Here is a 139,436-nt window from a genome sequence, read left to right on the forward strand (position 1 = left end):
ACTCTTTGTCATCCACCTGCTGACTAAAAGTGCCCAATAACCAAGAATTTTACAGCATTTTCTGCAGGAATCACAGTCCCTCTTAGCTGCTCCCCTTGTGCCCAGTGAGGTAAAATTCCCACTTCCCTCCAGACTGTTCATAAATGGGAGTCAGCAAACCTGGAATTTCTGTGGAAACAAAAAGAGGGGCTGGAATGTTTTTGCCCCATGTCATATTTTATTCTTTTACCGTCATGTTGCACTTCATATGTTTTATTTATGGGGGACTTTTTATGTAACAATTTTCCCTCCTGGTGGCTGGGGGTGCCTCTGGCCTTCCCTGGGGTGCAGGCAGGGCTCTGCTGGTTTCCAGTGGCTGGAGGGGTTCTGGCTATTTCCAAAGGGGTGCTGCAGGTCTGTCACCTTCCCATGGCCATTTCAGGGCCATCATGGCCAGGTGACATTGCTGCCAGACTACCTGGGTGCCACGTTGGGAGCTAAGGGAGGTGCCACAGTGGTGGCAGAGGCTCCCCCTGCTCTGTTGTCCCCTCCCATTCCACATCTGGCTGAGGACATCAGGCAGCCCCTCTGCAGTGGGAAACTGAGGCAGGGAGGCTGCTGTGGGGCCAGGAGCTGTGCCCCACTGCTGTGGGGTGCATCACAACGCCCTGGCACAGATGCCCAAGCGGTGATTCCCCCCAGCCCCTCCTGTGGGCAAGCCAAGGGGGCTGGTGGGGAAGGGGCAGGCTCCCCAGAGGGTGGCCCAGCCTGGTCCCAGTGTGCCACAGCCCAGCAGTGTCCCCGAGGCCAGGGACAGGCAGGCCCTGGGCACTGCCTGGCACACAGAGGGGCATTGAGGGACACAGCAGGGCTTTGTCCCCCGTGCCTGCCGGGAAGGGCCCGGTTGCCCTCTGCAGGCTCCCCTGGCCCTCTGCTGCCTCCACAGCTGCAGGGGACCAGGGGCACCCACGGGATGTGGGGCACCCACGGGATGTGGGGCACCCAAGGGACCAGGCTGCACCTGCCACAGCCCTGGGGCCGTGGGGAGCCACGAGTGTCCCCACCAGAATGGCACTGCCCCACGGGGGTCACGGGGCTGGGCAAAGTAGCTGCAAGGTTCCCATCAAAAAGGACAAAACTTCCAGTTTGGAGCCCCCAAAGCTGCATGCAAGTTCCTGGGGTGGGAACCCCTCTTCGCTGCTGCCAGATGCTGGGAATCAGGGAGGTGACAGGGGGACACCACTGCTGACCCACAGGGCCACACTCAATGGGCAGCTCGCACAAACACAGCCTGGTGGGGCTGGGGGATGTCCCAGAGCCACCAATGAGGGGGGAGCACCCCCTCCCCTGCCCCAGAGTGCTGTCTCCCTTTTGCAAAGCCTTTCCCCCCGGAGGCTGCGCGGGGCCGTTGGCATCACCCGGGAGCTGGCAGCCAAGGGGTGCTGGGGGGCGGGCAGGGCGGGCCCGTGCCTTTAAGGGGGGTGGCTGTCACTCACAGAGCCCTTTTCTTTGCTGGAGAGCGGGACAGGCACCCAGAGGGGCAATCCAGGGCGTGGGACTGGCGGGCAGCACCGAAGCAGCAGAGCCAGAGCGGCGCTCGGGGAGCTGAGCAATCCAGCACCATGGGTGAGTATGAGGGGAGGCTGGGGGACACCTGCGGGGCTGCTGCTGGTGTCTCTGGGGACCTTAGCCCACAGCAGAGCCCACCGAAAGTCTCCTCTGGCACTGGTGAGGTCCTGGTGACCCCGGTGTGCCCATGCCAGCCGTGGGAGCTGCTGAGGGAGGATGCCTTGGCACGGCAGGGATGATGTTTTCTTTCCCAAGGCAGTTTTCTGTCCCCATGTGCTCCTGGGCTGTCTGTGGGGGCAGATGCCATCCCCACAGCCTGTCCCACCCCAGCCCTCACCACATGAGAGCTCCAGCCTGGGGCTGGCAGGAGCTGCAAGGTCCAGGCAGGGCACTGAGCCCGTCACAGCTCGTGCCACTTGGGAGAACAGAGCCACACCTGGTGCCTCAGTTTCCCCACTGATACAGCAGAGCTAATACTCACCGGGGTACCCCTGGGGTTTTAGGGCTGCTCTGTTCCCAGGGGTGCCTTGTTCTGCTGGCCCCCTGCCTCCTCCTCCTGTCTGCAGCACGTTGTTTGGCGCTGGCAGCAGCAGAGCCCGGGTACAAGGCTCAGGATTGTGTGGCACAAGGGCTCTTTCTCCCCTCCTTTCCCTCCCCAGGCTTTCCCCGTGCAGAGGGCTGTGACAGGGAGCCTGTGGGGCCCTGTAGCATCCCAGGGCTCTCAGTTCCCTGGGAATGGAGCTGCTCACTGCCCCAGAGCTGGCACCTCTGTGCCATCTCCCAGGCGGCCAAAAATCAAACCAGGAAAGGCAACTTTGGCCCAGTGAGGGGTCAGAGCCGTGGGTCCCAGCGAGGTTGGATGAAGGAGGCCCCCCCTGGATGTGCTGTGTCCAAGGCAAACAAGAGGGAGGGGTCCCAGCACTCCCCTATAGCGCTGCCTTTGTTCCCTGTTTGCTCTTGGCGTGGGGCAGCCACTGGGGTGGCAGTGCCAGGACAATCCCCCATTGTCCTCGGTGCCACTGCACAACCTTGCTCCCAGTGGGGAGGGCAGGGCTGGCCAGCACCCCACGGCTTTCTTGTCCCCTTGGGGAGGAGATAAGCACTGTGGGGTTTGCGGAGGGAGCGTGGGCTTGGTGTGGGTGCCTTTTGGGCATTCAAGGCAGGAATTCTGTGCCCAGATGGGAGCCACTGTGCCCTGGGCAGTGGGGTGCCAGAGCCCACGTCCTGGGGAAGGGGAGCAGCTTCCCCAGGTGTCACACAGCCAGGGCAGAACCTTATCCCAGCTTAGCTGGAGACAAATGCCGGTGAATGCAAACCCACCTGGCTGTCTGCCCCCAAAGCAGGCAGGACAGCAGCTGGCTGGGCACCTCCAAAGGCAGCCCTCAGGGCAACTGAGCCCATGCTGGAAACTGGCTGGGCACCTCCCAACCCAGCCCACAGGGAAACTGAGCCCATGCTGGAAACTGGCTGGGCACCTCCCAACCCAGCCCACAGGGAAACTGAGCCAACACTCCTGCACGATAGAGCCCCGACGTGCAGGAGGAGCAGGTGCCCATGGCCTCACTGCTGAAAAAACCCAGCATTTAGGCACTCCAAGCAGCACACTGCTGTGTGTCCTTGCTTTCCCTGCAGCTCCTGGAGGACTAAACCTATTACACAAGTGTTGTCATTTGTGGAACTGGCACGGCTCCTTCCTACAAGCACGTCTGCCTGCATAGAGGGGCGGCTGCAGCCCGAGCTGCCTGCGGGGTGCCAGGCAAGGGACCAGTGCCCAGGGTGCCACCTGGATGTCCAGAGTGCTCAGGATGTGTGCTGGCTCCTGCTGTGCTGCCCCAAGCAGGGCCACCTTGCTGGATCTTCCCTGGGGTTTGATTCTGTGGAGGTGCTGGGCTCCCCTCTATTTTAATGGCAAAACAGAGCTGCAGGCAGCTGTGGTGGCTGCTGTGGTGGCAGTGGGGAGCCCATTAGCAGCTTGTTTGCCAGGTCCCACTGGCATTACGCTATGTCACGCTCTATTTCCATCTGTTTGTCACGGGTCAGCATGGCTGGCTCCTCACAGCCCCTGTGCCCCTCGCTGCCACCATCCCTGGGCACCCTTGGGTGGGCTCCTGAGCTGCTGGGAGAGCTCTCAGGGGAGCTGCTGGGTTTGGCTCTACAGCACTGCAGTGGGTTATTTTTGGGGTTTTCCTTCCACCTGTTTTCCTCCTCCTGCCAGGCACCTTTCTCCCGCTGCACTCATGCTCCTGAGCTGCAGGCTCCAAGCAATCCTTGTCCCAGCAGTCCTGTCCCACCTCTCCTCTTTTCTCCATAGGTTTACTGGAGTGCTGTGCCAGATGTCTCATTGGGGCACCCTTTGCTTCCCTGGTTGCCACTGGCCTGTGCTTCTTTGGGGTGGCACTGTTTTGTGGCTGTGGGCACGAAGCCCTCACAGGCACCGAGCAGCTCATCGAGACCTACTTCTCCAAAAACTACCAGGACTATGAGTTCCTCCTCGATGTGTAAGTACCCTGCTGCAGAGCACCCACCTCACAGCTTTGTTGTGCTCTGTGCCAGGCTGAGGTGTCTGGCTGGGCTGGCCAGGGCCAGGCTCTCACTGGGCACCAGGGAGACCCCAAGCTGCCTTTGCCCAAGGCTCCATGGCAGGGTCCAAGGGGCCACTTGTTTTCTTTCACACCAGTTTTATCTGACCCTTGCTAGGTGTCCTGGGTAGAGCTGGACCTTTGCACGGGGTAGGTATGGAGGATGTGGGGGTGTCTGTGGCAGCCTTGCTCCCCACAGCTTTGCCCCAGCTGGCTCCTCCTGTGCCTTCACCCTCTGTTTTGGTCCCCGTGGGGCAGCGTGGGGAGGGGAAGTGGCAGCAGCCAGGGCTGAGCTCTGGCACTCTGAGCATCCCTGCCCACTCCTCTCCCCAACAGCATCCATGGCTTTCAGTACTTCATCTACGGCACAGCTGCCTTCTTCTTCCTCTATGGAGCCCTGCTGCTGGCCGAAGGCTTCTACACCACCGGCGCCGTCCGGCAAATCTTTGGGGACTACAGGACCACCATCTGCGGCAAGGGCCTCAGCGCTACGGTAACTGGGGGCCCGAAAGGGAGGGGAGCGCGAGGCCCCCAGCGAGCTCACTCGTGGCAGCGGGTGTGTCATTGTTTGGGAAAGTGGCTAGGACATCCTGACAAGGTGATCTTAACCGGGGTTTGGCACCCCTTCGCGCGCCCCAGCGGGTTCACCACGCTCCGTGCGGCCAAAGGGCAGGAGACTGAGCCCCTCGGGGTTTTGGGATATCCCAAAGGGAAGCACAGCCCTGCTGTCCTCACCCAGGCTTGCTGTGTTTCCTGCGGACCAAAGCAGCACAAATGGCCACGTTTAATAAAAGTGCTTCATGTTTAAACACAGGCAGGGAGAATCTGAGCATCCCTGCAGTGCTGGCAGCTCAAAGCTCTGTGGCACCCGGTACCCCTGGGGTTGTCCACTCCACTGTGCTTGGTAATCATGACAGAGTGCTGGCAAGGGGGTCCTGTGGCCTGGGGGAGCAGAGGGGCATGGCTGTGGTTCCCTCGGGGGCTGGTTGGGGTGGCACCATGGAGGGAGGGCAGGAGAGCCAGGCTGACATGCCAAGGCAGCTTTTGCAGCTGCCCTCCCTCAGAGAACAAACCCTGCTTGGCCATGGCCACGGTTACCCCCTCCTTAAACGTGGCAGCATTCCTGCTGCTGTCAGTCCCCCCATGGACACCCAGCCGGGCGTGGATCTGGGACTGGCCCTGCTCCTGTGAGCAGCAGGAGCCCCCAGCCTGGGCTGCTGTCCTGTGCAGCCTGCCTGGGCCCACGCTGGCTCTGGGCATCGCAGTCCCCACCTGCCCCACGCCCTGCCCTGCCTGGGGAACCTCGCGCTCCCCTGTCCGTGGCCTGGGCCATCTGTAACCACGGCTGTGCCCGGCTTTGTCCTGCCCCCTGCAGTTTGTGGGCATTACCTACGTCCTGACCATCATCTGGCTCCTGGTGTTCGCCTGCTCTGCCGTGCCTGTCTACATCTATTTTAACACCTGGACCACCTGCCAGTCCATTGGCAACCCCACCAAGACCTCGGCCAGCATTGGCACACTGTGTGCGGATGCCAGAATGTATGGTGAGTGCTGGGTTCACCAGCCAGGAGCCAGGGCTCAGGGCAGAGGAGAGGGGATGGAGGGCAGGGCCCAAGAATTTTGGGTGGGGTAAAGCAGGGCAGGTGCTGAAGAGCCCTGAAATTCTGGGGGGTGTGTGACAGGTGGCTGCAGGAAGCTGGGTAGGGAAATCAGCTGTCAGCCATGCCTCGCTCACCTGGCTCCCACATCTCCACAGGTGTCCTGCCCTGGAATGCTTTCCCTGGCAAGGTGTGTGGCTCCAACCTGCTCTCCATCTGCAAGACCAGCGAGGTGAGTAACTCCTGCCACCTCACGTGTGCTCCCCTCGGGAGGACACCTTGGCTCTGGCCCCCCCAGGCAGCACGTGGGACCCCGTGAGCTGACCCTCCTGTTCCCTTGCAGTTCCAGATGACTTTCCACCTCTTCATCGCAGCCTTCGTGGGGGCAGCTGCCACGCTGGTCTCACTGGTGAGTCAGTGCTCCCCCTGCCCAGCCGTGCTTCTCCGCCTGGCAAAGATGTGGGGGAAAAGGACAGCGAAGGTGGTGGGCACGGATGGGACAGAGCCTGTGCTCGTGTCGTTTTCTGGCACGTAAGTGCAGATGGTGAGTCCAGGCCATAAGGCAGAGGTGGCTGCAGGAGGGGATCTGGAGAGGCTTTAGCAGACTGCCAGGGAGAGGTCCCAAAGCACAGAGTGCCCTGCCTTTCCCTGGCTCTCCTCTTGTGCACACCAGCGACACGGCACTCGGGGCTGCAGGGCTCTGCAGGGCACTGCTCTGTGGGGGTGTGGGGCTGGGGCTGCCCCCTCGCTCACTCTCCTCCCACCCGCAGGTCACCTTCATCATCGCAGCCACCTACAACTTCGCAGTCCTCAGGCTGATGGGCCGAGGCACCAAGTTCTAGCCCACGAGGCGGAGCCCAGCCAGACCAGACGCCCTCCTTTTGTCTAACCCCGAGGCTTTAACACTGCAGCCACCTGACACCAGGTCTCCTGCGTTAACTCTGCCTTCGCTGATGACTCCACTCCTCTTCCTCCCTCGCATCCATTGTGCTGAGCGTGACCAGGAAGGAGAGCTTCCCACCGATGGACGCCTCTTCATGCACTTTTCTCTCGTTGCTCATCCGTAACCGGTTCGCTCTAGAGCCAAGCCCATCAAAACCAGCCAGAGAAGAGGAGGGACTTTCTCCAGTGTCCCAGTGTTGCCCAGGGATGAGCAAAGGCCTTCAAGCTCCTGGGAGGAAGAAATCCGTGTAGGTTGCTCCATGAGTAGCAGGAGGCTACCTAGAGAGAAAAGGAAGTTGGCCCAGTCGTGGTACCATTGCTAAAGACTCTCCTGGAGCTGTCTGCTGTCACCACCCATGGATGGAGAATAAGAGAAGGATTTTTTTCCCTTAGCAGAGAAAGATGAATTTAACCTAAATCGCCTGCTGCAGCCACGGCAAAGGGAGTTCAGGGCAAGGATCTTCCCAGTGTGGAGAAGAGAGTGCTGATCCCAATGCTGATAAAGCCCTAACCCAGCTGCTCCTATTAAAGCCTAAAGGAGTTTGGTGTCTCTGTAGACAAGGGGGACTCTTGGCTTTACCCTCCAGGCAGCAGAGAGGCAGCAAATAGGTTTGACTGAGGAGGGGACACCTCTGCAGCAAGCCCTGGGAGCGTAAAGCCAGAGCCATCCCTCCGTAGGCAGGGGATAACCCTCGGGACCGCGTGCCTTGCCTGCCCTGCCAGTGCCCTTCACAATGGTGCTCTTCTCTGGGGTCATGTCTGCTTCTCTAACCTCCACTGGGCCACAGAGCTCGGCTTGCTTCTCCCCCTTGTCAAGTGTAACCGCTCCTCCTTCTGTCCCCCTCATCCCCTCACTTTTCTTCCTGCAAGTCAGGACAGCTGCCTTGCACCTGCCAGGGTGGGAGGGACTGGCAGCATCTCGCTTCCAGGTGAAACCCATGAAGGAATTGAGGAGGGAAGGAAAGGTGGCAGTTTGGGGGTCACAGGGTGCAAACACAGCCCGTCTCTGCAATCCAGATCCTTACTGGTGCCAGTCTTTTCCCATGGAGAGGGGTAGGGGGGCAAGGGGTTGGGTGGAGACCTCTCCTCCATGACTGTTCTCCTCTGGCTGGGTAGCATGGATCCAGCCAGACCTGCAGAAGTGCTGTTTCCAGTCCTCCCTGACAACTGGTGATTTGTTTTGCTCTCCCTGCCTCTCTCCTTAGTGCTAATCTTTGTGTTTATTTATTGGAGAAACTAATTTCAGTGGCAGACTGAAGCTCCATCTTGCATGGATTTATTTTTTTTTCCTTCCATGTCTGTATTGTTGTTATATATTTTTAAGTGCTGGTTTCAGCAGGGGCAAGGATAAGGAGGCAGATCTGCTGAGCAGTGCATTTGAAGGATCCTTGCTGCCAGGAATGCTGAAATAGGTTGGCCAGGCTACCAACGCACACGGGATGGGGAGGGGGGAGATCCAGCAGGGGTGGCAGGGTGGGGAGAAACCAGTCAAGATCTGGAAATTCACATCAGTGCTATCTCTCTTGGGGGGTTGCTGGGGTTTTTTTCATATCCATTTAACAAAAAATAACCAGGTCCTCCTTCCCACCCTTGTCCCCAGACCCCACACACGCACACACACGTACACACACACATCCACGTGCAAAAAGAGTTAATCAACTGAAAGTGTTTCCTTCATTTCTGATCTAGAATTTCAACTTGTTAACCAGCAATAAAAAGGAGCAAGTTTTTAAAGACTTATCTTACAGGATGTATTTTATAAAAATTAAAGAAAATACATTAAAATTAAGAACATTCTGAACAAGATGTACGTCTGCCTGTCCATTTGTTGTGCTGGCTTTCCCACCTTCTGCCCCCACAAGAAAAAAAATAGGGGAGGCTTTCCAGGGAAAGGGAGGCTGCAGAAGAGAAGGTCTCAGAGGAGCAGTACTTGCTGATCCATGTGTGGGCCAGCAGCCCCTGCAGGGCTCTGCCCACTCCAGCCACGAGGTTCATAACTCTGACTTCAAAATCATTGTTCCCAGCTGGTGGGGGGGCCCTTAAAACCTCTTATTTCTCCTCCAGCCACCCTGAGGAAAGCTGGGGTCTTGTAGCAGCTGCTTGCTTGTGTTTGGTGCTGCTGCTGCCCTTTAACACTCAGCCCACGTGCTGACAGCCTCTGCTGTGTCTCCTCATGTAGCACAACAAAACCACAACAAAACTAACAGGACATCTCAAGCCAAGCTGGCTGGCACTAAGGCAGCATGTGTGGGATGAACATGGCCAGAGCCATGCAGGGTGGGCGATTGTCTCGCTTGCAGAGAGCCCTGTGTGGAACAGGATGGCCTTGTTCAGGCACAGGGGCACACTGGACTGTCACAGAGCCCTGCATGTCCTGTCTGTGGCTCTGTGGTGCCATTTGCTGCAGGATTGTTTACTGTGTCCATGATGCTGGTGTGTGGGAGGGCATCGGCTGCTGCTTTCTGCCCCAGAAACCCTTAGGTGCATCTTTCCACAGCAGATGCTCAAAAATGACTGATTCAAATGTTGTTTCTCTTGGAAATCTCCCCAAAAGCTGTGCCCAGGGGCCTCCAGGGAGTGAGGCCACAGAGGGATGCTCCCAGCCCCACGGGTCTGTCCAAAAATGCAGATTTCGGGCACAGCCCCATGCCCAGGAGTGGCAGGGTGGGACCTTCACTACTCTTCCTAAATAGGACCCTAGCCCAAATCCCACTCCCCCCTCTCTTCCCTGGCTTCAGTCCCCTCTGAACAGGCAGCAAAGCTGCCCAAGCAGCCCGGCCAGGGGAGGTTTAGCTCATGCCCTGCTGCTGCCCCAGCTCAGTGGCACAGCTCAGCCTTGCCCTGGCTTACAGAAACCCATGGGGCTGCAGCCAGCATCAACGGGGCCCTTTGTTCCCTGCGTTCCCAGATGCCATCACCCTCCTCTCCCCGTGCTGAAAGGGTCCTGTGTGTGCACAATCAGCCTCTGGGCAGCAGCGAGCTGGGGAACAAAACACCATCTCTGTCCCCTGGCAGAGACTGGTGCCCCCCCGGCCGGGGCGCGGGCTGGGGACAGCAAGTGCGAGGTGGCAGCGTGTGAGAGCGGCCAGCAAGGCCAGGGAGCTGGGCAAGGCCCCAAAGGTCACATGGAGCCTCATCAGGTGTGCCCTCAGCTATGCCCCACTGCCACCCCACCTGGGGACATGGGACCTGCCCTCAGAGCTCCTCTCCTGGGCACCCAGCGCCCTCCAGACACTGGCTGGGAAAAGACAGGGAATAAGCTCTGCCTCATAGCAAACCCCATCTCTGTAAAAAACCAAACCAAACCAAACCAAACCAAACCGAACCAAACCGAACCAAACCACATCTTAGCCCATCAGGAAAGCTCAAAGCAGTGCAATCACCTGCGGCTAAAATGCGGCAGTACTTTGCTCCCACAAAGGCTGGACCAGAGCAAGGGACCCTGGAGCAAGTCCCATGGGCTTGCTGGCAAGAAGGCGAGGCAACTCCCATCCCTCCATCCTGTGCCCTGCCGCCCCGGGAGACGGCCCTGTGTGCCTTGGGGAGGGGAAAAGAGGGGAGGGGATGGCGGCAGCCAGGGGGTGTTGGTGATGCCATGGGCCCCCAGCCCTGCGCTCGGGCAGCCCCCGAGGGCGAAGCGCCGCCGGGCTGAGGGCCTCCTCCGCATTCCCGAGCCCCGGGCGCGCATCCCCGGTCCTGCGGCTCCTCCCCGCGGCCGTCGGGTGCAGCAGCGGCTCCTCGGGCAGCGAGGCAAGCGGCGGCCAGCCCCGGCTCCCCCCGCAGCCCCGGTCCCGGTCCCTGCGCTGCCCGGCAAGGCTGATGGTGCTTCCTGGGGACCCTCCCCCGAGCCCCCCAGGACACACCAGAACCACCACCAAAGGCTCACTTCTCCCAGCACGGGTTCGGACTCAGCCCTGGAAAGGCTGTGTAGGACGATGTGCTGGTTTCAGCCGTGTTTTGGATAAGCCATGCCTGGCAAGCAGCTCTGCCTGCCAGGGCCGTGGCATGGTACTGACACCCACCTGCCCTGGCTGAAGTCCTCCTCGCCTGCACCTGATCAAGCAGCCAGCTGCTTTCTCTGCATCTCTGCATAGCCCAGCTCTGCCAGGAGCTTCTGTCTAAAGATGAAGAGGGAATAGTAAGTGGAAAGTCACAGAATCACAGAATGGCCTGGGTTCAAAGGGACCTTAACAATCATCCAGCCCTTGCCACAGGCAGGGACAACTTCCACTAGAGCAGGTTGTTCAGAGCTCTGTTCTCCCTGTACTTCAACACTTCCAGGGATGGGGCAGCCACAGCTTCTCCAAGCAACCTGTTCCAGGAGTCCTGTACCTGCACGTGGCCATGCGCATCAGCCCCCAAAGGACCCCAGGAAGTCATGAGGAAAGAGCTGCTGCACCAGCAAGCACTGGGGCCAGAGGCTATCTCTGTCCATCCCTGATTGCTTTACATGAGCAATTGCCTCAGCAGCAATCCACCATTTCACAGATTAGCTCAATCTCCCTGTCAAGGGACTCTGACTCACCTGTGGCCTTCAGATAACCACTGATGGAGCTGCCATCACCTCCCACCTGGGCATGCTGAGTGCTCCTCAGTCCAGAGGAGAACACACCAGTGCTCCAGTGTCAGAGCTGTGCTCAAATCCCTGTTAGGAACTGGAGCTTGGAGTAGGGTTCAGAGGCTCCTAAAGGGGCATTTTTAACTCTTCATTCATCCAGCTTAACTTCACACAAGAACATGCTGTATCCAGAGGTCCCATGAATCTCCTCACAGTTTATTGCCTTGAGGAGCTGCCCCAGAGCTAAGGAGGAGCTGCACTCAGGGAACACCCCCGGTCACCAGAGAGCAGCCCCAGGGCATCTGCAGCCACTGGTGTGTCATCCCGTTCTTCTAAGTTCTTCTAAGCCTTCTGATGTTTACATTTTTGTACTGGAGTTTCTCACACACTTTTCATGTAAATAATGATTGTTTTGCATTCCTTTCTGGAGGAGGAGAGAATTGATAGACTGTTGGTTTGACCAGTGTGGCTGGAGAGGTGGCAATTTCGTCCTCCAATCCATGGTCACTTTTGAAAGTCTATAAATGTTGGGGTTCAGAAATAAACTGTTCTTTTTTTACCTTGGACATCTCAGCTTGTGCCTGTTGTTCATTTCATGTCCTATTGTGACACCGGTGCTCCTCAGAGAGTGGCTCTGGAGGAGAACCCAGTTTCCTTAGCCCACCACCAAGCAGTTGCATGGCCTTGAGGGGCACTACCCAGCCCAGAGCAACAGAATCCTCAAGAGGGTCGTGGGGGAGAAAGATGAATGGGATCAGGACATTCCTCACCCCTCCTCCTCTCCAAACACACTGGGATATGCTACAGCACCTGTCCCACACAAAAGCAGCTCACTGCTTTCCTTTGGAAACACTCCTTTGCCCTGCAGGGACCCATCCTCTCCCCATGCCATGACAAAACCTACCGAGCCCTCTGCCACAGGTTACAGAGGGAAAGTGGGGAATGAGGGAATGGCCTCTCAATGGCTCCTGCCTCTGCCTGCACTTCCTTACAAACACCTCACACCAGGGGAGCCAGCAGCTTCTGGTGCTTTCAGGCAGACCCTTCCTGAGGCAGCCTCACCCAAACCCCACAACCTCCCATGCCAGAGCCATCCCCCACCAGTGTTGACTGTGCTTTCAGCTGCCTTTTGAAATGGCCGAAGTAAGATGTTGGAGGACCCCAGACACTCCAGCTCACATTTAAAATCCACAGTTTTCAAGGACTTTGAACCCTACACTGCCTCCTGGAATCATGGACAGCGCAAGCAGACCTGGGAGGAAAACAAACTAAAACATTCTGCCAAAAGAAACAGCAGGCACAAGCTCTGCAAACACAGAGAAAGCTTCCCAAAATAAGCAGCTATCCTGGCAGGACAGAGAAAGAGAACAGTCCCCATATGCTGATTTCCTTCTCAGCATCCTATGGAAATCATGCCTGGTTAAAACCCCCAGGAGCCCAAGGAGCCAGTTCCAAGATCACAGGAAGAATTCACAGGAAAGTACCAGACTTACTGCTGAGAGCCCAGGCTGAGAATTTAAGATGTAGTGACAGAAGGAAGCCATGTGGAATATTTCTGTTCTGAAACTGTTTTCTGATTCTATTGAAAAGACCAACTGGTCACTGGATTCAGCTGTTGAGTTCTGATCCTTCAGCTCCTGGTGCAGGTAGGTACATGAAGGAATATCCCCCTGATCCCTTAGTGACTTCTCTCTGTCAGATGCTGTAACTAGCCAGTCCTCAGAACAAAAACTGACTTCAACATGGACAAACCAAGAAGGCAGCCACTTCCCAAACTCACTCGAATACATCCATGTTTTATTTGCTTAAATAAAGGTAGACTCTTGGTTTTACAATTCCAGTTCTGTAGCAATAGCAACAACCGCAGCAGCACGAGGGGACATGGGGAGGGATGCCTGTTGGCACTGAACTACAACAGAGTTCAAAATCCTGGCTCCTTTGGGAATTGTGCATTTCATTTAAAATAAATTAAACAACTGAAATATATTATACTCTTTTATTAAAAAAAACACGTAAGCCTAATATAATGGGGGGGGTTTAATATAAAAAGTCAGTGATCCAATGTCAGAAATACAAGTGCTGTGTAACACGTGCACAATGAGGCTCTTGAGCTTTAGCTGCCAGCATTGACACACACGGGGTGCTGCAAACAGCTGCACATGTGTCTCCTGCACTGTGGCATGCTGAATCTCTGCCCTCTTCCACAGCAGGTGCCAGTCCTCACACAGATCCCAGGAAATCCATGGCAAAGTGGCAGTTTCACCTGCAGGGAGCTCCCTCAGCAGCCCCCCTGCCAAGGGGCCAGCACACCTGAGTCTGTTCTCATCCTGAGCCCCTGTGCCAGCTCCAGCTCCTGAGCCTGTTCAGGGATGGAAACTGGAACCACAGGTCACAGAGCCTGGGCCCTTGAAGGAAATATCAAGCAGTGCTAATGAAGAAAAATCCAGAGGCCTCAGGAGGTCAGACACAGTTAAATAAACAGTAATATCCTGTAAAAATCTCTTTCACCTACAGAGGCAGAACCTTCTCCTTCAGGGAGCTGCCTGAATACCATTTACTCGTCATGAATACAACTGTTCAGACCTGTTTAGAAATTAGATCCCCCATAAGCATTAATACTCCAGTCCCTTCTACACACAGGTGCCCTGCAGACAAGGGCAGTATCTCCCTGGGTTACCCCAGAAGAAATGGGGGGAAATGCTCATGCTCTGCACGCTCAGAGACTGTGCCTTGATGGGGACAAGCTGCCAGCACAGGGCAGAGACTGCCTTGTTTTAAAGCACAGCTTAAGGGAGGGTTGCTGATTTGAGCTATAAAATTTACCATCCAGCAGCTGATCACAGTAGGAATCACTTGGCAGCCAGTGGATACGTGCTCGGGGCAGGCTCCTACGTGCCTGTGGGCAGCCACAGCTTTGGCCAAATGCTTGCACAGGAGGTTGCAGGGCACGAGGTTTGAATGGCAAAGACAGCAGCCAACAAGCTCATCTCTGCTACACAGCCAGCCTGGGACTAACACCTAGCAGAGGGCAGGAGATGGGAGCAAAGCCTGGCATCCCTTCTAGAAGGCTCCTTGGGCCCCTCATGCCTGTTTTTCAGCCACCTTGAACAGAGAAAGTGGTGCAGCTTTCTCCCCACTGGACTGAACACAGCAGTCAGTTAACCCAGCAAACACTTGACCAGTCTGTCACAGGAATTACAGATAAAACATCCTGGGTTTCCTATGAGGGATCAGGGGCCAGGCTGATGGCATGGGCTAACTGTGCCTGCAGCATCATGCCTGACACACCAGGTGAATGGTTCCACACTGCAGCATTCACAGGGAACATCACACTGGAGCAACTGAAGGTGTGGCTGTGCCAGCTGATGAGGCACAGTGGTCACTGGTGCCAGACAGAGAGTGGGTTTAACAGCTGACCACACATGAGGCCCCAGCCACCTGCACACCTAGGAGACAGCCCACCCACCTGCCATCTGGTCTGCTAGAGCACATCACCTGAACACAGTGATTACTTGTGACAGAAACCAGCTGAAGTGTCACACTCCACATCTCCTGAGTAACCCTTTGACATGACCCAGTGAGCATCCACGTCGGTGTTTTTCACCCAGGGCTTCAAGGCTGAGCTTCCACAAGGGACAAGGAAACATGTATTAAACAACAAGCAGACAGTCTCTCCAAAAAATAACACTCACACAAGACAAAGTTAGAGGTGAGGAAAAACAGATCAGAAATAGGCAGCTATGAAGAAACAATACTGTCACATTCAAACACAGGCCCATCTCTCCTTCACATGTTGCTTCAGGTCAGAGCTCTAACAATTCTCATCACAATTCAGCCTCAGAACACAATGCACTTATCCCAAACAACAGACACACATCCCAGCCACTCCAGTATTTGGCTTTCTCACAGTCACAGGGGCCAGAGTCTTTATGACAGGTTTTGTTCAGTATGTTGAGTGGGATTTCCTTTGGCAGTATGGTCATGAGTGGGTCTAATATTTTTTTTTTAATTTCAGGAGTAAAATACTTCAGTGTCTAGGATGCTCTCAGCTTTGCTCTGCAGGCAGTTCTTAGTAGAGAACAAATCCCTGTTGTCTTTAGGGAATTTAAAGGACTTTAACTCAGCCCTTTAAACCTGCTAAAACAGGCAGAGATGAAAGCAACACTATGCTCACATGCTCTGTTAACAGCACCCTCCTGCAGATACATGCTCTGTGCCTGAGAACTCCAGGCAGGATTCAGACGGTGAGGCTGCAGCTCCCCAGTGAGCAAACCACCTCTTGTCCTTGTGGCCACTCTCCTCAGAGTGGCCCAGGGCTGCCCAGGTGTGTTTGATCCAGCCGCTCCCAAAGCAGCAGCAGCCACTCTCAGCAACAGGACGAGCCTGATTTGGAGCTGGAGTTCAGGTCAATGGTGTGGCCCAGCATGCAGTGCTCCAGCTGCTCCTCCACTGCCAGCACCTGTCGCACAGCTTCCTCAAAGGCCACTGTCACATTGGTGTCATCCTTGGCACTAGTCTCCAGGTAGGGATAGTTACCGTTTTCCATGCACCAGGCCCGGGCCTCCTCTGTGCTCACCTGCCTCTCCAGTTTGTCTATCTTGTTGCCCAGGACTACAAATGGGAAGTGTTCAGGGTCCTTCACATCAGCATAATAGATAAACTCCTTCTGCCAGTTACTGAGGTTCTCAAAGCTCTGCCGGTCATCCACGCTGAAGGTGAGCAGGCAGCAGTCTGCTCCCCGGTAAAAGGGCGTCCGCAGGCTCTTGAACCTCTCCTGTCCCGCAGTGTCCCAAATCTGGAGGGTCACAAATCGCCCGTCCACCTCCAGGTCCCGGTTCAAGAACTCCACCCCAATGGTGTGGAACGCCTGCGAGTCAAACTTGTTGGTGACGTAGCGGTTCATGAGGGAGCTCTTCCCAACTCCACCATCTCCAAGGAGAATGACCTTTAAGAGCAAGGACTTCCCACTCATTGCAGCAGCACGGAGGGGCAGGGTACCAAGGCAATCTGCAGGGTTCAGAAATAGTACAGAACAGCCATTGGACTTGTGGGTTCTGCAGGAAGAACAGAATATGGTATTTCCATTCCCATTTCTGAAGTTTTCTATTTAGGAGGTGATGTCTGTTTTTAGAGAGATCATATCATCCTAATCTCTCCTATTAGAGAGCTTAGAGCTAGGAACTGGACAAACTTTCAGGTACTCAAGTCCTCCATCAGGTCCAAAATGGATGCAGCACATGACCCCTTTAAGTGCAAGGTAAAAACAACTGTTGAGAGTTCAGTATCAATTACAGCACTTTTGGTGAAAACTCTGTATCAGAAAGCTTGTCCAGTTTTTCCAAACACATCATCACTACTTGAAACATCTCTCCAGGCCTGTATCCTGTAAGGCTATCACAGAAACAACAAAATCACCAGGAGTGGCCATCACCAGGCTTTCCTTTCCACTGTACCATCACCAGCTAAATAATTTCTCCTCTCTGACTTGCTCTACTGGAAGGATGTAATAGATGTGCAGGTCTAATATCAATACAAGTAATTTGTCAAGCCAGTTCTTAATCACCCTGAGGATGCTGACTCACCTTGCCAGCGCAGCTGCGCGTGATCTCGGTGCCTCGGAAGGGGTTTCCCAGCACAGGACCAGCTGCTCTTTGCTGGCAGTGCCTGTCACAGCCCAGTTTGCTCGGGCTCAGCTGCAGGTTCACATTGCAACAACCCAGACACCACAGGTTCCTTGGTCAGCACCCTCAAGGCCAAGTGCCAGTGCACCCTCCCCCTCCCAGGGATACTGTGCAGGCTAGGGTAAAGGCCTGACACGGAATAAGAGGTTTGTTGGGCTGTTGTACTGTACCTGCTCTGTCTCCAGGACTGTCCAGGGAACACCTTCCTCCAGTGTATCAGTCACTAAAAAACAAACATCAGTCATCAAGGTTACCAGGGCTGCCCTTGCTGTCTTTCAGTTTGTGATGCTGAGTGAGCATGGAAGGACAACAGCAGAGCCCTGGGAACCTGCATGTGCAGTACTGATGGCTGGAGTAAAACAGCAAGAGCAAAGCACCGAGGAGTTTCCCTTGCCCTGAGTGAAATGGAACAGAGCCCATTTCTGGCCAGGGCAGAGCCAGTACAAGGTGATGCCAAACCCCAGGTAAGAACAGAACAAACTGAAGGAGCTCTGACATGAGAGCACAGGCTGTGCAACCTGTGTCTCCCCTCAGTCCAGGGGATTATAACAACTGTGATCTGCTTGTCCTGCCTACTCACATGCCCTGGAATCTGATTTGAGGATTGAACATGCAACTGAATCTACTAACCAGCCAGCTGGGAACAGCCTGGGATGAAAAGACAAGGAGCTTGCTTACACCTGCTACCAACATTCCTGGGAAGGGTGTGGATGAGTAGTGCTGCTTAGTGATGACATCTCCAACCCACTGAAGCAGGAGTGTGTGGCACTGCTCAGATCAGCACTCCTACTCCTTCCAGGCCAAACCCTGCTTTCTCCCTTAACCTCAGGGGGCCCTGTTCAACCTTGATTCTGCTCTTTTTGCAGCCCTTTCAAACAGTGCTTACCACAAAGCCAAAAGCAGAAACTTCTGCTTTAAGCGAGTTTCTTCACTTTCTGCACAAAAGGCTCGCAAATTTCACTTCCCTGCACAGAAACATCTCAAACCAAGCCCAGCTGAGCTAACCTGATGGGCTATTTGAGGAGCAGTGTGTGACCCAGTATTTCTAAAGCAAAGACCAAAATGCAAATGTCAGAAGAGACAAACAGGAACTGCAGCACAGGTCCCCATGGCCCATGGCTCAGGGGAAATCCTGCCCTGTGAGCAGGTGAACTGTTCAATACCCTTGTTCCTTTCCAAACCTTCCTGAGGGATGTTTAAGACAGTCACTGCCACCAAAGCCCCTCCTGGAACAGGCCATCAGCCCCGAGCAGAATTTCTGTTTGGAAATGCTCTGTTAGCAAGTGACTCTTTTTAAAAATGACTAATAGGTTATGTCGGGCTGCTCCAGAGCCTGCAGGACTCAGCAGCAGGGCTCAGGTCAGCACGCTGCCGGCACCGTGACACAGCCTTGACATCGCTGGTCCCGCTGCGAGCTATCCGGATGCTGAGCCCCACTGCAGCAGGGCCGACCCGCTCTCGCAGGGCGCCAGCACCTGTCTGCAGGTACCAACAGCGGGGTGGGCACGCCGGGTCCGACTCCCCCCAGCTCCCCAGGCCCCGGCTCGGCGGAGGCGAGACCCTCCGGCGGGTCCCATCCCGCCCCACGGGAGCGGCTAGGGAGGAGCCCGCACCCATGGAGCGGCACCCGCGAGGGGCCCCCTCGGCACGGGCCGGGGTAAAGGGGCGGCTCTCCAGCCCCCCCCCTCCGCAGGTGCCCAGGCCGGGGCGGTGGCGCCGGGCCCGCCCTTACCTCACCCTCACCGCCCTCCGGCCGCCGCCGCCGCCCGGCCCGCGGGGCGCAGGTGCCGCTCAGCCCCGCGCCTGCGCCGCGCACGCGCCTCCCGCCGGCCGGCACGGCCCGCCCTCGGCAGGCAGGACCCGCCCCGCAGCCCCTCACGGTGCCGCGGTCGCTGTCATCACGGACCCGCATGTCTGCCGTGTGCCTCCTCAGTCCCCTCACGGTGCCGCGGTGGCTGTCATCACGGTCCCGCATGTCCCGTCTGTGCCTCCTCAGGCTCCTCACGGTCCCCCTGTCACTCCTCTCACAGTCCCACATGTCCCCCCGTGCCTCCTCAGCCCCCTCACAGTCCCACCTGTGCCCCATCGCTGCCTGCCCTGTCACTCCTCGAGCTCCCGTCCCCTCAGTGTCCCCCTGTGCCCCGCAGCCCCTCACAGCACCCCCCGTCACTCCCCTCCACAGTCTCTGCGTGGCCCCACTGTGGCCGGCAGCCTCGCATTGTTCGCCCCCGGCACTCCCCTCACAGTCCCCTCTGTCACTCCCCTCACAGTCCCGCCTGTGCCCCCGCACAGTCCAGTCCCCTCTGTCACTATCCTCACGGTCCTGCCTCTGCCCCCTCACAGTCCTCTCTGTCACTCTCCTCACGGTCCCCGCATGTCCCCTGACCCCGCAGCCCCCTAATGCCAGTCCCCGTCACTCCCCGATCTCCTGTCCCCTCACAGTCCCACATGTCGCACCACAGCCCCTCACCGCCCTTCCTGTCACTCCCCTCACAGTCCCACCTGTGCCCCCTCACTGCCTGCCCCTGTCACTCCTCTCATAGTCCCCCTGTCCCCACTTTGTCACTTCAGTGACAGCTGCCCGAAAGAGCAAGACTCCCCCACCCTCACGATATCCCACACGACCAGGAGCGAGAATATATTTAAGGACGTTTCCGGGGAAGAACAGCTAATGCAAACATTACATTGAAGGAGAAAATTGTGGCCAGCCTCGCCCAGACAGTGAGAGCAGAGGGAGAGGGAAACCAGACGCCCAGGTGGCTGCAGAGGGGTTTTGGGGAGCAGCAGCCACTTGTGTGTTCCCCTGTGGTTGGCATCATCAACTCTTCCTCCTTATAGTGCCTGGTGCTTAACGAGATACACCTTTGAAACATCTCACTGGGGCTGCAACATGCCTTGGACACCTTCTCCAGGGAGGAAGAGCAGGGACCTCTGGTATGGACATCCAGGGCTTCTGGCCATCTGGATCCTGCATCAGCTCCAGGGCTGAGTGGGTGCCACAAAAGGGCATCAATTCCGTTCTCCCTGCGGGAAAGCATGAGATGGGAGGAGGATTTAAATTAAGCCAGGGATTATATTAATACTGGCCTCAGTGATCTGTCAGAAGAGATGGGGAACAAGGAAAGCCTAGCAGGGTGAGGAGGGGGAGGGCGGCACAAGGGCCCAAGGTCGAGGCTGTTGGCAGTAGGGGACCAGGGCAGCCTGGGGAAAATGTGGGAGCTCCAGGGGTGTGCATCTGGGGCGCTGCTGTACACAGCAGCACCAGGGCAGAAGTGCAGGATGCTGCTGGTACAAGTGGCAAACACAGCCTGCACCACCCCCTGGGAGATCCCTCCAAACCAGTCCAGATGCCCATGCCAGCTCTGTCTGGACCATGCACTGCTGGAGCGAGCCTCTGAGCATGGCACACTTGCCCCTGCCCAGTTCCCTTTGCCTGGCAGCCATTCAGTCCTGTAATTTGCCAGTATTTATTGATCAGGGATCTGATTTAGCATGTAAGGGGTGAGCCCTGATTCTGAAAAAGAAAGAGCCACCACAGCAGATCCTGCCAAGGCAGCTGAGGCATGGTGCTCTGCTGCAGCACTGTGCCATGCTCTGCCTTCCTGCACCACCCCTGTCAGGCCTGGCAGACACCTAATCCTCAGGGGATGCTGCCTGCAGGCTTTAGGGAGGGCAGCACATCCCTGCAGCTCAGCCAAAGATGCCACATGGCCAGTGACCCCAGGTGACCGTGCTCGTGCTCAAGGGGCCCCTGTGTACCTCCAGGGTAATCTGTGGGTACTGGCAGCTGGTGGAGTCACTTGCCTACCTGAGCAGGGATGTGCCTGGTCTGATTTGGCTCCCAGTGGCTGTGCAGTCTGGTTGTGTTGCTGAGCTGAATAACAACCAGTTTGGCATCTGTGGTGGACACCAGTTACCCACCAAGCTGCTCTAGCACTCCCTTCCTCAGCAGACAGGGCAGGGAGAAAGTAAGATGGAAAAGAACTTGTGGGTCAAGATAAAGGCAGATTAATAAAGCAAAAGCTGGATGCAGAAGCTATGGAAAGCAAAGGATTTATTCTCTACTTCCCATCAGCAGGTGATGTCCAGCTGCTTTCGGGGAAGTAGGGCTTAAGCACTCATAGTGGTTGCTCTGAAAGACAGATGCCTTCTTGCGTCTCTACAGCAATTATATTGGCAGCCTTCTTGGGATTTCCTCCTCTTAACAGCTCTCTTGCCTCTCACATCTCATACATGGGCTTTCTGCTTAAATCTGGGTTCACCATCCCTCTGCTTGTTGTCCTCCCCTGCTCGGGCAAGAAGAAACAGAGCACATGCATCTGGCGCTCACTTCCCTCTGAGCAGGGCAGGAGGGGACTGACTTCTGGGGATGCCCCTGACAGCCAAGCACTGGCTTATAGGCACAAGGAGGGACAGATATTTCATCAAAGTTCTGGAGCCAAGGTGTTTTCTTCAAAGCTGGTGTTTTCATATCTGAATAATACATTGCGGCCAAGCTGCCAGAATGACACTGGGGCACTCTGAATCATCTTCCTCCACAGAGCCTGTGTGCACTGAACACCCTCTGCATCTCTGGAGACATCATCATTGCCCAGATTACTGTAGATGACCTCCAGCATTACTTAATTCTCTCAGGTGCTGGATGCCTTCACCTGTGCTGGTCCACTTTCCTGAGTAGTTCACAAAGTCTTCCCTGGATAGATATCTTGCCCTCACTACTGCAGAGACTGTAAATTGCTGCCACAAACCCCCAGTTGTTAATTAATAGTTTTAAACAGCCCATATGAGGGTGAACAGGGATCTCTTGAGCCTGCACAACAAAGCCACACACATCAGTCCTGGGTAAGGAGAGGGAGATGTATTCCCTGATCCTCTCCACAAGGCAGCTCCCCCAGCAGAGCAAGGCCATCAGTGCCAGGGCAAAGCACAGAGCCATGGTTTGTACTAACATGTTCCCAAAGCCCAGCAAAGTAAAGAGATAAGAAATGCAGCCAACAAACACTGTGGCCCAACAGGAGCTGCCTACTTAGTAACTACTATGGCTAAAGCACATTTAGCACAAGTTAAGGAATGGGCTTATCTGGGCATGACCTTGTGCTGGTGGGAGCCCGCTGAGAGCAGCACTGCCCTGGCCCCACGGCCACGATGGGACCTCACCTGTGGGTCCTGAGCACCAGGGGATTTGTCTGGAGATGGGGATGTGGCCCAGGAGCCATGTGCTGGGTGAGCAGTGCCAGGAGGCTGCACTGGGGCAGGGACTCTGCAGGGCACAGGGCTCCTTCAGCATGAGAGGTTTTACTCCCCTGGCTCAGCTGCATCCCTGCCCAGAGAGGCTGCAGCACATGCATGGCTGCTTGGCTCTCACTGCCAGCTCTGGGAGTTAGGGCGAACAATGGCAAACTGGTGCCAAGGTGAGGAGCCCTGATCCAGCTTCGACCCCTGCCAGCCCGTGGTCACACAATGCTGCCAGCTCATGCCTCGATTAATTCATCACACGTCCCCTGCTGCAGCTGGGGCTTGGGCCTCTGCTTTTGTTCCAGCCCCGGTGCACGGCTCTGCAGCTGCTTCTCCAAGGCGTGTACCCAGCAGAGCTCCAGCCTGTGGCATCTGCTCTGAAACAATTTCCAGCACAGGAACCCCCTGAGCAGTCCTGCCACCCCTAGCCTTGGCCACTCCATTTGCCCTGAGCCTACAGCTCTGAGCAACTTGTCAGGTACCACCATCATCCATTTATCTCCCCAGGAAGGAGCTCCATAGGTGGAGCAAAGGTGGGAAAGATGCATCATTCATCCCCCCCTACCCTACACAACTCAACCTGCCCTAAAAAAGTGACCTGCCTTGTTTTTGTGAGCTGGTGTGAGGCAGCAGGAAGGGGGACATGCCTGGGCTGCAGAGCTGCCTCAGACACAGCACTGCAGGCAGGGGCTTGTCCCAGCTTCAGTGCAACCGCAGGCCTGGCAGTGGCTGAGCCACGCACCACTGCCCTCACCTCCCCGCCCATCCCCTGCTCTTCCCAAGAACCCCTTGGCTGGTTTTTAGGGACGTGTTAGGTGACAAGGTGGCAGAGCAGGTATCACCATGGGAGGCAGCACCAGACATAGTTCTACCCTGGTGTAGGTGCACAGACAGGATGGACCTTTGGCAAACAGCACAAGGCATCTGTTGCAACACGCAGATCTGCTGCCCATGGCTCCAGAGCTGGTTCCTGGAAAACCACAGAGGAGTCTCCCAGGCTGGGCAGGGGGGAGTTCAGCCTGTGCTGCCACAGACTCTTTTCTAGGACCCACAGGAAAGGCAGCAGGGGCAGAGGAGGGAGACAGGGGGCACATGGTATCCTGGCTGTTGCTTGGCAAGGAAAATGCCTGGACAGAAGGACGGAGAGAAGCTGCTCCTGCTGCGGCTCTGGAGGTGCCTCTGCCCTGTCTTGAGGCGATTCTGAGGGGAGTGGCAAAGGATCATATTCCCAAGCTGACCCTCGGTTTGTACCCTGCACCCCACCCACTGTGCTGAGCTCATACCCTGAACCATGCTGTGGCCAGCCTGGCCCCAGGTTCCCCCTGGGCAGCAGGAGATTCCCGTGCAGTTCATCCAGGCAGGTCTGGGGCTGTGATGCCGCAGGATGCCACCAGTACTGTGTTCCTGTGGGGCACACAGGCTTGGGCAGAGGACACTGATCTCTGCCCTGGCCAGAGTGAGGTGACATTTCCTTACCCACCTTGGAAAGGCTTTGATTGTGTTTTTCTACCCCTCATATCATCAAGGTGCATGAGCAGTCTCAGGCACCCCTGGCAAACTCCTGACAGCTGTGCCATGACTTGGGCATTGGGTGCATCCCTGCTGCCATCACTGCCATGGCTTTGAGCCCCCACCTTATTTCCCCCTCCACTTCCTGGGATGCCATACCCCAGCTGTTGCCTATGGAGAGGAATAAATCACGGAGAGGGGGCTATGCATTGCGAACAGGGGAACAAAATGGCTTTTCATGCCATAATCCTTTGTAATAAAACACCAGAGGCGAGAAAGATGATAAACAAAGTCTCCTGTGTGAGCCAGCTGCTTCCTAAAATAAAGCGCTCCTCTGCTCCGTCAGCTGCCCGGCTCGGGCGCAAGTGCGGGCGGTGCCGCAGCCACCGGAGCCGCGTTCCCGCAGAGCACATGCTGCCGCAGCCCCGGCACGGCCCCTCCGGCCGCGGGAATCTGCAGAATGCAGCCGGGGGGGCGGGAGAGAGCACGGAGCTCCGGCCGCGGCCAGGAGCGGGATGGGAGCCCCCGAAGGGCTCGGCATCCCCGGCGCCAGCCGCGCCTGTCGCCCGGCCGAGGCACGCAGCCCGGCTGCTCGCACCTGCGCCTCGGGCCGCCCCAGCCCCGGCACATGCGGGACAGCGCGGGCGGGTCACCTCCCGGCTTTGTGTAGAGCCAGGGGCTGGCAGCAGCCTGGTCCTGAGCAGGAAGCTCTGCGTGCTCCCGGTTCATCTCTACTCACGCTGAGCCCTCCTTGGCAGGGGATGAGTAAGCTCCTGCTGGTAAACCTGGCCTCCAGGGCATTATTTCAAGAGCAGCAATAATTTCTGCACTGCCGGGGAAGGTGTTGGGTTATGCTCAGTGTGTGCAGCGCACAGGTCAGTTTGCCAGCACAGGTGTCCAAGGGTTTCTGGCTCGCTGTGTGGGTGCTTTTGTGGGTGCAAAGGAACAGTGGCTTTCCCTCTCCATGGCCATGGGAGTTCTTCAGCACTGTGCTCCTCCCCACCACAGGATGGGGACAGCTTGTCTGTCCATCTTCCCCATGTCACCAAGTGGCCCCATCACACACAGCTCTCACACACCATGGTAGCCTACTCTCAACTCCTTTGCCAAAGGACCGTGGTCACTAGCCCACACAACACTTTCATTTCCCCACTATTGCTCCCTCTCTCCTGCCTTCCTCTTTTACAGCCACGTCCTTTCCTCTTTAACTATCCCCATGTACAGATCCTCCCCAAGCACTCCCAGCAGAGGTTTGCCCTGGCAGCTCATGCTTGCTGCCCCTTGTTCCCCTCTCAGCCTCAGCTGCCATGGGGAGGTTTGAGCTCTGTGCTTGGCAATGTGTCTGTCCAGGCAGCAGAGACCTGGCAGGAAAAGGCCAACCCAAGTGACACAGAGGTGTGACATGTTTTCCTTAGAGATGCAGGGAACAGGGAGGTGGGGGTGAGCAGGATCCACCCCTTGGGGAGCTGCAGCATTCACCTGTCTGTGCAGCCTGGCTTCACCTTATCCTGTTTGCTCTGGTGCCAAACACATATCTTAAAGGAGGTTTGCTTGGCCCATCTGCAGTTCAAGTTGAGGTTGGCAATTTCCTGCCATCCAGGAGCTGCCTTAGGCTTTGATCACTGACTGATCTTGGCTCTCACCACTTTCTGCTGCAGTTCTGGGAACTGCCAGACGGCAAGTGACAAAGGGAAAACCCTGGCTGCCAGAGTGCAAAAGCCTCCCTTGCCCTGGGTGAGTTGTGCCACAAACCAGTGTGGTGCTGTGGGACATCAGGAAGGTGCCACAGACTGGCAGGGAGCTGTAGGGCGCAGGGGAGCCCAGTACAGGGCAAGGCACAGGCTGACTTAGGCACCTCCTGCCAGAGATGGGGTTGTGATCCTCCACATGTGTGTGTTGGGCCACATCCTCTCCTGTTGGAGTCAGAGAGGATAGAGCAGTGGCAGGGACAGACACCCAGCCACAAGCCCTGATCTGAATTCACCTCATGCTGCTGGTCACCAGGTATTTGCCCAAATTCCTCCTGATGGTGACTCAGCCTTCTCCTCCCTCCTCTGCAGTGAGGCCACAGCTCACTCACATCTCACGGAGCGTGGGAGGAAACCGCCCCAGAGCAGCAGGATGGGCCCTGGATGGGAGAGGCATGGATTATATTCTCCTGGCATTGCCAAGAGGGGCTGACACGAGGAACTCACCTAGTGCCCTGCAAGGGAAGGGTCACAGAGCCCTGCCAGGAAGGCCCAGCTCCTGGAATGTCACCCTCTGTGTGTGGGTGCCTGCTGGGGCAGTCCATGCTGCTCAAGCCACCACATTTCTAGGGGACATCAGTCTGGCAGGTGTCCTGGCCTCCCACAGCACTGGCAGCTGTGGGCCCATGTGTGTCAGGGTGAAAAGGTGAAAGGCTAGGATAGGGAGGGAAAGTGCTGATGTAAAAGGCTTTTCTGTAAAGGTTCTCCCCTTCCTGGCTCACGCTCTGCTGCAACAGGGACATTTTGGACGCTGGTTAGCAAAATAGGTAACTCTTTACCCTCAGTCTTGAGGACAGGGCATTTAGGCGTTGTGTTCTGGTACTTCCTGTGCACCATTCTGGCAGGGATGTGGTTGGGAAAAGTGCCTGGACTGCCCTCACTTTAGGTGACCACAGGACATTGGCCATAAGACACACAGAGATGTGTTTGCTGAGGAGATGCTCCCAGCTCCAGCTGATGCCCCTGGGTCCAGACTGGGGTGACTTCCTTGGGGCACAGACCTGGCTGTGCCAGCATGCACAGCCCCGTGTCTAAATCTGTATTGCTACATGCTGGGGTTGGCTGCAGTGAAAAAGCAACCCAAACCCAAACCTGCATCAACACCTCTACGGCTCCCCAGGACACATGGGCGTGTCATGGGCTGCTTCCTCAGACTCAGGGTCAATGCTGGAGCACTGCCAGCTTCTGGCACCAGCCACCCTGCCACGTGCAGCAACCCACAGCCCTGGCCCTGGCTGGCAAACCAGCTGGCTCTGTGGGACTGGGGTGCCCAGCACCCCTGGCAGGCTCTGCTGCCTGTGTGCACAGCGCAGGGTGAGGGGGAAGTTATTGTAAGCACAGCAGGGCCAGGGAGGGGACACTCCTGCCGCGGCCTTGCAGACGTCCATGTGACTCAGGGAGAGATAAGTACCCCGGTGCTTTTCCATGCCCGCAGAGGGGCCCGTTGCAGCATGTCACAGGGAGAGGCACCGGGGCGGTGTCAGCAGCAGCCAAGGTGCTCTGGGCAGCCACTGAGACTCCCTATCCCCAAAAGCAGAACTGAGGAGGGGAGATCAGCCCTGACACTTTGTGTTTCTGTCCCAAAAGCTTTACTTGGTTCAACTCAGCCTCTGGCTCTCAGGGATGGGGAAAGGGTTCAGCCTGGCTTTACCTGCCTGCCTCTGCTCCGTAAGAAAAACCACCCCTGAGCAGGGACACATTGTCACCCTGACAAACCACCCTGGCTGCTGGCACTGGGAAAACATTCCCATGTCCAGGATAGCGGTCTGTTCTGGGGACATCAAGGTGCTGAAGGGGCACAGCCACCCTTCCCAGTGCTCAGCCCAACAGAGCAGCAGCCCCAGCTGGGCCTCTGCATTGCTGGCCTCTGCCCTCAGCCCATGGAAAACCCCACACGCTGCCCCGACAGCGCACAAACACCAAACTCTTACCTGCAGCTCTTTCAATTCTGCTTTTTAAGGGGTGGAGGCAGTGGCAACCACACAGGCAGTGTTATTTGCAGTCCTTGGCAGGCAGTGTGGGTGGAGGCAGATAGATAGGCACCGTGTCCAGACAGGCACAACAGCCCTGTGTGTTTGTCCCCAGCTGACCAGGCTCGTTAGGAACACTGACCAAAGCTGTCAGCTGGCAAGTTTTGGCTACTCTGCCTCACCTCCTTTGTAAGTGGGCTGGTGTGTTCAGTGACCCTCAAGGCCAGGTGGAGGTGAGGAAGTCCTAGCAGTAGCCAGGAAGCCTCAGCATAAACCTGGAGGCACTGTCAGAGCTCACCCACACTGTGCTGGCAGCCAACTGCAGGACCCAGGGATCTCCACCCCTGCAAGGCAGAGCTGGGTTCAGCCCAGAGTACCCAAAGGATTTACTGCATTCAAACCCATCCCTACAGGGCTGCAAAAACCACCTGCCGTCAAGGGTAGGGGTGGAGGTTGGCTCAAGGGAAACAGAAGGGCAGTGCCATGCAGTGATGGGAGAACTGTGCTCCAAGAACTGGGTGGGCAGAGCTGGCCTGGCCACCACACCAGCAGGACCCAGGCTAGAATCACCACTGCCAGCCATTCCAGCCCTGCTGACAAGGCACCAGCCCAGCTCCACAAGGTTTTAGGCAGGGGACACCAAGTTTCCCAAGGCAGAAGGCTCAGCCCTCACGCGGGCAGCAAGACACAGGTTAGCCTCTGCTTTTAGATGCGCCAAGAAACCACAATGGTGGTGGAGCACAGTGGCCATGATCATGCCAGCAAAGCTCCCAGTTCCCCAGGAACAGATCCCCAAACACCAAACTGGATTCACCCTGCAGGGAACCATCCCACATTGCCCTCTGAGCAACACTGAACAACCAGCACTGCTGCAGCACCAGGCACACCTCCCCACCCTCCACAGGGCAAGCCATGCTACAGCCAGAACCTTTGTCAGGGAAGAAGCCACAAGCCATAGGTAGATCATTACAATTTTTTATTTTATAATAAACGTCTCATTTTTCCCCCAAGGAAGACAAAAAACTGTGAGTGAGGCTACAGAACACTGTCAGTGAAGAATATGCAAGACATACCCAGGATGGAAGTGAGGCCAGAAAGGTTCCCCACTCCACCAGGCAGAAGGGGTCCATGCCCAGAAGCCTCCACAACCCTTGCTCATCTCCCCACTGCATCAGAGCAAGATCAGTGCTGTCTGTCACAAGAGGCAGCTGAAGCAGCAGAGATGGCATCAGGTCAGGCTACTGATGGACTGAGAGGACCACGCTTTGTCCCCCCACCTGCCAAAGCTGCCAGCAAAGTGGGACAGTGTGTTAGGTGATACAGCTGTTCTCTATACATGTAAGTGATGTAAATTTAAAAAAACCCACATGATTCATTTCAAAGCAAAATAATTGAGTAGTCGCTCTTCCTGCCAGGCAATCTCTCTCTAGGAAGACTTCACACATTCCTTCTCCTGCTCAATAGCTGCAAGAGAATAGAGGCCCATTAGTCTCTAGTGCCTTTTTTTTTTTTTGTGGAAGCACGAACTGGAGAAGGTTTCAGAGGATTCACTCAGGCCCTGGTGGCCAGTTTTATGGTTTGATCCCAAGTGGAGTGGTTGAACAGTCAAGTCAGAAGATGACAAGCCACACGTGTGCGTGGCAGCACGTCGGGCACCTGTCTGCGTATGTCCGCAGCAAAGCGATGCCCTGAGGGATCAGTTTGGCACCACAGCCCTCCCCGAGTGCCCATGCCCGCCGCCCCGGGGCTTTCCCCGGGCCAGAGCCCCGCCGCCCCAAACCGCCCCTGTTCCCCGGCGGTGAGAGCGGCCCCCGAGGGCTCTGCCCCGCCGGTCGTGCCTCCCGCCCCGCCAGCCCCGCACTCACTCTCCTTGGAGGGCAGCGTGTTCTTCTCCTCCGTGTTGGTTTTCTTCAGCTTCTTCTTGTCGAATTTCTCCACCTCCGACAGGTCTGGTTTGTCGCACATTTTGCCTGCGAGACCCCCGCCGCAGTCAGCCGAGGATGGGGACGGGAAGACAAAGGCGGCCCCGGCCCCCCCGGCCCCCGCCGCGGACAATAGCGCAGGGCGGGGCGCGCCGCCGCCCCGGGCACCGCGCCGCTCGCCGGGCCCGGGCAGCCGTGCGGGGCGGCCCCCGGGGCCCGCACACGCCGGGGGAGCCCTCCCCACAGCAGACAGCCATGGCCCCCGGGACCCGCCGCGCCCGCAGCCCCCGCCCCGGGGCGCCTGGGCACGTCCCTGCTGGCAGCAGCGCTGCGCGGGGCCCCCCTCCGCGGCCCGGCCCGTACCTGCGGCGCTGTACGGCGCGGTGTGCTGTGGATGCGATGTGCGGTTGGTGCCGGTACCGAGCCCGACCCCGCTCCCTGCGCGCCCAGGTGAGTCTGGAGCGCGCCGCGCGGGGCGGAGCTTTTTATACCCCGGCCGCCGCCCAGCCCGCGCGCCTATTGGCTGCCCGCCCGCCGGGAAGCGCGTGGCCCGCCAGGGGGCGGCCGCTCCCGCCGTGCCGCGCGACGGGGGCGCGAGCGGGACCGAGCGTGAGGGGCCTGAGGGACACGGGCGGGGAGGGGACGGCGAGAGAGGAGACACCGAGTGAGGGATCACCGGGGGCACGGGCCACACACCCTCACAGCACATACGGACAGGCGGCACACAGTCCCCCGCACGCGCGGACACAGCTCCTGCTGCCCCTACCCACGGGCGTGGCTCCCACTGCCCCTCCTGTGCGCACAAGCACGTGGGTGCCAGTGTGAGGGGCAGCAGGCCGGTCCCTTTGTGACCAAATGGCTCCAAAGCCACTGTCCCAGCCTTGACACGCACCTGGGTGCCAGGTGTGAGGGGCGGCAGGCTGGTCCCTTTGTGGCCAGATGGCTCCAAAGCCACTGTCTCAGCTTCAACCCCCCTCACCAGAAGCAGAACTTGAATAAAGCAAGCTTTGGGCTAAAGCCAGCACCCTATTCTCACACCTGTTAGAGATGCTTGGCCACTGCCCAGCTCACATCTACACTGGCCACAGCACTTCCTGGGGAGGTCTGGTCACTAAAGCAGCATGGGTGGACAAGAAGCTGCCCATACTCACAGTCTCTTGCTTGGTAGCAGCAAGGCTGGGGAGCAGCCCAAACTGTGCAGATGGGCTGGTGTGCAAGTGGAAGAAATACCTTTGGTGGGAAAAAGCCAAGGGGTAGTGCAGGCAGCCTATCTGATCCCAGCAGGAAGGACAGTGGCAGTCTGGGGAGCACTTGCATGCTGGCCATAAGGATAGAGACGAAGTAGAGGGCCAGGAGGGTTTTGTAGGTGCTGAAGGGAATGAGGGGAAGGGGAGGAGGCAAAAGAAAAATTATCCTGACTGCAGATGAAGCTTGCAAAACCTTTCTGCAGAGATCTTGGTGCCATGGCGAACAGGAGCCTGTTACTGAGCACCAAGGGGTAGCAGCTGTGCTGCAGCAGCTCTCACCTCCACCTCCTCCTGGCCTGCCAACCTCTGGGTTTTGCTCAGGGCTTATTGCAGATTTTGCAGAGAAAATCCCCAGCAATCCGGAGGGAACACTTGCTTTGTGTTCTTTAGCAAGACGACTGCCTTCTTGGCAGGAGGGACCGGTGCTATCCAGCGACAGCAGGTCACGGCCGGAGGTGGCCCCGTGCCGCAAACCCCGAGGCACCTTCTCCTGCCAGAATATGGGCTCTGAACTCTAGAAGCACCAAGAGTTGGCAAACGCTGAAAAGGCAAAGGCCAAGATCTAAGGCCAGGTTGCTCATCCAAGAGGAGTCTGGAGGAGAAGCAGCCTCCCGTTCCTGTGCCTGGAGGGGGAAGGAGAGGCTGCAGGCACAGCTCCAGGCCAGGCTGCTCCCAGAGCAGCTCTGATCTGGTGGTGCAGCCCCAGGCAGGGCCAGGTTTGGAGCTGCAATCCCAGGCAGGGCTGCCTCTATAAGCATCCTTCAAACCCACCCTGCAGAGCCTGCATCACACAGCCCAGCCCCAGTGAGAAAAGGCTCATCTTTCCTGCACAGCCAGCAAGAACCAAAACATCCATTCAGTTTCAAAATGAACGCAGGAAATGCTTTTTGCATTCATGCAAATAGTCAGACAAGTGTTTTACCATGTGTTTACTCTCTGGCCGTGCTCACCTTCCCCCTTTGCTTGCCTGTTCTCCACATGCTTCTCCTTTATGGATGCTGCAGTCTGATGTAGCTTTTGTCCCTGGCAGGCAGCGAGTGCAAACGAACCTGAACCCCATCCTGCCTGTGCACAGCACCAGCTGCACCCAAAAACCTGCTCACCATTCCCCCAGCCCCTCAGCTGCACCCGCCACTGGCGAGGCACAGTCCCTGGGCAATGTGTTGCATCTCCTGATGCTGCAGCACTTTGGAACCCCCGGGGCTTTGTCTCGGCACAAAGCCACCACGGTGGCCACGCAGGCAGGGGAAGGGGAGCTCCCCCTTCCTCAAGCCACACAGGCACCACCGCGCTCGTACAAACCACGGTCAGAGCAGCTTTAAAGCCAAGCCTGTGCACTGCCAGCAGGGGAGAGGTGGGGCTGCTGCTGGGGAGCTGCTAAAACCCATCTTGCACAAAGAACAAGAAAGGAGCTTATATCCCAGCAAGAGCTTTTCCCCGACAAATTAGCAAAGCCTCCCATAACAGCACAACCAGCTTCTTTCTTACGTCTTTTGGCATTTCTGCTTTCAATAATTTATAACAAAAGAACTGAGACATCAACAGATAGGGAGAAAGCAAAAACAGCCCTGACCTAAAATAGCACAGACTGACTGCCAGCCATTTTACATGGGTTTTAAATCTCACACAGAACAAGGCTGCCAGGCTGATACAGCCTCCCCGAGAGCCATTTCCAGGAATGCCTTATTCTCCTCTACAGGAAAGAGGCAGGTTTTCTCTGATCAGAGGTTTTTCTCAGCCTCCTGACCCATCTGCCTGCAGGGCACCACCATGACAGCTGCCAGGCTGAGCCACTCCACAGGGTGACAGCACTTTCCCCCATTTTCACCCCAGCCTCCTGCCACAACCCTTCACATCCATCAGGGCAGGAGCAGTACACTGGGGAAGGCAGCAGCAGACTGGGGCCATTGTGTCTTACAGGAGGGCTCATTCCTCCTGTGAATATTGCTGCAGCTCACAAAAGGGCTTGCTAACACCATTTTCCCCTTGCCCAACAGCAGCAAGACAAGGCGCTGCTTTCTTTAGATCACAGAAACACTGACTCCAGGAGACCTCCTTACATCAGAAAGGCAGGAGGGAGGTGCCAGCAAATTATTTTGAGGTGTGTCTCATTGTGCTTTTAACAGTGGACACATCCTGCTACCTGCAGGGCATACCTGGCAAGCTCAGCTCCCCCCCCCGTGCATTAGTTTCAGGTACCTGGGCAGGTAGGTGAGGCTGCTACAGGACTAGTGATTGATGTGTTCCTTGTTCTGGTGAATTAACAGGAGGCAGGCATGAGATGGCTACCAGCACCAATATCAGCATCCTCACAGCTGCAGCCACACTCTGGCTGTGCTGGTAGCAGAGGGAGCTGCTGGAGCCCTACCCTGCTCCTCCACACCTCCAACTGCAGGAGCACAGCAAATGACTCAGTTGAGATTTTCTCCTGGGAAATAACTTGTTTTGTACAGTAGTAACTCAGCTGTGAGGAAAGCCTAAGACACCCCACAGCTCACCTTCAGACTATGGTGAACTCTCCATCCCTTCTGATCTGAAGGCTTCAGAGCAGTGTAACTTTACACAGGTATGAGAACTCTCCCAAGGAGGTATCGCTCATCCTTTTTAAGAGCTACAATGTCATACAGCACATTAAGTCTGTGCCCTCTCCCAACTCAAATCCCTGGTTTTATTAAAGTAACTCAAAAAAAAACATTACTACTAATAGCAATGGTCTCCTGTGTACAAATGGCTGTAAAGCTCTGTTCTGTTTTTTTTATCAAAGGAAGGTGAAATCTGCTACATAATCCTGATGAGACCCACAGCACCCACCCTGCTATTTGGGGGAAAAAAACCCCACTTTTTTTACTTATTCAGTGGCCAGTACTGCTAGACATTTTAACAGATGGACAACAACTGTGATCCTCAGCAAATGCCTGCCTGAGGCCATGGTCATGTTCAATCTAGGCCTGGAGGTCTATTTGTAATGCCAAAGACCTTTCTCTAGACCTGCCATCTCATCCTTCTGACTTCATACTTCCCCATGTGCAACACACAATGAGAAAGGATCAGGGTTTAGTCAGAACAAGTGCTCCTCAGGACATAATCCTACTGTGTCTGATCATCAGCTTTGTGCAAGACACTTACAAATTCTTCATTTGTACTTGTTAAAATATTCAAGCTTCCCCTACCTGAACATGATGGGAATGAATTTGCTCAGATACATAATTGAACAGTACTAGAGAATCTGCACTGCCACCTCTAACAATTAAGTCCAGGAAATCAAACACGGACAAAAGGAATTACTCAATGCTTGGTCCTATGCTTTTCCTTCCATGCAACGTGAGCAGAGCTAAGCTGAACCTCACAGCTGGCCACATGCACAAGGGTTAAACCAGATGACCTTCCAAGGTCCCTTCTAAATAAAAGTACTTGATTATCTACCTTTAAAATGACCCAACTCAGAAGATTCATGTCACTTAAGATGTTTACAAGTATTTACAGGCAGAGGCCATGGTTTTTAAATAAAAGTTTAATTCCTTCATCAGGTCTTAACTTTAAACACAAATGCTGCTGAAAATCCTCCCCGCACTGCTCTGATGTTCTGGCCTTTGGCTCTCAGAGCAGCAGCAGGATGGCAGCAGGGGCTCCCATACAGGAGGTGGGATCACAGACTCTCAGGAGAGCTCAGTGCAGGATGCAAAGCAAAGAAGCAAGAGATGCACAGTTTCCAGACAAACACCAATTCTTATACAAAAAGAAAAGCTCTACACTAATAGAAGTGTTAATGTTGCCACAGGACAGGAGTTTAGGAAGGGAGAGAAGTCTTCAGTAAAAGGCACAACTAAAGAAGTACTTCCCTAGATTTTAACCACATCTTTCAGTTAGTTCCACTTATACCCCAGCCCCCAGCCTCTCAAAGCCATGCTGGTTACTGTAGAAAGTCATTTCAAGTTCCTTCTTTTCCCTTTTTCCCTTCCTCCAGCTCAAAAACAAATAAAAAAAGGAGTGCTTATTAAAAAAAAAAAAAAACAAAACCCAAAACAAAAGAAAACCAGAAAAAACAGTTTGGTCTATAAACCGTAGGAGTTCAAGAGAGACTTAGCAGTTTACCTCACGATTGTCTGGTACATTTTCAAAGTATTCAAGTTTCAGATGATACTTATTACATCCAAGAGCCTCAGCCAGCTCTAGTTTTGGTATTTTTCTTTCAGGCACTTTGTGGCCTGTCAGGTTGGTGTTAAATCTGCAGTTCTCCCAGTATTATGTATCACCAGCCTCTTCAACCCATTGCCATAAACACTCCTGGGAAGCATCAGACCCACTCCAAGGGCTCCTTCAGGTTTTGTTGTCCTGCAACCTGCAGTGCTCCTTGGCTTAAGGTATTTTGCAAGAAGCAAGGCTTTCAAAGAAAGGCAGACAGTGAGCAGGACAATGTGTCAGTAACTTCCAGGCTAACAGGACTGTAACAGGCATTGAGTGAGAGGCTGAGCCAGCTGGACACAAAGCTGTTGTGTTTCAGGTCACCCCAGCATCTGAGCAGGCACTTGCTAGATGCAACAACCTTGCTGCTGTTGGACAGAGGCTCTGTTTACTACTGTACTGGTAAAAAAAGAGTTGGGGGTTGCACAGCAGGTCAAGGTGCAGCTGCAGCACATGACAGCAGTGCTCTAGTTAGCTAGCAAGGCTAACAGGAAGCTGTGAAACTGAGAAGCTGGTTTTAGCCTGCACTAGAAACCAAAGCACACAACCACCACAAGGTGTCTATGTCAGAGCTTTGGGAAAAGAACACTTGTCCAGGATGCACCTTCCCCACTAAACTAGCACAGCACTGCGCAGACTCTGCTCTCACCCTCACTTTGCTGTGTAGTGCACTAAAGGGCATTTAATTTCATCAACAATTAAGAGAAATTCAAGTTTGCAAGCTACACTGATCTCCTTTTATGGGAGGAAGCTGTAGCAGAACTACTCCCATGGTGTCTCCCAGGGCTTCACAAGGGTCAAGCTTGGCCAAGACACAAGCCTTCCCCACCACTCTCCAAGGGCTGTGTCAGGTACAGAGTGGTAAGACAGCCAGCAGTCTCTTGGGCTCTTGCTGCAGATCCAGATCAACATGTCCTAGGGAGCTCTACTTCCCAAACAATTTAGGATGCACATGCCAGATCATCTAACCCTGCCCACAGACAAACCCTCTCCCTCCCCCCCTCAAAATAATTGTGGCAATTAGCCATGTGTCAGTCCTGCTCTCCACAGACCTGCAGAATTGAGTCAGTGCTACTGATCAGCTCCATGCACAGGGGTGCTGGTGGAGTTGGCTGTTATAAAGATGAGCTTTCCCCCTCCAGCCTCCCAGTGTTGGGAACAGAGCCAGTAAAGCCTGACTTAAGCAGGAGATGTGGAGAACTGCACTGGAACAAGCAGAGTCTTCTACTGAACTTTACAACAAGCTGAACAACTTTTGGTTTTAAAAAAAAAAGCCATACAAGCAGCAGCTGACATCTGTTGTTATAAAGGGACATGGCTGAATAGGTAGGAAACAGATTCCCCATTATGAGTCCTCCTGATGGCCTCTGCAAGGATCATGGAGATGTCAATCACCTGGAAGGGAAGAAAGATACATCAGTGCCACTGAGAAAAGGCATCAAGCCTGAAAGAACTGCTGGGAAGTCAGGGACAACCTAAAGAATAAACTCATCAACCACATTTTAACATGCCAGATGCAGATAAATTACTTCTACACAGGATTAGGATTTAATTACATCTAAGCCTGAAGATACCCCACAAATAGCACTACAAATATTCTAGTTGGTCTGTCAGAGTTAAAGTCTACTGTTGCCTTGCTTTGCTCAGACTCCCCAGGCTCAATCTGTTCACCACAGGACTCTCTTATTCACTTTGTGCAGAGAAGTTTGGGCAGTCTAAATCAAGATGAAATCGCTTCCCTTGAGCCAAGAGGTTTTACCACTGCTGCCAGCAGTCTGAGAGATGAAGCTGCTGCGCTGCAGCTCAGCTCCTGGGTGCTGTGCTGGCTCCATCTGGTGGGGTCAGAAAGGTAGCAGGAGGGAAAGCTGAGTCTCAGCCAATTCCCAGCTCTGAATCCCCACAGCTAAAGCATTTCAATATATGTAGTCTAGTAAGAATCACTATATTCATGGTGCATTAAGGAAATCAAGTGAAAATTGTATTTTTTATCTTTTAGATAGTTTGTCTCTGAAGGGAAGAAAAACTGAACAAGCTGCAGAGTAAAGCCTGAGACTTGTGACAAATCCTTTACCTCTGTGCTCTTCAACATCAGACACCAGTGTGTAAATGTGAGGTATTAAAGGAGAGTCTGGAAAACTGCTCCACTGCAATCTTTGGCTACAGCTACTTACACAGAGGTTGCCAGTTTAACATTTTGCCTACATCAGCTGCTGTGTGGAGCCTAGAAACAAGGTGAAGCACCAGAAATGTTTTAGAGGCTGCAGAAGTATCATTCAGAAATTACTGCTGAAAGAAATGCAACCCAACAGCAGCTTGCAATCGGCTTACAACATATTTCCAAAAGCAGCTTAAAAATGACTGCAGCTTCTACGAGTTCACCTCCCCTCTCACCAGCAGCCCAGCAGTGGGGAAGCCTCTACACCCACACCACAGTACTGGCTGAGGGTGAGCAGTGCCAGAACTTCTCCACATGCTTGTGTCCTAGCTATTGGTGCTGTGAAGCCAAGGCCCTTCTGGAATTAAATCTAGCAAAGGACGTCAGGGACAACAAGAATGTTTGCCTTTTGTTATTGATGTATTTGGAAAACCCTAAGAATAATGTGGGCCTGTTCCTAAAGGGAAGGGGGACCCTGGTGGCAGAGGATGCAGAGAAGGCAGTTAGTGAGCACCTTCTTTGCATCAGTCTGCACTGACAAGCAGGAGACCTGGGTAAGGGAATGCTGGAAGGAAGTCTCTTCCTTTGGGAGGACTGGGTTAGAGGACACTTGGGCAAACTTGATATCCACAAGTCCATGGGCTCTGATGGGATATATTCATGAGTACTGAGAGAGCTGGGAGACATCACAGCCAGGCACTCATGATCAGCTTTGAAAGGTCCTGCAGATCAGCAGAGATGCCTGAGGACTGGGAGAAAGCAAATATAACTCAGAACTACTGGCCAGTCAGCCCGAGCAGGTGACAGAGCACTTCATCAATCCCAGGGCAGGCGACAGAGCACTTCGTTCTGGAGGCCATCTCTGTGCACATGGGTGACAAGAACATGATCAGGAACAGTCAGCATGGATTCACCAAGGCAAATCATGCTTCACCAACCTGATCACCTATGAGGAAGCAACTACCTGCATGGGTGAGGGGAGAACAGTGGATATTGTCAACTTCAGCAAAGATTCTGACACTGTCTGTCATGAAATCCTCACAGGCAAAACTCAGAAGTGTACACTGGATGAGTGGATTGAGAACTGGCTGAACAGCAGATTCTGGGGCTCATTATCAGCTTTTGGTTTTCACATGGATGGCAGAGGCTGAGCCTAAAGTGACAGATACACAACAAAGCTGTCAGCACCAACATCAGAAGCTCCTGTCTACCTCCGTTTCAGCATTGCACATCAGCACATCACTCCTCCAAAGGGCACACATCCAACTACTTGCCTACATCGTGGCCCCATTAAATCAGACACCTGATCTAGGTAAAACAAGCCCTGAAAAAAAATCCTTTATGAACTGTTTGAGATGAGCTGCAACAGAAGCTGCTTTATATCAGTGTAACATGTCTGCTACCCCACAGCAATAGGGCCAAGAGAACAAGGCAATACTAATGACAGTACCAACATAATCAGGCACCACTACACAGTATTGTGGGATTTTCACCCCCAACAGGTGAACAGACAAGGCTACCACCCCCCAGGAGTGACAGAAAATAGATGCTCACCTGGATTTTAGGGCACTGCTTCATCTTGTCCTCCTGGGGTATTGTGTTTGTGACTACAACTGCCTCAAAACAGGCATTGTTGATGCGGGAAATTGCTGGCCCAGAAAAGATCCCATGAGTTAAGATGGCATAAACTTTGGTGGCTCCAGCTGACACAAGCCTGCAAGGGGGAGGTAAAGGAGAAGGATGAGTAATTCTCAGCAAGTATTAAGCTGACATAAGAGCAGAGCACATGGTAAGCATGACTGGAGAGACCACCATGTGCTAGGAACAGGTTACCTTTGATTCCCCCACTTTACTGATTTGGGGGAAAAAAACAGTCTTACAAGTACCATGAAATCCACTACAGGCAAAGCACACACTGAAAAAACCCCTTTGTTCTTAGCTCTGGAATATTTGGAACAGATCATACAAATGACCTTCTGTAATTTTTGCTTACACAAGGTAGCAGATATTTAATACTGTGTTAATACTTTAATACTGTATTTAATAAAGTATGAAATACTGTGCTGATTTTTTATACTGTATTTTACAGTTAATATGTTGCTGCTTCTAGTGTAAAAGGCATGAATGATATCAAAGTTTGAAGAGCTTATTTCTAATACAAAACCAGCTGATGGACCAGACAACACTTAGTTCTACCTGGCATGGTCAGTGATGGTCCATTTTCAGTGCAGGGAAAAAAAGAGACACTATGGTCTTCTACCTATTCCCACTAAAAGGACTTTTATTATTCTTTTTTCCTTATTTTGTTATGACATGAATAATCAAGAAACTACATGAGCCTACTCCAAGAAATTTTACTGTGTTTTTTCCCTGATTTTGTATGACATGAATAATCAAGAAACTGCACGAGCCCTGTGAAACTTGTCATGCAAATAATCTGCTTAACCCATAACACGGTGCTCCCTAAGAGCAGGTTCCTGGGTTAGGAGGGCAGCAGCCAGCCCCACTCACTTGTCTGCAGCGTGGCAGATGGTGCCACACGTGTCTGCCATGTCATCCACCAGGATGGCCACTCTGTCCTTGACGTCCCCCACCAGCACCATGCGATCCACCTCGTTGGCCTTCTTGCGCTCCTTGTGGATGAGGGCAAAGTCTACGTTCAACCGATCTGCAATGGAGGTCACTCTGAGGAGAGAACAGTTCCCAAACAACACTTAACTCACACAGCAGCTTCGGGCAAAGCTCTTTCAATATCAAACACATTGCACTAAGAGGAGCTGTCACCACATCTGCTACTGCTCCCAAGCAATTAATAGAAGGCACTCTGCCACCTTAGTTTCCCTTCGAGCAGCTAAACTGCAACCTCTGATCTAATCTCTCTCAGTGACTGCAAATAGATCTCATCTTTCATCATGACCACTGTAAACTAATTTGCATTTAAGCTGAAAACAAATCTTAACCAGCAAGGTCAGCAAACTTGAAGCGATCCAAACACTTGGAAAGTTGTCATCATTGTAACACTACACTGGAAAGGCTTAAGTTGTGCTATGACAGGGCTTTACTGTCACTCCTGTGAGCACTCAGTCATCATGCACACAAGCACTGGCACAGATTGTGGCAGGATTACATATCCAGGAAATTCAAATACACCACCTCACATTTATTTCCATTAAAGTGACTGCAGAGCAACCTTACTAGAGGGATCTTAACTTTATATATTGATACTGATGAACAGTAAAGAGTTTAAAAGTGGAAGGAATAGAACACACATGGCCCCAAGAAACTCTTCACTTGAGGTAAGTAGACTCTTAGCCCCACTAGATCAGACTTATCATCCTGGTGGTCCTACACAGACTGTTAAACTAAACTGAAGTATTTGGCTTTGCATATCTCCATAAAATACTGCACCAGCCAAGATCGGCACATTTCAATATAAGAGGCTTTTGAGCAGATTTTTAGAAGAGTCAGATTATATCTGGCTGGTTTGGCACTTCATATACTGTGTTATGCAACAAGCTACAGAAATAGCTGAATGTACAGGAGGTCTTGCCCAATCCATGGACCACAGCAAAGCTACAGAAGACATACAGTGACCTCCACCGTGTCTCTTGGCTGCCTGTAACACATCACTTCAAACATTCTGAGGCATGTGAATCACATCAGCACCCACCAACATTTTGGTGTGACAGGCCTGGATTAAAGAATACATCTGTGTCCCTCTACTGTTCACATGTAGCCCTCAGACAGAAGCATCAAGGAACAGCCTAGTTTCTCCCAAAAAGCCACTGAGAACATTCTGGGCTGCCCACAAACTGGCATGTTTGTCTGCAGGGAGATGGGAGATTGTAAGGCTATCAAAATAGAAATGTGCTATAGCATATGCTGCTGCTTTTTGGAAAGGAACCATCTATCTTCCTTGCTCTCAGGGAAGATGAAGAGAGGGAGCAGGCTTAAATCACAGCTAGATATTCAAATCCAAGGTAATAAAGTAAGAAAATACCCCACAGACCAAGTTTAATTCTGCAAAGAAAGCAGCCTGGATAAAAATGTATCATTAATCATCAGCAGTAAGCTAGCCTTGGCATAGGGGTGCAAGCAACACTATTTCCTCCTTCAGTTGGCATAAACACCCTTGTACAAATTGGTTTACTCCAAGGGAGGTAGCTGTTGTGCAATTCCTACCTATGCAGCTGTGATTCTAGAAGCTATTAAACGTTCCATGTAGCCCAAGAAACCTTCTAAACATTCCCTAGGAAGAATATCTGACCACTCTTCACCAGCTGTCCCAGACTGTGTGAGAGAAGGCAGACTGAAAGAAGGAACATGTTTTAAAAATAGTCACAAGTATTCTTAGGAATTGAAGTAGACACAGAAGCAGCATCTCAAGCTACCTGTCTGACAGCTCACCTCTTGGCTCCACCAGCATCTGGTGAAACAATGGTGCAGTTCTTCCACTCTGGAATATTCTCTTTGATCCATTTCAGTACAGCAGGCTCAGCATATAAATTATCAACAGGGATGTCAAAAAAACCCTGCAAGGAAGATAACAGGAACAGATATAGCTGAAAGCCCCATTCCAGAAACAGTTGTAGGAAGCCTTCTGTATCATCAGGCATGCAGTCATCACCTTTCCACAGCTTTCAGCTTTCCTTTTTACTTCCCTTGATGTAAGGGCAGTAGTCTTTGGGATACACAGTATAGTAATGTAAGAAGTCTTCAGAGCCAGAAATAGTTCAGCAGCATAAATAACACTTTATATTTAACACCTCCACAAAATGAAACTAGTTCTGTCCTGGGGGCTGCAGAAAGCCTGCAGCAAACGCACTCATTTCCAGAGCAGCTGGCTGCCTGTTTACAGTCAGTCTTTAAAGCTCATTACCCAAACTGTTCACATCTACAAAACAGGCTTGAGTAATATCTGTCGTTAAAGTAATGCAGCTGGTTCCATAACTTTACAGTGACCCTGCAGACTTCTGCAAATCTTATAGGTCACCAAATGCCAGAAGTTAACCCTGGAGAAAACAGGCAGGAGAGTGAGGGGCAGCTACTCCTGAGGAATGCATCAAGGTACAGGGTAACAGACCCTTCTCACCATCATTGCTTCTGTGCTCAGCAACACAGCAGCTCCAGGAACCAGGCTGAAACCAGCCAGCTGCTGGAAGCACATGTGCACAAATGATCCCATTAAATCCCATCACTGCTGCTGGTGCAAGGTCAGCCCTTTCAGTCACACCAATTCCAAGCCCTGTAGGAAGAGGGGACCCCCTTGGGCTCAGTTATTTCATGCTCTTTCTGAGAGCCTTCTCAGCTGTGCCCCTACAGATTTTTTTCATCTGAGACAGTATTTCTGGGCAAATCATACTGAAGTGTGAATGACTGCACTTCCTAGTGTTAAAACAACAGCCAGCCCACTTACTTCAGCAGGCAGTAGCTACCTTACCCTGTGCAGCAATACAACAGACATCCTTCCCTCTGCCACGCCCCTCTCAGCAGCGCTGAGTTGGTTTCTTGGTCCTAAGCACTTGCTCAAGGTAGAGAAAAACAAAATCAAACTGAGCTTGCAGTCTCTCCTCTCCCTGGAAAGCACTCCTGCCAGCTTTCTTACACAGCCCAAATCAAGACTTCAGTTGCTCTGTGAGATATTTTGTTCATAAGCCAACAAAGCCTATGAATGATTTTCAATTCACTGCCAGCTTGGGAGAGAACCAAGGCCAGCCTGTGTGGGAGGGTGGCACTGAATGAATCCCACAAGTGTGACTGCCCATCTTGCCAGAGGCAGGCTATCAGATCACTGTCCTGGTCAGCTAAACCCACAAATGCAGCTGTGCCAGGACACCTGAGGGCAGAACTAACTGCTCACCTCTCCAAGACAACACACAAAGTATCAGAAACACTGCTCAGAATTTAAAGACACTCTCCATCTCACATTCCTCCAAGGTCTAGTGAAGAACAGAGTCACTGTGTGGCAACAAAGCTGTAGTGATCCTTTACTAGCTCATTTACACAAACTCAGTCTGATGAAGAACAACTGTACTTTCATTTACAGGTTAACCTGTTACCCACCTCCCCCATGCAGTCCCAAATTCCCAAGTCTTGATCACTGCAGTATCTCCAAAAAGCAGATGACTGGAAAGGTTGCAAAGCAGCCAAGAGGCTCCGACTGGAACTAGTTAAGCCCCTTCCTGATTTTTGTTCCTACCTGAATCTGAGATGCATGCAGGTCCATGGTGATGATGTGATCTGCACCTGCCACAGACAGCATGTTTGCAACCAGCTTGGCAGAGATTGGAGCTCGACTCTGGTACATGAGAAAAAAAAGACAGTATAAGACAAGTTCAACTCCTTCATCAAGATGTCAGCCTTCTGCTTCCAGGCAGTGATTCACAAGCAGTTACTAAAAGGAGCACTCATTAACATTGCATCTTCTCATCAGCTAGTGATTAGACTTTAGTGTATTTTCAAGAAGAACTAGATCTTTATGAGAAGATCATTTTGCAGTTCAATGTTCTGAAGTTTAACAAACTGAAGAGAGGTTAGATATTCAGAGGAGGCGACAAAACTTCATTTAAATCCTCTCCAGCTGTCAGGACTTTCAAGGTGTGCCTTTAACTTCCCTGCAGAAACCTTTCCCACATCCCTTACCTTGTCCTTCTTGTCCTGCCGGGCATAAGGGAAGCAGGGGATGACAGCTGTGACTCTGCTGGCTGAGGCAATCTTGCAGGCATTTATCATGATGAGGAGCTCCATCAGATTGTCATTGATTTCCCCACAGCCACTCTGCACAATGTAGACATCCTCCCCACGAACACTCTCGCCTATTTCCACGCTGGAAACATCAGAAGAGAGTTGGAGCCAAACACAAATTAAAGCACAGCCATTACCTGTGCCTGCAGAGCAACCAAGGCCCTGCATCCCCAAGGTCCTGTGGGTGACAGTGCCATATAATCAAGGCTGTTGAACAGGAACACTGCTGTTTATTTGCTCAGTGGCTATTTTACAGCACTCACTCATCAGATTTAATGGTCTAGCCAGTAAGGCTAAAAGCACTCACCTGTACTCTTGATCTCAACACAAGCTGAGCATGTAAACACCTCAGAGCAGGCCTTGTTCCCCTGCAATCACAAGCACAGCCACCTCTAAAAGCAGCAGTGCACAAAGGAGCAAGGACCCTGGCCAGCCACCAGCCAGAGTGGGGTCAAACTGCTACCAGAGCAACACTGCAGCCAATTATCACATTGAGACTCATAACAGCCATTGGGGGCTCCAGCAGAGGAGCACTCCAGCCTTTCACTCTGGAAAGGCTTCTGGGGTTAATTTTCTCCTGGATGCAGTGCACACTAATCCCTGCTGATGAAGGGCCTGAACACAAGCCAAAGGTCCTGTTTGCCAGCAGCAAAATGCCAGCTCCAGTGCATGTATGGAGACACCTACACCAGAAAGAGTGGGAAAGAAACCACTTCAGTTATAGAGCCCCTCAGGGTAGAGCTCTAATTCTAATATTTCCTTCCCTGACCTTTCTGATCTCTTCTTCTAACTTTTTTTGATGACTGTTATCTATTTATATCTTACTGCTCAATATCCATCAGCGAGCTGCTGTCATCTTTACTGCCCCCTGACTTACAGGATGCATCCATCTCTCATGGAGAGCTTCTGTCAATGAGAACTCTGCTGGGGAACTGTCTAATTATCAGCAGTTAGCATCAGTGTCATCTCCACTATTGGGGTGATTTAAGATGTTTATGGTACAAAAAAGTCTATGAATTGCTCTGTTGAAACAATTTTGGGGAAGTACCTGCTGCCAGTTTATTGGGTAAATAAGATGTTTTTTAAGTCTCCAAGTCACATTACCTGCTGACATGGGAACCTGCTGGCCAGCCAGCTAGATAGGTAAGAGCAGGTAATAAAGAACAATGAGAACAGTGCAAGGGCTGTAAATCAAACAGAACTTTTTATAACTCCTCTACAACTCTCTGTACTACCTCTGAGGTTTCACAATCGATATCCATGGTAAGAGAACCATAATACTGTATGTCACATGTACATCCTGGATTTTCGTGGAAAAATTCTGCTTCCAGAAGGAGTGGGTTGGAGCAATCAAGGTTCTTTATATTATACTCTGTGGTGTATACATGGTTAGTGTATTCTCTAAAGCAAGCTTAATGAGCTCTGAACAAGTTTAAACCTCTTTTTTAGCTTTACGTAGGATGGCAGCAAGATTTTTAAAGCATAGCTACATAAAACAAGGCGAACATTAGGTTTCAAAGCTGGAGGGAAACAGTCTGCGTGACTGCAAATGCACCGTGGGATGCACGGAGGTGTGAGCCTCCTCTCTCTCCTTAAGAACTCCAGCAATACTTTCTAAGACTCTGAAGCTCTTCAGCGAAGTTTAAAGGCACCAGCTACACGCTAAACACAAAATTACCAAGCCTCAAGTCATCAGAGTCTAGATTTAAGCATGAAAAAGCCTGATCGGTGTAGGTGTAACTCCGAGATGTGCCGTCCCATCAGCTCGCGGCTTCGGGGTGGAGGGGGTAAGGTCCGGGTGGCGAACTGCACTGCTCTAGCACTGGCCACAGCGGCCAGGTCACACAAACCCTGCAAGCTCAGGAGCCCCGCGCGGCCCCGGGCGCTAAGGGAGCCCCAGAGGGGGCGGTGGAAGCCCCAAAGGCGGCGGCGGGGGGGAGCCCGCGTGGGGCCCGCGCCGTGAGGCGGGGGCCGTTGGAGGCACGGCCCGGGCCGCACATGGCTCCCGGGGCGCACCTCGGCCCCGCCTCGTCCCGCACCGAGACCGGGCTGTGCCCGGGGGGACGGGAGCAATGCACCCGAGGGCTCCGGGACAGCAGGGCCCGGCGGGAGCACTCCGGGGAGGTCTCCGAGCGCAGCTCGGCAGCCGGGCCCGTCCACACGGCCCGCGAACTACAACCCCCATCACCCACCGCGCGGAGGCCGCGCGGTACCCAGCGCCGCAGCGCCGCGCGGCCTGCCGGGAGCTGTAGTGCGGCCGCGCCCCGCCCCGCCTCACCATGTCTCCTGGTTGCTGAACTTCTTGGTGACCACCTTGCCCAGCTCCAGGCCCAAGCGGTCGGCGATCTTCTGGGACAGGTCCTGGTGCGAGCTACCGCTGAAGATCTTGATGTTGGGCATGGCGGCGGCTGCGGCACCGGCGCCCTTTTTCTCCCCCTCCTCGTCGCTCCGCCACGCAGCGCCCGCGGCTGCCGCGCGGGGACCAGCCCGCCTCCTGCGAGGACGCGGCACGGTGGGTACAGGTCACACCAGTCGCCTCTACGCCGCCATCTTACCCTTTCCCGCCTACCGCGCCGACCCTTTATAGCCTCTCCGCCCCGAGGACACGCCCCCAGTCGCTTCCCATTGGCTGTGCTGCCGAAGGGGGTTGGGGTTCCGCTAACCGGCGCGGCAGTAATGGGCGTGGCTTCTCGCGTCTCCTTCCCCTTGAGGGCGAGGAGAGGTGCGCGCGGCCTCCAGCTGGGGGCGGGGCCTAGGGCAGGAGACGGTCTGCGATTGGTCGCTATGTGGCAACCTCCGCTGCGATTGGCCAGAGCGGCAGCGGGCCGAGAGCGCGGCCGGCGCTGCCCCACGTGTCCGCGCGGGTGCAGCCGCCCCCCGGCGGCCATGATGGCGCCCCCCGCGCGGGGAAGGCTCCGGGCCGCGGCCCCGCTGCCGCCTCACGGCGCCGCCACCGCCGCCCCCCGCCCCGCCACCGCCGCCCCTCCGCCGCCAGCGGGGCCCCCCCGCGCCTCCGCCACCGTTACCTCAGCATGCCGGCCTGCCCGCGCCCGCCGCGTCCGTCCCCGCCGCCCTGCGCGGCGCTGCGCGGAGCTGGCGTCACCCGGCGGGCCGCGTGTGAGGCGGTACCGGCTGACACCGGGTGGCACCGGGCCCGCTGCGGCACCGCCGAGCCCCGCGACAGGGTGCCGGCCCTGCCCTTCAAGGGCTGTGCTGATTTTGGGTCAGGGCTGCAGCCCGCCTGGCGGCTGATTAATTCCTGAGGGGTTTTTATGTTTGTAGTCGGGATTTTGTACCCAATTCCATACCAAATTATATTTTTATATCTATATATATAGATACATAGATAGATACCTATATCTGTATGTATACATCTATCTGTCTTATAAATATATGTACTTAAATATGTAACTAACTTTAGACTAACACCACTATAGACTAACATCAGTCTTCTGTGAATTATTGGTCTGTATGTGGCTGCATTATGCACATTAATTTATCTTTGGCAAAATTAAACATTGTGCTTAAGGGTTTTTAACCTTTAAACCTGGATTGTTAACCTTTAAATCTGGATATAATTGAATCATAGAATATCCTGGGTTATGAGGGAATCACAAAGGCTTGATTCTTGGCCCTGCACAGGACACCCCCAAGAATCCCACCAAAGTGGGATTCTTTTTATAGTGGTTTATTCTTGTTCTAAATTTCTGATCCAGTCTCCAGTTGTTAATAGGCCAACATATTCCTGTCCTTTTTCTAAGACTTAATTATCTCAAATTACCTTTCACTACTTTGAAGGAAATGATGCTCAAATTTTAGCTTGTATACATTATTATAAACCCCTTCAAAATAAAAAGGCCCTGTGTTTCATCACAGAAAATGCAGGAATTAATAATTGCTCACATTTCTGTGTTTCTGTCAGACACACAACAGCAGCAAGTTCAGGGTAATGATGAGACCAAGCCAGGGACTCAGCACTCCCTATCTGTGCTTGTTATTTCCCCACAAAATGAAGGAGGAAGATTGACACATTTATATAAATGTACAAAAAAATATATAAAAATAAGCCACAGCTTCTTCAGTATTTTCATGCAATTGTGTAGCTCCTACTCATGTTACTTGAATTTCTGAGAGGCAATAAACTTCTGCAGTGAATTTGACATTGATTTGCTTCCAGTCCTTGAGAATTCAACCAGAAGAAACCATCCACAATCAAGGGGAGGTGGGGCTGGCCATGTTTTCTTTATTTTCTTAAACTCCCCTGGCCCCAAATGCTGCTGCCACTATCCCCAAAGACCCATAAATTAATGACTGCAATACCATACTTGGAGGAGGTTTTCCAGAACACTTTGTACAGTGTCATTAAATTTGGAATTCATCTGCATAAAAAATAGATATCGATTCCCATGCTTTGCATTGATGGAACTGGAATATTAATACTGGTAATTTTGATTATTATCTGGTGTAGCTGCAGCAGTTTTGAGACATTGTGATAGACAAGAAAACCAGGGAATGGGGAAGGCAGAACAGAGCCCTTTGCTTCTAATTTGTTGCTAATCATTGCTCATTTTAGCAAAGAACAGTCATCTTAACAAACGAAATTAATCTTAGCAGTGAAGAAAACTTCACAGGAGGCTGGCTACCCGATGGTTCAAGTGATGGGATTTGAGGCTACCTCCTAAATTTCCAGCAGACACATTTTTGCCCCAAATCCACATCCCTGCAGCCATTCACTGCTGCCTCCAGGCCTTTGATCTGGGGCACACCTTGGTTTTTGAAGTATTTGCTTAAAACTCTTGTTTTAAATTCCATTTAATTGAATACAGAACGAGAGTTTTCTATGCCCAGGCACAGAAAACAGAAACATCTCAGTTTATTTGTGAACCAGGCACTGGGACCCTGAGGCTGAAGGGAGCAGAGGATAAATTTAAACATGCAAATTATGCCTCTCATTGATGAGCCCTGCCTGGGCTTCTCTACACGGGACTTTGGAAGCAGCTTTCCTATCAGGATCCTCCTGGCATCACAGAGGTGTGATTTGGGGGAGTGAAAAATCTGACAAAAAAACCAAAAGGAATTAAATCCTTAATCCTAAAACCAGGAACTAGCAACCTGTTCTGTGTAAAATCAAAGATTTTTTTTTTCCCTTTCTGAGCTGGCAGCCAGGTGTGTTTTCACACCCACCTGCTCCCCTCCTATTTCAGCCTCCACGGAGCCTTTGTAGATTAGCCAGCGCTTTGTTGTGAGGACAAAAGTCCACCTCCACTAACGACTCCCCGAGCTCTTGGAACAGGATAACCTCAGGGATTTGCTTAAGGAGAAGCTCTTAATGCACCAGAGTCTGAGTTAAACAAAGGCAAAACTCGCTCAGGAGGTTCCTCAGCCACAGCTGGTCTAGAGCAGGGTGCTTTGCCATGCAGGGACAAGGAGGAGCAGCTTTGAAGAGTGAGAGGTTTATCTGGTTTCTGAGATTAAAGGAGAGACTCTGCTGGCATCCCTTGAAAACCAAACCAAACTGGCTTGGGAGTCAGGATTTCTGTTAAAGGATGCTCAGGGAAATGATCACAGATCAGGAAAAGAGTGCATTGGAGTGTCTCAGCTCTGGTGTGGATGCCCTTATTCACCTCAAAGCACCTCATTGCAGCTGGTGAGCCTTGTTCTGAAAGCAAAATACAAGAAATTGAATTATTTCCTTTCAATCGAAAGGAGTTTATTTAATTTTCCAGTGGTTTACAGTAGGGACAAGCACAAGCTGGCCTGGACAAGCAGAAAGGACAAGCTTATAGCCTGAGGTGCTGTGTTCCGTCGAGTTCTGAAAATTGTGAATTAAATTAGCGTCCAACTGAGGAGAACCTGAAAACACACAAACAGCCAAAAAATCTTTACTTACCTGATTCGAAGGAGGTGCAATTAGTCAGAAATACCTTTGTGTGTCACAAGCTGAGAATGAAATCCCCAGGAAGTTTCCAGCAGCACATTAACAGCATCACATTTCATGGCGACGTCAATCAAGACAAGCAGCCCTCGTCCCCCTCTTGGCACTTTCCTGCATACAATTGCCACTCAATTACCACCAGCCACTAATCAAGAGCACATTTTCATGCAAAAATCCCGTGGCTGAGGGTTGTTATTTCTTTCTGTTGCCTTGTGACTTCAGTTCTCACAGCCGGTTCTGTTAATGAATGGCACTTGATGGAAATTACACCGGGCTCTGCCCTCTTGCCTTGGTGGCTGAAAGTAGGAGCCGGGAAAAATTGGAGGTTGGAGGTAAAAAAAAAAAAAAAAAAAAAAAAAAAAAAAAAAAAAAAGTAAAGAAAAATAGAGGTAGAGAAAAGGTGGGAGGATGGATAGGAAAGTAGATGAGGAAAAAAAAAAAAAAAAAAAGGTTGGAAGGCTGAAAAGTAGAGGCTAAAAAGGGGAGGGAGGTTGAAAATTGATGCCAAAAAGGGGTGAGAGACTGACATGAGGGCAGGCGGAGAGGAATGGTGCTCATCCTTAGCACTGTAAATATTCCCAGAGTTACACAGGACATCCCTGGACCACAGCCACCAAGGAAAAGCACATGGTTTATCGGGAAAAAGTGAAAATTCTGGGAAAGAAATGGTATTGCCAAGTCTTCACTGGAACCAATACAGACTTAGAGATCATTTTTAAAGGATCCTGACTGGTTCCCTTTGTTCCTGCTCTTTCCACTCAGCGTTTTTACTGTGCCTTTCTAAGGAACCCAGGTAAAAATATGAGGAATGAGCCCTCTTGCCTTGGGAAGAGGTGAATATTCATTAGATTTAGGAGTATTTCCAAGGTGCTTTTTGAAAGACGGATTTAGTAAAGCATTTTAAAGTGTCCTGACCTAGAGCACATCCCCAGCCCTTTCATCTTCTCAACTTTAGAGGGGCAGCACTGGAATTTCTGCCACTTTAGGCATGGTGTGTTTGCTTTTTAATAACTTTAATAACCTTTGCTTTTTAATAACTTTAATATTGCAGCTGCAGGAACCCCCCTCTGTCCATTCTGTGAGAAGGGGACAGGTGACAGCCAGGGGTACCATCTCAGCTGGCCTGGGGGGTTCTGCAGCAGCTGCAGTGGGGTGAGGGGTCTGCTCGTGCCCTGACATGGAATTACATAACATGACACAAAACCTCTGGGAAAATTTCCTAATATACACGAAACCAGACAGTTTTTGTGTATATGAGGCATGTTTGGGTGCTGTAAATAGGCTGAGATGACTTTGCTCCCTGGCAGACATCTCCCATGTGCACAGAAGGCCATAGGTGCCCTGGCCAGCCCCACTGTGACTGCCCACGTGAGGAATTTGTTGGGATATTTCACACAGGAATCCAGACACTGTGCTTTAAATGAAGATAAAATTTAGACATTACTCACTTCCATTTGACTGTCAGCTCCCCTGGGCATGATGAAAGCAGCAGTGGGTCCCAGTTATTCAGCTTGCTCTGCTGTTGTATCTGGGGCTCCTGCAAGTCCTGTGTAGTGCTGCCAAGACCTTGGAGAGGGTGGAAATCCTGACAGGAGAATGCGACTGCTCTGGCATGGGGATTAGAGTTCAAAGTGCTCTCAGCCATGGTGCCCGGTTGTTGTCTCCAGCTGACAATGACCAGCAAAGTTCATGGAGACACAAAACCTGTCTTGGGACTGCTGCTTGAGGCCTACTGGTTTTCCAGCCTCTGCCTTTGACACTTTAACCCCTGACAGACAGGTAGGGGGGTTTAACCTCAGCTGGCAAAGCAGCACCACACAGCTGGACAGATAAAGCAAAAGCTGCTCAAGCAAGGAAGGCAAAATAAGGAATTCATCCACTGCCTGCCATGGCAGGCAGGTGCTCCAGGAAGGCAGGGCTCCATCAATTACGTGGGAAGACAAACTCAGAATGTTCCCCTTCCTCCTTCTCCCCCAGCTTTGTGTGCTGAGGGTGATGCCATGAGGTCTGGGGTGTCCCTGGGGTCAGCTGGGATCAGCTGTCCTGGCTGTGCCCCCCAGCTCCTCACTGGTGAGGGTGAGGAGCAGGACAGGCCCTGGCTGTGTGCAACTCCTGCTCAGGGAGAGCTCAAATATCCCTGGGTTATCAGCACAAAACCAAATCCAGCCCCACAGCACCTGCTGTGAGGAAAATTAACTCTAGCCCAGCCAAAACCAACACACTAGGTCCTCTGTTGGTCTGAGCATTAGAGGGACCAGCCTGGCCCAAATTTTGTTCCTTTTCTGTCCGTGGTCACTGACAGAGCCTTGGTGAAAATTCCTTGAGAGTAGACATAGATTAGGGGAGATTAAGGCAGGGAGCAGACTGTGGGGATGCAGGGACATCAGATGGCCAGGAGTGCCTGCTGTGGCTGGGTCCAGGAGCTGGGAAGGTCCTGGAGGAAATCTGCACCAGCAGTGAGGCTACAGCAGAACACTCAGGGGAAGGCAATGTGAGAAGGGCAGGTACTGCTGGTTTGCTCTGAGAAGGTGCTGAAGGGCAGCAAACACAATCTGCCACTCTCAGGCAGATTGCTCTGGTGGGAAGGGATGTAGAAAAATTGGTTTATCACGCAGTATTTTAACTTTGACTTCCCGGGGCACAGTGGCTTTGAGCTGAAGAACCGTTGGTGCTAAATGAGAACCAGGCAGTCTGCAGGGAGATGGGCAGTGAAATAGGAACTAGATTTTGAGGGAAAAACCCCACTTTTCTCTGTGCTATGTTACTGAGATGCATTTTTTAAAAATAGCTGTGATTCAGAACCATTAACAGGAACGTTTTACCTGGATCATTTCCTTTGAGAGTATTTACAAATCCCCAACAAGAGCAGGGACCGAACCTAAGATAGGAATACAGCAATGTCATCCTGCAGGGAATGTACCAGTCCAGCTCCTCTGCTCTCAGAGGGACATCTGGCTGCTCCTGGATAACATTTCTGTACAAATAACACCATTCTGATGGTGTGCTTCTTGCCCTCTAGATGGTACCAAGCACCGAGTCTGAAATCGCTGATTTAACTGCCTGCTGTCAATAAAATTTTCAGACTCTGGGGGTTGTTAGAAAACCTTTTGGCTTTTCCATGGTTTTGATCCATATCCAGCTTTATAAATAGGTGGGTTTTGTGCCATTCAGTGTCACTGTTAGTTCAGCATGGGAAAGGGTGTGATGCAGATTAAAATAACGAGCCTGGAGGCACAGAGAGCTCAAGTGCTGTGTGAGTCTCAAGTGCTGCCGCCTTTGCTTTAGACAACACGTTCAACCCCCGTCTAGAGAATGACCCAGTTCCTATAGGGGCTTTTTTTGGGTTGGATCCTTATTAGACTTGGCTTTTATAATTCCTGGAGGCTTTGGGGTGTATAGAGGGAACACACATCAACGCCTTCCTCCCTGATAAACAGAGAGCAGTTCATGGTGCCAGGCAAAAACGTGTACATTGGATATCGTCTGTAGCTAGGAAATTGTTTGCCTGGCTCTGAATTCTCCCCAGGTCTGGCATTCTGCTCTGCTGGGCTTTCCCCTGCAGACACACCAGAGCAGTCCCAGAGGGCAGCAGAGCCATCGGGCCACCGATGGCAGGGCCACACTGTCACCTCTTCCCAGGCAGAAGAGCTGGGAAAGGCTTGGGTGAAAACACAGACTGGAGCTGGTCAGTGGGTGCTCACCTTGGCTCACCTGAGAGGGATCAGGCAGGGCTTTGTTAAATCCCCCCTTTCTCCCCAGCTTTAGGGCAGGAGGGTGTCCCAGCACAGCCACACTGCCCAGTGCCAGCACTGAAGGAGTGACTGCTGCTGCCTTCTCCTTCTGGGGGAAAATTAAACCAGAACAGCTATTAGCAAAACAAAAGTGACCTTGGCAAGTCAAACAGTTCATTTCAAACCTGTCTGTGATACCTGCATTTCTATAGCAACAAAAATAGGAGGTTTTGCTTACAAACAGTGTCTTGTACATCTAAGAATAGCCACATTTCCACAAAGTTCTTTAAAAAAGACACAAATTCCAGTTTGGATATTAAGATTAATATATTTAATCTTTCTTGTTTGTAAAACAAGACATAAGTTTGTGTATAGATATAACATATATTTTTTTTATTTATATATAATATATACAGACAATAAAAAAATTTTCCTCTGTATTAGACTGAGAGATTTATGGAGGAATGATATAGGCATAACGGGGAGCTTTGAAGAAACTCAGAGTTTCATACTAGGTAATTCCCAGGGAAAAGGAAAACACCCTGTCAGCCTTCAGCACTAAAACAGGCCTTGCCCACCATGGACTGAAGTCGCAACTGGCTCTTCCACTGGATATTTGCTACATGGTTCTTGAAGTCAGGAGGCTGTCCCCACAGCAGGATGCTCTGTGCCTTGCTGACAGCCACGGGCCAGGGGAGGTTATTGCACTCCGAGGATGCAGTGTTAAAAGCACATTTGTGCATTTCCATAGCTCCTATGGAAGAACGAGACATTTCCAATGTGCATATTTATCAAAAATCATAGAGATGGGAAGCGACTGCTCATCCCCAAGGGATGGGGCGAGCTGCCTGGCTTGGAGAGCTGCCCTCAGCCCCCTGAGGCCAGGGCTGTGCCCTCCTGCCCGGCCAGAGGGGTGGGACAGGGACAGGCACCGGGATCCCGGCGGGATGTGAGCTGCAGTGGGTGGCAGGGTGAGGGCAATGCCATGTGTGACCTTGCATTTCTCTCCTTGCTCTCTTTTGGAGGGTGGGTGGCTGCAGGGAAACACCAGTTAAGGCTGTCTCAGTGATTATGTCTGTTACTAGACTGGGAGGAGCAGGAGGGGAACCTTGGGGTGGGGAGGAACACAAGTAGGAACCATTTTACCATTCACCTAGGAGTGAAAACAAAAACCCCAAAACAATAAAAACCCCAACTCCAAGTAAATAACCATCTCAGAGAACTAAATAATGCTTCTTATGGCAGTCAGCCTGGTGAAGACAGGAGAAGAGCCCCAACACCCTGGCAAGGAGGACAGCCCCTGCCTGGCTCACAGTCAGAGCTGATCCAGGGCTCCTCTCTGATGGTCACAGTGAAAAGAAATAGGAGAGGGTTTGGGCTGAGCCTTGGGGCATGAACCTGACCTCTGGAGAATGGTGTGGAAGTGGTCTCCCCTCAGCTGCTAGCCCATCTTCTGGCTTGCAGTGGTCAAAGATCAATCAGTCTGGGTTCCTTGCAGGGTCTCTAGCGTGGATTCAGCCATCCAGAAGAGGAACACAGAATTGTTTTGGTTGGAAAAGACCTCTAAGATTATTGAGTCCAACCATTCCCCCAGCACTGCCAAGGGCATCACTAAACCATGTCCCCAAATGGCACAACTAAAGGTCTTTTAAACACTTCCAGGGATGGTGACTCCACCACTTCCCTAGGCAGCCTGTTCCAAAACCTGACCACCATCAGTGAAGAAAATTTCTTACATCCAATCTAAACCTCCCCTGGCACAACATGAAGCCCTTTCCTCTCATCCTGTCTCTGGGGGAAGAGACCAATCCCCACCTGGCTGCTCCCTCCTGTCAGGAGTGGTGCAGAGCCAGAAGGTCCCCCTGAGCCTCCTTTTCTCCAGACTGAGCCCCCTCAGCTGCTCCCCATCAGAATTGTGTTCCAGACCCTTCCCCAGCTCCGTTCCCTTCTCTGGACACGCTCCAGCCCCTCAGTGTCTTTCTTGATGTGAGGGGCCCAGAGCTGGACACAGGATTTGAGGAGTGGCCTCAGCAGTGCCCACGCAGGGGACAATCACTGTCCTGGTCCTGCTGGCCCCACCATGGCTGGGACAGGCCAGGTGCCATTGGCCTCTTGCCCACCTGGGCACACCTGGCTCCTGTTGAGCTGCTGGTGAGCAGCATTCCCAGGGCCTTTCCCACCAGGCCCTTTCCAGCCCCTCTGCCCCAGCCTGGAGCTGCAGGGGTTGTTGTGACCCAGGACAGGACTGGCTGACCTCAGCCCATGGAGGCAGCCTGGCCAGATCCTCTGCAGAGCCTTCCTGCCCTGCAGCACAGCACTCCCACCCAAACTGGGGTCATCTGTAAACTGACTGGGGGTGTCCTCAAAAGGTACTGAACAGGACAGGCCCCAGCACTGAGCCCTGGGGAACACCTCTGGTGATGGTCCCAGCTGGATTTAACTCCATTCCCCACCACTCTCTGGGGCCCCTCCATCCATCCATCCATCCATCCATCCATCCATCCATCCATCCATCCATCCATCCATCCATCCATCCATCCATCCATCCATCCATCCATCCATCCATCCATCCATCCATCCATCCATCATGTTTCTCCAGGAGAATGCTGAAGAACACAGTGAAGAACACAGTGTTAGATTTTTTACTAAAATCCACAGTTTTTCCCTCACCCACAGAGAGTCACCCTGTCACAGAAGGAGGCCAGGCTGCTCAAGCAGCACCTGCCTTTCCCCTGTGCTGACTGGGCCTGATCCCCTTGTCCTGTGTGTGCCATGGCATGGCACTCAAGATCATCTGCTCTGTGACCTTCTCGGCACCGAGGTCGGACTCACAGTCCTGTAGTTCTCTGCATTGTTCCCCCTTGCAGGCATTGAGCCCTTGCCTGTGGCACAGGCAGTGCCTGTGCTCAGGACTGGAGCACAGGGGCCTAAGCTGTGAGAGCAGAGCCCAGTAGGGTGCCCCAGCTCTGTGCCAGCATGATGGCAACCTGCCATAACCTGCTAGGACTGCTTCCCAAGCCCTAGCACAGCAGCAGGGGCTTGCACCTCACAGATCCCTTCTGCTGCTAATTACGTTGTGTTTGTGGGCCAGGAAGATCCTGGAGGCAGAAGAGTTGTTTACGTGGCAAGACTGGTTTGGCTCCAGAGTGCCCAAGTGAAGCCAGGAGATCTCAGCTCAGCTCCTGATAGCTCACTGGCCTGCCACAAACTGTGACAAAGGTCTGCAGGAGAGAGGCCCAGAACCCCATGGAACCACACTGGCATGGGGATGGGGTGCCTGTACCTCCCGAGTACTGTCACCAACGAGCCAGTGTGGGACAACAAGCAGAGAAGCTGCTTGAGCCCCTGGACCAGCAGATTGCACAGCTTGTGGCAGGGCACAAATTCACCCTTCAAACCCATCACCAACACAACCATGCATTCTGCAGAGATCAAAGAGTGTCTTGGCTACCACAGACCCCGGTCAGCGTGGGTCTGCAGGCACCGCATCCTCACCAGACCTGTGAGATGTGACAGCATGGCCTGGCACACACTGCCTCCTTGGTCTTCAAAGCTGGCTTTACTTATTGATCAGCGTCTTCAGGGAGCGTGTCAGGGTGCTCATGACCGTGGCCACCGTGGCTGACTGGCGGGCGAGCTGCTCCACAGTCTGCTGGTGGCTCAGCGTCCTGGCCGTGGACTCCTCGGCAGCCTTCAGGAGGAAGGTGTAGTTCCTCACCACCTCCTCCACCTTGGTCAGCAGCTCTTGGCGCTGGGACTCGGAGCGCACGACGTACACCAGCCTCACAAAGGTCTCGATGAGGCTGCTTAGCACCTGGAAGCTGCTCGTGATGGCCGAGAGCATGTGGGTGGGACTCTTGTCGACGGCGGCCACGCGGCGGCAGGACGCCCGGAACTCCTTGAACTTGAGGGCCAGCTCCTGCTTGTACTCAGCCAGCTGGGAGATGTAGGGCTTGCAGTCCCGCACCTCGGGGCTCAGCACACACTGCCTCAGGATGGTCAGGAGCTCGTTGGTGTCCAGCTGCACCTGCAGAAACCCATTGGGGAAGCTGTAGGCATGGCCTCGAAGGGTGTTGATCTTCGCCAAGCTCCCCTCAAAACTGGAGGTCCTTAAGTCTATCTCCTGGGTCTGGCTCTCATTGGGACTGCTGCAGGCTGTTGCGTCCAGGACCTGAAGAGTCCTGCTCATGACTGGGACCATCTGACTGTCCAGCTTCATTCCTGGGAGTATCTGCATGGGGATGGAATAGGACAGCTCATCCTTCTCGCTCCCATCATCTGCCACATCGCATTTCCTGTAGTAGAAGCAGTAGCGGATGGAGCAGCACTTCTCATCCTCCATGTCTTCATCCCGCAGCTCAGCAGGACTTGGGTACATCTCCTCCTGGACAGAGAACACTGCTGAACCCTTCTGGCTCTTTTTGTCCTGTGCTATCTGGACGTAGGAGGGGTCAGCCACTCCAGAGGCTTCCTGGATTTTGCTCTTCAGAACAGGACAGAGGATGCTGGGCTCAGGCTCTTTCTGGGGGCCTTTCTGCTTGGTTGTGTAGATGTTCTGGTACACATCAGAGGACAGGGATGTCCTTTCAGTCTTATCTATTTCACTGACACTGTAGCGACGCAAGAGCTTCCTGTAGTGGGGCGCACCCATGCACTCCCCCCGGGAGGTGCACGTTGTCAAACAGGACATGCCGTTCTCCGGGTCTGACCGGTTGTCTCGGGACTCCAGACTTGTGGATCGGATCCGTTTGCCTTTGGAAGGGCTGCTCATGCTGGTCAGCCTAATGGCTTCCACCTGCTTCTGGTCATCTGCAGCTTTATCCCTGCCTCGCCTCTCCAGTTCCGACACCACCAGCTGGTTGGGGGGTGGCCTCATTCCCCTGCAAATCCGCTTGCAGTCGCAGCTGCGCCTTTGCTCCCTGGACATCCCTGGGACTTTCTGCACAGGACTGCTCCTCAGCTGGCAGCTGCAGCGCCCAGGGGCAGGCGGGTGCAGGTACTCCTGTGGTGGGAGGTCACCTTTGCTCTTTGGCTTGAGCAGCTCTTCAAGGAACTCCAGCTCATACTGCTTCACCTTCTGCAGCTGGGCCTGCCGCTCGTCCGTCTCCTTCTTCAGCCGCGTGGGAAATGTTGCAGAGAACAGGTTCCTAAGCCTGAAGGGAGCTTTTGGGGCTTTGGGTTTAGCTGGGACATCAGCATCTTGCTGGGTTACCTCCAGGACTTTCTCTACTTTTTTGGAAGGCACAGTGCTAATCTGCAGGCTCTCGGATCTGGGCATCAGCTGGATTGGCCCTTTGGCTTCCTCACTGGTGCTCCTGAAAATGCTACCAGGTGATGGAGAGTGCACATTGCTGCTCTCAGCTTTTAAGATTTTGGCCGAACTTTCCTGTTGTATTTTCTGTCCTTGGTTTGAAGGAGCTGAGTGTTTCTGCAAGACGAGGCTTGTGGCTTCCCCACCTGCCTTCTGACCTGTCTCTCCGCTTGCAGCTTTTCCTGGAGCATCTCTACTGACTTTTTGCTGGTAGCTTTTAGAGGCAAAAGTCTTACTGGACATCATTTCCTCACCTGCTGAGGCGAGGTGGAAAGCTTCAGCCTGACTGCCAGGAGCTTCCTTAGGACTTGGAGAAACTTCACAGTGCTGCTGCGGAGAGACCTGCTGCTGCTGCTGCTGCTGCTGCTGCTGACAGTTGCACAATGTCTCTGCAGTTTGTAGACCTCCTTTAAGTGTCAAAGGCTTGCTGCTGGTACCATTCACGTTCTGGTCTTCTTTTAAGGCTGATACCACTTGGGGAGCTGAGGCTTTTGCATTTGCCACCTGCTGCAGAGCAGCTGAAACCATGGCTGGAGTTACACTGCTCTTCTGATCCAGGAGCAGCTTGGAGCTCGGCTGCACCTCTTTGGGCATCTTCTCTTGTAGATCCTGTGCCTGCTCCCTGCTCGGGGCTGCTGTGGCATGCAGAGATACCTCAAAGGCAGCTTTTGTGTGAGCTGCAGCTTTGCACTCAGAGCTTGGCACGGCAGCCCCCTTGCCCTGCTCACTGAGCTGGGGGCTCAGCCCTGGCTGGGCAGCCGAGGTGCAGCTCTGCTCCCTGGGCTGCTGCTCCTGCTTGCTCTTGCAGTTGCTAAGGCTGGGACTTTGGATGGAGAAGGCTGGCTTCAGTGAGGGCTCCTGGCGGCTCAGGGGGTAGGGGGAGGTGAGAACAGCCTGGGCAGCACAGCTCTGGATTCGGAAAGGCAAGTCCTTCCTGGCCAGAAGGTTTTCTTTGTTGATGTGCTGGGTGAGGAAGTAGGCTGCGTTCTGGTGCTGCTTCATAGCAGAGACCATCTCCGAGACATCGGTCAGCTCCGAGGAGTTCGTCTCGTGGCCAGAGTCCAGGGATGACTCAGGAGTGATGGCAGCCAGGACAATAAGACCTGAGGAGGGACACAAAGAAAACCCCACAACAACCCTCACACCACAGTGCTGTGTGGAGGAGAGGGGAGCTCCTTGTGGCAGGAGGCTCCCAGGAATGCAGGGCACATTGGAGAAACTTCTGTGGCTTCTCACAACTAAGAGTTAAGGTTTGTAAGGGAAATCATTTTGTCAGCATTGAGCTGGCTTGATAGCTCAATTCAGCAAGAGCTTCTGGCCCAGGGAAAGATCTTGAGGAGCTTTCCACTCCTGGTGGAAAGCAGGAGCAGTTGGTGGTAGCAGAGCTATAGGGATGTGTCTGGCACAAGAAGGAAAACTGGGCAACAGGTACTCTGCCACAGTGAGTAGGGCAGCCAAGGTGGGAAGAGGGACAAAGGACTGTGCTGCCAGCAGGCTGGTCCCAGAGTCACCCATCTGGCAGCAGGTTTGCGTTGTGAAGGGCTCACACACTGCAAAATCTGGGTGGGAACCTGCAGAGACCGATGGCCAAAGGTCCCACTGAGAGGGGTCACAGTGGGCAGGAACTCATGCTCACAGTGCTGGCTGGTTAGAGACTCGCCCCAGCATCGTGGCATATGGCAGATCTGGGACAAACCAAGAGACTCCTTCAGCCTCTGTCAGGGACAGGAGTCCCACCTCAGCTTCTCAGAAGTCTTCTGAGCAGCAACTTGACTGCTCCTGCTACAGCCTGCTGCCACAATCTAGTTTTTACTAGAAGCTGCTTCACAGTCACTTATAGGACGGGAGGAGACTAAAGGGAAGGACGTACAGTAGGAAAGAAAGGCTATAGGGAAAAAAGGGAGTCACAGCCACTAAAATACCTGCTGTCTGCTGTGGTGGGGGATGTGGACAATCCTCTGAAGCAGCCAGGGCTTCCAGCGCCTGCAGGGTGGACACCAGGGCATCATCCAGCTCCTGGGCGTGGTCTCGGACGGTCCGTGGCTGCACGCTGTCGATCAGGGTGACCGGGATCTCGTCGTAGAGGATGCCACAGAGATGCCGGCCCTGCTCCTGGCTCTGGGCAGCTGCCCGGCGCTTGGGGTCATCCTCGTCGGAGCTGTTGTCTCGGAAGCCAGGAGGGGGAGCGGCGATGGCGGGGAGCAGGGATGTTGTCTCGTCCTCTTCCTCGTCGTTCCCGGGAGGGGGAAGCGACATCAAGTCCACGGTGGTGTCGCGGGTGCTGCCGGGCTTGCCCGCCGCGCCCGAGGCCAGCCGGCTCCTGATCTTGGCTTGGCAGGACTCGCAGTACAGGTGGGCGCTGTCGCTGCGCAGGTGCGTGTCTATGGTGTGAGCCCTGGCCCTGCTGCCCTGCCTCTCCTGCTCAAGGCCAGCCGGGTCGTACTCCTTGGCTGCCCCGTTGTAGCCTTGGCCAGAGCTTTTGGAAGTGGGGTCAGATTTGGTCCTGGGACGAGTTTCCTCAAAAAAGATCAGGTTTTCATTGATATCCGTGGCGCTCTCCCTCTCCTTCCTCTGCTCTCGCATGTGCAGGTAGCAGAAGCGGATGAGCTCCGAGTCCCTGCTGGCAGCAGCCCCGGCTGCTCCGGGGACAGTGGCAGAGCCACCCACCAGCCCATTCTCTTTCTTTCCCACGTGCCCTGCCGTGGCAGGCCGCTGGAAGTTGTGTGCGTTGATGTAATCTAAACCAAAACCACAACAGGCACGTTAGCAGCAGCACCCGGGGCAGGGGAAAACAGCTGGGGAAGCTCCTGCCCACCCTGGAGCAGCACCCCTGTGCTCTCTGCCCTCCAGGGGGACACCCACGCTCCCTGCAGCACAGCCAGGCCACCTGGCTGTCCTTTGGAAAACCTGCTGGGCCTGCCTGCCAGGAACAGGGTTGGAGAAATGTCCTGCACCACAGGAGGAGCTGGAAGGGACATTTCAAGGCCATCTGGTCCAATGGCAGGGACACCAACTAGATCAGGTTGCTCAGAGCCCCATGTCCAACATTCAAGGAAACCTTGAATATTCCTGTGCCTACACCTCACCACCCTCATCATAAAACCCTTCCTCCTTGTATCTAATCTGAATCTACTCTCTTTCAATTTAAAACCACTGCCCCTTGTCCTATAGCTACAAGCCCTATTAAAAAGCCTCCCTGGAGCCTTCTCTTCTCAAGATTAAACCTCCAACTCTCTCACCTAGGAGAGGTGCTCCAGCACTCTCATCATCTTCATGGCCTCCTCTGGACTCGCTCCAACAGCTCCATGTCCTTCTTGTGCTGAGGAGCCCAGAGCTGGAGGCAGCACTGCAGGTGGGGTCTGACCAGAGTGGAGCAGAGGGGCAGAATCCTCTCCCTTGACCTGCTGGTCCTGCTGCTCTTTGGGCAGCCCAGGACACTCTTGGCTTTCTGGGCTGTGAGTGCACATGCCTGTCCAGCCTCTCATCCCACAGCATCGCCGAGTCCTTCTCTGCCGGGCTGCTCCCCATCTGTCCATCCCCCATCCTGGATCAATACTGGGGTTGCCCTGCCCCAGGTACAGCACCTTGTACTTGGCCTTGTTGAACCCCATGAGATTCCCATGGGCCACTGCTGGAGCTTGTCCAGGTCCCCCTGGCTGTCACTGTGTCCCTCAAGCATTTCAACTGAATGACTCAGCTTGGTGTCATCTGCAAACTTGCTGAGGGTGCTCTCAATCCACTGTGTCCTTGATGAGGACATGAAACTGTCCTGGTCCCAGGAGAGGTCCCTGAGCTCCATCCCTCTGCTGGGGACAGGGTGGGCAGAGCCAGAGGAGGGCTGGCCAGCACAGCTGGCACTGGACACAGGGATGTGGGTGTCATCACTGACAGGGATGTGGGTGCTCATCACTGACCCACCAGTGTGTCCAGAGGGCAGCAGGAGCAGCCCAGCTGCTCCAACAAGGACCTCCAGCCTCAGCCTGCCACCTCACATGTAATATGGCCAAAGGAATTGTTGCCATTTTTGGGTAATGTTGGCCATACCAAGCAGTGTTCCTCAGGAGACCACTAAAAGTGGAGTAATATTGCCTTTTGGGGAGACATCCACTGCAGTTTGGCTGTGTTCCAGTGACAGGAACAGCCCCTTGTCCCTCACTGCCTGTGATCCATGTGCTATTTCTATCAGGCTGACAGCTATTGGATCAGGCTGGCTATAACCGAGCCTGCTGCTCTTGCTGTTAAGCATCTCCCAGTGACAGCCTCCCCTTGTTCCCTTGTGCAGGGAAAGTGCTGAAATACTACTTGAATTTCTGGCCAGAGGTCCATCCCTCAGGAGGGGAATCTGTCTGCATTGCAGGTTGGATTGTGCAGCTGTGCTGAGAGCCAGGGGATGCAGGTTCTGTCTGACCAAGGGGAAATTAAATCAAATAAATCCTAATTAAATTCATTAGCTCGACAAATTGGACAATTTGTCTCCCCAAACACATGTTTGTATTATACTGTTCATCACCTGCAATGCTAAAATCCCAATAAAAACAAAATCTCTTTGCTGCCTGGCCATGGCAGCGCTCAGAAATGACAGCTGGGTGAGGGAGCACAAGGCTGCCAGAGCTGGGGAGGTGTGGGCTCTACAGGGGGAGCAAAGGCTGAGGCACAGGCTTGCTGGCTGCCCATGCCAAGCCAAGGCCTGCTGCTGAATGGGACCAAACCCCAAAAATCCAAAATCCAGCTGCTGCATGCTCAGGAGGGAGGAAGCTGCCTGACAAGGAGCTGAGAGAGCAGCTAAGGGCACAGAGCTGCCTGGCTGATGATGGCTGGTGGTGAGAGTGGGGAGAAGAAGGGACAGGGAGCTGAATCACCTGGGTAGCTCCAGCAGGGCACAGTGGAGGGCAAGGCTGTGGCCTATGGCTCCACAGGGAAATGCAGAGATGGATCTCACTGACAACACTCAGGCAGCGTGTGCATTTCTAAAAATGTCTGCTGTTCAGCAGGAGGCTCTAATGGGCCTCAGGGAAGATGGATGTGCTCCTCTTCTAGGTAAAAGCATGGGCCAAGGCTTGATTTTTACATTTAAGATTCTGGCACAGTCTGCCTGCAGCCTGGGAAGTCTGGGCTAACTTAATTCATCCCAGTGGGGCTCTCTCCTGCAAGGATGTGCTAATGATCAGCATCCCTGCTCCCTGTGATCCACCCAGCTCTGACAGCTCAGCCTGCAGCCCTGAGGAGAGCAGGATGTGAGCAGACTGTTTGCCCAGCACACCCTGAATCCACTCCTCCTGAAGGGTGACTGGGCTGAGTGCCCTGGGTCTGCAAGGGACCTGCTCCACTCCACGGGTCACAGAGGTTTTCAGTGCACCCAGGAGGATGGACCAGGCCACCCTGAGAGGGCTGGCACAGACCCACTGCTGCCCTGCCCACTCTGTGACTCCTCTCACACTCACTCCCACCCCTGCAGGGTCACTGAGATTGGTTACTTGAGACTGACAAGAGCAGGGCAAGATCTACAACTCTTTTTGCTAGAGGTTTGGATGAAGACCCTGAAGCAAAACCTCAGGAAAAAGATTCTGGCTGTTGTCACAGTAGCTAGAATGAGGGAAAACAGCACTTGCACGTGCTGAGACATCCCCAGAGAGGCCAGGAACTGTGGGTGCTGCCAGCCCCCTGCCAAGCCCTTGGGTGTGGGACGCTGTCCCCTTCTCTGACTCCCCACAGCCACGTGTCCCTGTGTCCCTGTGTCACACAAGCCAGGGAAGGATGGCAGCTAAACTAGCTCAGTTGTTAACACCCTCTGCTCACAGCAAAATGTGATTAAAGACATTTCCACAGGGCAACCAGGGCAGAGCACAGTGACAGCTGTCAGTCAGGGGCACAGAGGAAGAGAGGAGAGGAAACTGCTTGTACTTACACCAGAATCACCTGCCAGGCCCATCCTGGATTCACTGAGGCTGCTGCAGATGCTTTCCTGATCCCTCTTGTGAGTGTGTCCTCCCACAGGTGCCAAATCCATGCCTGGGTGCCTTCCTCAAAGGCACCGAGGGCTTTCCCAAGGGCCCTCTGCACTCCTCCCACCTCCCCAAGCCAGGCCCATCTTGGGAAGGGAATTTTGACACTGGCAGCTAAACTGAGCACTTGTCACAGCCCTCTGGAGCTGCAGTGTCACTTGGGGGGTCTGGGAGTGACCTTGGGTTGGTATTTTGCCTATTTCTAGTCACTAAACCCATATTTTATAGTTCCTATACAGAATATATTGGATGTGAGCAGCAGCATGTGGTTCATGGTTGGCTCTTGTTTGAAATCACTCTTGAGAACCATTGCTCTTTTTGGAGGGTGACTCACACCTGCAATCCATCCTTAAGGGACAGCATTGGTGCCTGCTGGGACAGAAGCTCCTGCTGTGTCCAGACCAGCCTTCTGCTCCCTGAAAAGCTGGGACAGCCAAGCTGCCTTCCTGATTTGAGAGATGAGCAGAGCAGCCACACTCACAGGGCTGCCCCTGAGGCTCAGAGCCCCAGGCTGGGGGCAGCAGTGTCAGAGGCAGCAGGAATGCAGCCCCTGAGCTCACACACTCAGCTGGGAGCAGGATGCCAGCCAGGGAATGCACAGGCTGCTCTGTGAGCCCCAGCTTGTGGCTGGCAGCCTTACAGGTCTCCTCAAACAGCACCTCCTGGAGCTGCTCCAGCAGCTGCCAGCACAGCTCACGGGGAGTGTTTAGGGCCTGAGCTGACACCACAAGCCATTGTGGCTGACCCAAAACGAGCACCTGTCTCCCTGCTCCTTGCTTTCTGGTTAAAGAGGGAGCCTGCTGGTTCTGCAGTGGATGGGAGCAGAGGAGGTGTCAGGGAAAGCCTTTCCCTCCCTGACGCTGCAGGGGAGGCCAGGAGGCTGGGCAAGGGGCTGGCACAGAAAGCAGAGGCTGAAACGTACCTGCCTTGATAATCTGAGGTGGGGGTGGCTGGCTGGGGGCCCTGGACAGGATCATCTTCTTGGAGTCCACCAGGAGCCGGCAGTAGCCCGCGATGAGGCAGGCGAAGTTGGTGGCTTCAGGCCACTCCATCAGCAACACCAGGGGCTGCAAGGCAAGAGGGACAAAGGGAGTGAGGGCCCCTGGCTCAGCTGATGGGCACCAGAGCTGCACAGGGCTCTGCTGGGCCCTGCCCTGGTGGAACTGGTGAGCTGCTGCTGCTCCCAGCCCTGCCAGGTGAAACCAGCCAGCTGCACAGCCTGGCTCCAGCTCACCCAGCTGAGCACAGGAGAGTGCCTGGCTGCAGCTGTGATTCCTGCTTGCTGAGGGACCCACAACAATGTCCTTCTGATCCTGTGTCTCCATGTCAGTGCTCTGAGCCCACCTGTTTAACCATCAGGGCCTCTGGAGGAGCACAGGGAGCTTGGGAGTCTCCAGAGGTGCCAGAACCCCTCTTTCATTGCAGGCACCGTGTCTCCCTGCCATAAATTAAAATATCTGCTTCCAGCAAGATGCCAAAAGGGCCAAACCCCATTACAGATTCCCCCAGCTACCACTCTGAGACTGTGGATCTTATTTAAACCTAACCCTTTGGAAAATTAAATTTGTGCTTAGGAGCAGATGGTGCCTTCCCTTTTAGGAGAGCATTTATTTGCATGCTAAAAAAGATCTTTGCTTTAAAGAGAAATAAAACTCAGACATGATCAGTGTGACACATATAACCTCACAGCACAATCTAGCAGCAGACAGTGTGACTCCCAGTTCCCAGATTGTCCCAAGGAGAAGATCAGCTTGCCAGGGAAGCTGTTGGGGTGGCATTCACTGTTACCACCCAGTGAGGTCCTGTGCACTGCTGGGAGCAAGCTGGGCAGAGCAGCCCCTGTCAGCACAGCTCACTTGGGAGGTCCTTGTTCCCTCTGAGCCCCCAGCACTGCTCAGGACAGACCCATGAGATGGAAAAAATCGACAAGTGCCTTCAACAGTTATGGCAAATGCAGCTGCTGCCCTCACCTTGCACAAAGCACCTCCAGGTACTGGGGATATCTGAGCCAGCTGGGGATGCTGAACTGCTGCTCTCTCAGGCTGCCTGTCCTGCCACACTCAGCCTCTTGCACACTGAGAGCCCTCCAGGACTCAGAACTACTCATTTACCACACTCAGGGAACACCAAGGCTGTTTTACAAAACGCTTGAGCCTACACAGTGTGAAAAGCATTTAAGCTATTTTGGTTTTCTTGTTTTATAACCACAAGAGGTTCCTGGTACCCACTGGCCAGTTTTGTGCTCTGCTTAATATTTCCTTCTGTGAGCCACCAAGCCCATTCTGGCACAGCAAGGCCCACCTCAGGCCAGTGTCATGCTCTGGACCATAAAGTGCAACAAACTTGGGTGTGAAGCCATCAACATGAGATCCCCAAGCCATGCCAGCCCCTGGCAGATTTCTCCCAGGGCCAGGGTGAAGAAGTTCCCTCTTTGGCTGCTGTGCAGGAAGATAAGAGGAAAGAAATAACTTGATGTGGAAGAGAAGCAGCCTGACAAGTGAATGTGCTCTGCTGAGAGGCTCTGCCCCTGCCTGCTTGACAAGGCTCTTTCTGAATCTTGGAAAATAAACCTGAGCTGACACAGATCAAAGGGGAAGTACCAAACCTGAGAGAGAGGAGTGAAGAGGTTCTCAACATAGCTCAGAGGAGGCAGGCAGGCATGCAGTGGTGGGGGGTGACACCTCTTAGCCCAGCTCCAGTCTTGACATAAGTGGTGAAAGGAAACCATGTGTTCTGTGTATGAAGCATCCTTAAAACAAGTGGCTTCTACACAGGGCTAAGCCCTCATGGATTTTTCAGGCCATCTGTTGAATGAGGACATATTTGTGCATTTCTCCTGCTCTGCTCTGCAGGATTTGGAGTGCCAGCAGCAAGGGAGGGAGCAAATCCCAGTGGGAGGGAGGCAGTGGCTGATGAACACCCACTGCTGGGAGATTAAACCAAGAGGCCAAGGTGGGCTGAGAGGCCCCCTCCAAAAGGAGAACCAGGCCACAGTTTCCACCATGTGTGAATCCCACCAGGGCAGAGTGGCACAGGACTGTGAACCTTCACTGCCTGCCTGTCAGTGCTCACCCTGCAGCCCCAGGGCAGCCCCAGCTGGTGACCAGCATCTCCAGGACCCATTTCCATCTTTCCATATTTCCCAGCTGGTGACCAGCATCTCCAGGACCCATTTCCATCTTTCCATCTTTGCTCAGCTGCCTCTGCCTCAGGATGCTCCCATCCATCCAGAGATGGGACTGCAGGTTCTTGCTGGCAGGACACAGCCCCTGGATCAGTCCTCCTGAAGGGTGACAGGACTGAGATACAACAACCCTGACTGATGTTTCTTGATTACAAATGAAACACAAGGGTGCTGTCAGCTCCCTATCAGGTCTCCAAGCAAGTCCAGCCTCCAGAATGGCTTTCAGCAATAAATGCATGGCATGCAGGGGTTAACTGTGGCACTCTGCTCTGAAAAGGAGGCATCTTAAACCTGGTTAATGTTACAGTTTAGAAAAGATTACTCTGATATACTGACAGGGAAGCTGTGTGAGGGTTCTTCAATTGTCAAGCATTTAAATATTGTTATTGGGGATTAAATCACTTCAGGTGCAGCTTGGAGCCATCCACCTGTGCTGTGGATGTGTCATCTCCCCATGGCCTGGAAGCCCAAAGTGACTGGGTGCTGTCCTGGTTTTTTTTCCTAAGCCTTCTGATGTTTACATTCTTGTAATGAACTTCCTCACACACTTTCTGTAAATAACTTATTGTTTTGCATTCCTTTATGGAGGAGGAGAAATTTGATGGACTGTTGGTTTGTCCAGTGTCATTGGAGAGGTGGCACTGTCACCCGCCAATCCACTGTCACTTTTGGAAATCTATAAATGTTGGAGTCAGAATAAAACTTTACCTCTTTTTTACCTTGGAGAGTCCAGTGTCATGTCATTTTATTTTGTGTCCTAGAATGACACCTGGGTCTGTGTCCTGCTCATGGGTTAGGAGCTTTTACAAAGCCACTGATGGTGAGCAAAGCTGCTGCAGTCAGGCTGTGCATCCCCCCTGGCCCTGCTGGCTCCTCTGCTGCTCACTGACAGAGTTCTGGCACAGGATCTGAGCCCTTCCCACACGGGGTTACAAGACTGACTCACTCCCACTCTATTAAGTAGTTTTGCTGAGATTGCAACAGCTCAGCTGCTTTGGGATGTCCACCCTGCTGCCACATCCTCCTGAGAGTGGCCAGCAGATCTGGAACTGATTTATGGGGTCAAGAGGCAAAGAGACATGATTGCAGCAGCCCTGTTCCCTTGGGACATGATTCCACAAGGAGGAGGTGCCAGGGCTGGCAGCTGTTAATAATGGAGGTGTTATTTTTAGGCATTGGCACCCTTGGCCACCCTGCTCCTTGTGGGCAAAGCAAACGTAATCATTTGGACACAGCCAGGCACGGTGAGCTGAGCAAATATTGACTTTGTGAGCAGGTGCACCAGGCACTTCCAGCTCAGGGTGCTGAAGGTTTTATATGGGAAATTCAGGGGAGCTTTGTGGGGAGCTGCTCTAAGTAAGAACAACCCTGAAGAACTGCAGTCTGTGCTTTGGGTTTCCTTGGCTTCTTGAAAATGGGATTCACCTCCTTTCCCTCAGAAACATCCTGCAAGAGGCAGTGAGGGCTCCTGCCTGAGGTCAGGACTGGCCTGGTGCCCACAGGGCTGGGGTTTATTGTGTTTATTATCTCTGTTTATCTCCCTGCAGTTTTCTCAACTCGCTGCTCAATCTCAACCAAACCCAACAAAAAGGCAGCAACCTGGAAGAGCATGTATCTTCCTAAGCTTCCTAAACCCAGGGGTGCAGCAGGGCAGAGACTTGTGAGAGCAGCTGGAAGGCAGGGATGGATGCAGCAGGGGCAAGAGCAGTGCTGTTCCCCTGAGCCCTGCTCAGCAGCACCATGGCCACACGATGCAGAGCCCTCTGTCCCAGCTGCTGATCAGGAGATGCTGTTGATCACTGATGGGGAACAGCTTATTGTTCCAGATCGCAAGGCAGGATGTTTTCTATTACCATCTGTATGGCAGTTGTCTTTTGTCAAGTGGGCAGTTTGCCTTATCTCTCTCTCTGAGTGACCACATTCACACCTCCCTCGGGAGGGGACATCTGCTGATAACAGCCATTGAATGTCACTGCATGGCTGATAAGAACTACAGCATCCCATTGGGAGATGTGAGCCCAGAGGGAGGAGCCAAGCATTCCTGCCTGGATATAGTCTGGAGATTCTGGAACACCAGCACGGCTTCTCCACTGGATTCCCCAGAGGAACAGCAGCTGCCTCTTCCCCTGGATCTCCAGAGGCAGAGACTGCACCTTTCTCCAGGATCCCTGCTCCAGCAGAACCACCCCTGACACTGCAGGAGGGCTGAGCCACAATTCCAATGGCACTGCTGCCAACACCCTGACCCACAGGGTGTCAGGTTGGGTTCTGACTCTGGCAGTGTTGTTCTAGTTATTTGCATTGTTTATTTTATCCTTTTATTTTCTTCCCTAATAAAGAACTGTTATTCCTGCTCCCATAATTTTTGTTGCCTGAGAGCCCCTTAATTTAAAATTTATAGCAATTTGGAGGGAGGGGGGTTCATTTTCTCCATTTCAGGGCAGGCTCCTGCCTTCCTTAGCTGGCACCTGTCTTTCCAAACCAAGACACTTATCAACCTGGAAAACCCCTGGCTGTCCTCCCACCAGGCTCCTCTGGCCTGCCTCATGCCCACCAGCCCATCCTCTTCCTCATTCTCACGGGCACATTCTTGCTGCTCCAGCTCCTCAGCAGCCCCCAGGGCTCTGCAAAGCAGAAATGCCTGTCTGTGTTTTGTCAGCACAGCAGCACCTTTAGGATGAAAACTCCAAGTTTTACTGGGATAACCCTACTGCTCTATAAAATGGCCAAACATCACATTCCCAGGTAAAGGTTCATCTCTGACCTCTAATGTGCCAACATGTAAAGTAGCAAATTTTCACAAGGATGCTCTTCCTACATCTAAATGTGTAACACCAGCCTGAAATTACTGATGGTTTGATCTTTCATGCATAATGGTTTCCTAGATTTTTTAGACCTCATGAGGAAAGGACACCTTTTCATTCAAAGTTTCCTGCTTGACAACCAGTCTCTCTGTGAAGTAAAACAAAATATGTTTATACTGGATAGAAGAAATTACTTTTGCATTAGCTTATAATTGATAAAGTGATTTTTCTATAATGCTCTGCTTTTAAATAAGATCTCAGTGTCCTTCTGGAGGGTATTTTCTTGCTCAAAGGTCTGTAGGAAATTTTCTGGCCAGGGTTATGCTAGATGATTTTAACAGTCCTTACTGAAATTAATTTATGACCCAATCTATTCATACTATAACCTCTAAGATGATATGCATTTCCTTTTAATCTCCCCCCTTTATCATGTACTTTGGGTCCTACCCTGCTTCCTTTAATGCAGTGCAGCAGAAAGATGGGAGATGAATTTACATAATTTATGTTCCTTGGTTTACTTGAGGTGCACTGCCAAGTTTTTATTTAATAATACAGGCACCTGGGCCTAACGAGGCAGCAGTCAATTTTTCACTTCTGCTTTGACCTTTCCTTCTCTCCCCTGCAGCATTATTAACTCAGGTCTGTCAATGCCAGGCTGCTTGTGACTAGGACCACTATTTCCCACTTGTTGATCAATAAGGCCACTGCCTTGGTTAGACCTGCAGCTTTCTCCTTCCTTAGAGGGCTGCATTTTTTGGTTGGGTTTGGGGCCTTTTTTTTTTGTTTGTTTTTTTAAATGAACAAATAAAATTTGGCTTTGCAGGCTTGGAAACTCATCCTCTCCACCTGTTGCCTGCCTCTCCTGTTTCTGGCTGGCTCCTCTCCTGGCTGCCTGCAGGCAGTGCTCTGGGTGCTGCTGGAGCTGGGAAGTGCTGAGTTTTGCATCCCAGTGCTTTGCTTTACATCCCATTCCTCTGCTTTACATCCCATTCCCTTGCTTTATATTCCATTCCTCTGCTTTACATCCCACTGCAAGCAGGGATCTGTGTCTGCCCCTCCCACCCAGGTACCGAGCCAAAGGAAATCTCAATCCCTCCCTCCCATGAGATGATGATGGTGTTTCAGAATGGTTTCATGCAAAATTCAGTGTAAGGAATGAGAGCTGCAGGCCCATTGTCTCTCCAAAGCCTCGCTCTTCCTGCAGGAGGAATCCCAGGGGCTTCAGTCCGTGCTTGCAGGAGCAGGAGGAACGTCAGCCTGGCCTGCCCTGGTGACTTTGCTGTGGCTCCCCACTGTTTTCACACTGGGGGCTGGCAAATGCACATCAGGCACTGGGCTCAGCAGCACAGCCCATCCCTGCTGTGATCAGCCCAGCGAGCACAGCCAGGCTTGGGGCTGCCTCAGAGGGCTCATCATCCATCACCTGTGAGAGGAAGGGGCTCCTTGGCTCCTTCCAGGAGGAGAGGAGAGGGCTGAACCCAGCTGTGCATGGTGCCCTGTTTTCCATGGCAGGCTGGAAGCACACCCTGGGACACCAACACCAGTACCCACATTCCAGGCACAGCAGCAGCAGCAGCCAGGGACCTTTCTGAACTAATTTTTCCTTTGGTTTCCTCTCTCAAGTCTTGATCTCAGCTTAAGCACCAGGCTGGCTGCAGGCCCTGCTGGGAGACCAAAGTCAATTACCCCGATGCCTTTGATTGAATTGTGCCTGGCCAGCAGCCAGTGCCACGGGCTCCTGCCCCAGAGCCCAGCACAGGGACAGGCACAGCCTGGGCCAGCTCCTCTGCAGAGCTTGCCCAGGCTCAGGTGATCCAGCTGTCCCCCAAGCACCTCCTGTCATTCACACTCAGAGTGCTTCAGCAGCCTTCTTCCCAATGTCAGGACTGTTAATAACAAAAAGCCCAGCAGTGTGCAGCTGTGTAAATCAGAGAGGAGAAATGCTCCATTGGAAAAGCCATTTCAGAAAGAACAAACCCTCTGCTCCTGTGGGAGCTGTGGAGCTGCACAGCCAGGGGAGCCTGGAGCTGAGCAGCTCTCCCCACAGCTCCTGGAGCCTGCACTGGGGAGCAACCACCTCCTGTGCCCCCTCCAGGCTGCCAGGCTTGCCCAGGTGCCAGGCAGGAGATGCTGGCATTGTCCTTCCTGGCGGGTACAGGAGGAATTTGCAGTGCTGCACCAGGGAGGTGCATGCTGCAGTTCCATTCTGAGCTGCCTCAGAAGCACTGGCCACTCTCAAATGCTGGTCCCAGCACGAGGGGGAAGCCCCTGGGAGATGCAGAACCCCCTAACCTGGCAAGATGCACTTAATAAAGACGATGTAAAATGCATAAAGATCACAGGAGACACCTTGTGCCACCTCCCTGCCCCCAGCACTGAGCTCCAGCATCAGTGCCCAAACATGAGGAGGAACAGAGAAGCAACAGCCCCAGCAGAAAGGAGGCTTTGTCAGGTGAGAATGACCACTGGAACCTGCCAAATGACCACTGGAACCTGCCAAATGACCACTGGAACCTGCCAAATGACCACCTGCACCACTGCAGTGCAGCTGGGCATGTGCAGTCCTGCCCCCAGCTGCAGGCTGGGAACTTTCTCAGCATTCCCAAACAGAACTGCTCACTCTTTCCGTGACTGTTGAGATAAAACCTCCTCCTGTCCTCCCTGCAGCTCTCACAGACCTTGCAGGGAACAAAAATCCTTGGAACCAGCAGCAGAAGCCCGGAGGTTTTTGTTTTTCTGTCCCGAGGTTGTGTGGCTCCTCTCTGAGGGCTTCTGTCAGCATCTGCCCCCCTCTTGCCACAGTGGCAAAAAGCTAAAGAAGGCAAAGCAGAGGTCCCAGCCCTGGGTTTGTATCCCTGGGCTGTTCTAAACAGAAATTGAAGCCCAGGATGGAAAAGCTCCAAAACAAACCAATTAACTACACCTAGTGAATAATTCATAAGACAAACAGTATTTCTTTTCCGCTCGAAGTAAATGCAAATGGTTTATGATCTCCTCAAGCCTGTTTGTTACCTGAAAATCTCCCCCAGCTCCTTCCTGGCAGGTGAGTCTGGGCTGTGGCTGCAGCTCAGCAGCAGGTAGGGATGTCTGGACTGTGCTGGCTGGTTTGGTCAGGGTGTTCAGACCCCCCAGCTGAGGGCTGCTCCACAACCTGACCCCTTTTTTAAGCCATTTTAGCTACACTTAGAAATTCAAGATGGTCTTTCTGCACAAAACCCTAAAGCATCATTGACCATCTGTGTTTCCACAGTAACTCAGTGAGCACCTCCTACAGATTCAGGCTGGGAGCTGCCCCAGCACCAGCATCCCCTGACAGCAGGGTGAATAGCCCAGAGGGACATCCCCTCCTACACTGGAGCTCTGACAGGCTCCCAGGGGTGACATGGATTTGACAGGTCCCCAGAGCAGCCAGGACACCGCTTGGAGCCCTCTAATGGTTTGCAACTCACAGCAGAAACTGATTGATTTGCGACCTGGGGCTTTAGCCAGTGACACGTTCAGTGCAATAGAATAATTGCAGAGAGCAGATTAGCACTGTGAGGTAATGATCTTTTTGCCTGCTTTTCTTAGCCTGCCTCATCCATCGCTGTCCTGCGTGGGATTAGCATATGCCTGGTTTTGGAGCAAACATTCTGCTTTAAAACCCAGCCCTTCAGATAATGGCTAAATGAAGACAGATAACAGCAGCCTGTGCCCTGGCACGGTGCTGTTGAGCCTGCTGAGATCCATAAATGGGGTTTTTGCTCCATTCCAGGCAGGCAGAGGGGCTTTTGGTGGCCAGAGGCAGCTGCCTGGAATTTCTCCTAGAGATAAAGGCATCGTGCATGCTCGCAGGAAGGTGTGAGCTGCTTACCCCAGCGAGCTGGCTTTTCTCCAGCCTCTGGGGGGCTGGATAGCAGGGTCACAGGGGAAAGTCTGCTCCTGCAGCAGGAAAGGGCTGGTGGAGGCACAGAGTGGATTTCTGCAGCGGGGAATGGCTGTGGGGAGCAGCGCTGCAGGATCCGTGGACAAGTGCGTGGGAATTGCCACCTAATTTAGAGCAGATGGGTGCCAGCACCACCCAAGCCTCCAGAGCATCTGTCCCTCCTGTGGCCAGCCTGTGCTGGGGGGGACAGTGCTCTCCTCCACACCAGGGAGGGGACAGAGTGCCATGGAGCTGGGTGACAATGGGACAGCCGTGCTCAGAGCACTCAGTGAGCCACAGGAACAGGGGCATGAGCAGCCTGTTATTAATGCATTAATGGGGTGATTTTATACACAAAAATCCCCCATTATTAATGCATTAATGGGGTGGTTTTATACACACAACCCCCCCATTATTAATGCATTAATGGGGTAGTTTTATACACAAACCCCCCATTATTAATGCATTAATGGGGTGGTTTTATACACACAAACCCCCCATTATTAATGCATTAATGGGGTGGTTTTATACACACAAACCCTCCATTATTAATGCATTAATGGGGTGATTTTATACACACAAATCCAAGGGGTGTGGGCAGCAGGAGGAACCAGCAGGGCTGCTCGTGGTACAGCCCATATCCCCTGGTTATTCCTGCTCTGTAAGGAGAAAATGGATGGATTCCTGCACAGCCCAGGCAGCTGGAGGGCTTTGAGCAGGGGAGGGTGGGCGCTTTGAAGGGTTGGGACAGGCACAGCAGGACACCCAGGCTTGAACTGCACAACAACTGACCTCGGTGGGATGCAGAAGAAGGAATGTTAAAAATGTTACAGTTGACCAAATAGCCACTGGATTAGGAATTCAAAGAAAGGGCTTTGTGGATGAGGCTGTGGAGGGGATGAGGATTAGCACAGCTCTGGCAGAGGCTCCTGGGGTGTTAGTGCAGGTGAGCAGAGCTGCTGGAGCAGGCACAGTGGCAGCAGGAAAACAGACTTGGAGGAATTAATGAGCTGGGTGGGAGAGAGTGCTAAAATCCACCAGGACAGGAGGCAGCAGGAGAACCCTAAACAAATCCACCATGATTACAGCTGTGAGACTGCGACTGAAGCAGTGCAAAGAGGCTGCAGACAGGGCTGAGGCTTGGAGACCTTGCAGGAGATGAAACACAGACAGCTGGCAAAACAGCTCAGCTTCATCAGTCTTGGGGGGAAAAAGGGATGAATGCAGGGGCAGGAAAGCTGACCCACAGCCAAAGGCTCAGAGGGTTTGTGCAGCACCTCCCTGCCCCACAGGGCCCCGCTGTGCCAGACTCTCTGCCAAGTACTGCTGACTGATTAACTGCAAACTCAATCCTAACTCTGCCCTCTTGAATTCAAGGTGGGAGGAGAGGAGAAGGCTTGGCATTTATCAGTGAGATCTCTGCCTCTCAGCTGTCCTTCCCCAGGGGGCAGGGACACCGAGGATGCCCTGGGGACACACACAGCTATGTGCCTTTGAGTCTGCCAGGGCCCTGTCCCAGCTTGTTGGAAACCTCAGCAAAGGCCAAGGGAAGATCTCAGCATCTTGTGGCTCCTGTACCAGGCACCAAAGAAGGAAATAAAGATCTTACTGTGCTGCTGACACTTTTCTTGGAGGGTTTGGGACCCTTGAGGGGTGAGGAGGGGTGGCAGGGCTGAGCACAGGGATTGCCCATCAGAACCAGCAGTGCACTACACAACCACAGCAGGAGATGGGGGATAACAACACACAGGGCTCAGGGTGTGCCAAGGAGTGCCCTGGGGGCTGAAGGGGGGATAACAGGGGCAGCTGGCAGGGTACCCAGGGGGTGGCTGCTGGGCCAGGGACACACAGCCATCTGTGCTCACCCTGAGCCTGACACCTCCTTCCCATCATTTCCACTTCATCCAGAATCCTCCCTGGCTTGACAACTTCCACAAGTGCTACTAATGCATAAAACCTCCCAGTCCCCTGCAGTAGCTGCAGCCAGCCCAGCTATGGCCACGCAATGCTCTTCTCCAGCCCTGAGCACAGGGGAGGTGCTGTCCTGCTACCTGCCTGGCCTGTGCCACCCCATCTGCCCCAAGGACCCTGCTTGAACCATTAGGGAGGTGTTTGGGTCATGGCCAGAAGGGCACCATGCCTGCCCTGTGACCCTGGGTCATGGCCAGAAGGGCACCATGCCTGCCCTGGGTCATGGCCAGAAGGGCACCATGCCTGCCCTGGGTCATGGCCAGAAGGGCACCATGCCTCTCCTGTGAGCCTGGGTCATGGCCAGAAGGGCACCATGCCTGCCCTGGGTCATGGCCAGAAGGGCACCATGCCTCTCTGTGAGCCTGTGTCATGGCCAGAAGGGCACCATGCCTGCCCTGGGTCATGGCCAGAAGGGCACCATGCCTCTCCTGTGAGCCTGGGTCATGGTCAGAAGGGCACCATGCCTGCCCTGTGACCCTCAGCAGCCATTCCTGTGTGGCACAAGCAGTCAGAGCAGCAGGGGAGATGCTGCAGGCCCTGCTGTGAAGGGGTTTTGCTCTCTAGGGCTCCCCAAGCAGATTGTCCAGCACACAGCTGTGATGTGAATCCCCTCGCAGGCTGGCCCCAAAGCCCCAGCCTCATCCCCACGGCAGCCATGCCTACCTTGGCATCCAGGATGCTGGTCTCCACCCGGGCCACGCCCTGGTTCTCCCTGAACAGCTGGATCTTGCTGACCTTGCTGAACTCGGACAGCACCGTGGTGAGGTTGGTTTTCAGGTCAATGACGTGGCTGATGCCGTGCCGGGGTCCCACCAGCAGGGTGGTGGCTGGCTGCTTCTCATCCTGCTGCCACACGGGGGAGACAGACAGACAGACAGGCAGGGTGAACAGACACAGCCAGTGTGGCACAGCCTGCACATGGCTCTCCCCATGGAGCCCAGCCTCAATGCTGGCAGCCTGCTCAGGCCCAGGATGGCTTTGGTAGAGCAGTAGGTGAGGCTGGTGCCACCAACCTGCCTCCCTGAGCCCCCTGGCAGGGCTGGGAGTGCTGTGCAGGATGCCAAGGCTGTTTAAAAGTAAAGCTCTGAAGTGAGTGTCCACATGAAATATTCAGGCTCACTGGTGTCACTGCACTAAAGGAAGTGTGTTACAAATCTGTCTGATCTCACACTGCCTCTGAGAGAAGGAAGCAAAGCAGGGAGTGAATGGATTTCAGAAAAAAAGAAAGACCAAAGCTGGACTGGAAATAGGGATGTTTCTTGCTCTGGTCTAAAGGATGCTTCAAGCCAGGTGTGGAGGGGAAGAGGAGCTGGGCAGACCCTTGCAGAAGATAATAATGGAATACTTTTCACCACTTCAACACAGTTCAGCTCACAGGCTGGCCCAGAGGCATTGCTTTGGTGTCAGAGATAAAATAAATGCTGTCTACTCAGTGTCAGGGGCAGGCTCTGAGTGCTCTGCCACGGCACCAAGCAGACACCATGAAGCTGTGCCTGCACTGAATTCCTGCAGGCAGCCCTTCGAGCTGTGAGGGAGGGACAGAGCAGACCAAAGGCTGCCAGAGATGGAACCCAGCAGGCAAAGCACGGGAAGGCAGGGAAGTGCTGAGACCACGAGTAGGGGTAAAGGGAGGGATGGCAGAGAGGTGACACCTACATGGGGATCTCTGGGTGGGAGTGGAGTGAGAGGGATGAGGGGTGAGCCAGGTCCTGTTTGTGCTGGTGGCTTTCCCCCTGCTGAGGTGCTTTGGTGAGCAGGGGAGATGAAGGATCACTGTGGCAGGGATCAGGCTGCAGCACCTGGGCAAGCAGGGACCACAGTGGCCTTGGCCAGGAGCTGCCCTCCTCCAGGATGGATGGCAGGATGTGCCAGGGCACACCTAGCTACAAACACACGCCTGAAACTCCTCCAACTTCACTGGGCAGGTCACCTCTCTGCCCCACAGGCTGGCAGGAACAGAGAGCAGAGCAAATCCTGACCCTGCAGACCCAAAACCCCAACTGCTGACAGCAGAGCATCCAAGGCTTTCTGGTGGGCTTGGAGCTCAGCAGGGCAGAGCAGGAGACTGAGGGGAGTGATTTCTGAGGGAGCCTTGTGTCCCCTGGCACAGTCAGGGGCAGGCACCCCCAGCCCAGCCTGGGTTACCGTACCAGTCCCACTGTGTTGAAGAGAACCCCGGCGAAGGTGGGCAGCTCGTTCAGGATCCTCAGGTACTGCAGCTTTGCCTGGGCTGTGGAGACCTGACAAAACACACACAGCTGATCACTGTGAGCACAGCAAAAGAGAGGCAGCAGGCTGGGACAGAGCTGGGGCAGAGCTGGGGGGGCACAGCAAGCTGTCAGGCAGCTCTGGGCATGGCAGTGGGTCTGAGTTGTGGGTGAGGGGGGGGTCTCCACTCCCCTGCCATCCTGGGCAGCTGTTTGTTGGGAGGTAACTCAGAGCAGGGCACAGCCAGGAAGGAGCCCCAGTGCTTGATGTATAACCCCCATGAGATGCACAACCCACACTCCCTCCATCCCTGGGGAGCTGTGAAGGCTGCAGGGACCAGGGCAATGGCTCAGCTGCCACCTCCAGAGCTTTCCAAGCCCGGAGCAGAGATAACAATGAGCTGGTGTGTGCCACTTCAGCCAAGCCTCAGCTGATCTCAGCCCTGATCCTCACTGCACTCCCTGCAATCCACATCAGCCCCTGAGAGCAGATTCTGGAGACTCTACCTGGCTGTGGGATTTATCTGCCATCCCAGGGGATTTAAGGAGTCCCTGAGGAGCTGGGGACAGCAGGCTGGGGTGGAGGGCAGGCTGCCACCCCCCAGCCCTGGACAGGGGCTGGGCTCACCTTGGTGCCCCCAGGCTGGTGCTGGTGGGCTTTGAGCTGCTGCGAGAGGGATTTCCGGAGGCTCTTCTCTTTGATGAGCTGCAGGAGCGAGGGGGGCAGGAAGGGCTCCAGGCCCCACTCCTTCCTGTGGGAAGGGAAATCTGCATGAGCTGCCAGGTCGGAGGCGCTGCCAGCGAGCACAGAGGGACAGAAACTGTCCCAGAGCATCCTCTTGCCGTCAGAGGGAGCTGGAGCCACAGCAGCACTTCCTCGGCACCGCAGACCCTGGGCCCCACTCGCAATCATGTAAACTCAGGGATGCAGGGCAAATTCCCAAACCTCTTTTGGGGTGACCCCTCCCTCTCCCTCCCTGCGCCAACTGGGCAAGGCCAGCCTGCACACATGGGCTGGGTATGGGTTTAGGTCCCCCAGGAGCCACGGGAGGGCTGAGCCAGTGCTTGGTGACAGGCTGAGGTTACACAGCCACATCTCCTTGCCTGGGATGGAGGTGGAAAACCAGCCTGGGTTCCCATGGAAATGATCCTGGGCTCACAGCAACTGTCCCCAGCCCTGGCTGCTGCATGTCAGCGTGAGGGGGCCTTACACAGCCCCGTGGTGGGACCAGGCATGGCTGTCACTGCTGCCAAGCCCCTGAGCCACCGCCCAGCTCAGAGCATCTCACGCTCCACACCCCAAAACGTGGCTGTGACACAGGGACACGGGGAAGGGACAACAAAGGAGGGCTGTGTGGGAGCCTGGGGACAGGCAGGAGGACTCACTCCACGTTCTTGAGGGAGACCTTCTGGCTGGGGCGGGTGGCTGAGACGGTGATGTAGATGTGGAGGGCAGCCAGCCCCAGCAGCATGTCAGGCTTGGGCTCGGTGCCGAAGCGCTCTCTGATCACATCGTTGCGGCTCTGCGGGAGGGAGAAGAGGGGTCCTCACACAGCCCCAGGGACAGCCACTGCCCCCTGAGGGTGCCACCGCAGGGCCCAGCCTTGGCAGATGTGCACCAGCAGCCCCCAGTCCCCAGTACCTGGATGTAGAGGTACTCGAAGGCTGCAGGGTCCCGGCGCAGCAGCTCCACCGGGTCCTTGGGGAAGAAGCTCACGCGGAAGAGGCATCTCATGCCGTGGTAGTGTGTTCTTTGCACCACCTGTGGCAGGAGCAGAGGGGAGCAGTGAGCCCAGGAACCATCGGCTGCAGGGCATGAGATGCCCTCTCCTCTCTTCTGGCGTTGTATTTGATGTCTCTCCTCCATGCACCACCTTTCATCCTGACAACATCCCAGCCTTCCTTGGTGGGATAGCTTTGCCTGCTGCTGGAGGGTTTATGCCACTCAGGCTAATGTTTGCTCCGTGATCCCCATTTTCTCCCTGGTCTTATTGGCTCTTCCAGCCAAGGATGCTCATGAGTGCTGTCTGCAGCTGCCCAGGCTGGAGCACAGAGCAGCTCCATGGTGCTGTCAGTGTGGGGTGGATAAACCCTGACTATCTCCCTCTCTGGCCACCCTTTTCACCCCTGAGCCTGCAGGACCATGCCAGAGGCAAGGAGAGGCTGTGCCACCCCACAGCACAATCCCAGCCTGTCACAGCACATGTCACATCTGAAATGGCCTCAATACACAGAGTGTCACCATACAGTCTCAGAAGGCTTCAACCCAGACAGAGTGACATCAGGTCACTCCAGAAGGCTGTAAGGTGTAAGCGTCTCCTCTTTCTTGTTCTTTAGCCCCACCCTTTACACCCCTCATGTTGATGCAGTGCCCCTGGGTGCCCTCTGTTCCCTTTGGTGGTTGCTCAGCACACCTGGGCACTCCATGGCTCATTGCTGTCAGTGCTGCTCACCTGCTTTGCACAGCTGTGCCCACTGGGGATGAGGCTGGGCCAGCCCATCCCAGTGACCCCAAACTGTGCCTACAGCCCCATCCCAGTGACCCCAAACTGTGCCTACAGCCCCATCCCAGTGACCCCAAACTGTGCCCACAGCCCCATCCCAGTGACCCCAAACTGTGCCGCTACTCCAGCCAAGCCCACACTGGGGGAAGGGGAGGCTCTCCAGGCCCAGCCCCTCACCTGGGCTATCCCACCACCCTCCCACCCCAGCAGCTTACATGGGCCAGGGGCTGCTTGTCCTGGAGCAGCAGGAAGCGGTGGCTCTGCTCGGGGCTGGAATACTCCAGGACCAGGGCAAAGTGCTCGATGTGCCTCAGTGACAGGCGGTCCTGCAACGTCACCATCACGTCCTGCAAACACCACGGACAGCCCTGGGTGCCAGGCACTGGCTGCTTCCCAAGGGGGAGCTGGGACCTCACTGAGAGCCCACTCTGAGCCCACTGAGAGTCCCCGGCAGCCGGGGCAGTGCCAGGATGAGGCTGAGAGGGTGCACAGGTGGCACCAGTGACCTTGCAGAGGGAGGTGGCCAGCAGCCCAGCACCTGGGCTAACCCTGGCTGTGCTGAGGGGGCTGCCCCTGGCAGGAGCACTCACAGGATATCCAGCCTGGATGGAGGGCAGGCTCACAGCAGGGAGAGAAGTCAGGAGAGGCAGAGCCAGCAAAGCCCCATCCCTGCCAGCTGCAGAGCGTGCTGCCTGGGGAGGCAGACGGGTCATCCATCATGCCAGAGTGGCTCACAGCCAGCCCAGCGCTGCTGATCGTGCTCGGGAAGCAGAAATGCATCGGGCAGGTGGGAGGAGAGGAGTGCCACGGAGCCCCGGGGGAGAGGAGGGGCTCACCTTCACAGTGGTTCGGCCATCGAACGTGAAGGATTTGATCTGCCCGTTCTCCAGGAAAACCTTCAGCACGTTGGGAATGAGGAGGAGAGCTTCTTTCTTCAACATGTCCTGGCATGTGGGGCCAGCAAAGGGGGAGGCGAGGAGGGTGGGGGGCACGGAGAGATGGAGGGAGGGTGGGGAGAGAGAGAGAGTGTCAGTGATGGAGCACTCGTGGCATCCTCTGCTGCTCTGGGCTTTGTGCAAAGAGGCACATTTCCCCTGAAAAGCCAGCGTTCTGTTGAGCCATCAAGAAGCGCAGAGCTGAGGCAATTCAGAGCTGCCTGACAGATTCACCTGCTCAGCTCCCAGCAGCTGCAGTGCAACAGAGCACCTGGCTCTGCCCAGCCCAGCCTGTCCTGCTCCCCAGCTGCTGTCCCAGACAGGACCCATGGCTGGGGTGGCTCAGAGCTGATCTCCCCTTCCTGACCCTCATCCCAAACCTACCCCCCCTCAGCCCTGCCCATCCCCTCTGCAGGAAGTTGGGAGAAGGCTGATTTTATTTGGTGAGAAGCTTTTCAATCAGATAATTACCTAATTGATTTTGCTTAAAAATAGAACGTGCTAGGAGAGCTTTACAGGTTTTTTTTTTTTCCACATTTGTTTTGTTGTTAATAAAACCTTTCTGCAATTAAGAGATAAAAGCACTGGGCTGGAACTCTCCAGCTTCCACAGCCATTCAGCAGTGCCCTGGTCACCCTGGCCCACACAGAGGCATTCCAAAGCTTTTGGGATCAGGCTGGAAGCCACAGATCTTCCTCAGAGCAGGCACTGGCATTGCCTGGGTGCTCAGGGGGACTCAGCTGAGAGCAGGTTTCTGAGCCAGTTTTTGGGGCTCCTTTAGAAGGACAGGGGACAACCACACAAAGTCCCCCCAGCAGTGACCCAACACACTGACTGTGCCCAAGGGCACCTGTCCTGTGGGGCTCCCCAGGCCCGACAGCTGCTCTCACCCAAAGCAGGCACGAGGAGCCCCGTGGCCCTGGGGACTCCTCAGGGGGTGAGCCACAGGGGAAGGCAGGGCAGGACTTGGCAGGACTTACTGGGTCTGTCTCGCCGACCGTCACCTGCTCAGAGAATCGGACTTTGGCCGGGTTGGACCTGAGCTTCGCCTTCTTGGCTGCGCTGATGAAAGCAGATTTGGGAGACTGCAAAGAGAGCACTGGGTAAATCACCTGCCTGCCCTGGGAGCCATGGTGTGGGGAAAGGCAGACACACAGAGGAAACCCCTCTGGAGCCAGCGTGGTGATGGGGAGTGGGCAGCAAACCATGAGATGGGGAGGGTGGAAGGCAAATCCCCTTGGCTGTGGTTACACAGCAAACCATGAGATGGGGAGGGTGGAAGGCAAATCCCCTTGGCTGTGGTTACACAGCAAACCATGAGATGGGGAGAGTGGAAAGCACCTGGCTGTGGTTACCCAGCGCTGCAGGCATGGCCAGAAGGATGAGGAGCAGCAGCCCCTGAAGTCACACCAGCAGCATCAGTGTGGCAGGGAGGCTGCACCCCAGTGCCTGGCAGCCCTTGTGCAGGCTGAGCTCCAGCAGATGTCAGCCAGGACTTGCCTGGAGGCACTGGCACCAGTTGGATGGGACAGATGAACCCCTTGGATGTGGGTTTGCAGCCCCAGGGAGATGGCAGCACCCCGGGCATCCCTGCAGGATGTTCTGGTGGCAGTGCTGCACACACTCCAGCACAGAGACAGTCGTGCCAGAGCTGTGTGTGTCTGATGGTGCCAGCACCAGCTGAGCAGCCTGTCCTGGCTGGCAGCCATCCTGGGCCGGGAGGAAAAAAGCTTTTTTAGAGAGTGGCACATGCCCCTGCTCCTGACAGGGCAGCGCTGGGTGGGGCATCTCCTTTCTGGAGAGGAGGGCAGCACAGGAGAGCTCTCACTCCTGTCTTTTCCCAACATCAAAGACTCGGTGAAGCACAGATGGTGCCTCTGGTGTGACAGCTCGGTGTGCCCCATGCACCATCAGCATCCCCAGCCCTTCCAGCTCCCCGGGGACTCCCGGGCCACCAGAGACCCCTCCCTGCCACCCCTGCCATGGTGGGTTACTCCACTGGACACACGGGATGGGGATATTTTCCCTCCCTCCCTCCTGGTGACAAGCACAGGGAGATGGCTGCACACCCACTGACCCCAAGGGGCCGTGGCAGCTCTCAGACCCCACAGCCTGGAAGAGCCTCGGGGATCAGTTGAGCTGCCCAAATGGTCTCCAGGTCTCCCAGGGCCTCCAGGGACCCTGCCTTGGCCTCCAAAAGCACTTTTCACCCCTGTCCTGGCTCCCCTGGAGCTGGCCATGGCCCTGCCAGTCTCACCTGGTGGGTGTGCAGGACCGTGAGGATGATGAAGTCCTTGGCCTTCCTGTGACAGAAAGGAGGAATGAAGATACACGGAGCCTTATGGTGATGGAGCTCAACATGTGCAACTGGCTACTGAGAGCACATCCCACCCTTCCAGCCCAGTGATGTCCAGGACCTTTGCGGGCTCCTTGGGGTGCTTGACAAGGTGGCTGTGGATTCCTTCCCACTTCCTGGCCAGCTGGGAACGGCTCTGGCACTGGCTCCAAGGCTCTCCCCCTGCTCAGGCTGGGAGTTCCCCACCCCAGCAGTGACCACTGGTGCCGTGGGTGTGCACTGGCACTGCGAGGCTTTGGGCACTACGGGCACAGCAGCCTGGCGTGAGCCCCTCCCCAGGGGCGTCATCCTCACCTGACAAGCTCGATGAATCTCTCTCTGGGGGCTTCACTCACATCCTCATCGTTGATGGCCAAGATCTGGTCTCCTGGCAGGAGTTTATCCTCAGAGGGGCCGCCTGCCAGGAGAGAGGGTCAGGGCCAACGCGGGCATCCCGGAGCTGCGGGGCGGAGGGGAAGCACGGGGGTCCCAAGCATCCCCAAAGCATTTGCCCACCTATGTGGCCGTGGAGGACGCCCTGCAGGAGGCCCAGCAGAGGGGACAGGAGAGGACAGGAGCCCAGGGAGGGAGGCAGGGCTGTGTTTCCCGGCACGCTGCAGCCGTGTCCAGGAGCAGCCCCACACCCTACCTGCAGCCACCGAGCGCACCACCACGGGCCTCTCGCTGCCAGCCACAAAGCCGAATCCGTGGAGGGGGTGGCGCTGGACCGTCACCTGTCGGAGCGTGGCCGGAGGCAGCTGCCCACATTCCATATCATCGCCACCGCGCTCCTCCGGCATCACATGGCTGCGCTGCAGGCACAGGGACAGGCTGGATGTGAGGAGCCCCTCCGAGAGCCCTGCCCGCCGCTCCGAGCCCTCCGGGGCTGCGGGACAGCCCCCATCCCCCTGCAGAGCTCCATCCCCTTCCTGGGGCAGCCCCGATCCCCCTGCAGAGCCGTGCTGCTCAGTGCCTGTCCCTGCCACTGCACCGCCACCTCGGGCAGGGGACACTGATGGAGGTGCCACTGAAGGGTAAATCACACCATCCCCTCCCAGCACCCCACTGCCCCAGCACTGCACTCATTAGATGGGAGATCTCAGTGGGGTAAACCACTGCTGGTGTGGCTCTGGCCATTCCCTGAGGCTCAGGGCAGACAGCAGCAGACCGAGAGCTCTCTCTGCCATTCTGCAAAGCTTTCAGAGCAAACCCCAGGGTCGGCTTATTCATGCTATGTAACACAGCTCAACAATATCAGAGATAAGTGAAAACAAGTTTAGGCAGTCTAAAAACTGGGATTAAGGCAGGGTCAGCCGTGTTGCTACAACCAAATCTCCACCATCAGCCCAGGGACTTCTTGGAGTGGAGACAACCAGAAGATGGGAAGGTCCAGCCCAGGGCAAGGTCATGTCAAAGCTGCCCTTGGCATCCTGGAGCAAGGCCAGCCATGGCTCCAGGCTGTGAGCCTGCCATGGGGGAGCAATCCCAGCACCACGGGATGGCCACAGAGCACAGCACAGATGGCAACACGCACAGCCCAGCCAGAAAAACAAAGTGGTGAACGTGCTGTTGTTCCTGTGCTGCTCATTGCTTGTTCCTGTCCAGACTATTTAGTCTATTTTAAAGAGATCCTTCCCGGCCTTTTGACAACACACCAATTGTTCCATCTCTTATCAGTATAGGATTTGATGCATCATCCATCTAGTGCTATCTGTCTGCATTTCTGACACCCCCACCTGCTCCCAGCACTGTGTTTGGCACCTGCTGCAGAGCCAGGAGGGACAGCACATGGCGCTGGAGGGGACAGGAGCCCCTGGCAGCTCCACACCAGCACACACAGCTTGGGCCTTGAGGACATCACAATGAGCAAAGAGAGCCCTGTGCCAAGCCTGATCCCCAGGTAACCACCCAAAACCCTCCAAGGGAGGATGCCATGTCTGCCATGGGAGCACAGGTGAGTCTGCCCAGGGTCAGGGATCCAGCTGTGCTCTGTGACAATGGGATGCCACCACAGCCAGGTGACCCATTCCCAGTGCCATTTCCCCTCCCGCATGCAGCGGCACATGGCTGGAGAAGAAAGCAGCGATGCCTGGGGCAGGGAACTGGTGAGGAGCAGCAGGCTCTGGGCACCCCCGAGCCCGGGAAGTGCTGCACCCATCAGTGCTCCCAGCAGGAGCAGAGCCAGTCCAGCCCAGCGCCGGGAGAGTGCAGCTGCAGGGAAGCACCGCCGAGAGCATCTCCCCAGCCACCGTCTCTGCACCGCCTCATTAGCTGCTCTGCTACTCCCATGAGCATTCAAAAGAACAACAGTAACAACCACAACAAAAAGAATCACGCGATCCAGCCAATTTTCTCAAACAAACGTTCTCCAAGGCCATTGTGTGCAGCTGAAAAGGCTGAATGCAGCACTGCGTCTCCACACGCCTGGCACGGCCAGGGAGGATGCCAGAGCTGGCTGCCACAAGACAGCGGGCACCGAGCTGCTGGCTGCCTGGGGACACTCCTTTCATGCCACCCGTGCTGCCCACAGCCACTGCAGCCCCCCAGCAGATGAAGATGAAGATAAGCACAGGGCTCAGAGCAGTGGGATGCTCGGAGATGGGGCTGAGCTCAGTGCATGGCTCCGGGGAAACAGAGGCAGGGCTTTGCTCACCAAGTCACAGCAAAGTGTGTGGCGAGTCCCAGGGCAGAGCTGCCCAGCTGTGTCCCCAGATGTGTGCGATGGGGGTGTCAGTGTCACCAGCGCCCCAGGGACCCCGCGGCTGAGGCACAGCCGGTGACAGCCCAGCAGCAGGGACAGCAGCGGCTCCCGCAGCCCAAATTACCATCAGAATTGGCTAGCCTGAAATCTTTGCAGCTTTAACAGACAGAAGGAAAAGAAAGCACACCTCACTTCAGCCACAACCAGCCTGCCATCCAGCGTCAAAGGGAAAAGGGGAATAAAGAGATGGATACTGACAATAAAAACTCCTTTACCGGCCTCTTAAGCTGCTCCTCTCCTGATAAGACTTGGACGCTGCAGAAGCATTACCAGGAAATTAAATAAAAGAGGACGAGTGTCCTCCTAAGCAGGACTTATCCACTCCTGGAGAAGCAGTAATATGCTCAGCAGCAGGTACGACATGCCTTCTCCAGGCTGTGGCTCTGAGCATCCTTCTGCAGCAGCTCTCCCTTGCCAGGCTCGGGGATTAACGTGTGCTCACCCCGGACCAGAGGGAGAGGTCAGAGAAACCAGCAGCAGCAGTGGCTAAGGCAGCTCTCTCCCTAACACTGGTAATTGGCTGCACCACCCAGGAGCTATCACTTCCTTGGAGCCTGATTTTTTTTTTGGTGTTTCTTCTTTTGATTTCTGGGCAGAGCGCTGTGCTGGGCTGCAAAGCTCATGGGCTCGCTCTCCCAGCAGGGAGTGAGGATATGAAACAATCCCGGGAGCTCAGCAGCTCTGGGGCCATCAGCAGCACCCAAACCCAGCCTCACCCTGGGGCCACACTGCCACCACCCTGGGGCAGGGACCAGCACTGACCCCATCCCCCTGCAGGGAGCCAGTGGCTGTTTGTGCCCCTGTCCCCACCCTGCCTGTGTCCTTACCTGCCTGCTGCCCACCCTTAGCCCAAGAGCCTGCTCTGCATCCCCTTGTGACCACCATGGCACAGTCACTGGAAAACAGCTCAGCACAAAGTGAAAGGACTTATCAGGAGAAACCTCTCTGTCCCAGCAGCAGCAGGAGCCCACCACGGATGTAGCCCTGTGGGAGCACCTGGCTCTTCACGGTGTCTTGACTCACGTGGCATGAAGATGTCCCACTCCTGAGGCTGGGACACTCATCTGCTGTGCTCAGAGCTGACACTGATCTGGTCACACTCTGCCACCCAAGGTGAGAGAGACATCAGCTCAGTGCTGATCAGTCACTGCCCATCATGATTCACCCACCACCAAGGGATGTACCTTCAGCCTCCTGAGCACCTTCAGACCTCCCTGCCATGAACAGGGCTGAACCCTCATCGCCCCCAAACAGATAAAGGCAGAACAGGAGTTACTCCAAAAGCTGACGCATCCGTTTTTAATTTCCTACCGCAATAAATCTCTGCTCCCTCTGAGGACTGATTTTCTGCCTTTGCTCTCAATGCTGCCTGGCCATCTGCCACCAGAACAAACCAGCACCACCTGCCTGGGAGGAACCATGGTCTCCATCTACCCAGGACACTCACACCATTTCCAACTGCCTTTAAACAAGAGCACCAGGTGAAAGAACTTTGTGCAGCCCAGGAAGGGCTCACAGCTCAGCTCTGGGATGGGGAGGTCTTGTCCCTTCTGCAGAGGGGCAGTTTACAGGTATGCCAGCTCTCCTCCCCCTTCCTCTGCTGCTGTGAACAACCCAAGAACAAGCAGAGTCCTGCCTCTCCTACTGGAAGCCCATGGCTGCTCCTCCATCTGCCAGGCTGCAGTTGGTGAGTGGCTGGTGAGGCATGTGGGATCCTGAGCACGTGTGGCAGTGGCTGGGAGGGCTGGGGAATGGGCCAGGAAGGGTTTTATTGGGCAACATATGGCAGCTCCAGCCTCACAGCCCAGTCTGCATCTCAGATGGAGCCGTGGGGTGCCAGGGCACGTGGGGACCAACAGCAGGGACAAGGGCAGAGCAGGCAGAGCTGGCTGGCACGGGATCCACCACAGTGTGTCTGCTCCATCAGCCCTGCATCTGCACCCAGCAGGCACCTGGGCACCTTGGCAGTGCCATTTGGCCCACGTTTAGGTGTCAGACACCCCCAGCACAGGCAAACAGATGCTGTCCTTCCTGAGGAGCTGCTTGGCCACACAGACCCAGACAGGCTGGTAGTGCTGCCCCTGCTCTGGCAGTGTTTAACAGCTGACTGAAGGGAGGGGAGCTGGGTGAGGGGCGCCAGCCCGGCTGAGACAAACACCAAGGGCAGCACAATAACCCTGGCCTTCACGGGTGAAATCCCCCATGGAGCCAGCCAGGAGAATGCAGCCTGCACACAGCTCTGCCATATGGCCCACGACTTTCCCCCCTGCGCTCCAGCTTGGATTTGCTGTCAGGATTGGGAAGCAGTTTGAAACCAGCAGAGCTCCTCAGAGGGAGCTGGCTGTCCCGAGCTGGCAGGCGAGCTGAGAACACTGCTGGTACAAAGGTGGGTGCCAGATGGCACCCTTTGGAGGGCACAAATACCCCTGGCTCTCAGAGCAGGGACAAGCAGACAGTGAGCAGTGTCCAGCAGAGCTGCTGGAGAAGCTGATGAGCAGCCAAAGGCAGCTGTAAATAACGAGGCAGCAGCCGCAGCCTGGCTCCGGGCAGCAGCCGCAGCCTTCTGCTGCTCAGCCTGCAGCTTTTTAAATGCTCCTGGCATCTCACCTAGAGATAAACACAGGCTAAAGGGCCAGCTGAGTTGGGGGCTAGCTGGAAATCCTAGGACTTGTTATATCCTGGGGGTGGCAGAGATGGATTTAAATCCCCCTGGCAAGGAGTGGAGCCAGCTCGACAAGGTGCTGGGGGAAAGAGGGGCTCAAAAATTCCCAAAGTAATGATGCCAATTCAAAAAAATAGAGTATAAGCATGGCCAGCAAAGACCCTGTGTGTCACCACAACCTCCAGCCACGCTCAGGTCACCAGAAAAAACAGCTTCTGCAGAGGGAGAGGCTGTCCTGAAACAAGCCCTGGGAGACACAGCCAGAGGAGAATCTGCAGCCCAGCCTGTATTGCACTTTCCAGGGGCAAACACACACAGACATTGCCTTCCCCAGCTGAGACCTGGCATTCCAGGCTAGAAAGAAGCAGAGGGACCATGGTGGTCCCTGAAAGCAGCCTGACACTGGGCAGGGAGCTGGCTCTGGTGAGAACTGGAAGGCACCTGTGGAAGGAGGTTTGACACATGGAAACGGCAGCACTTTGCCACACAGCAAACAGCTAATCCCAGGAGCTCCCTGCCACAGGATGCTGGGGAGGCTGGAAATTCTACTGGGTTTGAAAAGCAATTCCCAGCTACTAAAGCCAGAGGCCTGCACATTTTCCTTGCTGTAGCTTGCCAGATGCTTTGAGAATTTATACCAAGAGTTGTCTGATCAATGTGCAGCAGGAGAGAGGACCCAAGCCCACCTCAGTGGCACAGCGCACCTGCACGGGCTGCCCGAGGTGCACCTGGGTGTGGCAGAGGTGGGACTGAGCTGAGTGTGCCACTGGGTGCCCTCAGGTCCCCAGGTAAGCACTCAGCACCTGCAGGAGTGAAGGATGCTGAGCGTGAGATGATGACAATCCCCAGATTGCTCACTCACCCAGCCTGGCCATGCCTGCACAAGTTTGGGACAGCCTGGGGTGCTGTGGAACCTGTCTAAATGCCCTCCCAAAGACAGTGGGTTCTCTCATCTGTGCAAGTCTCCACCACATTACAAACACCATTCTCCTCCAAACTGTTTAATGCTATTACAGTCACCATCCTCCTCCACCAAATTGTTCCAACCAGGGGCTCCCACTCAGGTAAAAAAATTCTCCTCCAATCTTCCCTACGATTTTTGGCTGTTTAAGGGATTTTTGTTCTCCCCAGCTGGAGAAGAGGATCAAAGCAAAATCCTTTAGCAACAGGGTCAGGCCCAGAAGGCTCATGCTCCTGGCTCAGCCAGCTGCAGGCAGAGGACCAGGAGGCTGCTGGCAAAACTGTGCAGAGCTGGAGAGCCTGGGCTGGAGAACAGGGACTTGAGACAGGCAGGGCTTTCCTTGCAGGGCTCTAACAAATCTGCCTGCAGTGAGAGAGGGGTGTGAAGAGGAAAGCCTGTCTCCTCTCTAGTGCACTGAGAACATGCCCTGAGCACAGGCTGCAAAGCCACAGCAAGGGACAATTGTTTTTTAGGCTATCTTTCTTTGCATTTGGGGATGCCCAAGCAGCTGGGCATTAATCTAGGGCCTGGGAGAAACTGGTTTCCAGCCCCTCCTCTGCCACCATCTGCTGTGGTGACCATGGGCATGTTGCCTTGGTCCTCCCCTCTGTGGTGCTCCACTGGTGCCAGCCCACAGGAGCCCCCCCTTGCCAGCCAGGCAAGACTCAGAGGGATTTTTGTCTTTGTGAGTTCTACAGAAATACAACAAACAGACAGTCAACACTGGGATAAAATGAGATGAACGCATAAGAGGATTAATCAGAGATAAGGAGCAATAGAATAAAATTTGCAGCATTTTTCTCCATTCTTTGTGTGATGCTCAGCTGCATGATGGGGGCTTGGAGTGATACCAGTTCCCCACCACAGCCTGGCCACTCTCTGCCTGTCACTGCTGCAGTTGTAACTCAGGAGATCTCTGTGTTTTATTTGCTTTCTGGTGGTACTGGAGGCAGCCATCCCCGGCCCTATGGGGAGGAGGGGGAGGACACCAGCCCCAGGTGTTCCTGCACCTCTCCTGCTGGCACAGGCAGCTTGAACCCAAACTGAGCCTTCCCTGCAGGAGCCCCCAAGTGCACCCAGCATGTCCCCAGAGCCTCGTGCCCCTCAGGGACAGGGTGTGTGCTGCATGGCACAGCCAGGAGAACGGCTCCCCCCACACCTGCGTGGGCACCAGGCACCCAGGGCCCACCTTGCTCCAGCAGGTTTGCAGGAGGAGAAATTTATGGCTGCATATAAAGTTCAGGGGGGAGTTAAATAAGGCAGGAGATTTACACATCCTTTACATTCCATTAGCGAGCAGGCATAGCCTGCATCCCCTCCCAGGCACCAGGCAGGAAGATTCAGGGAGGCTGTCAGCCCTCCTCTCCCACAGCTGGCAGGGAGGCTTGAAAATCCAATCAAGCACTTTCCTCTGGGCCTTCAGGAATCCCAGGACTTTCAGTGTGGATTTACAGGGAGCAATTTCCTCAGTGGATGACTTGGACTGCTATCTCTACCTAGCACAGTGCATGGAAGGGACCTGGGGGAAGGAGTGCCAGAGGAGGCAGGACAGATAACAGCATCCCCAGCCCAGACTGCTGGGGACAGCCCTGGCTGCACAGGGAGCCTGAGCTGGACTCAAAGCAAGCTCCAGCAACCCACAGCCCTGCCCTGCCAGCCCATCCAGAGGTGGCAAACACTGGAGCATTTCTGGCACTACAACATTGGGGAGATGGTCCCCCAGGCTGTGACACAACTGGCCCAACAAACTCGCCTGCATGGCAGCAGGGGCTGTCCCAACAAGCCCCCAGTACTGCCACCAGCCTTGGCAGGAGCTGCACAGGAACCTGCCCATGGAGGTGACAAACAGCCCCAGAGAGCCCCCTCCACCCCTGCCTTCCCTAGGATCCCTCTCCGTGCTCCAGGGCTCAGCAAAGCTCTTGAGCTGATGCAAGATAAAGGCAAAAACATTAAAAAGAGAAAAAGCACCAGAGCAGAGGAGCCTTTGTGTGTGATGCTTCCAGCCTGGGGCTCCTGGCCTTTCCAGCAGAGAGGCTTAGTTTGTACTTCTTTATAATCTCCTCACAATCAGCTCCCAGCTCTGCTGCCTGTGCCAGGGTGGCCCTGGGGGTGGCAGGGTGGGGAGGGGACTCTGCAAACTGCAGAATCTGTGTGTGCTCATCACTGCAGTGCATTTGCCAGGTGTACATATATATTATATATATATATATATATTTTTAGAGGCACACCTGCCCACGTGGACTCTGTTTTCAACATGTGGGTGTACAAATGCTGCACTGAAGAAGCAGCAGCAGCACCTGTTGTGTACAGCCCTGTGACTCCTCACCCTCAGGGCACCACAAGGTGCTCACCTGGGGAAATGCTGCAGGAACAGCACCACAGATTGGCCTGGGTTGGAAAGGATCTCAAAGCTCATCCAGTTCCAGCTCCCTGCCATGGGCAGCAGCACCTTCCACCAGGCCAGGCTGCTCAGAGCTCCATCCAACCTGGCCTTGAACACCTCCATGGATGGGGCAGCCACAGCTTCTCTGGGCAGCCTGTGCCAGGGTCTCACCACCCTCACAGGGAAGAATGATTTCCTAATATCTAATCTAAATCTGCTCTCAGTTTGAAAAAGACATGGGGACACAGAGCTGCTCCTGGCATGCACACATTGTCCCCAGGGGAAAGCCCAAGGGACAGCTCCATGCTGGCCCCACTGGCACACAGCCCCCCTATTGCCAGAGCTCCCAGGGTCACACTCCCCTGGCTGTGGCAGGGAAGGGGCTGCCAGCACAGCCCTCTGGTCCCTGGGAACCAGATGGGACCAGAGCAAGAGGCAGGAGCTCATTGCCCACGTGCTGTGGGTGCCCACAGCTTTGCTTTACCCACAGCCCTGCACTCACCAGGGTGCTTTGAAAGCACCTGTAATGACAGAAACGCCCCAAGAGGATTCTAAACAAGCCCAAATCATTTATTGGTGTCACAAGCTGGCCAGCTCAGGCTGGGGCTGGCCAGGTGCTGTGTGCAGCCCCAGGAGATGCTGCTGAAGGCACAGCAGCGCTGCACCCCAGCACCATGGCAGCAGAGCTCAGCACTCCTGCTGCACAGGGATCTGATGATTTTCTGAGTTCCTGCTGTAGTAATGAGCTTAATCAGCCCATGCAAATCAGTTTCCATTTGAAACCAGCCTTATCTAATGGAACCCACTCAGTATTTGCCTCCTGGAGTTTTCACACAGGTCGATCTTCCCCGTTGCAGGTGTGAAAGGCAACTGGGGCAGGGAATGGTTTCACCTTTCCCAGCACTGGACTGCAGCTTGGAGCTCCATGGCAATTTCTCAGCTTCATTTCTCACATTCTCATTGTTCCCAGAAACAAAGGGAATTAGGCTCTGAAAACCTCTCTCCTCTGGCAACGGATTATGTCCTTAGATTACTGCAGCCATTCAGAGGAGCATTTGGATAACGGAATTTACACAATTTAGCCCTTGGTGCCAGCAGGTTCAGCAGGAGAGCCCCTCCACCACGGCCTATTTTGAATAAGCAAATCAACCACGCACAGGGAGATTCATTTTGTAAAGTGCAAGCGGAAAAAGCAATGCCAATTCCCATGCACTCCTGGCTGACATTTTATTTAACAGGTTATTCATTTGCCCCAGCATCCTCAGCAGCAGCAACAACCACTTCTGCCACCTCCCATAACTCACTGCCAGCTCCTTTCCCAGGTGCCTCCCCCTCCTCCCCAGAGGTAATTAGCAATTAGGAAGGTGTTACACAGCAACCCCCCCATGCTGTTCAATGCCACAGCCCCACTGCTGGCTCACGGGCAGCACCATGTCCTCCAGAATCAAATGACACCCCAAACCTCATCCCTCAGGCTTGATCCTTCCAGGCATGCAGAAACCTGAGCCCTCTTCAAACCTCTGGGACAGTGTTGCCCTGAGCTCCTGGGCTGGAGCCCAAACTGACCCATCAGACCTGCACACACCCTCCCCAGCTCTGTGCACCCTGGACCGGGTGTTTTGGGGCTGGACCCCAAGGTGTGCTCAAGGCCACTGCTGGAACCCAGGACATCCCTCTGGCTGCCCTGGAGGACTCCAGACACTGGCAGGGGGCTCAGAGACCCTGGCACAGAGTCACAAACACCTGTGCCTTTGATTTTAACCCATGGAGAAAATTACCAACTTTGTGTGAAGAGTTACAAGCCACAAGAGTTTGAGCAGAATGATAGTGAATTTACCACAGGGTGAAAAGGTAGAATTGTGGGGATTTAGAATGGGGGTTCAAGAGGCAAGATGGAGGAATCTGGGCATGTCCTGTCCTTCTCCTTCTTCTTGGCCTCCTTCTTCTGCCGGGATGGTGGCACTTTTGGGTTGGTTTAGAGTAGAGACAGACTGTCTAACACAGGTGATAGGTATTGGAAAGTTATTGTAAATAAAGCACACATAGTTTTTAGTATAAAAAGCCAACACCACCCCAAGGGTGGGCAGTGTGCCACAACCCAACCTGCTGGACAGATCTCAGCAGGCCAGAGAAAGAATGTTACAGATAAGAGAAAATAAACAACCTTGAAAACTAGAGCCAAGGAATCTTGACTTTTTCTTTGGTCACGAGGCTGTGAAAAAAGAGACTTTTTAATACCTCAGGAGCCATTTCAAGCACACAAAACCTGAGAGGCCACCAGTGAATGAAACCCATGGGGACACACACAGGTCTGCTCTGAGCCCCTGCCCACACCCAGGACCCCTCCTGCTGCCCATCCTATTTATTTCCTGATCTCCAGAGCCCTGCTGTGGTGCTCTGGCTGATCCACCAGGCTGGGCAGAGACAGAGAGCAGGTCTCAGACTGCTCCCCATGCTCCCAGACAGGGTTCAGGCAGGACAGATGCTCAGCCTAAATGAGCTTTGCCAAGGGGGAAAAGCCCTGTGGCAGAAGGTAAAGGAGGAGGGGTGTCAGTCCTGCAAGGAGCCGTCTCTGGAAAGGGACTGAGGGCTTGGAGCAGGCAGCTGCTCTGGGAAACCACAGCCAGCACAGCTCTCCTCACCAACGGCACTGCACTCCTCTCTCTTTTTTCCCCCCTTCCTCTCTTTTTCTCCAATTTATCTTTTTGACACGTTCAATGATGCTTCTGCAGACTGAAAACAATAGAGACAGAGTTTCAGCCAAGGCAATTTCAGAGCTGAATCCAAGCTAAAATAACCTAGACACAGAGCAGCTGAGCAGAGACAGCCCAGGGAGGGGGCACAGAGCAGCGCAGGTGCCCTGTCCCTCTCTGCAGCTCCCACTGCCTGGCTGGCACAGAGGACAGGAGCTGTGTGTCTCCATCTCCCTGCCACCCCTTTCTGGCCCTGCTGGCATCATTTGCCCCTCCCATGGATGCAATTCCCCCCCAGGCCAGCCCTGCAGCTGGGTGAGTACCTGCCTGCCCAGCACACCAGCTCCATGCCTTGCATAGCAAGCAGTGCTTGCTGTCCTGACCTTACAGCCCTGCAGAGCTTCCAGGTAGAGATTTTAATTCTTTTTTCCCCTCTAAAAGTGCTACTCTGCTGCTATGTGAAGGAGGTGGGAGGGAGGGACAGACAGACACACAAATGGGGAGAGAGGGAGGGAGGATGGGCTGATTCTGCCAAGTGAATATTGCAAGTGGACCCGTAACAAGGCACAAGACACAATCCTCAGCATGACTCAGCCTGGAAACACATTCTGCTTCCCAGTCCCACTGCCAGGACTGGCACGGCCCCACTGCTCACCCCACAAGGATGCAGCCCATGGCTGCCACCCCAGCTCTCACCCCAAAGGCATTTCCCAGCCAGGACAGGTAAAACCAGGCAGCTCCTGGGAGCTGGACAGGCTGATCATGGCAAAAGCAGCCAGGAAAACGGGGGCTGATGCTGTGCAGGATGAGCTGTGCGTGCCTGACACGCTGCTGGGTCTCTGCAGACCTGGAAGCAGCTGTCAGAGCCTGCCTGGTTCCAGTCCCTGCCTCCCCAGACACACGGGGAATTCTGCTCCCCTGGGCCTGTGCCACGTTTGTTTCTCTCCCAGAGAGAAAGGCTTTCAGCACTGTGAGCCTCAGTGCTCTTGAAGAGCACCAAAAGCAGCAGGCAGAGCAGAAAAACAGGAGGTGCAGGATCACAAGCATCCCCCAGGGCTGCTCCCTGGGGGCACCCTGTGCCCCAGAACTCCTGCCAGGGGACAGTGGTCCATGCAGGACACTGTTCACACCCTGGGTGAAGGGCAGCAGGCTGGGCAAGGCAGCATTGCATCCTTCTGCTCCTGCATTTCACTTGTGAAATGCCACATCCAGCTCCAGGTTTAACTGTGGGGCTGGGCAGGAGCTGCCTCAAGAGCCTTCCCTGGGCCCCACGTGAGCATCCCCCAGGGGTCAGTGGCTACCCCAGCCCCAAAGAGCCTGTGCCATGCCCTTGGGCACCGTGGCAGCCCCAGCCTGCCTGGGTGGGTGTGAAACCCCTCACTGGGGATGGCAGGCAATGCTCTGCTCATGCCAGAATCATCTAAGGGAGATGCTCAGCATCACCTCCTTGGCTTAGGGGGATGTCAGACCCCCCTCCTCTCTGCCCTCGCCCCAGCTGGCTCCATCTCTCTGAAGGATCCATCCCGGTGCCAAGTGACATGCTCCTGATCATCTGAGGACATGCAAATAAGCCCAGAGCCCTTCTCCCTCCCCACACAGGGGAGAGCATGCCTGTGTACAGCCAACCCCGTGCTGTGGCAGCCTATGACAGCTCTGGAGATGACACGGCAGCTCTGGCTGTCCCAGCAGGACGTGTCAAACTGTCACACTGCATTAGCTGCAACACATTCCTGCACAACACCCTGCAGCCACCCTGCCACGGGGCTGTGGCACCCCTGCCATGCCACAGCACCCAGAGCCTGCCATGTGGGAGCCCCACCACCTCTCTGGGCACTGCCCTGCCCAAGGGCTGCCAGCCACTGCTTTTGGCACCTGGCTCCTTGCATGTCTTCTCCTACAGCAGGACTCTTGTGGCTCTGCAGACCATGGCAGGCTGATGGGATCAGGCTGAAATCACCACCTGGCTGCCACTGAAGTGTTGCCATCTTATTGCAAAAGTTCCATACCTTCTTGGTGATTTCCTTCTTCACAGCACAACCAACAAAACCCCAACTCTCTCCTCACCCAGCTAACCCACTCTTTTACAGCACTCATCCTCACTGGACACAGCTGCGGCCTGTTAAGGGCAGGCCTGTTGCTAATCTTTGGGGATTAGCACAGCTGCAACTCCTCAGGGGTGAGATTGCCTTCTGCACGATCTTTATTTTCTTTCATTCTGTCCCCCACACTGAAGCACCAGGAGCTGGGGCAGGCATGGGGCTGTGGTAATCACAAACCCTCTGAGCAGAGAGAGACAGAGCTCTCCCAGGATTTTCCTGGGAAGCTGTGAGAAACTGTTAGAAAGCTCAGAGAAATAATTAAAACAATTATTATCTCAATCTCTGCACCTGGCAGGCAATCTCTGTTTGTCAAAGATGTTTATAAGGAGGAGTTGTCCCTTCTTGACCAGTAGATGAGAGAACATTCCTAAAGGCCAAACAGGTCTTAGGTGCACCATTGTTTCTATAAGAACAGTGGATTTCTAATAGTAAAGTGCCTTTTCATGCCTTCTGAGGATGGAGTCTGTGTATCACCTTTGGCTGTCCCTGACACCCCTTTGGTGATAGGGGCGGAAGGATGGAGATGGAGGTACCGTGCCCACCTCACACCCACCCTGCAACACCCTCCAGGAACCATCTGTGGTGGCATGGAGAGCCTGGCATGGGGCAAAACATCTCCTCATGCCAGTGCTGGTGGGGTTCTGAGTCTGTGGGACACAGCCCTGCATCCCCTCCCCTGCCCTGTGCCACCAGCCCTGGCTGTGCCCTCCAGCTGCTGGAGAGTGAAACAACCAGATCTGCCCACAGCACCACTGCTCTGCCTTCACCAACAGACACTGGAGCAAACCAGTTTTGGGGCAGGTTGAACCCTCTGCAGGGCACTGGTAGAGCCTCAGAGAAGCCTCAGAGGAGAGGTGGCCCAGTTAGCAGAGCAGCAGCAGCTCTCTGATGCAGCACTCACATCCAGGGCGCACTGCAGAGCCAGGACCAGCACCGCCCGTGGTCCCCACAGCTGTCACCTTGGCACTGCTGGAGAATGACAATTCCTAGCCACTGGTGCCATGACATCAGATGACTTTGTCCTGAGTCACAAGAAGTGGCAGAGAGCTGAGCTTAGCCCCAGAGCTCGCTGTCCCTTCCTCAGCTGGCTCAGATCGATGCTCCAAGGCAGCACCTGGCTCTGGGCAGCTGTGAGGTGGGGTTAAGCTGCTTGGGCTCCAGCTGCATTGTAAATAACAGAGGCTGCTGCAGTTCCTGTAAGATCAGGAATGCCTCTACCTGACACTCTCAGTTTGGCCAGCAGCTCCAAAATCACCTCCCAGGAGCGTGGACAAGGAGCCACCAGCCCTCGCTGCCTCCTCGTCGTGTTCCAGGCACAGCTTCTCCCATTTCCTGCTTCACTGTTCAGATTAAAATCCTTCTGTTAGCCTATAAAAAAGGTAATCAAAACGATAACAGCATCAATCAAATGCTCTCAGCAGATGAGCCAGTTGGTCCTTCCCTCCTCCTGGCTGCCAGCAGCTCGTTGTCATGGGTGGACAGGAGCTGCGAGCTCCATCCTGGGGACATCCATCTGGGAGAGCTGGGCAAGGGGTGGGAAGGATTTCAGCTCCCACCTTGGGATGCTCTGGCACCCTCTCAGCACTCAGCTTGCTGGCAGGGAGCTGCATGGGTGCTGCAGAAGAACAAGAGCTCATGGACTCCCCCTGCTCAACACAAACCCAATTATCCTTGCGGCAATTAAAAGGGAGGAGAGACAAGCCCTGTGGCCAAGAGCATCTGCAAATCCTGATGCCAGTGCCAGTGGTGGAGGAAGGAGGAGCAGATCCCTGGAGCCATGGCTCTGTGCCAGCCTGGGCACACACTGGGGATGGGTTACCCAGCAGCATTTGGTACCACACATCTGCAGGGCAGAGATGAGATGCTCCCAAGTCTCTGGTCACCGTTTTTACAGCCCCAGCAGTCCCGCTGCTGCAGACTGAGTGGTCGGGATATGTTGGAGGCTACAGGCAATACAAAGCTCAGGGTCTAGGGGCAGTTTTCTAAATAATGGATGGTGGTGGCATGGAGAGCCTGGCATGGGGCAAAACATCTCCTCATGCCAGTGCTGGTGGGGCTGGCTGAGTCTGGGGGACACAGCCCTGCATCCCCTCCCTTGCCCTGTGCCACCAGCCCTGGCTGTGCCCTCCAACAACCAGATCTGCCCACTGCACCACTGCTCTGCCTTCACCAACAGACACTGGAGCAAATCAATCTGAGACAGAGACACGGTGTTGGGGATGGAGAAGTGCTTCCCACTCCCCTCAGAGACACCTGACACCCTGTGCAGGATGGGCAGATCAGAGACTCCTCTGCTCCTTCATGGGCAGGCAGGAGCAGCATTGTAAAAGCCAGCCATTGATGCAGGGAGAGAAAACAAGCTGGACTCCATGGATATCAGAAGGCCAATTAATTACTTTATTACACTATATTATTCTATACTATATTACACTGAATCTGCACAAGCACCCAAACGCACTGAACTGACCACAATCTCGTGACTGTCAGACACCAGTCCTGAGACACACATGTGGATTCAACTGGCCAGTGAATCAAAACACTCACACCAGAATCAAATCAAGCAAATTCCTTCAGGTAAATAATCTTCCTCAATGCATTGCACTTGTTCCGAAACACAGGAGCAGTAAATGAGATAAGAATAGTTTTTTCTTTCTCTGAGGTTCAGAGAATGTGAATCCCAGAAATATCCTTGGGAAGCTGTGCCTTGCTTTTCTCTGTGGAGAGAAATGCAGCCACAGAGCAGGGCTCTGCAGCCAGATCACACAGGGACTGGGAGACCCACAGGTGTTGTACGTGGCCTTTGCTCTTGATGACAAGCAGGAGATTCCTGGGGCAGCAGCCTGTGCAGGAGCTGGGGTAACAAAGAACAAAGTGCCACCTCCTCAGCAGAGGGGCTGCAGGAGCTGTGCTCAGCACCCCTGGTGCTCCAGCCATTCCCACAAGGTCCCTGAGCTGGAGGGGCGCCGGGTGGATGAGCAAGTGATGAGGCAGTGTCAGCTCACAGCTCCCCACGTGCTGATAGCTGGGAGCCAGCAGCATCCCTGACCACAGCCTCAGCCTGCTGCAAACCCACACTGCCTGCATCCCTGCTGACACCCTGGGAGCCAGCAGCATCCCTGACCACAGCCTCAGCCTGCCGCAAACCCACACTGCCTGCACCCCTGCTGACACCCTGGGAGCCAGCAGCATCCCTGACCACAGCCTCAGCCTGCCGCAAACCCACACAGCCTGCACCCCTGCTGACACCCTGGGAGCCAGCAGCATCCCTGACCACAGCCTCAGCCTGCCACAAACCCACACTGCCTGCACCCCTGCTGACACCTCATTTGCAGCAATCCTGCCAGGGGCAGGTAAACACAGGCAAGTCATCAGTATCACATCAGCAGAGAGTGCCTAACTGGGATCTTATCCTGCCTGAGCAGGCAGCAAGGGAAGATGTTCCCTTTTTATTAAGGGATCTCCTCTGAAGAGCTGAAACAAACCAAATCCCAGCATCTCCCTCTTACAGAGCCCAAGGGATGGGAGCTGAGACTGGAGCATCCAGCTTCTCTCCCGCAGCCTTTCTTCCTCCCAGGAGGAATCCACAGCTCTGGAAAGGCCCCCACACCCTGGGAATGCTCTCTTCCCTCCTCTGGTTCAGGCCTGGTTCCCCTCTGCAACCTGAGGATTCCGACTGAGGAAAGCACCTTTTTAAAGAAGAAATAACAATCAAAACCTAGCCTTTTGCTGCTGTTACCCATCAGCGGGGCACTGGCTGTGATTGTACAGACCCTGGGTGAAACCCCACAGCTCCCAAGGTCTCTCCCTGTGTCCCCAGCCCAGGCAGGACCAGGTGTCTCCTGCCTTCTCAGAAATGTCTCTCTCATCAGTAGGGTCACAGCAGGAGCACACCCAGGGCTCCTCAGCGCCAGGTCTCTGTACAGGCAGTGAAAAGAGGAGTCTCATGAGCGTTACTCAAAGGTGATGCAGCAGCAGCCAGAAGCATCACCAGCTGCTCCATGCACAGAATACAATTCCCATTACAGGGAACAAAAAAGCAAAGCACAAAAACCAACGAAGCACTGAAGTGCTTCACAGCATCCTGTGCCTCACCAGAAGAAATGGCCCTTACAAATGCTCTCTGCCACCGAGACCCCAAGCCTGGGAGATGCTCCAGTGCAGCCTCCCCCCTCCCCACCACCCACCCTGCCCATGAGATGGTCTGGGGGGCTGGAATGGGAAACCTCCATGGGGTTTGGGGTCTCTGAGGAAAAGTGGTGGGTGCAAAGCAGTTTGAAGCCTTCCCTAGCCCTGGAAGGAATCAAAGGAGTCTGCAGGGTGTGGGGCAAACAGTGCTGGCACATCCCAGCACCCCAGGCTGGATTGTCTGGGATGAGGGCAGGGACTCCATCACATCCAAGCCCACACAGCCAGCCCCAGACCACTTCTGTCAGGAGAAGGACCAGCAGAGGAGTCACAAAGGGTTGTTAATTGGGCATTCTGCTGATGGGAAAGGTAATTAAGGGCTTCCCAGAGGCCAACACTGACACCTGGATTTAGCAGCACTGTTCCCTTGGGGATGGCAAACACAATGTAAATTCCCAGGGGATTAAACTTGAAGAGGATATCCAACGAGCAGGGAGAGAGGAGAGGCCAACATCGTAGGAGGGATGGTAATTACAGAATTACCTGCCAGCCTTTTAGGACAATGAGTGACATGAAATTTTATATAGATAAATAGAGACAATACAGCTGGGGGAACAGTCAGTGCTGGGGCAGGAGCAGCCTGTGCTCCTGGGCTGATGGCAGCACAGGAGCAGGGCACAGAGGATGGGGCAGGAGCAGGGCACAGAGGATGGGGCAGAGGCAGGGCAGCAGAGGATGGGGCAGAGGCAGGGCACAGAGGATGGGGCAGGAGCAGGGCACAGAGGATGGGGCAGAGGCAGGGCACAGAGGATGGGGCAGGGGCAGGGCACAGAGGATGGGACAGGAGCAGGGCACAGAGGATGGGGCAGGAGCAGGGAGCAGAGGATGGGGCAGGAGCAGGGCACAGAGGATGGGGCAGGAGCAGGGCACAGAGGATGGGGCAGAGGCAGGGCACAGAGGATGGGGCAGGAGCAGGGGAGCAGAGGATGGGGCAGGAGCAGGGCGCAGAGGATGGGGCAGGAGCAGGGCACAGAGGATGGGGCAGAGGCAGGGCACAGAGGATGGGGCAGGAGCAGGGCACAGAGGATGGGACAGGAGCAGGGCGCAGAGGATGGGGCAGGAGCAGGGAGCAGAGGATGGGACAGGAGCAGGGAGCAGAGGATGGGGCAGAGGCAGGGCACAGAGGATGGGGCAGGAGCAGGGCACAGAGGATGGGGCAGAGGCAGGGCACAGAGGATGGGGCAGGAGCAGGGCACAGAGGATGGGGCAGAGGCAGGGCACAGAGGATGGGGCAGGAGCAGCCTGTGCTCCTGGGCTGATAGCAGCACAGGAGCAGGGCGCAGAGGATGGGGCAGGCAGGAGAGGAGCTGGCTTTGCACAGCAGAGCCACCCCGGGGATGACGGCAGTGCAGGGAGGGGGACAGAGGCAGAGAAGGAGGCAGGGATGGCTGGGTGAGCACTGAGATCAGTGCTGCAAGGAGCCCCAGCCCTGCTTAGCAGGCAGCTCAGGCAGCAGCGGGCAGGAACAGGACAGGCTGTTTTCCCTCTGCAGCCAGGGAGCGCAGGGATGCTTCAACCTCTGCACCACTGCCGGGCTGGGTCCTGAATCACTGCCTGTCCCGACCCACAGGCACGCCAGGAGCTGTGCACAGCACACCTGGGCTTGGCAAGGCAGAAGAGGCTGAATGCAGCAAACCTGAGAGCAGCCTGCAGAGAGCTGCCTGCCTGCCTCTCCTCCAGGACCGGGGGTGCCTCAGAATGTCACCATCACATTTTCTGAAAAATCCTCTTTGCCCAGGATTCTTCTCCTAGGAAGCTGAGAGGCCTCAGAAAAAAAAAGGAAAACAATATTATCTCATTTGCTTCTCCTGCATTTTGTTGCTTTGGAATGTAGCTGGAGATTGTTTATCCAACATGTGAATTGTTTTTGACTTAATGACCAATCACAGTCAGGCTGTGTCGGACTCTGAAGAAAGAGTTATGAAATTTTCATTATTATCTTTTAGCCTTCTGTCTGTACCCTTTCTGTATTCTTTACAATAGTTTAATATAGCATTCTTTAATATAATATAATATCATAAAATAATAAATTAGCCTTCTAAGAACATGGAGTCAGATTCATCAATTCCTCCCTTCATCGGGGGACCCCAAAAATACCACATCAGAGCTGGGCATTTCCCTTGCTCTCTGCCACATCCCAGCCAGCAGCACCCTCCTCACAGCTTTTCCAGCCTTTGCCAGTGCTGGGAAACTGTTGTTTTGATTTTTAAGATTTTTTAAGCTTTCTAATGTTTACATTCTAGTAACAAATTTTTGTACACACTTTCTATAAATAACTTATTTTTTTGCATTCTTTTACGGAGGAGGAGAAATTTGATGGACTGTTGGTTTGTCCAGTATCATTGGAGAGGTGGCACTCTGTCACAGACATATTTTATGAAAAATCTTTTCCTTAGGATTTTTCCTCCTGAGAAGCTGAGAGGCCTCAGGAACAAAATGTAAACAATGGTTATCTGCTGCTGTGGAATGCAACAGGTGCATCTGTGATTGATCCATGTTGGTTGTTTCTAATTAATGGCCAATCACAGTCCAGCTGGCTCGGACTCTCTGTCCGAGACACAAGCCTTTGTTAAGATTCTTTCTTTTTCTATTCTTAGCCAGCCTTCTGATGAAATCCTTTCTTCTATTCTTTTAGTATAGTTTTAATGTAATATATATCATAAAATAATAAATCAAGCCTTCTGAAACATGGAGTCAGATCCTCATCTCTTCCCTCATCCTGAGACCCCTGTGAACACTGTCACAGCACTTTCACCCTCCAATCCACTGTCACTTTTGGAAATCTATAAATGTTGGGAGTCAGAAAATAAATCCCCCTTTATTACCTTGAGAACAGCAGTGTGTGCATGTCCTATAATGACAGAGAACACCAGGCTTGGCTGCTTTTTGCTCCGGAGCAGGCTGCCTGCTTTGCCCCCTTGGCACAGGGGAGCTCCCAGCCTGCCCATCCCCAGGTCGGGGTGCCAGGCTCCCCATCCCAGCCTCTGCCACGGGGAGACATCCCCTGGGCTCCCTGGAAACGCTGCCAGTGGGAGCTGCCACTCAGTGAGGGAGTGAGTCACGGTGCTGGGCGAGGGTGGCACCGCGCTCTGGCTGCCACTCGCCCGCCCAGAGCTGCAGTGACAGTGACACGGGGCACAGAGCCAGGCTGTGCCCATGCAGCGGCGTCTCCTGCAGTGTCAGAACCCAGGACATCCCTCTGGCTGGCCTGTCTGGTGGTGTTCACAGGGGTCCCAGGACAAGGGAAGAGATGAGGATCTGACTCCATGCTTCAGAAGGCTGATTTATTATTTTATTATATATATTATATTAAAATGATGTATTAAAACTATACTAAAAGAATAGAAGAAAGGATGTTATCACAAGGCTGGCAAGGAAAGGAATGGAATGATAATAAAATCTTGTGACTGACCAGAGAGTACGAGACAGCCGGACAGTGATTGGCCATTAATTAAAAACAACCACATGAGACCAATCACAGATGCACCTGTTGCATTCCACAGCAGCAGATAATCATTGTTTACATTTTGCTCCTGAGGCCTCTCAGCTTCTCAGGAGAAAAAATCCTAAGGAAAGGATTTTTCATAAAATATGTCCGTGACAGTCCTGGATGGCTCCAGCCCCTGCCAGGTGACTCAGAGACCTTGGCATGGAGCCCAAGACCCCTGTGACTTTGATCTTGACCCATGGAAAAAATTACCAACCTTATATGAGGACTTAAAAGCCACAAAAGTTTAAGTAGAATAATAGTTTGTCGCGGGGTGAAAAATCAATTTTTGGGGCTTTTAGAATGGGGGCTCGGGGTCCCAAGATGGAGGAATTTGGGTGTACTCTGTCCTTCTTTCTTCTTCTTCTTGGCCTCCATGTTCTGGGTGATGCTGGCACTTTTGGATTGGTTTAGAGTCGAATCTCACTGTCTAACACAGGTGATAGTTATTGGGAAGTTATGGTAAATAATGTACACGTAGTTTTTAGTATAAAAGATAACACTGCCCTGGGAGCAGGCAGAGTGCCTCTGTCTGACCTGCTGGACAGACCTCGGTAGGCCAGAGAAAGAATTTTATAGATAAGAAACAATAAACAACCTTGAGAATGAGAATGGAAGAATCCTGACTCCTTCTTTGCCTGCCGGGCTGGGAAAAGAGACTTTCTGACACATCTTGGGGTCACTGTGAGCAGCAGAGATCCTGAGACTGCAGCTGGGGACAGCCCCACCCCTCCCACCCTGCCCCACTGGGCTGGTGGCTGTAACAGCACTGCAAAGCCAGTCCCAAAAGCTGCTTTTCTGTGCCACCACATCAGGGAGAGAAGGAGCAGCCCTGGGAAGGCAGCTCCTGCAGACAGGGACACCCTGAGTCCCACTGCACTGGGGCATCTCCTCCCTCCCAGCTCAGGGACTTTGGCACTAAGGGGAAACTGAGGCATGGGCGGAGGAAAGGACTTGCAGCAGATCACTGAAGCACAGAGGCAAAAGGCTCTTGTGATCCTGCTCATCCTGGGGGAGGCATCCCCCAAGCACAGGGCAGCAGCCCAGGCACTCCCCTTTGGAAAGCACCTCCCTGCCTGGCCTCAAACATAGCACAGGCTCCTCAAAACCCGATGGGATGATAAGCACCTCTTCTGAAAGGGAGCAATTACCACAAAACACTGATTATGCAAATACCTTGGTTACCAAAATGATGTTCCCTGAATTCTGAGTAGGAAAGACAAGAGCCGTGGAGAAAATTTGTTTAGCCAAGAGCTGCATCACATCTATTTATAGTGCTGAGAGGTGGAGAGGGACCTCCCTGGGCAAAGAGGCTTTAGGAGGCCACCACAGCCTGGTGACCATCACATCAGGGACAGAGATGGTGCATGGCTTTTCCCTTTCCTCCCAAAACACTTCAAGACACATTCTCCTTGCAAGACCAAGGAAACTGAGGCACAGAAGCAGAAGGCACTTGGCCAATGAGAGCCAGAGTGCAGAGGAGAGGCTGAGGCGCTGCCAGGAGCAGAGCAGGGTACCCCACTGCTGCCCAGTGCCCTGGGTGGGACAGGGCAGACCTCCCAGAGCTGGAGCAGAGCGCGGAGAGAGGCAACAACAGAGAATGGCACTGGGGGAAAAACGCCTCTGTGAACCCCCACAATGGGCTGGGACAGCAGCAGCCACAAGGCTGGTGAGAGTAAGGCTCAAGGGGAACCTGTGAGTCTCAATCCACCAGGCAGGGACTGTCTGCCACAGCACATCCCTCCCTGGGATGGGGACAATGGCATTCCCAGGCCTGGCACCGCTGGCTCGAGAGGAGCAGGGCTCAGTGTGCCACTCTGTCACAGACATCTTTTATGAAAAATCTTCTCTTTAGGATTTTTCCTCCTGAGAAGCTGAGAGGCCTCAGGCAACAAAATGCAAACAATGGTTATTTGCTGCTGCGGAATGCAACAGGTGCATCTGTGATTGGCCCATGTTGGTTGTTTCTAATTAATGGCCAATCACAGTCAGCTGGCTCGGACTCTCTGGCCGAGACAGAAGCTTTTGTTATCATTCTTTCCTATTCTATTCTTAGCTAGCCTTCTGATGAAATCCTTTCTTCTATTCTTTTAGTATAGTTTTAATATAATATATAGATCATAAAATAATAAATCAGCCTTCTGAAACATGGAGTCAGATCCTCGTCTCTTCCCTCATCCTCAGACCCCTGTGAACAGGCTCACACCACCCTGCACAGCCCTGGCTGTGCTCTGCTGCCCTGGGCTTCTCCCAGCCTGATCCACTGCCACCACGGGTCTGTTCTGGTGCCACAGGGGTGAGCGTGGCTGCCCCACTGCTGGGAGCAGTGCCACAGGGGTGGTGCCATCCTCGGGGGTGGCACAGGACCCTGACAGCCATTCCAGCTCTGCAAGCAAGGCAGCTTTGGGAGGATCGAGCACTGACCTGCGAGGATGGAGGGTAAGACACACACACACAGACACACACACAAGGGCCCTCAGGTAGCACAGCAGGGCCGGCACCATTCACACCTGGCCACCACCCTGTCCTCAGAGCAAGGTGGGACTAAGAGTGGCAGCTGATATGGCACTGCTCTGCCACAACCATACAGCTTCCCCGTGTGGGAACAGCCGCCTCTCACCGTGCTGCTGGAGCCACAGAGCCTGGCATGGGTCTGAGCTGCCAGCACAGCACCCCTGCCCTCAGCAGCAGCCACGCTCTGTGTCCCACTGACGTCACACAGGGAGGAAGGACAGCTCATGACGCAGTGGATGCCAGCAGAGCCAGCCATGAGAGGCTGTTTCCTACCCTGGTGGAGCACAGAAGCCATAAGTCAGCAGGAATGCTCTTGGCACTGATGCCAGGCAGATTTATGACAGCACAGGCACTGCTGTGCCGGTCCCAGCATCCCCTCCCACAGCTGTGCCAGAAGCAGTGCCCAGTGCCAGTGTCTCTGCGGGCAGCACCCTGCCACTGCTCACCCAGCACTGCAGGGGACACCCAGCACCTCATCCAGTGTGCCAGGCAGCTGAGGACCCATGTTCTGCCCTGCTGGAGCAGCAGAGGGGATGCTGGGCTGAGCAGACAGCCAGCCAGCCCATCTGCTCCTGACAGCCTGGCTGTCCCTGCACCCGGGATCCTGTGCTGCAGGATGGCCCTGTCCTCCCTCCTCCTGTCACAGCCCCTCTCTGGGCACCTTCCAGCTCAGCCTGCTTGCAGACAGCCTTGTGCAGCTCTGGCACACACTGCGAGTGTCACAGATAACCTGGGTGTCCCTTGCCCAGGAGCTGTGTGACGCCCCTGGCTGCTGCCCTGGGCTGGGGGGCCACCCTGGGGGCTCTGGCAGCTGGTAGGGGCTCAGCCCACACCAGAACACAGAGGAGCTGCCAAGACACCCATTTTCCATTCCTAGGGTGAAATATCTGCCTGAGGACCAGCACTTTGCTCATTTGGTCCATGACAGCCATTGCCTCTTGAAATCCATCTCTGGGTTTGAGTGTCCCAATGACACATCCAGCAGTTTATTCCCATGCACAGGGAGAGATGGAGCTCACCCTCAGTATCCCCAGGCAGATCTTCTCTTCCACAGAAAGCTCTTTGTGGCCTCTGCACTCCTGCAAGGTCACTAATTGCTCCCAACCGTGTGTCTGCTGGATTTGTTTTTGATCACCAAAAAACCCAATTCCTCCTTATCTCCCTTGCCATCCTGAGCTGACACTGCCTGAGAAGAGACAGAAAGTTAAACTCACAGACAAGGTAAGAAAAGCCAGATGCCTCCTGCTTGCAGAGCCACAGCAAACAGCACAGACACCTCACAGCTCCCCTGTGACACCAGCAATCCACCTGCTGCCAGCACAGCCCCTGACTTCTCTCTGTTAGCTCTGACTCTCTTATTCCTTCCCAAAACCAAGCATCCTGAGCTCTGCTGGGGGCAAGGGGCTTGCTGGAGGTGCCAGTTCAGGGCTAACCTCAGTTTCTACCCACCTCACATGGAACAAGGCTGGCCTCCACTGCTCTGCCCTGCTGGGGACCAAGGGAGAGCTGGCAGTGCCTGCTCTCTCCTCCTTCCCATCCAGCATCCCACAGGCTGCTCCTCCACCTTCCTTCTCCCCGAAATTCCAACCCCTGCATCAGCCCAAGGAGCTGATGTGGAACCTGAACAGAGGCAGGGAGGGTGGCAGACACAGCTCCTGCCATGGCTGCACACCAGGGACTGCTCATGGAGACTGTGCACATCTCTCAGGTGCCACTGGAGGTCCAGCCTCCAATGTGGGCAAACTGGACTTGTTCCCAGCTGTCTGTCACACCCCAGACAAAGGAAGGGCTTAGCTTTGGCCATCAGAGCTCAAATCCTGGTGAGCACTGCCAAGGCACCTCTCCTCCCTCGGGCTCAGGTTTCTGAGAGGTCAGAAACCATGGCAGGAGCACTGCTGGCCTCTCCCACCCACATCAGCTGGCCACAGGGAAGTGTCCCAGCACTCCTTGCCCTGCTTTTGCTGATGGGGATGAAGGCAGAGATCCTGCTTGCCTCCTCCTGTGACCACAGAGTTTTGTGCACCTGAACCCCTGAGCTGCCCACACTCCCATCTCCCCAGCCTGTGTTTTCACTACACTCAGGACAAACAGCTCAGGCATCCAGGCAGTAAAATCCCCCTCTGTTGTACTGGAACTTTTCCAGGCACCATCATGGTCCTCTGGAGATGTTTGGGGATTTTTCCTGCCAGTGCACTTAGGGACACTCACCACTTACATGACCAGAAGCCACTAGATCCCTCCCAGACCCCAACCAGAGTGTAGTGCTGGTATCTGTGCTTGCCCCTGGGATGGAAGATGGTTGCATGGGGCTGGAGAGCAAGCAGCCATGGCAGGAACCACCCAGACACTACTGCAAGCCTCTCCCAGAGAGACCTGGTGGGAGGGATGTGACAGCCAAGGCAGATGTGACACTGATGGCAGCTCCTGGTCTGTGACCATGTTCCCAGGGGTCTTAGGATGAGGGAAGAGACGAGGATCTGACTCCATCTGACTCCATGTTTCAGAAGGCTTGATTTATTAGTTTATGATATATATTATATTAAAACTATATTAAAAGAATAGGAGAAAGGATTTCATCAGAAGGCTAGCTAAGAATAGAAAAAGAAAGAAGAATAACAAAGGCTTGTGTCTCAGAGAGTCCGAGCCAGCTGACTGTGATTGGCCATTAATTAAAAACAACCAACATGAGCCAATCACAGATGCACCTGTTGCATTCCACAGCAGCAGATAACCATTGTTTACATTTTGTTCCTGAGGCCTCTCAGCTTCTCAGGAGGAAAAATCCTCAGGAAAGGATTTTTCATAAAATGTGTCTGTGACACCAGTCCACGTCCCACCAGCACCACATCAGCCTCCAGGGCTCCGAGCAGCAGCAGCAGGAGCATTTCCAGCTTGTCCTTGTCAAGGAATGGAGGGAACAACCTCCAAAGTGCTCCATGGGTAGGGACACAGTGCTCCAAGTGCCTGTGGACACTGCCTTCCCACTGCTCTCCCCAGCTGAAGGCAGCACTGGCTGGCACTGGCTGACTGCTGCCAGCACTGAGCAGTCCATGTGGGAATGCCCCCATTACAGCCCAGAGGGTGCAAGCAACAGCAAAGTGAAGAGAGGGGGATGGATGCTCCAAGGTGCTGCTGACCATGGTGGAAGTGGGCACAGGATTCAAGGGAGCATTGATATATTGGAAATAAAGAGAATAAAGAGAGGCAGAACAAAGAAATATGACCTGAAAGAAGCAGTTAAGCCTCCAGAGAGAAAATGCCTGGATGGATTGAGGCTGGATATGTGCACAGGCAGCCAGACCCACCTGATCCACCCAGTGCCCTCCTCCCACGTGTCCCCAGGTGAGCAGAGGCCACAGGCTGTGACACAGCTGAGCAATGCTCAGAGAAGGTGCCAAAGCTGCATGGAGGCCCCAGACACAAACTCTTTGGGGCAGGGACTACACCTTTTGCCCCCTCTCCATCTGCCCCAGCTGAAGATCTGGCAGGACAGCAGTCCCCAGCAGAGGGGAACCAGAGCTGTGGCTGTGCCAGCCTCTCCAGCACCTGGGGCACGACTCAAGGCAGGACGACATTGGTGACACCACACCAGCTGCCCTTCAGAGCTGCTCCTTTCCACAACTCCAATTAATATCACAAACCTCTATCAGGAGTCTTTCCAGCCTCTGAGTTGCTTGGAAACTGTTTGCTGCAGCGACTGACAGCTGCTGCCAGGAGGGCTCAGTGCCAGCCCACTCCCCAGGGCTGCCACCACAGAACCTGGTGGAACAGCCGTGCTCCATTCCCTGGCACGTGCCAGCAGCCGGGGGATTCAGGGATGAGCTGGGAGCAGCTCTGCCACGCGCCAGGGATGAGAGAGCCTGGAAAGGCTCGAGGGCTGCGAGCCCTGGTTTAGGACTTGGAGATCCCACAGCTAAGGCTTCAAAATGTTCCCAGCCCGAGGGTAAGGGAGAGTTTCCAGAAAAACATTCATGGAAAAAACGTGCTCAGCCTCACAAGATTTATTTGGCCAAATCTGGACATCGAATTCGATCATAAAGAAGTCAGAGAGAGGGTTCTGCTTTATGGACAAAGTGTTGGTGTGGGCTTAATGGTGAAGTCACTGAGACCTCCATAATACTCTATGAATAATCGGGTATCTCTTCCAATTTATAGTGTACCATAAAGTGCTGCTACAGTTTCGGAGACAGTACTTTTTGTTACACTATAGCAATGACAAAAAGCATATTTTACTGTACGAATGGCAGTGTAAGTATATTTATCCACTGGCCAGAATTCTGTGGTACACTTTCCTATCTAATGGCTGCACAAACATACATACATCCCAGATTTATACCCAGATTTTCCATACTTTGCTTTGAAATTTGCATAATATGCGAAAATCTCTATATAAAATGGAGAAGAGCATGGAGCAGCTCCTGCCAAACCAGCCACTGGAATTCAGCACTCCTCTGTCTCACACTGCTCGTGTTTCCCCACAGTGACAGCACCCTGGGGATCCTGGAGCTGCCTTGGGGATCCCCCCTTTTAGCTCAGCACTCCCAGGGGGAAGGAAAGCTGAAGGGGAGGTGGATGAGGACCCCAGTGCAGGAATCCCCAAGGGAAGAAACGTGAGGGGAGCAGGTTGTGCCAGTTCTGGTGGAAGGCATCTCCAACACCATCCCACCCGACAGCTTCCTCCATCGCCCCAGTGAAGCACTGCCTTTTCTTCTGGAGAAAAAATGTTGTGGAATTACGAGTCTGATTGATATGAATATGTAACAACGCCGCTTTATTAATAGCAGCTGCATTATCAGTTTGCTCCCTGCTATTGGCAGGAGATCTGGGACAATATGTGGTTTGAACACTAAAGAGAAATGCAGCCTGCAAAGGCAGCGAGATCATTTCCTTCCTTCTGCCCTGGAGCTGGCCAGGGTGACACAGATGCATCCACGGCTCTAGTGTGCATGGTCCTGAGCACACCCACGGCCATCTGCACAAGGATTTGTGCTCAGTGCCCCCAGCACAGGCAGGAGACACCCCTCCAAGCCAGGGACCACCACAGCCAGCTTTAACCTCTGCAAATTGAGGTCACTTGGTGCAGAGCATCATGCAAATCTCCCTGGCACGGGTAATAAACTCCCTTCGCAGTTTGCTTGCCTTACTCCCCCCATCACCACCCTGGAGGCATTAATGAAAACAAGATTACAAAGGAGATTGGATTGGACATATATCTGGTGTGCTATTTTAGCTGTAAATTATGCCAGCTTCATAAAACCCCAACTGTTCTTTCCTGAGATCCTGCATAGATTGGCTGGCTAAGATCAAGCAACCGGCGCTCGCCGCAGGCAGGCACTGCCTAGAAAAATGCTGAGAGGGTCCAAACAGGAGAAAGATCTTACAGGGCTACATATCCACACACATTTACGCACATGGAAACACAGGCATGACAGCCAAGAACTTCTCATGCCCACTGATCAGCTAAAGTGACTCACCCAGAGGTCTTACAAGCCCCTACTTGTAGGGGCTCGCCAGGCTTGGGCAAGCTGACCCTGCAGATCATCTGTGCTGTTTCAACTGCCTGTGACCACACTGCTGACACTTCCCTCAGCTTTAGGTAATCCCAGGAGGGAGCAGAACATCAGGCAGCACGGTCCAAAGCAAGGCTGGATGCCCGGTATGGGACATGGGGCTCTGTCCCAGAGTGAGTGTGAGTTAGCAGATGCGGTGAGGTGAGCAAGGCTGGCTCTGTGGCAGCCACAGGGCTCCCAGCCCCAGGCTGGGCAATAGGGCTCTGCAGCACCAGGGCAAAACTGCCCCAGCCTGAACTTTGCTACAGCAGAGCCAGCAGGAGGTTTTGCAATTCTTCTCATGAGCATCGCTGTAGCTTGGCTGTGCTCCACGACCCTGGAGGACAGAGCAGCCAGGGCTGAGCTGCCCCAGGGAGAGCAGTGGCACTGCACAGGAGGAAGGACACAGCTCTGATCACACCCTGCTCCACTCCCTGCCCTCTCCTGGCTGCCCCCACACGAGGGGCTGGCTCCATGCAAGGGAGGCACGGGCAGTGCAGGAGCCTTGGCAAACAGGGGCTTGAGCAGTGAGCCACACACGACCTGGCTGCTGCAAGCACTCTGCCACCTCCGGGGGACAATGGCCACTCTGAGCCCTGAGGGGACACAGCCCCACAGCCCACGGGAGCCCTCCTCCACCCACTGCCCATTACCTGGAGGGAACAGCTCCAGAGCAGCAGCACACCTTGCCGTTCCTGAGCAGGCATGGCAGCGAGCTGCCTTCCTGCCACACTCCCATGGCTCCAGCTGCTCGGAGCTCAGCCAGGTGCCACCACAGTCCCCACATGTGCCAGCTCACAGCCTGCACTGCCAGCCCACAGCTGGACACAAGGCAATGCCCTCCCTGGCAGGATGGGTCTCATCCATCCTCCTCTCCAACCAGGCCCTCTGGGTGATGCTACAGCAGAGTGAATTTTGCACATCTATCCCAAGTCTCCAGATGAAGAATCCCTGCAGGGTCAGTGACCTTTGAGAAGACCACAGAATTTGTGGGCAGACATCTGCACATCTCCAAAGGCAGAGTCCAGAGTCCCTGCAACCACAGAGGCAAAGCAAGCTGGCAGAACCTGCATCACAATGCCATGTATCAGGAAGAAAGGGACACACATTCAAGAGTGGTCAAGGCAGCACAATAATGCTGGGCAAACGTGAAAGGCCCATAACCAAAGACCCTGGGGTGCCTCTCCAATGGAGAGTTGCATCTTCCTCACATGGACTCACACGTGTGTCCCCACCTGCAGCAAATCCTCTCTGCACGTTCCTCTGTGCCATTCACCACCAGGAGCTGGCACAGGACCTGCCTGCGTGTGCATGTGTCTATTGATACAAACCCAGGCTTCCTGGGCAATCAATAATGCTATTTAAGAGATAAGTCTTGCTATTGACTGGCTGTTGAGCCCAGCTCTTGCTTAATTTGAAAGAGAAGGAGGATGACGAGGGAGCTCTGAAGTGTTCCCAACGTCACCAGGCATCCATGTGCATGCTCAGGCTGTGCAGGCAGGGATGGAGGGGTCAGGGATGGAGGTATGGCCAGGCAGAAGCACAGTGGTTTTTCCACAGTGGAGGATCTGTGCACTCTTAGGGAGAAAATGCCCATCTGTGAATGCGCGTGAGCACTTCCAGTACTGAGCAAAAATTAAATCTGGGCATGCTGTTCCCTCAGTGCAGCTGTGGCTGCACCAGATTTGAGGCTCCTCTACCACCCCACAGCCAGCCATGGTGCTCTGATCATCTCTTCAAGTGGCATGGAAGAGATTCTTGACTGCCCCAGGTCCTCCAAGGTGGCTCCTGGCCATTATGTCTGTCCAGGCTATAGAAGTCTCTGCTCTGGCACATGCAGGGTCTCCCCCAGCCCTCTCCTGGCTCTCCATTTTCAGGGAAGATAACTCCCACCATGAGAGGTGAGAGCAGAGGACAAGCAGAGCTCACTCAGCCTCACAGAAGGCTGGGGAGCAGCTATCCCTCTCTTTCCTGTGCAGGACAGCCAGCCAGAAGGATTAGTATCCAGCCTGATCAGAGATTTCCAAGCAGGGAGCTGCACACACCCCCAGAAGGAGCCACAGAAGAAGAAAGACTCTGTTTTAGGTGGATCAAGTGGAAAATGGTGTGTCCTTCAACAAGGCAGAGGCAGCTTCCAGCTCACAGTGCCCAAGGCTACCACTTAGACAAGCTGCATGACTTGATGGGGCCACTTCTCCTTCCACACCCCCAAGTGCTTCTTCCTGGCTGATGTGGATCCATGTCTCTGTCCCCTGCTTTCAAAGCTGGGGTAGCCCAGCAGCCTGGGTGCTCTGGATGGGGAGGACACACCCAAACAAGCCCTGCTCTGTCAGGGAGGACAAAGCCCCATTCTATCAGCTCCTCTCCCTCCTGCCATTGCAGCCTCGGAGACATCGCCAGGGGTGTCCTGGTGATGTCTCAGAGGAAGGTGGCATCAAAAAGCATCTCAGCCCTGGGAGGTCTGGGCTGTTTTCTGCCCATGGTAGGAGAGATGGGAGCAGCCTTGCTGCCCCTGTGGTGATGGGGGGACCCATTCTGTGGAAGACCCTCAGATGATCTGAGCCTTGCTCCAGCCAGCCTAGAGACTCCTCAAGGCAGCACCCAACCTGATTTTTATCTAAACACTTTTTCTCCACAAAACCACAGAGCCTGAGTGCTGTAGCTGCCCTGGCAAAGGGCACAGAACTCATGGGCATGAATCACGAGAGAGGCTTGCTACTGACTTCACTGGGAGGGAGGAAGGACCAGGGCTAAGGCAAAGCTGAGGACTGCAGGCTTTGTCCTTCAGTGTCAGGGTGCAGCCACCAAGCAAATGACAAAAGCATCTTCCTGCCATCCTGGGGGTGGCATTGGAGGTAAAATCCCAGCTCTGCAGATCCATGGGCAGGTCCCAGAGCTCTGCTCAGCCCCAGCACTGCAGGGCAGCTCCCAGGAGCTCAGGTGGCGAAGGTGGCAGGTGCAAACAGCATCTTCTCTCTCTCAGGGACCTTTCCTGTGCTTGACAGGGCTTCAGTTCCAGTCCAAAGCTCAGACTGCCTTGGTCTAAGGCAGAAATGAGCTCCAAGGCTCACTGCAACCTCACTGTTGTGAACTGCAAGCCGGTGCCTGCCCTCCTGCCTTAGGAAGATTGAGGCGCCTGTCCACCCTAATACATCCTTTGTATTAGGGGGGACAGGGTCCCTTGCCCAGCCTTATCTCCAGCCCTGCACCCCTTGGTTTGCAGAAGGGACCAGGCCTGAGCCCACTTCTGTTGCATCCCCACTGTGCTCCCCACACCTGCCCCTGTGCCAAGAGGATGTGGGTTTGCATCTGCTCCATGGGTCCATCCTTAACAAGTGATCCCAATTCCCTTGAGCTGCCAGAGCTCCCTGGGCAGCCGAGTGAGCCGCCGGCAGCAGCACTGGGACCTCACACCAGGACAAGCCACATCAGCTGGGGCTGCTGCAGGGACAGCCCTCGGTGGCAGCAGTGCTGAAGCCCTGGGAAGGGGCAGGCACGCTCCAGCTGTGGGACACTGCTGGCCCAGGGCTGCCCATGGTGCAGCACCCAGCCAGCAGCACCCTGTGCCCCCTCATGGGCTGGTCCTGCAGCCAGGCTGAAGTTGTGCCTCCCAAGCCGAGCTGCAGCACAGTGGCTGTTGCCATGCCAATCAAGTGGGCAGCTGGCACGTTGAACTGTCAATCCAGGAGAGCAGCCACGCTCCCCACCCATGCCAGGGTGTCCCAGGGGGCTGATTTCCCCCACAGGCTCCTGCAGCAGCATCACAGAGCCTGAGGAGCTCAGCTGCTCCCAGCACCAGGCACTCCTCCATGCAGGGAGAGCACCCAGAGCCAGTCCCCAGCCCCAGCCAGGAGCTGTGGACACACATGAGCAAAGGCTGTCCTGGTGGCTCTGGTGACAGCCACAGTGCAAGGAGATGGCAGCAAAGGCAAGAGGAAGTTCAGCATCACGGGGGTCCTCAGCCAGCAGCCAGAGAGTGGGAGGCTGCAGGCTCAGCACAGGCTGGTGCTCCAAGGCACAGGGACAGGGCACAGGGAATGACCACAGGGCATGTCAGAGCCAAAACCCCCCAGTTTGTTATGAAAAAACCGGGATGCTGTTTTGTTTGCTGCTCAGGTGCAGCAGGAACTCCTCACTGCAGGACAACATGGATGCCAGCAGCTCGTGGATGGGCATGGACGGCTGCTAAACCCGGCGAGCATCCTGCCAGGGTCTGTGCCCAGAACAGGGGCAGTGCCAGCCCTCCCCTGCACTCAGCACCTGCCTCCTCACAAAGGTGGGCCACAGGCTCAGCTTGCCTTGGGCTTCACCCACACCTGCTCTGCCCTCGAGGCAGTCTCATGGCAGCAGAGGTTCTCACACACAAGAACACACATCCCAGCTTTTCTCTCCTCCACCTTTCCCTTGTGGACACGGGGAAACTGAGGCACGGGAAGGCTAAAGGTGGCACACAGCCCTCTGGCTGTCATCAGAGAAGAGAAAGGTAAGAATGTTTTCAAACTGCACTTCCTCAAAAGCAAGCCACGTCTCTCTACCAGTTCTGCCGCCGACAAGGAGGAAAACTCATCCCATCCAAATTGCTCGAAAATAGGAAAATGAGGAAAAACAACCAAACCCAAACAAGCCTCAAGCCAGAAGCCAAGTGCGTTTGTCTCTGTTCTTTCAGCTCAATCAGCCACACTTCACGATGGCAACTGCCATGACACCAGACTAATAGCAGGAACACGGTCACCCAGGAGCACGCCAAGGTGACCCGAGGGGGAACTGGTGGAGCTCCCTGCCCCGAGCCCCACTTTCTGTGCTCAGCCTTCCCCGCCATGGGGGAAAGCCATCTCAGGTATGCCCGGCTGCACCGATCCGCTCCACACCGCGCCAGCCCCTCCGGCCACATTCATCCTCCCGCGGGTGCGCCGTGCCAGGGGCGGCGGCAGGGACACGGGGCAGGAACGGGGGAGCCCATCACCAGCACCCCGGCACCGGCAGAAGGCCACAGGCACATCTCCGGCTGACCCAGCGGAGGACGAGACGGAGCTCCGCGCCGGCGATGGCTCCGGGCACCCCGCGCCCAGGAGCGGGCATCCCTTGCGGCACGCCGCGGGAGCACCGGGACGCCAGGAGGTGCCGGGGAGGGGGCGGCAGCTCCCGCCCCTCGCGGTCCCCTCGGTGCCGCCGGAGCATCCCGGGGCAGCCGGCGAACTCCCCCGGCGGCGCGCAGGACCGACGGCCGTCCCCGGGCACGGCCGGCAAGGGCTCACCTGGGCTCCGCCGCCGCCGCTCCCTCAGGAAGCGCCGCGGGCTCGGCGGGCGGGCGGGCAGGGCAGGGCAGGGCTCGCGCAGCCCCCCGCCGCCGCCGCCCCCATGGCCCGCCGCGCTCAGCGCTCGGACGGGGCCCGCCGCCGCTGCTGCTGCTGCTGCCGCCGCCCCGCGGGGCCCGCCCCCGCCATGCCGGCCCGGCCCGGCCCGGCCCGCTGCTCCGTGCCCGCGGCGGCGAGCGCGGTGCGCGGCTCTGCGGGGCGAGGGCGGGCGGCGGCTCGGCGGGGGGGGGCGGGGCGCGGGGCGGGCGGAGGCGGGCGGGCCCCCGGGCCGGGGCTGCGGAGCCCTCCCCCCCCCCTCCGGGAGCGGCGGGCATCGCCCCCGGGCCCCGCCGGCTGCGCACGGACGGGCACGCTCGGCGGGTACCGGAGGGCCGGGACTCCGGCGGCGGCACCGCAGGAACCCCTCGCCCAGCTCCTCACGCCCCGCGCGGTCCGCCCCGGCCCAGCCGCAGCATCGCGCCGCTGTCTCCCGCCGGGTGTCCCCGCTCCGGCACCGCAAGCCCCCGCACCTCCCGCAGCCCTTCCCGGCAGCCCGGTGCCTTCCCCAGCCGGCCCGGCCGCGGCTCCTTTCCCGGGCAGCTCGGGTTTCGGGCGGCCACCGGCCTGCCCTGCGAGCCCCGCTGCCTGTGGCACTTCTCTTTGGATGCCGCTTGCCATGTTGTCATCGGATCGCTAAACATCATGAAACCCGCCTGCAGTGCTTCGTTAGCTTTCTTGTTAATTACCTTTAGACATTATATGTGGTGTGCAAACATTGTCACCTTACTCTTCGTCCCCTTTTCCAAAGGCATGGGATTGTCTGCCTGCCTGTCCATAGGTAACTCCATGGTAACCACTCTCCCAGTCTTGGCGGGGAAAAAATCAACAAAACCTCTTAAGGAAACTACATTATCAATGCATGAAAGGAGGCTTGTGTGCATTTCTTCCAAATAGATTGAGAAGCAAGGGCTGGGAGGTAGGTTACCATGGAATTGAGGAATTCAAGTGCACTATTAGCTGGCTAACATAAGAAAGAATAATTTGCAAGCCACGAATTCCTCCTTTGAAAATATGACTGACTTCCATCATATGACTTTCCACATCTTCCCATTCTATTCTTTATTAGAGCTTCAAGCAACTCATTTGCTCTGTACAGAAGTTGGACTTGGATGTAGTTTCCTGGCTCAAAGCTTTGACAGGAATTGCAGTCACAATTGCTGCCTCCCATCTCCATGGCCTCAGAGCTCATCCCAGGACCAGGGCACCCAACCCCAGGCTCAGTAACTCCACCTGCTCCTTCTCCAGAGCCTGTAGGGAAATCCTGCCTGGTCCTGGCAATCCCTTGCTCTCCATCTCATCAGTATTTTCCAAAAGCATTTTCTGACATTTCAGTTTAAGAAATGTTCTTTACATTTATCTGCTACTGGAAAGGGCAGAGTATGTGAATTTTCCAACATTGTTCATGACAGATCCTGATGTAAAGGGATTCATTCTGGTTTATGTGATGTCCTAATGTCAGAGCTCTTTGCAGCCACAGAAACACAAGAATCCAGCAGAGCACTGGCTGCCTTTCTTCTAATGACCTTGGCATAGCATTTATTATATGTTCTTATGCTTTTAGCATGTCACACTTTAAAAGATGTCTCACCCCAAATTGATATCCTCTCCTGTTTTCCCTGTTTGATACAGCATGCACCTTTTAAGGTTGTCTGTTAACATCTATTTGACTCATTCACGTATCTATTTTAAACCTGTTTGCATTTTCTGGCCCTTTACAGATACAGCTATGGATTTTAAAAGAATGTTTCCAGAATGAAGATTGAGAAGGTATAGCAAAGCTCAAATGCTTTTCTAGATTTCAATATCAGAATTTTTTCACCAAAATAAAACGCCCTTCTCCCTGCATGTCTGTACCTGAAGACAGCCCCCTCAAAACATAACCTATTCCTTTCAAAGTTTGAGGATTTGTTTGTTTGCGCCCAACTGCTTATATACACCTGTCAGATTTTCTTTCTTTATGTTTGGATGCTGGTATAAAGCCTGCTCAAAGGCAGGAGGCAAGTGTCTCTGAGCAGCAGTATCATCTGCGAGAGTTTTACTCTTTCAGCTGCGATTTTGGCAAAGTTTCCTTATTTTTTCATAGCTTATTTGCCAGACAACTGTTCTGCAGTTGGTGTTGGGTGAGAGTTGGGAAGCAGTGGGAAACTGTAACATGAACAACTTGCTCCCTATCCTGTGTGCTTCCTGTGAGGGAAACACAAATTTATTTCTCTTCCTTGGGCACCTTTGTGGTTATGTGTTGCCCTCTTCAAATGTTTTAAGGCTCCCTACCTGCTGCAGTTAATTCAGAGACAGTTCTCTGGCATCTCCTGCTCTCACAATGCCATCACCAGAGCCCACCCTCCCATGGGTGCCGTGGGCTTGCCCTGCCCCCTGCCCATGTGTCACAGACGTATTTTATGAAAAATCCTTTTGCCAGGATTTTTCTCCTGAGAAGCTGAGAAGCCTCAGAAGAAAAGAAAAATAATTATCTGCTGCTGTGGAATGCAACAGGTGCATCTTTGGTTGGTCCATGTTGGCTGTTTCTAATTAATGGTCAATCACAGTCAGCTGGCTTGGACTCTCTGAGAGTCACAAACTTTTGTTATTCATTCCTTTCTATTCCTTGCTAGCCTTCTGATGAAATCCTTTCTTCTATTCTTTTAGTATAGTTTTAATATATCTTTTTCTTTTAATATAATATATATCATAAAATAATAAATCAGCCTTCTGAAACATGGAGTCAGATCCTTGTCTCTTCCCTCATCCAAGAACCCCTGTGAACACGGTCACAAGGGAGGATGGCACCAGCATGGGGCAGAGGTGTCATGGAGCCCATCAATATGCACAGGCAGTGATCAAAGCAGGGATGCTGTGAGAACTCCTGCCCTGGCACAACCCTCCCTGCCCCAGGAGCAGCACCTGAAGGGAGCAGGTGGGGAGCATGGGTGCCACACTTGGCAGGTGGACAGATGAGAAAGGGGCCTGTGCATATCTGGGTTTGCTTTCTTCCCCAGGAGGAGCTGAGCAGACCCCTCCCACTCTGTCCCTCGCTCCAAGGCAGAGGGAGTAGGAGAAATCACGACTACCTGATGCCTGCCTGGCAGCTGTCATGAGGCAAGGCTGGCAGCTGCCAAGCCACCTCCCTGTCACCTGGTCAGAGCTGCACTGTCACCACAGGGCAGGACACACCTCAGACCCAGCCCTGCCTGCCCAAGGTGAAGAGTCCTCAGCCTCCAAACCTCAGAGCTCCTTTCTCCAAACCTATGAGCTCCCTCCTTCTTCCCCAGGGTAGAAATCAGCTGCAAGACCTCTCAGTTGGATTTGGGGACCAACATTCAACCCCAGCAGTGTCAGGAGCTGCAGCAGGGAGGAAATTCACATCTACTCCCATCTCAGTGTGAAAGCCAGCAGGTTGTTGGGGTGGTGGTTCAGAGTTCCTCCTGCTGGCTGCTGAGGGAAGGCTGTTGTGGAGTAAACATCCCATTAAGTCAAGAAAAAGCAAAAAGAGCTTGCAAAGCCCAGTGGGGTGGGAGGCAAACAGCTCTATCAATGTTGGGAATGAGCAGTTTGTATAATCAACAGGCTCACCAGCTGGGAGGAGAGCAGCAGCACGAGGGAGCAGGGCTGGGAGCAATGGAGAACCACTGCCTTTTCCAAAGGGGTCATCACAGCAGGCAGGACAGGCTGGCACCTGCAATTATTTCAGTGGACATCACCGAATATCCTGAGCTGGAAGGGACCCATGAGGATCATGGAAGTCCCCCTTTTCAGTTACCAAGGAAAGCCATTTCCTTGTGATTTGTCTCCTACTTCAGACCAGATTTTTCCCCCCACTATGGAGGGCAAGAAAAAGTGTTTTCATCTTCCCCATAGCTGCTGATTTTCAAGAAACCTGTTGGATATAATCTTTGGGAATCTCAGATTTAAACAGATTTTGGGTTTCACCCCAAAGCTGAGGGCAGGCCAGGGGGGCAAACATGCACAGGCACCCAGGGAAGTCATGCTGAGAGTACGAACCCCCAAATGCAGGAAGCCCAAAGCCCTGGGGCAGAGTAACTGCACACCTGGGGCTCCAAGCCCAGCTCCTGCAGGGATGCAGCACCCAGGAGCAGCCACCCTGGAGCTGCTGTGGGTGCTGACCCACCCTGAGGTGCCAGCAGGATGAGGCTGGGAGCAGGAGAGGTGGTGGATGCTGGTTCTGTTCTGGCTGCAGCAGCTGAGGAGTGCCAGGGCTGGCTGGGGGGACAAGAGCTCTCCAGATAGAGAGTGGATGTGTCCATCTGCACAGAGCTGCTGGAGCTGCCACTCATCTCACCCAGCCCCTTCCAAAAGCCAGCAGCAATGGGGAGTGGTGCTGGGAAGCCAAATGTCTTTGCTAATTGGACTTGTTACCACGTTTGCTTGTTTAGGTTGGGTTTTTGTTGGTGGTGTTTTTTTTTTTTTTTTGTGGTTTCCCTTCCAGGCTGCGGTGAGAGCCTGGGGTTAGAATCACAAAATGGTTTGGGTTGGAAGGGACCTTAAAAACCCTCTTGTTCCAACCTGTGCCAGGGCTTCACCACCCCCACAGTAGAGAGTTTCTTCCTAATGTCTAACCTAACCCTGCCTTCTTTCAGCTTAAGGCCTTTACCCCTTGGCCAGCCACTTCAGGCCCTTGCCCAAAGTCCTTCCCTGGCTCTCTTGGAGTCCCTTTGGGCACTGGAAGGGGCTCTAGGGTCTCTTTGGAGCCTTTGCTTCTCCGGGCTGGATACCCCATCTCTCTCAGTCTGTCCTCACAGGATGCTCTGGGCCCTGCCAGGTGCTCTGACCCATGCTGGGATGCAGGACCTGGAGAGTAATGAGTTAAATAACCTTGAAGAGCAAATTCTTTTGCCCATCCCATTCCTCCTGCCACTGACAACATTCAGGGAATGAAGGTCATTTCTCCAGCCAACTTGCTTCAGGCCAGGTGCTTCCTTGGCCCAGGACAGGCACTGGCCTCTGTTCTCTCTCTCACACAGGGCTTGGATTTTCTGGTCCTAAAGGAATTGGGAGTTAGGACTGTGCCAAAAGGATCTCCAGGGGTTTCTCCCCTCCTCACTCCTCCTGCTCTCTCCCAGCTGTTCAACTAGTGGTAAAACAGAAGCTGCTGGATCTTGAGGAGAGAATAAATAGCTTCAATTCAGCCATGGAAGAGAGAGATGGAGGCATTTGCTAGAGAGCATCTGACAGCTTGGGGAGAGCAGGCAGAGCTGGCTGTGGAGGAGCTGTGGTAATTAGGATGTGTGTTTGCACTCACTCTTTCACTCAGCCCCAGAGGTTGCCATATGGAGAGCAGCCCTGTCACTCCCACATCTCAGGGCCCTGCAGCTCACAGCCATCCCCAGGGTGTGCTGCCCCAGCATCCCCACACAGCTGCCCCTTGCGAGCATGGTGCCAGCTCTGTCCTTGCCTGCTGCACCCCGGCACAGCCCCAGGGCACCCCCTGCACTGCCTCAGGTGTGACAGGAGAGGGTCTGGAGCTGAGGAACCGCAGCCCCAGGCTGCTCCCCCAGCAGTGATCTCCTGCACCAGGGCAGGATTGATTCACTCCCTTCTCCTGCACCCTGTCACTGGCGGAGCCAGCAGTGAAATTACACCTTCTGCTCCACACCCCCACATCCCTCACTGTCTCCTGGACAAACTCCACTGCCTGCTGTTATTTTTAGCTCCTGGGAACTCTGATCTTTATCTTAATGGGACACGTGTACTACGAAACGTGCGGATCCCTGCAGCTGCAGGCTCGTGTGAGGAGCTGCCAGGCTGTCACCCACCTCCCCAGGCAGGGGAGGGAGCACTGGGGCCAGCTCAGCCAGCCCCCAGCGGGGACCAGGATGGCATTGCTGTGCCCCCATGGCTCCCTTCACACGGGGTTGGAGCCCCAGCTGTGCCTGCACAGCACTGGCCATGTCCAACATTTCCCTGCTGTGGCAGTTCCCTGTCCTGGGGTCCAGAGGGTGGAACCACTCTGGTGGTTCCAGAGGTTGCCATATGGAGAGCAGCCCTGTCACTCCAACATGTCAGGGCCCTCCAGCTCACAGCCATCCCCAGGGTGCTGCTGCCCCAGCATCCCCACACAGCTGCCCCTTGGGAGCATGGTTGTGTCCGTGTTCACAGGGGTCCAAAGATGAGGGAAGAGATGAGGATCTGACTCCATGTTTCAGAAGGCTTGATTTATTATTTTATGATATATATTGTAATAAAACTATACTAAAAGAATAGAAGAAAGGATTTCATCAGAAGGTTAGCTAAGAATAGAAAAAGAAAGAATGATAACAAAGGTTTGTGTCTCGGACAGAGAATCCGAGCCAGCTGACTGTGATTGGCCATTAATTAGAAACAACTCGATGAGACCAATCACAGATGCACCTGTTGCATTCCACAGCAGCAGATAACCATTGTTTGCGTTTTGTTCCTGAGGCCTCTCAGCTTCTCAGGAGAAAAGATCCTAAGGAAAGGATTTTTCAGAAAATATCACGGCTACACATGGTGGCAGCTCTGTCCTTGCCTGCTGCACCCTGGCACAGCCCCAGGGCACCCCAGGGCCTGGCTGTGCAGAGGCAGCAGGGAGGTGCTGCAGGGACTGATTTGGGGTATCACAAACCCCTCAGGCTGAGGTACAACCTCAGCCCACCACAGGTAAGCTGAGGCCCAGGACCAGGCTGCTCTTTGATAATTCTGATTAACATCAGGCTCCTGCAGCACCAGGAGGGCTCTCCCCTGCAGAGATGGAGCAGCAGCTCCTCTCTTCCTACTCAGGGTTAGCCAGGGATACAGGAACATTTGGGATTCCTTCACTGGGTGCTGCTGGAGTGCTCCAAGCTGCCTGAGAGCAGAGCAGCTCCCTGGAAGTCTCTGGATGCTGAGCTGTGCCAGCAGGGTAGGGAGAAAGGAATGCACAAATCAGCCTATTTTCTGAACTACCTAAATTAGGAGGTGGGAGTCTAATTTTAGGCACCTGGTGCTGCCCTTCAGAGCGATGAGTTAAGGACTGTGAGTCCTTCAGCGAGCACTGCCCCTCTCCTGATGCTGCCTGTGTGTCTGGGGCAGCCTCAGAGCTGCTGAGCTCAGCCCTGCTGCCAGCCTGGCCCAGTGCAGGGCCACTGGGGCTGCTCACACACGCTGCAATGGTCCAGGGACCCCATAAACCCTCAGCAAGGACTTCACAGCCTGTTTTGCAGCTGAGCCTGGCTGTGACTCAGCAGCAGGGGGAAGAGAGGGCTGTGAGCACAGCACATTCACTCTGTGAGCATCTCCCAGGGCTGAGACTCCTCCAGCTGAGCTGTGCCACGGCGCTGCTGCAGCAGAGCCAGGCACACCTCGTTAATGCTAATGAATTAAGTGTCCCAACACCCAGCCAGGAGAGGAAAGCAGAGCTGCTGCTGGGCTGGGGGTGAAACCAGCACACAGAGATGCTCAAGTGCGGGAGGGAGATCTCCAGGCAGGAGTGGGATCTCCACCACCCTCTGCATCCCAGCCAGGGGCAGCTGCAGCTCTGGCTCCATGCTACCTGTGGCAGCTCAGACCCTTCCCACATTTTGCTTTCCTCCACAATCCCCTGGCAGCAGATTTTCTGCCCATAACCCAGCAAAGTGCCAGAGCTCCTGCTGCTGAAGGAGTCCTTCCCTTTGTCCTGTCCCACAGGACAATCCCAGGGACACCTGTGGCCACCTCAGCACCTCGAGAAGCACAAGGAGCTTGATATCATCGCTGGCAAGACAGGAAGACAAATGGGGACAGCTGGCAGGTTGCTGTGTGACAACTGCCCCTTGGAGGACACCTCCTCTGCAGCTCTGCCAGCCTGCTGCTCTCGTTCAAGACTTTCCAATCATTGTAATAGAGTGAGAACTTATTTACTGCCCTCACCCAGCCTCCTGACGTGGCCACGGACACACAGCAGGCATCCTTCCCTCTCTGCTAACAAGAGCCTTCATGGCTCCTCTGCCACAGCACAAACCAGCCCCAAATAAATGCGTGAGCTCTGGGGGGGAGCAGAGCTGGAAGGGGAAGGCAGGAGTGAGTGCTGAGGGGTCTGGCCTGAGCAGGGGCCAGGGGCAGGGTGGCACAGGGTTGATGTGATGGCACACACAGCCATGTGTTCAATGGTTCAGCTGGGAATGAAGGGCAGACAGCAGCAGGGCTGGGGAGATCAGCCTGCCCCGTGCTGAGCAGGCACAGACCCATCACACACGAGGCCATCACCGGCCATTGCTCTGGGGAAGGCTTGGCACAGCACTGTGCCCATGCCAGGCTCCTGGGAAGCTTTGGGATGTGCTCTGTGTCTCGAGGACATGCTGGGACACAGTGGCTCTGTGGCTGGGAATGCTCACTGGGCAGGACCTCAGCACCAGGCAGATCAGGAGGGTGGGAAACGTGGCAAGCAGCACTGCCTGCATCAGCCCCAGGACTTCCTCCTAAAATGGGACTGCTCAAAGCCTCTTCTCCCAGGATCTCGGGATCTTTTGCTGGTCACTGTCACCCCCAGAGATGTTCAAAGTCTCTTTTCCCAGCCCGAGCGGTTGAAGAATGAGTTGGGGCTCTTCATTTCTCAGTCTCAAGGTTGTTTACTGTATCTTATCTATCAAAAATTTTCTCCTGCCCTGCCGAGGTCCATCCAGCAGGACAGTTCCAGGCACTCTGCCTGCCCCCAGGGCAGTGTTACGTCTTTATACTAAAAACTACATGTACAATGTTTACAATTACTTCCCAATAGCCATCACCTGTGTTAGACAGTGAGCTTCTACTCTAACCAATCTGTGAGTGCCAGCATCACAGCAGAAGATGGAGGCCAAGAAGAAGAAGGAGAAAGGCTGGACACACCCAGATTCCTCCATCTTGCCTCCTGAACCCCCATACCAAAACCCCAAAATCTACTTTTCCACCCCGTGATAATTTCACTATTGTTCTACCTAAACTGTCATGGCTTGCTGATCTTCCCGTAAGGTTGGTAATTTGCTCCACGGGTCACAATCAAACCCACAGGTGTTCTGGGCTCCATGCCAGGGTCTCTGAGCCCCCTGGCAGGGGTCTTGGGCATCCTGGACAGCCAGAGGGATGTCCTGGGTTCCCACACCAGGACATGTGGATAGAACTGCAGCAGGGGCAAGGCTGGGAAGTTTCACGCTCTCATCCATGCTCTGGTCCCATGTGGGGCCACACTGATGAGATGGAAGAGTGGGGGTGCCCAGGCCCCTGTGTGTCACCACAGCAGGGGATGGGGACACCCCCACTGGAGCAGAAACACTGTGCCTTGCAAGAGCATCTCCAGGCTGCTGATCTCCTCTGAGGATCTCCTTGGACCAAATCTCCAGAGTGTTAGAAATGCAGGAGCATGTCCCTAACCAGCAGCTCCACCAGCACAGGGGACACCAGCTCCCCATCAGCTCTGACACAGCCTCTCCCTTGCCATGCACTAACCAGGGCTCCACTGAATTTCACCAGCAGAGAACCTCCCAAAAGGAGTCAGGGTGCAAACATCCACGCAGAGAAACACTGATGCCCTGTCAGAAGCAGCACCTCTGGCTCAGCTGTTCTGGCACGGGACAAAACTGCCCCAGAGAGGATTAGCAAATCGGTGTTCAGAGGGCAGAGACACCCTGTGGCCAATCCTCAGGAGGGGACTCCCAGCCCGAGCCTGTCTGTCTGTCTGTCTGTACTGGGGTCAGTGGTTTGCCAGGGCTCATCCAGAGATTCGGGATTCCAGCAAAGGAGCCGTCTGGCTGGTTGCCATGGTGATGTGGAGCACTGCCGCCTCCCTGCTCTGTCCCTGGGGTGGGACAGGACCCTGCCCAGCAGCAGAGCTCCCTCGGGGCACCTTTGGGCTCCTTGTGCCTGCTGGGACAGCTCTGGGGTGCATCCCCCACCCTCTGTCCCACCACCAGACACAAGCCAGGGCTCAGTGCTGGCCTGAGAGGGAAGGAGATGCCAGGGTGAGCCATGTGCTTTCCCTCCATTTCCTTTCTATGCTTTTCTCTTCTCCTTTCTTGTCCTTCCCAGGCCCGTGGCTGGACCAGCTCCTCTCCCATCAGATGTGCATCAGTGGTGGCAGGAGGAGAGTGGGGTTTGCAGAGCTGTGAAGATAAAACACTGAGGCACCAGAGACTGATTCCTCCCTCCAGCCAGCTAATTCCTCCAGGACTCCCCTCCTCGTGTGCTCCAAATCGCAGACACGTCCTGTCCAGGTGTGCTCAGAGGAATGGATCCCAGCCTTGGCACTCCAGGGGTGCTCTGGAGGGAGCCTGAGATGTGCAGCTGCCTCGGGAGGGATGTCCTGGCCAAGCAGGGAGGGCAGATCCTCATTCCCCCTCCAGGGACAGGGACAGCGCCCAGCCCGAGGTGACATCCTCCTGCTCCTCTGCCCTGGGAGGGCACAGTCTGCTCCGGCAGGGATGAATTATTCAGCAGTGGCCACTCCTCCCCTCCTCCTGCTTCGAATGAGTCGCGTTTCGCACACACCTGAGCTGCCTCCAGGGATGTGATCGGGGAAATGGGGAAGCATTGGATGGGTGGAGCCGGTGCAGAGCGCTCCTGTAAGGACAGAGCAGCAGCTGGTGCCCAGCCTGGTGTCACCAGGTGTGTGTGCAAGAAGCTGGGCTGCCTGGGATGTCACCAGTGCCACCAGGGAGCCCTCCTGCTCAGGCTGGCCTTGCCTTGCTTTTCCCTTTCCCCACCTGGCCTGTGCTGCCCTGCTCAGGGTGAACCATAAGCTCAGTGGACCTGTGTTTGCTCCATGTCTTCTCATCCCTGGACCCTCTCTGCTCCCTCCCCTGCCCTGAAAATCACTTTGAGACCCCACATGTCCCAGCATATGCCACAGACAAGACAGCCACAATACAGAGTGTCACCATACAATTTCAGAAGGCTTCAACCCACACAGAGCGACACCAAACCACTGCAGAAGGCTTCAGGTCTCTGCCCAGACAGAGTAACACCATGTCACCTCAAAAAGCTGCAAGCATCTGCTCTTCTTGTTCTTTAGCCCAACCCTTTACACCCCTCATGTTGATGCAGTGCCCCTGTGTCCCCTCTGTTCCCTTTGGTGGTTGCTCAGCACACCTGGGCACTCCATGGCTCATTGCTGTCAGTGCTGCTCACCTGCTGCTCACAGCTGTGCCCACTGGGGATGAGGCTGGGCCAGCCCATCCCAGTGACCCCAAACTGTGCCTACAGCTCCATCCCAGTGACCCCAAACTGTGCCTACAGCCCCATCCCACTCACCCCAAACTGTGCCCCTACATCCATGACCAAGGCCCTGTGTAAGTGGCCAATGTCCATCACCCTGCAGAAGCTGAACTGCAAATTAGGGCAAAAAAAGGTTTGGGCTCTGCAGCACGCTCCAAAATTGTGTGAGAAATGATTTCACAATTGTTGAAGATTCAATGCAAACTAGTCACTGAAGGTCAAGGGCTCTTGTAACAAAATAAAGAAAGAAAGCTTTTCTGAAAGCAAGAGCTGATTCATACTGACAGGCATGGCCATCTATTTAGGAAAGCTTAAAACCCCAGAAACCACCACTTCTGCTGCATCTAGCAGGGTTATAAGCTCTGCTGCAACCTGTGCCTTCAGTGAAAATAACACATTTACAGCAGTCTCCGTAGTCCTGGTGTCTAAACAACCATAAATCCACATGCAGAGGAGGTGTGGTGGTGAAAGCAGACAGGATTCAGGCAGGGCTTGACACAGAGTCAGCACAGAGGGGAGCGGGGCCAGCAGCACCATCCTGCTCCTGGACAGGGAGCAACCAAACCCTCCCCAAGCACACCAGAGCCTGCCCATGGTCTGCCTTACTTTAATCTGCATTGCAATGCATTAAACATGGTTTAATATCAAAAATGCAGGCTCTAGGATCAGCAGCAATAAATGCTCCACACTCATTTTCCATATTAAGCCGGCGTGTAGCCAGGGCAAGTGTGGTAATTAGAGTCACAGTGATTTATTTGGAGGAAGGAACTGGAGGCATTCAGATATTGCCATTCTCAGTCTTGGCATGTGTTTATTCCCCTGTTGCTGCCTGCATGATAAATCCCCCATGGTGCAGGGCCTGGGGCTGGGAGCAGCAGGACTGGGGCTCTGGGGTGTGCAGGGAGCCTCAAGTGTGTAGGGGGACAGAATATAAGAAAATAGAGTAGAAAGTAATCTTACCCCTAAGGAGCTGCAGCTGGGCCAATTATCCAAGATTAGGAGCAGGCCTGACTTTACCAGGCCACAGCTGTGATCAGTGAGAAGAAGATGCTATGAAAGAGTGGGGTGGTGTTGAGAAGGGAACTGGGGTCAGTTGGCTGCTTTGTGAAGAAGAAAGAGTCAGTGCTCTGAGGAGATGCCCATGAGAAACACCAAGGAGGTGTGGAACTTTTGTGAGAAGGAGACAGCAGCATGGAACCCCTGTGATGAGATAACAATACAAGTGTTGGGGGCTCTCTGCCAGTGCAGATCAAAAGGCACCCAGCAGGCTGAAAGAAAGGCTGTGCTGGGGCAGAGTGGCCTTTGCCTGCCCCAGGAGGATTTCAGCTGTGCTGCTGAGGGAGGGTGGGTGTCACACCAGCCAGGAAAGCTCCTCCACTGGGGCTGGCTCTGGCAGGAGAGGCTTGAGCTCCTTCAGGCACCTCTGGGACAAGGGCTTATTGGTGTTTTCACTTCTGTGCCCCCTGCTCAGGCCCTTTGAGCACTTTCAGGGACCCCCACCCTGGGCTGAGGACATCACTGTCCCCAGCATCACCCACAGCCAGCAGTGCAGCATTTTCCTGGGCCACTTCCCAGGCTGTGCCTGCAGCACAGCAGGGCCAGCACCAGGCACCTGCACTTCAGGCATGCATGTGGTGAGGAAGCCATGGTTACACAGGGTATTTCTATTCTCAGCAGTCATTTTTGGAGTTGCTTTTAACTTTGTCCTCTCTTTTCACCTTTTGGGATAGAAGGAAGCTTTTTTTTTTTTTTTTTTCCTCAGCATGGCTGTGAATTTTTGTGGTGCATTGAAGGCTGGAGAGGTCTCTTCTTGCAGGGGAAATGAGGCTGCAGGCTTTGCTGCCCAGCCATTCCAGCCCAGCAGCAGAGGCTGTGGGGTGGGATAGGTGTTCCTTGGGTGCTGGGGGGTTTTTTCTGCTGAAAACCTGAAGATTCCCCTGCAGCTTGGTGAGGCTGTGAGCTTGAAAGCATCAATTGAGGGGACTTTCAGCTGGGCTTGCAAATATCTGGAAGCTTCATGCCAGTGATTCCACAGCTCAGGGGCTGCCCCATCCCTGCATGTGAAAGGCTTTGTGGATGCCACTGAAATTTCTCCAGGAGGCACAACCCCCTCTGGAAATTTACCCTTGCACTTAGAGGCTTCAAACGCTTCACCTTTTTCCTTACCCCAAGAAATAATCCATGGACACTCGGGCTCTGTGGATCACAAGGAGCCCTTGCCCTGAAGGAAGTGGAGGGAAGGATTTTGCCTTCTCTTAACACAGGAAAAGGGGGAATTCAGTGGCTACCCAAAGGCTGTGAAAACCCTCATTCAATCCACCTTATAAATGCCTCAGGCTGTGCAGGGCTGTCACTGCCCCAAGGGCACCAGCACAAAACACTGCTGGTTCTGATTGTCTCAGAATGTTTATTTGTTCCTCCAGGCCTCAGCCTCCAAAATCACTGGGCTGCACAAGGAATTGAAGTTTTAATGTATTCTTCGAGGATTAAATTTCAAGATCTCATAAACACCCACTGAGGCTTGGGGATACGCACCTAGAAGCAGAGGATGAGAATCCAAGAGCTGGTATTTAAAAGTGAATTAATCTGGGATTTCGAGTCAATCTTGCTATATTTAAAAGCCTCATTCTTGAGGGAACACTGCCACACAAGTACTCTGTCCTCAGTGCTGGCACTGAGTGTGGCACCCTTGGAGGGGAGCAGGGCTGGTGCCCCACACCAGCAGCAAGGACACGACCTGCCCCAAGCACCAGGGAGCCCAAACCTGCCCAGGGGATGGGGGCTGCAGCTTCCCCTGGCGTGGCACTGAGGGATAATCACTTGGCACAGCTCCTGCTGGGGGCCAATCACCTCAAAAGTTCCTGGGGAAAGCACAATTTAGACAAAATGTTCCCAAGTCTCCTAAAGACCCCACAGGGGAAGGCAGGACAGCCCATCCTCCTGAGCCTTGGAGCACCTGGAGGGTGTCAGGTCCTCAATTAACTGCAGGAGATTTTTCCCCTTGCTTGAAGCAGTAGAAAGAAAACAAACCTGTCTTGATCATAGTTTAGCCAATGTCCAAAATCCTTCTACCTGGAACTATAATTTGCTACTGACAAAAAGTAGCATTTTCCTTACTTAGCATCAATGTACTTTACAAAGAAATACAACTTGTCATAGGCTTCTACCCAATGCTGTCATACTTTCTCCTGTATGGAAACAATTTCTTTAGTTTTAGACTTGCTTTTCTGACATTTTCTGACCAATTCTAGTCAGTCTTTTAATCAAAAAAAGACTAGATTAACATTACTCAGCTAAACTGAGCAGCAAACAGCTGATTTACCAAATACTGTTTAGTCAAATTAGACCATTATAATGCAAGAACAATGACAAAAACCACACATTAAATAGTATTCATACTTATAGATAGGCTTCAGTGGTGGGCACAAGGCTGCTTTTTCCATAAAGGAGGTGCAGATAAGCCTTGGCTTTTGGGCAGGGCCTGCACAGGTCCCTGTGAGGGTGTCAGAGCAGGGAGATGCTTCCCCTGCTCTCAGAGGATGGGAGAAACCTCCCATGGCTGTCTATGAGAGACTGGGCTTCTTCCAGGTTTAAAATCCTCATGAATCCCCATGACTCCAGCAGCTGGGGCTTACTTCAGCCATGGGATATCACAAACTGATGTGATATCAGTGGCTGGCAAGGGCGGGCATAGCTCTTGAACCTCCTGCCCTTAAATCACAGTCTCCTTCAGCTGGCTGTGGTAGGTGCAGGGCACCTGGCTCTGCTGGGAGCCCAAAGGACAGCCCTGCAGAGCACAGAGAGAGAAGGAATAACTATTTTTAGCCACAGAGCATTTGGTTTATGTTTTTGGTTTTTTTCTCTTTTGCAGAGCTGGGCTGGAAGCAGTGAAAACAGTCTATGGCACTGAACTCCCCCTCTAACACCTGAAGTGCTTGCCATCAAAATAGAAACTTATCTGGGATCTGAGGGACATGGATGGGATTGGGCCCTGGGCTGAGCAGAGCTGGCTGGGGGTGGCAGGGAAGGGGCTGGGCTGCTGCACTTGGAGCAGCTGCCACATTTGGCTGGGAGCATCTCTCTGTGCCTGTTGACATGCTAAAATAAATAGAGATGCCTTTTGATGTTGCCTTTGAATCGCTACTCTCTCTTCCTCCTGGTCCCCAGGGTATTTTATTGGAGTTCATAATAAAGCTGGAGGGGGGGGCAGAAGGGGGAAAGTTCTTTGAGTTTATTGTAAATGAGCAGAATTTTATCATCCCTCTGCTTCCATTTAAAATTTACCCTGTAATCTTATTTACAAGCTGAATACCAAGAGCTGGAGTAATCAGTAGGTGATCAATAACACCAAGAGAGGCTCCTTGAACTGCAGCCATTTAAAGTCAATCTGTTCCCTTGCAGGCGGGTATGGGAGTTGTGTTTTGGGAGGAAAGGTGCTGCTGGGAGAGCCCAGCATGGTCCCCTTCATGCAGATTGAACCAGGGGTCTGGCAAGCCCCAGCCTGGCCATGAACTGAAAGCTCAGCACAAGCCGTGGTTTGGGGTGGTGGTGTCATCTTATTGCAAAAGTTCCATACCTTCTTGGTGATCTCTCATGGGCATCTCCTCACAGCACTGACTCCTTCCTCTTCACAGCACTGCCAACAAACCCCAGCTCTCTCCTCACCCAGCTACCCCACTCTTATAGCACTCATCCTCACTGGACACAGCTGTGGCTTGTTAAGGGCAGGCCTGTTCCTAATCTTTGGGGATTAGCACAGCTGCAACTCCTCAGGGGTGAGATTGCCTTGTGCACTACATTTTCTCACATTCTATCCCCCCACAGGTTGGGATGCAGTCAGACCTTCCCCAGTGGCCATCTCCTTCAGGGCAGACACCAGCTCCGCTCCTGATCAGCCCCGTGCAAACCAGGAGCAATGAGCCCACATCAGAGATGTGCCTGGGGAGGCAGGACCTGTCCCTAGAGCCACAGCAAGTTTGGGCTGGTGTGCTGGGGAACACATCAGCCCCTGTCTGCTGCTAACCAGCACAACTGCCCTCCCTGAGATCATTAATTTTATTATTTCCTACTGCCCTCTCTTTTGCATTCAGCTTTGTTTTTCATTTACCTGAAGATGCTGGCAACCCCAGTGTGCTTTTAATTTGAAATAAAGAAGTCTATCTGAGTTTTGAGAAGGGCTGTAGAGAGGACAGAGAGAAGGCTTTTGCCATCTCTTTGTTACTCTATAGTCCAGACCTGGCAAAAACCAAGTGGCTAAATTCAGATGTTACCTCTTGTGTGAGCACCCTGAGCAGAGGGGCCAGGACATGGGTACTTGCCCAAACTGCCTGCCCTCTGCCTCCCCCTTCCAGCTCCCACACTGGCTGGTGTGAAAAATGCATGTTTTATGATTGGCTTTTTGCAAATATTAAAATGAGTGTTATATGTGTTATGTTAGAAAATTGTGCTGTATTAATTTTCTTAAGTGGTGTGTTAAATATAGTTTTAGGTTATAACAAAATGTTAAAATAGAAACTATGAATGTGGGATGTTTTTTTAAAGAAAGGAATGAGGTACTCGCATGGAGATAGCAGCCACAGGACACTTAAGTCTTTCAGAGAAAGAGAATTTATTGCTCCATTGTCAGAAGAAACGAACTTCTTCCCATCTCGCTCAGTCATGAAGACGTCAGGATTCAGAGGAAGAAGCTGACACTGACCAGACGAAATCCTGTGTTTGAATGGAATTTATGCATCATGTATGAGATGTATGAATATGCATCAGGCTATTGCTTTTAAGGGTTAATCCTCTGTTAACGTGGGTCCTTTTTCGGGCTTATTTTGCCCAGAAAGAGGTACCTGAACTGTCCATAACTCTTTGTTTCTATTGTCTCATATTGTCCTAATTCAAATTGTCCAAATTGTTATTACTCTAATTATATTACTATTCTTATAACCATTTTATTACTATTAAACTTTTAAAATTTTAAAAACAAGAGATTGGCGTTTTTCACACCGGGGAAGTGCCTGCTGGGTCCCAGCCTGTTGCTGCCTCCCTCTGCCCTTGCTGCCTCCTCCTTACTCAGCAGCAGCAGCATCTCCCCCAGGCCATCCATCACCCTGGATTAGCCATTAGCACAGTCACCCATTGGCTCCGGGGGATGGTGTTAGCATTCCAGCCACCACAATGAATGGCCTGACATCGGAACCCTTTTGGATCACAGGGAGAAGCCGATCAATTATTTCACTCCCCTGCCTGCTGCCAGCACCCGGGCTGGAGCACGCTCTGATCCCTTAATGGCATTTTGAAACACCGTCAAGAGAGTGGTGCATTTCATTTCCCTCTGTGCATGGCCGCTGCCAGGAGGGTGTTGTCACAAGCCCTTGGTGGGACAGGCTGTCCCCTGATGCTCCTGACTGTCCCTGCACCTTCTGCATCCTCCCAGCGATCACAACCCGACCCCCCTGCAGCCACGGGAAGCGCTGCAGGTAGTCCAGCTCCCCAGGCAGGCAGAGCGAAAGGGAGGAATTGTGTGCAAAAAGGAAAGAAAAAGCCTTAATTGGAGTGCCCTGTCTCTCAATTCACCTAAAGCCATCAAGTTCCCAGCAGCAGCGTGGCTCTTGCTCACCTCCCCTCTCTCATGTACAAATATAGCACAATAATTAGATGAGGGCTCTTTGCCCTCTGGTTGGCATCTTGTCCTGTGTGCAGCAGGGTCAGGCAGCCAGCAGGGCGTGTGGGGCTGGGCACAGCATCCTCTGAGCCCACAGCCTCGCCCCAAACACCCCTGCCTCCTGGGAAACGGGGGGACAGCCCCCAGGCGTTGGAGCCCAGGGCATGGGGAATGTTCCTCTGCCTGTCCTGAGATGCCCTGACCCCCAGGAGAACACTGCTTTCAACCTTCACCCATGGAGAACGCTTCCAAGGCTTTGGGATGAGCTGGAATCTACAAGTGTGTGAAATAGATTGTGGTAGTGTCCTAGGTTAGAATATAAAGATGTATTCTATTCCCATCCTCAAGAGCTGCTGAAACCAGAAGGGGCATGGTTTTTTCCCTTATCTCCTGTAAATGGGCCCATCAATGCCTTTCCATGACTCAGAGATAACTCTCTCCAAAAGCCATTTCTGTTTAATGGCTATCACAGAACAATATCAGCCCATTGTGAGATGCTCCACCCAGGAGGAGGAGCTCAGCATCCCCACCTGGATATAATCTGGGGTTTGGGATGGAGCAGGCAGCCTTTCCACGGGATTCCCAGAGGAATGGCCATCTTTTCCACTGGATGGTCAGAGGAAGACTACACCCTTTTCCACAGGATCCCTGTTCCAACAGAACCACATCTGCCACCCCAGGAAGACTGCAGCCACCAATCCAACAGGACTGTTACCAACACCCTGACCTGCAGGGTATCAGGTTGTATTCTGACTTTTGTCAGTGTTTTTTCTTTTGTATTGTTGCATGTATTTTGGTTTTTCCTTTCCCAATAAATTGTATTTCTCACTTGGAGTCTCTCACTGCTTTCAAACCAGAACATATAGCTTATCACAGGGTGAAAAACTTTTGAGTTTCTGGTTTTTAGTTTGGAGGTAGATAGGAGACAAGATGGAGGATTTTGGGTGTTGTCTGATCTCCTTCTTGTTCTTCATCTGCTCCAATTTCTGCAGTGTTGGTGGCACAGGGGGATTGGCTGGAAAGAGCCCCAATGCACATGTTGTGTGAACAGACAAATAATTAGATATTGGTAGAAATAAAATTCATTCTAAGAGTTAATTGGACAAAATAGTTTTAAAACGCCTTGAACCTGTGTGCCTTGTGACTTTTGGTGCCTTTCTCTTTGTGTGCTAAGTCTGGTGTGCAGACATCGTGCTGAACTGTTGATAAGAGAAAAATAAACAACAACCTGAAGACTGAAAAAGCCAAAAGTCTGTTCATCTCTCAATGCTGACACAGAACCTTTTAGGGGTCTCCCCATCAGGGGAACCTCAGTGGGTTTCTGCACCAGACGCCCCCAGCTCCAAGGGGCACCACACAGCTGGGTTTGGCTGCTGGGTGTGGGTCACTGCACCAAAGGGATCCCATGGTGTTTAAAGCACTGTGTCCTCCAAAATCTCCTCAGACAATTATCCCAAAGCCATGATCAGTGAGGTGGGATGAGTGGAAGGACAGTTTCCCTGCCCACTGCCCCATTTCTGCAGGGCTGGTGAGAGCACAGCTCTTGCTGGTGCAGCCAGTGCTCGCTGAAGGAAATCCTTGCAGCAGTTTCTGCTCCTGGGGCTGTGTGTAAAGGGAAACAACAGGCTGGGGAATGCTGAGGCTGCTCCCAGCTCCCTTCAGCCTGCATTAAACACAAGCTATCTCAGGACAAACCATCCCATCTCCTGGTTTACAACACTCACATTCAGAAGTCTCAAACCCCTTGGGATCCAGAGCAGATGCTTGGTCCCCTCACTGAGCTCTGCTCCCACCCCCAGGAAAGAGAGGCAGAGCTGCTGTCACACAGTCAGGGGACTCAGCTGCTCTCTCCTCTGTGTGGTGGCTGTGTGAGCTTTAATGTCTTTGTACATGCTCAGAGGACTTTTCCACTCTATAATGATGATCAAAGTGAAGGAATTGCCAAAACTGAGCTCGACATCAAGGCAAGCAGCGTGGGGCCTGATGTCCTCCTGGAGATCACATCTCAGCTGGGACAGCAGGGCTGGGGAGAGCACTGCAATCCTCCTGTGAACAGCAGGGCTGCAGGGCTCTCCTCTGTGCAGGTGTGGAGAGGCAGCCTGGATGGAAGGCACCAGCTAAATATAAACTCTGATTTAAAAGATAAGCGATGGTAAGTGATTTCATTCTTTGGGAGCAAGGACCTCCAAACCATTCACTGGAAAAGACTCAACCAGCCTCAGCAGAGACAGTAATTAAAGGTAACTAGCTCAAAGCAGTCACAGCACAAATAAAGCAAGGAATGAAGATTGCACTCCTGTGGTGAGCTGACCTTGGTTGGATGCCAGGTGCCCACCAAACTGCTCTATCCCTCCCCTTCTCAGCAGGAGAGGGAATGGGATGGGGTGGGAGGAGAAAATAAGGTGGAAAAACCACTCACGGGTCAAGATGAAGGCAATTTAACAAAGAGAAAGGCTCTAACCAGCAAAGATCCTAAAGATCAAACCTCCTAAAGATCTGTGTGCCCAGGGAGGTCAC

At 54.0% G+C, this 139,436-nt stretch overlaps 5 protein-coding genes across 8 annotated transcripts; 1 reads left to right on the top strand and 4 right to left on the bottom strand.

Moving 5' to 3' along the window:
* The first annotated feature begins 1,565 nt into the window (after positions 1–1,565).
* PLP1 (proteolipid protein 1) lies at positions 1,566–6,595 on the top strand. Its single transcript, XM_030967434.1, has 7 exons — positions 1,566–1,605; positions 3,860–4,046; positions 4,464–4,620; positions 5,503–5,671; positions 5,884–5,957; positions 6,069–6,134; positions 6,496–6,595. Exons 1-7 carry the CDS (start codon positions 1,602–1,604, stop codon positions 6,565–6,567), a joined length of 729 nt encoding a protein of 242 aa, XP_030823294.1. The 5' UTR covers positions 1,566–1,601; the 3' UTR covers positions 6,568–6,595.
* A 6,418-nt stretch (positions 6,596–13,013) lies between these two features.
* RAB9B (RAB9B, member RAS oncogene family) lies at positions 13,014–28,212 on the bottom strand. 2 transcript variants are annotated; one of them, XM_030967438.1, is made up of 3 exons: positions 27,330–28,212; positions 17,077–17,129; positions 13,014–16,232 (listed from the first exon to the last, which is right to left on the bottom strand). In XM_030967438.1, the coding sequence occupies exon 3, from the start codon at positions 16,195–16,197 to the stop codon at positions 15,592–15,594; it is 606 nt and encodes a 201-aa protein (XP_030823298.1). In that variant the 5' UTR covers positions 16,198–16,232; positions 17,077–17,129; positions 27,330–28,212; the 3' UTR covers positions 13,014–15,591. The 2 variants fall into 2 exon arrangements, with proteins under 2 accessions (XP_030823298.1, XP_030823297.1); XM_030967437.1 differs by lacking the exon at positions 27,330–28,212 and adding an exon at positions 18,639–18,690.
* Positions 28,213–28,327: 115 nt separating this feature from the next.
* TMSB15B (thymosin beta 15B) lies at positions 28,328–29,811 on the bottom strand. The gene is made up of 3 exons (XM_030967442.1): positions 29,654–29,811; positions 29,234–29,338; positions 28,328–28,832 (listed from the first exon to the last, which is right to left on the bottom strand). Exons 2-3 carry the CDS (start codon positions 29,331–29,333, stop codon positions 28,795–28,797), a joined length of 138 nt encoding a protein of 45 aa, XP_030823302.1. The 5' UTR covers positions 29,334–29,338; positions 29,654–29,811; the 3' UTR covers positions 28,328–28,794.
* Positions 29,812–34,030: 4,219 nt separating this feature from the next.
* On the bottom strand, positions 34,031–46,193 carry PRPS1 (phosphoribosyl pyrophosphate synthetase 1). The gene is made up of 7 exons (XM_030967431.1): positions 45,897–46,193; positions 43,517–43,700; positions 43,074–43,172; positions 41,282–41,406; positions 39,386–39,559; positions 38,429–38,588; positions 34,031–36,114 (listed from the first exon to the last, which is right to left on the bottom strand). The coding sequence occupies exons 1-7, from the start codon at positions 46,016–46,018 to the stop codon at positions 36,022–36,024; spliced, it is 957 nt and encodes a 318-aa protein (XP_030823291.1). The 5' UTR covers positions 46,019–46,193; the 3' UTR covers positions 34,031–36,021.
* A 9,772-nt stretch (positions 46,194–55,965) lies between these two features.
* On the bottom strand, positions 55,966–119,851 carry FRMPD3 (FERM and PDZ domain containing 3). 3 transcript variants are annotated; one of them, XM_030967424.1, is made up of 15 exons: positions 119,776–119,851; positions 85,091–85,253; positions 84,757–84,859; positions 84,364–84,409; positions 83,087–83,191; positions 82,008–82,115; positions 81,387–81,518; positions 80,310–80,429; positions 80,054–80,190; positions 79,296–79,419; positions 78,611–78,700; positions 77,124–77,303; positions 65,520–65,664; positions 60,518–61,333; positions 55,966–59,698 (listed from the first exon to the last, which is right to left on the bottom strand). In XM_030967424.1, exons 2-15 carry the CDS (start codon positions 85,239–85,241, stop codon positions 56,844–56,846), a joined length of 5,112 nt encoding a protein of 1,703 aa, XP_030823284.1. In that variant the 5' UTR covers positions 85,242–85,253; positions 119,776–119,851; the 3' UTR covers positions 55,966–56,843. The 3 variants fall into 3 exon arrangements, with proteins under 3 accessions (XP_030823284.1, XP_030823282.1, XP_030823283.1); XM_030967422.1 differs by having other exon boundaries at positions 77,124–77,306; XM_030967423.1 differs by lacking the exon at positions 119,776–119,851 and adding an exon at positions 118,991–119,045 and having other exon boundaries at positions 77,124–77,306.
* Positions 119,852–139,436: the final 19,585 nt, after the last annotated feature.

Source organism: Camarhynchus parvulus, chromosome 4A, assembly GCF_901933205.1.
Source record: "Camarhynchus parvulus chromosome 4A, STF_HiC, whole genome shotgun sequence".
Classification (NCBI taxonomy): domain Eukaryota; kingdom Metazoa; phylum Chordata; class Aves; order Passeriformes; family Thraupidae; genus Camarhynchus; species Camarhynchus parvulus.

What these genes read in the sequence shown, in the direction of transcription:
- PLP1 (XM_030967434.1), top strand. An exon ending in TATGAGTTCCTCCTCGATGT is followed by an intron (nt 4,047 to 4,463) that starts GTAAGTACCCTG and finishes TCTCCCCAACAG; the next exon opens with CATCCATGGCTTTCAGTACT. An exon ending in CTGCCACGCTGGTCTCACTG is followed by an intron (nt 6,135 to 6,495) that starts GTGAGTCAGTGC and finishes TCCCACCCGCAG; the next exon opens with GTCACCTTCATCATCGCAGC.
- RAB9B (XM_030967438.1), bottom strand. Translation starts at nt 16,197, where the DNA reads ATGAGTGGGAAGTCCTTGCTCTTAAAGGTCATTCTCCTTGGAGATGGT.
- TMSB15B (XM_030967442.1), bottom strand. Translation starts at nt 29,333, where the DNA reads ATGTGCGACAAACCAGACCTGTCGGAGGTGGAGAAATTCGACAAGAAG. An exon ending in CACGCTGCCCTCCAAGGAGA is followed by an intron (nt 28,833 to 29,233) that starts GTGAGTGCGGGG and finishes ATTCTCTTGCAG; the next exon opens with CTATTGAGCAGGAGAAGGAA.
- PRPS1 (XM_030967431.1), bottom strand. Translation starts at nt 46,018, where the DNA reads ATGCCCAACATCAAGATCTTCAGCGGTAGCTCGCACCAGGACCTGTCC. An exon ending in TTCAGCAACCAGGAGACATG is followed by an intron (nt 43,701 to 45,896) that starts GTGAGGCGGGGC and finishes TGATGTTTCCAG; the next exon opens with CGTGGAAATAGGCGAGAGTG. An exon ending in ATCTGCCACGCTGCAGACAA is followed by an intron (nt 38,589 to 39,385) that starts GTGAGTGGGGCT and finishes TCCCCCTTGCAG; the next exon opens with GCTTGTGTCAGCTGGAGCCA.
- FRMPD3 (XM_030967422.1), bottom strand. Translation starts at nt 85,241, where the DNA reads ATGCCGGAGGAGCGCGGTGGCGATGATATGGAATGTGGGCAGCTGCCT. An exon ending in CGGTCCTGCACACCCACCAG is followed by an intron (nt 83,192 to 84,363) that starts GTGAGACTGGCA and finishes CTCTCTTTGCAG; the next exon opens with TCTCCCAAATCTGCTTTCAT. An exon ending in ATGGCCGAACCACTGTGAAG is followed by an intron (nt 81,519 to 82,007) that starts GTGAGCCCCTCC and finishes TGGTGTTTGCAG; the next exon opens with GACGTGATGGTGACGTTGCA.